This window comes from Accipiter gentilis, chromosome 24, assembly GCF_929443795.1.
Source record: "Accipiter gentilis chromosome 24, bAccGen1.1, whole genome shotgun sequence".
Classification (NCBI taxonomy): domain Eukaryota; kingdom Metazoa; phylum Chordata; class Aves; order Accipitriformes; family Accipitridae; genus Astur; species Astur gentilis.
The window spans coordinates 3695727-3811830 of NC_064903.1; the positions used below are offsets into that span (position 1 = coordinate 3695727).

The 116104-nt window shown below is 39.7% G+C and overlaps 2 protein-coding genes across 6 annotated transcripts; one reads left to right on the forward strand and one right to left on the reverse strand.

Moving 5' to 3' along the window:
• Positions 1-4230: 4230 nt before the first annotated feature.
• On the forward strand, positions 4231-16009 carry FGF16 (fibroblast growth factor 16). The gene is made up of 3 exons (XM_049827664.1): positions 4231-4774; positions 11157-11260; positions 15604-16009. The coding sequence occupies exons 1-3, from the start codon at positions 4231-4233 to the stop codon at positions 15847-15849; spliced, it is 894 nt and encodes a 297-aa protein (XP_049683621.1). The 3' UTR covers positions 15850-16009.
• Positions 16010-23002: 6993 nt separating this feature from the next.
• Positions 23003-111445, reverse strand: ATRX (ATRX chromatin remodeler). Of its 5 annotated transcripts, none has more exons than XM_049827605.1 (35): positions 111275-111445; positions 99635-99747; positions 96386-96441; positions 94459-94511; positions 92675-92799; positions 91293-91412; positions 87494-87603; positions 85257-85324; positions 81362-84285; positions 77839-77917; positions 71132-71262; positions 70441-70623; positions 68635-68728; positions 67992-68100; positions 65930-66109; positions 65409-65550; positions 64100-64209; positions 59305-59451; positions 58925-59102; positions 53442-53579; positions 52350-52525; positions 50220-50337; positions 46310-46440; positions 45926-46014; positions 45584-45756; positions 43035-43188; positions 42632-42735; positions 40412-40520; positions 39142-39319; positions 37505-37699; positions 29870-30019; positions 28533-28658; positions 27531-27626; positions 26834-26962; positions 23003-25989 (listed from the first exon to the last, which is right to left on the reverse strand). In XM_049827605.1, the coding sequence occupies exons 1-35, from the start codon at positions 111292-111294 to the stop codon at positions 25711-25713; spliced, it is 7287 nt and encodes a 2428-aa protein (XP_049683562.1). In that variant the 5' UTR covers positions 111295-111445; the 3' UTR covers positions 23003-25710. The 5 variants fall into 5 exon arrangements, with proteins under 5 accessions (XP_049683562.1, XP_049683560.1, XP_049683563.1 ...); XM_049827603.1 differs by lacking the exon at positions 111275-111445 and adding an exon at positions 110642-110885; XM_049827606.1 differs by lacking the exons at positions 91293-91412; positions 111275-111445 and adding an exon at positions 110642-110885.
• Positions 111446-116104: the final 4659 nt, after the last annotated feature.

Genomic DNA, 116104 nt, shown 5'->3' on the forward strand with positions numbered 1-116104 from the left:
TCCACAAGATAGAGCAGTGAGATTCCTCAGGTCAAGGACTCGGGTTTGTTACATACTTCTTAACGCAGCATCCAGCACAAACAGGGTCTAGGGCCTGGAAGTGGTACTGCAAAAGATAATAATAATACTAGCTTAAGTAAAAACAATCAAAGATAAAAACCAATAAACCATCCTCTGCTCCCCTTGAGAAAATTTGTTTATTCACCCCCTCACAAAGGAGGTTGCCCTATTTATCTGCCGGGAAACCTCAGACATTCCTTGCATGTGTGGCACAGATGGTCGCCATGCAACAAAAGGCAGAAGGGCTCCCTGCACATGCACGGTGGACGTGTCTGGTTTCTGGATATACAGAAGCTTGGTTAGAGCTACTGCTCCAGCAGGGCTGCTATGCATCCAAAATCCCAAACAAATACAGAAAGCCATCAATATCCTTTGAACAACATCTCTTACTGGAAAAAGAGACTGTCTGGGGAAAAGGAGATGAACAGTGACCTTGGTTGTGAGTCTTAATTCATTACTGTACATAAATTGTTTTGAGATCCCAAGGTGGGAAGTGGCTAAGGAAGCAGAAGCATTATTTATTAAAGCTCAAGGCTCTGTTGTTTCTTTATCCTCACATATTCTTCACGTCTGATTTTTCATTCATGGCCATTGCTAGTTCAAATTTTTTTCAGCTGTCTTGATCTTTTCTTTACCCAATGGAATTGCCCCAGGCAGAGGATATGCGGTATCTAGATCTACTCATTGCATTTATTTATCTTACTCTTTCCTAATTAATTTACTGCTTTGACCCCAGTCCTGCTCTTCCTTTGATTTTATAGTCAGGTATCAAATGTGGCTGCTCTCCACGAATAGTAATTATTCTGCAAAAAAATCCCACTAATATTTTTACTACCTTGCTAAACATACACTTCTACAGTGTATGGGAAGGGGTCTGCAAGGTCTATTTTAGCAAGCTGGGTATAAATATCATTGCTAATTCTTCTGTAAATTGAAAGGCAGAGCAGTTTGGCAGTAACCATTTCAGTTCCCAAGGTAGACAATACAAGCTTTAATCAAAGAATAAACCTGGGGGTGCTGCATGAACTGAAACAAAGGAGAGCAGAAAATTAATTCTGTAACACATTATGTTCTGTGACACAAATTGCATACAAGTTTCTGTCCTCCTTTAAGAAACTACTGAGTGTGGAACTGTATTCTGTGTAATACATGGGGGGAAAAACTCTAAACCTGTTTCTTCTTTTGAAGGAGTTATCTAGCTTTCAGTATTTAAAATACATGCCTTTTTTTCTTCAAACAATACAGGATACAAATCTCTCTGCTTTTTCCTCAGCTTAGTAAAAACATAAATAAACCAGGAAATTAAAGACAAAAAAAAAAAAAAAAAAGACAGAAGAGAAAGCTACCTTTTCCGCATCCTGTTGTGCCTAAATAGAACATGTTGTACCAGCCCGTACAACTTCTCAATAAAATGTATTGCGGACACTTCAAAAGCTGACCATAATCATGAGAGTTAAGTGAGGAATGTCAGCTTGGATGGGGGATTTCGCTGCTTTTGTTATACATTAGTTAAGCACGCAGGTTTGTGTTTTTTACTTTATCTTGGATTTTACTGTAATGTAATTGAACTCTGTTACCTTTTTCAGTACCCTAAGTGTTCCTCTAAGTGCTTGTATGGATTTGGGTTTAAGGAAATTGTAACAGATCCAGAGGCTATTGAAGTCAGTGGCAGAAACCTCTGTGGAGTTTGGTTAGTCCTTCAATGCGAAAACTGTTTTTTGCTCTCTCTTCTGAATAGCCCTGGGATCAACCTTCTGACACATTCAGGAATAAGGTGACCACTACAAATCCACAGGCAAAACTCTCTCTTCCTTCAGCGAAACCAGGCTTTACAGAAGAGCATATTTGATTGTAGTGGGATCATTCACATGATATGAACTTTATGCATTAAATTCACAGCATTTACAGGATTATGTCCTTAACAGTAATTCCGGGTTTGGGGTGTCCCATCATTGTGTCTGTCGTCCCCCCTGCATCTTGGATCTCTGCCATTTTCACTAAGGCACAGTTTATTTCCCTCGGTTACCTCATCACACCTGAGTCTTCATGTAGATACTACAGCATCATTGCAGTGGGATGCTTGAACTCTGTGGTATCTCCATGTAACCACACATGATAAACAAATAGCCAACAAACACACTTCTGTAGACTTTACTACCTCTGGAGCAGACTATATTTCTATAAAAAGCATGGGTTTAGGCTTCATGTGTCAAGTTCTGCATCAAATACACCCCTGTTACAGCCACAGCTCTGACAGGAAAAAACACCCCTGGTCCCCATTTAAAAACCAGATTCCTCACCCACTGCAGACATGTGTGGGTGTTCCACATAGTAATATCAGTTTCCTTCGTATCTTTGCAACAGAGCACTGCCTGGGCCTGCGGGGAAAGGAGGCTGCACGCCACGGCCCTTTTAACCCTCCCTCTGAGGTGGATGTGGGGAGAAGCACCTTGTTGTGGGGTGAGACCTCCTGAGGGGAGAGACCCACTGAAGGGGTATCCACTATGGGGGAGAGACTCTCTGAGGGGAGAGACCTGCTGAGCAGATACCCACCATGGGGTAGACTTGCTGAGGGGAGACGTGCTGAGGGAAGAGACCCGCTGAGGGGAGATGAGACCCGCTGAGGGGAGATGAGACCTGCTGAGGGGACAGACCCACTGAGGGGAAATACCTGCTGAGGGGAGATGAGACCTGCTGAGGGGACAGACCCACTGAGGGGAAATACCTGCTGAGGAGAGATGAGACCTGATGAGGGGATACCCATTGTGGGGGGGACCCGCTGAGGGGAGAGACCCACTGAGGGGATATCCACTGAGGGAGAGACCCCACCGAGGGGATACACCGTGGGGGAGAGACCCGCTGAGGGAGGACACGACCAATACCTCAGCTCTTGAGGCTGACGCCCCGCTGGAGAAGCCACTGCGGCCCGGGGCCTCTCCGCTGGCCCCTGGCGGGGGCACGGAGGAGGAGGAGATGAGCGACACTTTACTCCAGAAAACATGACAGCCCAGCCCGACTCCCCAGCCTACCGGAGCCTCCTCAGCTCCCCGTCGGCGGGACGCGACGAAGCGGCGGCCGTCCCGGCCCGGCGGGGCAGGGGCAGGAGCGGGCGCGGCGGCCGTGACGCGAGCAGCAGCGCCGCCTGGCGGGCAGGGCGGCGGCGGCGGCGGCCGGGGCGCAGGGGGCGGCGGCGGCGGCGGGAGCCCTTCCCGCCCTCCCGTCCCTTCCCTCCCTGCCGGCCCTGTCGGTGTTTGTGTCGTCCCCCCCCCACGTCTCCCCGAGCCCGACTCCGTCTGTCTGCAGCGCGGCCGGCAGCTGCCGTTACAGATACGGTGTCGGCGGGGCCGGTGGGGGAGAGGGCGGAAACACCTGTTTCCAACATGGGGAAGGAAGGTGGAGAAGGGAGCCCGCGGCGGGGCCGGGCAGCCGCCGCTCGCCCTCCTCTCACCTCCCGCCGCCTGTAAACCGGGCCGTAAAGCCCGCGGGATCGCTTTTCAAAAAGATCGCTTTCAGTTTTTACACGTTCAGCTGAAAAACGCCTCTCGAGCCCTCTCCTCACGGGTTATTTTTTTCCTCCACCGTGTCCGTTTGGCGGGGGAGGGGGGGCGGGGGGGAGCACGGCCGGGGCTGAGGCGGCCGTGACAGACCCGGCGGCCGTGACAGACCCGGCCCGGTCCTGACAGACCCGGCGGCCGTGACAGACCCGGCGGCCGTGACAGACCCGGCCCGGTCCTGACAAACCCGGCCCGGCCGTGACAGACCCGGCCCGGTCCTGACAGACCCGGCCCGGCCCGCCGCCTCCGTGCCGGGTCTGAGGGGGACACACACGACACGACGCGGCTGAGGAGGGACGGGAGAGGGGCCGGAGGCTGCCGGCGGTGCGGGGGAGCCGGGGCGGGAGCGGCGAGGGCCGGCAGAGCCGGGCTGCATCCCCGGGTGCGTGCGGGGGCTCCATGATTTCATCGGCGGCTTCGCGGGGACCTGCCAAGAGCTGTTATGCCTCACTGCGATGTGTAGCTTTTTCCTGCCATTTTTTTCATAATAAAAGAGGGAGTGAAGCTGGCTTTTTTTTTTTTTTTTTGAAAGGAAAAAAAAAAAAAAAGCCAAATGGATCAGAGAAGAAGGGGGAAAAAAAAAAAAAAAAAAAAAAGAAAGCAATAGCCAAAGGGGATGCCAGTGAGGTGTGGCTTGCATTTAAATATCCAATATGTCAATGTAAGGGGAGTGTGTACGTATATAAAGTGCAGTTTGCATCCGACGGCGGGACACATCCAGCTATGGGAGGCGCGGGGAGCGCGGGGCCGGGCCGGGGCCGGCAGCGCGGGGCCGGGCGGCCGCAGCCCGCGCTCTGAGGGGCCGCTGCGCTCTGAGGGGCGGCTGCGCTCCGAGGGGCCGCTCCGCTCCTCCGCGCCGGGCCCGCCCGCGGGCCGCGGCCCCATGGCCGAGGTGGGCGGCTTCCTGGGCGCCCTGGACCCCGACCTGCACGGCTTCCCCCCCGCGTTGGGCGGCGGGCTGCCCCTCGCCGACTCGCCCGGCTTCCTCAACGAGCGCCTGGGGCAGATCGAGGGGCGGTTGCAGCGGGGTTCTCCCACCGACTTCGCTCACCTCAAGGGCATCCTGCGGCGGCGGCAGCTCTACTGCCGCACCGGCTTCCACCTGGAGATCTTCCCCAACGGCACGGTGCAGGGCACCCGGCAGGACCACAGCCGCTTCGGTAAGGGGCGCTGGGGAGAGGGGTGGAGGGGGGGACCGGGGGACCGGGGCCGCGGCTGCCCGGCCGGCCCCGGGAGCAGGTGCCCCGCGCCCAGAACGAATTACCCCGCTAATATCAATCAGAATTGGGCTTCTAAAGAAATGCGCTCACGCCCCAGCAATGCGGGAGGTTTTATTTCCAATTTCCTACTTTCCCGGCGCGCAGCCCCTCTGCAGGTGCACAAAAACGTGCCTTGGCTGGGGCGGGGGGGGGGGGGGAATACGAAGAAAAAGTCAATTAAAACCAAAAAAAAAATATATATATATATATAAAAGTGGGTGTGCGTGTGGATGACCAGCTCTAGTTGTGCCTCTGAAGTTAGCGGTGAGGGAGGCAAAAGAAAGGAGAGAGCACGCTGGAAAAAGAAATTCCTAGCTTTTTTGGTGGGTTCGTTCTTTCCCCCCCCCCCCCTCCTTTTTTTTGGCCCCCGCGGATACTTGTGAGCTGATTTCTTTTACTTGCATGAATTTCATTACAAGAGCGTCTCCTCGAAGCGGGCAGGGATCAGTTGGCTGGATGGGTGTCAGAAGCTCGGTTTGGGGAGGTTGTTGGAATGGAAAGGGGAAGCTGAAGGGGGAAAAACGCTTAGGGGACTTCAGAAAGAAAGGAGAAGATGGAACAATAGGCAGAGCACCGTGGATTTACCTTGCCGCCTGGGATACAGCTGGAAGACTGCAGCGCCTGTATCAGTGTCGCACAAGAGCAGGGATCTCTAATGAGACTATATGTAATCTTCAAAAAATGCATCCCAAGCCACAGGCGAAGAAGTACAGTAAGTTTGAGCACAGCTAAGAAAAATTCCCGCTACTTCAGCATCTAGTGCAGGTGTCTGTGTAAGCTATCAACAAGTCCCATGCCAGTGATCTCAGCTATGTTGTCAACAGGTTGCAAGAAGTGCTCGCAAGACTTTTTATAGTTTTCCAAGTGATTTAACTCCTCGGTGAAAGGAATTCTTTTTTTTTTTTTGCCTTTGCTTGTTTGCAACCGGTCCTTTCTGATACTTCAGGAGCGCTGCTGCTGCTGCTGCCTATTGTTAGCAGTGTAAGGCAGGTTTTTGGAACACTTGGGGAAGCTTATCTCCGTACCGCGCTTTCCATAAACACCAGGTGTGTGCATAGCATGTCCCTGCCTAAATCAACAAGAAAGTCATAACCCACGGGTCGGAGTCAGGTACTAATAGGCTCATGGGGCAACCGTTCTTTAATAACCTCCCGAAAGATGCACATCTTTGAACCTCTCATGCTGCAATACGTGATGGCTTTCCATGTTGAAAGAAACTGAAAGCAAACCCCTCGCATCTGTTTGGTTTTAGTTCAATCTGCCACGTAGTGTTTCTATCAGATCTTTTTACTTATCTTTATACAAGTAAACAGCCAGTTTCAAATGGCAGCATTTGTCTCAGTTCCGTTCTTTAATAAAGACTGAGTAAAATAACTGTATTTCCAAACAAACTTTGGAAAAATGTGTTAAATGGGCTAAAACTTTGCATGAATTTTGCACGCTTAAGCATAAGTCACACAGTGCATTCAATAAATTGAAACATTGGCATTCCCTAAGTGTTTTAGCAGTCAGCATCCAGCTACGTAAACTAGACCAGACTTCAGATATAAAATATTATAGTTCTCTGCTTCGGGGTTTTCCCAGAGGCAGTGTAAAATAAATAGTTATTTGTTGTAATTGCAAGACAAAGCCCCAAAGGATTAGACTGGAATCCTCATGTTCAGATAAAGTTGGACTAAACCTCGCTTCAGCAGAGACTCAAAGCAATAACGTATTGGCACACAGTATTCACCATCTGCATTCAGTAGCCATGAATATTTAAATTCCAATGTTACTGGTATGGTTCGTATTAGGATGTCATGTATCAATGCATTCCTAAATTTTGCATGCAGCAGTCAGAAAGCAGTAACTTATTACAGAAATAGGCAGCCTGAGCGATTCTGGGGAAACTACATACAGAGCTAGACGAGGGTTTCAGGGTAGCAGTTTAAAGCTGCCTTAAATCTAGGGGCATCTGGGGAAATACTTAGAAATCCAGTATGGTGGTTTGGTGGATCAAGCCCACATGGCTGGAAGGCGCTCCCTGATATCATGAGCAGATAATTAGTGTGCTCAGTGGATGGCTGCAACACTGCAGCAGAGGCACAGATCCAGCTGCAGATGGGACGTAGGGTAGAATTGGACTTTGCATCCCTATCTCTTAATACTGGAAGGGCTTCAGGAAGAGATGGACAGTATCTGCACCCTCCCATGCGCAGTCATCCCAAAAGCTACCAGATGTGCAAGACGTCTGAGTCTTCCAGAGAGAAAAATAAAGAGCCAAAGCCCTGGTGATGCTGAACAAAGTACCAAGGTCCTAATGGTGAGGGTTAAAGGGAGGGATTCTTTTGTACCATGGCATTCAGGGGATGTGACCGTAGGACGCAGGGGAGGTAGCAGCATCGTCTACCCACGCTGCCTGAGCAATCACGGTTAACTATTCCCTTTCATCTGTTGAGGACTGGAGTGTTCCTAAATCACACCTGTCTTCTGGAACATGATATTTTATACTTGTAAAAATACAGATTCGTGCAAGAACAATGGGGCGCAGCTTATTTTTCCTAGAGGAGGCTTAACGCAAAATTTGGTGAAGCCCTCCAGGATCGTTGGAAGAAAGCTCATTCTCACACTAGAAGAGTGCCCGAAGTCGCTCTCTGAACTGGCAGCTCCACCTAAGTCAACCCAGAAAGAATAAAGCATTTTCAAAGATGTATCTGTTCTCACTGTATCTGCTAAGAACCTTCCTGTACAAAGAAATAAAGGATGGTCAAAATCTGGAGGGGGTTTGGACTGACATTAGCACCCCTATGAGAATCCTTCTCAGGATGAAACTGAGATAAATTCGCCAGGAAAATCCCTGCCAGGAGGAATTGCTCCTATTCCACCTCATATCTGTTTTACAGCAGCATTAAACAAGTGACACCAATGGTGCTACTCTTAACTGCGAGGAGAGAAAAATGCCTTGAGTTTGTACTGCAGACTAATAAAGGCAGCAAATCTAGTTCTTCTTGGGTATGAACCTGCTAATGGATTTGTAACACAGTCTCCTAGAGAAGCTGATGAAACAAACCTCCAGAGAAAGTTTTGCTGTATATTTTGATATTCAGACCATAGTGCACCTGTTGCTGAACAGTTGTTGAGGTTTTTAGCCGAAGCTTTAGGTTTGTAGCCATTAATACAACATCTGATGTTTCTGTACCCCTGCTCCTGAATATAGTCATGTAAGAAGAGACAGGTGCAAGGAGCTGAATTGTTCTTTGAGGGATGGTTTATAGTAAGACGAGAGCGTGTGGGTCCTGCCATGGCAGAGCTCGGGAGATTATTCAGTGCTTTGGTGGTAAATGAATCCAGTCGGAGTCTTAATCAAATCTCTCCAAATATTATCTAGAAAGGCTCAAGGAACAAACAGAAAGAATAATCAAAGCAAGAATAAAGAGGCAAGTCCTAGGGGAAAGAAAAAAGAGAAAGGAAAGGGGAAAAAAAAACCAACCAAAACCCCATGCTCTACCACAAAAGCACACCGCTACAATTGGAAGGAAAATTCTTGAGCTGGCCCCAGTGGCCGCTCCCTGTGCTGCTGGAGATCAGATGTACGAAGCTGCAATTTTGTCTAGCAATTGGAGTGAGTTAAGGACAGGATGGATATCCGCCCACATTTTTTCAGCCTTCACTCTGTCTCCTGACTTTTGTGGGTTTAAGTTACATTCTTAATGCTGTTTCAACATAGTCGTCTTCCATGCACGTCTCTAAGTGCCACTCAAAGATCAGAAAAGGGGAATATTGCACGGGAAGTTGTCGGAAGAGATTGTCATGGGCATACCTTGAAGAAAACCAGCAAGTATTTACCCAATCTGCACCAGATAAGGAATGTCTCACCCACCTGCTCAGAGAGGAAAGATGCTAACACTGGTAGCATCTAACCCTGGTAAGGGTTGCTCCTTACCAGGTCTTTGGAGACCTGGGTTCATGTGCCACATGCAGAGTACGTTTGTGGGTATACTTAAGAAAACCTCTCAGTTTCCCTGCCTCAGACATCCCTCGGTTTCTAAATGGGACCGGCAGCGTTTTCCTGCTTCCCAGGGGTGACAGAAGACAAATAAATAAAAATGCTGGTGCTGAGGACTGCATTTGTACCTATAGGAAGGCTGATCTACTGCTGACCAGTTACCAACTATTTTTCACTTGAATGTCTGCTTGTCTCCAGCCTGGGAAAGTCTCCCCTGTTTCTGGGTATCCCTGTATTCCTTTCCCCCTGTATTACTTTTTACACTCTCTCTAGTTGTTGTCAATCTTCCTTCACTCCCTCCTTTTCAAACAGCGGCTGTCATCGTTTCTGTCCTGCAGATGGGAAAACAGAAGCACACAGCAGTTCAGTAACTCCCTCCACGTGTCAGAACCGGTGGGTAGCAGAGGCAGAAGAGCACCCTTCATCCTGCGCCTCTTCCCTTCCCGTTCGTGCTGCTTTTCAGATAAGGAACCACAATAACTACCAGGGTCCTGGTTTGCCTGCCTGGCTTGGGAAGGCTGCCTCTCCTGCCTGCTCCTGGTGTTTCTGAAGGCAATATGTGTCCGCAGGCTGGGGTGCGTAGCTGGGCATATTTCAGCCTGGAAAATATCTGCACTGGTCCATAAAGCATGTTTTCTGTCATTTATTTCCCTGTCTGTCTCAAGGAATTGCTGCTCCCAAGTCCATAATTCATCTCCCCCTGCCCCCAGCACCTGCTGGCTGCAGGGAGGGCTGGATTTGATGCACAAGCCCCAGAGCAGGCAGGGCAAAAGGAAGACAAAAAGTCTGATAGAAGGTAGGAAGGCTAATGCTTGCACCCAGTTATAGCCACCAGCATCTGACTGATGAGTCTGCGTTGAGCGAAAGGGGACAGAGGTGTCCATCGCCATCTGGTCTGTCCTATATTTAGGCAGTGATGCAGTTACCGTCTGAGAGTTATCGCATCCGCGCCCGGCTGAGCAGAAAACATATACCCCAAGCTAAGGGATGACCGGGAGCTGCGACTGCCGCTGAAGTCAGCTGGCTCAGGTGGCTGCTCGTCACGTGGTGATTTTAGACTCAAGGCATACTTTTAAGAGGAGCTCTGGGAGGTAACCTGATCAGAGCAGCAATTGCTCAGGACTGGACATTTTGGCAGCTATATTAAGAGACCTGGAGCCACGCTAAAGGTTAGAGCAACTTTGTCCTCCTGTCAATGGAGACGTCTTGTCCAGTCATTAGATGGGATGGTGAAAACCCTCTTCCTTTCTCTGCTGCTACATCCCAGCTAATTAATTCAGCACTGGACATGGGTGAAGACTCTAGCTAGGGAGCGTGTTACATCCAGAGTCTTAACACAGTCCCACTACTGCCTTCAGGAGGTTTTCCTGTGAAGTTTGAAGGTCTCCACCACTTGTGATGTTGGCATTGTTCAGACCAGTTAAAAACGCACCTGCTTGGCGGCTGTTTGTTTTTAAGTGCTTCACCAAGGGTTCTCCTATTACAGGTCTTTCCTCCATCAAAACAGCTGCCGTCCCCCTTTTCAGCAGCGAGGGTGCAGCAGGCAGCGCGGCAGACCCCGCTAATTTCTTTGCCAGAGGAAATGAGCCTGCCCCTCATTATTTAAAGTATCTGACACCATCGTCGTAGGCTGAAGCCCACGGGTAAAACGGTTGCTCTCGCAGGGCTGGGGATGGCATATATACCTGCGTATATTTGAAGTTGGATTTTATCCCTGCAGCTTGTATATACATTTGGGGGTGGCAAGTACCCCGCTGGAGTGCCAGGATGAAGATGTCCCTCACAGACATCTCTTCTAGTGCTTTTCACTTATTGTTATTGAACTCATCACTTTAAAACATGTGGGACTATCATCTCAAACCAGAAGCCCCATGGTGACAAAAATCACTCTCCTTTTGGTGAAGAATAAAACCCAGTATGGTAACAGCCTTCTGAAATTTCTAGTGGGCCAGGCACAAGTTTCTACAACTGTCTTCTTGGTGATAATTAGAAAAAGAAAAAAAAAAAGAAACCAAAACAAAAAAAACAAACCAAAAAAACCTAGCAAACCTTTTCTCATTAGCAAAGGTAATTCCTCTTGGGCAAGTCAAATTCGCAATGCCAGGGAGAAGCCTAGAGTGGAAATCAGAAGATTGCACACATATGGGACTACAGATTTAAGAACTGTGTCATTATAAATGAGGAAAACGGGGTCTGTAGGAAGCTCTGCAAAGGCTGGGAAAGGCTGGTTCGCATTTGTCACTGGAGCCTGGTGTTGGTTTTATTCTCTGTATGATTTGGATTTCTTTTCTGTTCTAGGGATTTTGGAGTTTATTAGCCTGGCAGTGGGGCTGGTCAGCATCCGTGGGGTGGACTCAGGACTCTACCTCGGCATGAATGAGAGAGGCGAGCTGTATGGGTCGGTAAGTTTAAGGTTTTGTGCTGATTACAACACTGTATAACATATGCAGCAATACAGGCTGCAGGACCTCGCTGGTGTCACGAGCTGTGTCTGTCGCAGGCTGCCGAAGTCCTCGAGCTGCCACGTACCTCCATTCTACTACCTGTGATGCCACTGTTGTTATGACATAAATGATATGTATGAAATAGGGTTGCGGAGGAAGGATACACCCGTGCGGTGAGAGCCCATGGTGGTGCCCAGCCCCTGGACACTGCCTGGGGCAGTGCCTGGGGAGCTGGGGGGGCTTATCGAGCTTTTGCCTTTCAGAAACGGTGTGGCAACGGTCAACTAAAGGCAGAAGGGAAATTTAGCGTAAAACCACGGGCTGCTGGTGTGTTTTCATTGCCCGAGTAAAACATCAGTTTTATTCTCCACGTGATCAGGATCTGGACCTATCTGCAGATTTTACATTTGTATTATAGCTCTTTAACTAACGGAAGCTGAAGTTGTGGACTGAGTGTTGTTTTATTATAACATTCTCTACAACTCCTTTTAGGAGTTTAGGGAGGTTGCTTACAATTTTCTAGAAGTGCCCTTTTCAGACTAAAATTTTCCATGTTTTGCCAAACACCAAGTGTAAACTCCGTGTTAGTTTTTCACTCCACACAAACTCCTGAATTCCTATGAACTCTTCCTAACAACGCCTATAGCAGATTCTGCTTCATCCTTTGCTGCTGTAGGACAGAGAAAGCAGAAGATACCCCGCTGCCAGTCCAGGCTCAGGTTTCTAGTGGCAGCTTGTGAGTTTGTAGCTTTCTCCCTTGGTTTGGGCCATGCCCTTAGAGCTGTGGCTCGTGGGTTGCACTGCTGCAGCGGGGACCAGCTCAGGTCCACCTCGCTGCTTTTCTGATGAGCCAGCCCCAAAAAGAGAGCATACGTCAGGGTTTTGCTGGACGAAACACCCGCACACAGAGCAAATGCTTCTGCAAAGCTTGGCAGGGGCTGTGGGGAAAGGGTGCTGTGAAGAGCTTTGGCATCACAAGTAAAGTCTCCATCAACCTGAAGAGAGCTGAGCCCTCCTCTGCTTCTTTCTATTTAATTAAGCGTTAAGACTTGCAGTCAAAACGTCAGGCCTTAATAACCAGGCAGAGGTGCTTCCTACAGGTTAATTAAACTCAATTCCTAATTATTTAACTCAATATAAAACAGTAATTTCTAGTTAGCTAGAAGAATCATTTCCATTTTGAAAAATTAATTGCATTCTAGAAAACCATTTTTAAGTTTCCTTATCTGTAGCTGCTGCACTTCATTGCTGCTTTTTCTTCAGATGCCCCACTGCCTTTAGCTCAACCCATCACCTGTGTGTGATTTTTTTAAATGCCTCTTTCTAGATCACAGCACTGCCCTTTGTGGGGATACTGATTTTTAAGGATGGATCACAGTAAATTTAAAATGAAATAAAATAAACCAGTTTTAAATCAAAGCAGAAGGCACATACTTCCTCTAACCAAATCACATCACTCTCATAGTGTAGAAATTTAAACTCGTATACTCTGCATATAGAGAAGCCTTCAGAAAACCTTTGCTTAGCAAACAGTAACAGTAAACCATGAGTTTCCATCATCTTTTCTTCTGCCATTCCCATCTAAGACTGCCACAGAGCCTTTCACTATTTAAGATGCAGTTACTGATGTTTATATGAGAAAATCAAATACGAGCATGCACTGATAGCTGTTCTTTTTCCACATCATTTCTGTAGTAACATCTACCCTAAACAAAAGTTAAATGCAGAAACAGCAGTTAAATTACAAACGTGCAAGATAGATAAAAAAGTAAAATCACCAGGATTCCATAAAACACAAAAAATCTTAAAGTGCACTTCAGAAAGCAGGGCTGGAGCCTACACCTGTGCAGCAGCACCTCTCCTGTCAAACCCGGAGGCTGCTCAGCAGCTCCTGGAGTCGCAGCTTTTACTTGTGCCTGCTGAAGAGGATGACACAAGCCTGCATATTCCCTTCTGTGCTTTCAAATGCTGCAGCTCTGATTATGAGTCAACAGTTTCATGATGGGTTAATTAAATTCTAGGGCCTGTGTTCATGTTACGACACAGAAGCAAAAATAGGATAACATTTTACAACACTTCATCTGGAAACAGAATTGACCCGAAGACATAATCATGGAAGTTTTCTCTCTGTCGTTGCATCTTGTACACCAGACAATACACCGACCGGACACTGCAGGGACGCAATCAAACCGTTGATGCAAACTGTGCAGAAGTCACGAGCCAGGTCCCCAAATAACTCTGGAGTTTTAAAACCTGGGATACATGCGTTGTACAATGATGGCTTTTCGAAATCAAAAGCCACTACAGTATTCTTAATTAAAGGTCCATAAAACAGCGCCTAACAACAGCATTAGCATTACAATGGTATTTTAGGAGATGACAGTACAGCAGTATTTTTAAATTTTCAGCAAGTTTACTATTTCCCTCTGTGCCAATTTTGCCTGATCTGTGTGTTTATATAGCCAGAGCCAGCCAACCCCACAGCGACACGTGGAGTCCCCTCAGGACCGACAGCTTTTCTGCCTGTCCCCGTTAACCTTGTGCCAACGTTTCTGTTAAGCTTTCTATCCGTTCCAGAAACACAACTGATACTTAAAGCAGGGAAAGTTGCAGGCAGCACCTTGCACACTGCCCGTACGGTGTTGGGCTCAGTGGGGACATCCCAGGGCTTGGAAAGAAATAAATTGCACCTTGCAGAGTCACCCCAGACTCTCCAAACATTTTACACAAACACCGTACCTCCAAACAGGCCAGTGAAGAGCAGGTAAACTGGGGCAAAGCAGCAGCGCACGAGTTCAGCTGGTCAGCAGTTTCCAACATATCTGTGAGTAGATGGCATCCTACGGGAAGAAAAAAAAAAAAAGTCTGTATTTATTGACGGGTCTGGGAAGAGAAACCCCTGGTTCCCCAGGTCTCAGGTGGCAAGGGCTGTGGCATAGGCTTTTGGAGGGCTCACAACTCACCTCAGGGTTTATTTAATTAGCAGCAAAACATTCAAAACAGGTTCTGAGCGCAGGTGAGCTCCTGGATCGTATTACAAAACATCTACTGCTGGCAATAACATCTACTTAGCACTCTGTGTGCCACAGATAAGACACATTCCCTACCCGAATAGTTTGCAGTGTAGGTACAGTGTTTGTAATACTATAGCGTCCTACGTTTGCAGGCTGCCTTTCATCTGAAAGGACTCCCACGTGCATCCCCCGGCAATCCTGCTCGCCGTGGAATGGGACGGGACGGCGGGTCCCTCTGCGACGCAGCACGATGGCGCTGACAAAGCCACTCACGTCCTCGTGGGACGGGGGACATCCCCGCTCCTCGCTGCGGCTGGGCTTGTCCCGCTAGCTGGCACGGGGGAGACGGGAGGGAGAGGGAAGGAGCGACAGGCACGAACCAAAAAGCCATCATCGAGCGGCTGCTGCCGACAGCCCCCGGCCGTAAGGGTTGGAGGGAAAGGCTGGTCGCGGCCACGGTGACACCGGTGCCATCCGTCCCCCGCCCTGGCCCATCGCGGGATGCACCGGCCGTGGGCTGGCACGCGCTCATCACATCACCTATCGCCGCCGTAAATCTTCCCCGGGGTTAGACATCCCTGGAGCGCTGCTCCCCGTCCAGACCTCCCCGGGTCTTGTTATGGCCTCACATCACAGCTATCTGGCGCTTCAGAAGATGAAAGGCCTGAGGAATGCTTTCATTCGCGTTGCGCTGTATACTCTTACGTGCCTTGAACTTTCAAAGTGGTGCTCGCTCTTGTTTAAACCCTTCAGATGCGCTGCCCGCTTCTTCTCCCGGGGTTGCCTCTCGCCTAAGAGAGCGTTTTTGGGGTGTCTGCGGTAGCTGTGGACTGGGGGGGACGTGGCCATGGGTGGGCAGCCCTCTGCACAGGACACGGTCCTGCCCGGCAGCACGGCCGCCCCGGAAAGCTCCAAACTCGCACCCCGATCACAGAGACCTGGCTGTCAGGTTGAGAGTTTTGCTATGGCCCTGTTCTATTTTTTTTTTTTTTACAGGGCATCTTTGCAAAATGCACACCCACCTTCTCCTCCTCCTTTTGTCTCCTTCCTCCTCCAACTTCAGAGGTCTTTGGGTCCTGGCTTGTATGGCTTGTGCCATTTCCAACTCTCACCCAGGGGAAACGTCCCCAGCGGCGCAGTCCCTGTCCTCAGGGGAGCCAGGAGAAGGTAGCTGGGAAAATTCTAGGAAAATAAAGTGAAGGAAGGAGGAAAAGACTTTTTTTTTTTTTTGTTAAATTTTTGACACAAATGTCTTTTTCTTCCCCTCCTGCCTCTGCCCCAATGCAGAAGAAGCTTACGCGGGAGTGCGTTTTCCGAGAGCAGTTTGAAGAGAATTGGTACAACACGTACGCCTCGACCCTCTACAAGCATCCCGACTCGGAGAGGCATTACTATGTGGCTCTGAACAAGGACGGCTCCCCCCGAGAGGGGTACAGGACTAAGAGACATCAGAAATTCACTCATTTTTTACCCAGGCCTGTGGACCCTGCCAAAATACCTGCGATGTACAGAGACCTCTTCCACTACAGGTGATGTTTCCTGCAGCTGCCCCATCAGTGTACATACTAGGGCTCCCAAGCTTTTTCCCAGAGCACTATATTAATAGTCATTCCATCATTCCTATAAGCATAGATGACGTAGGAAAGCACTTACATTGAATTCAGACACTGCTGTTCCTCCTTGTTTCAAGCGTATATCGAACCTGGGTTATTTATGGGGGTGGGGGTAGGGAAAGGGAGGGAACCCTACATATAATCTTTCGTTTTCATTCACTTTCTTTACCCGGTTGCTACAAGAGAGGTCGAATATTCAATGTTATGGTTGCTTAAAGGAACAAGCAGGCGAGCAAACCTGATCACCGGGGGGGGGGGGAAACCAAAACTAAAAACAAAGAGAAGGAAAGAAAACAAAAGACCATGGAACTGCTGCAGATGCTGCTGCTAAGCTCGGGATGGTTACCTGCTAAGAAAAAGCCTTTCGAATGGTACCGTGCTTAAGCAGCCTGGGAGTTTGCTACATGGATGATGCTACATAGACTGGTCCTGATGCGTGGGGTTTTTCCTGCTGTTAGGGTGGGAATGGGGCGAGGAACATTATTCAGATGTAAGCATGGATACTGTGCATAAGGACAAAACTATTTATAAAATGTATATGATATTTATTTTATATATTTATTTATTTCAAAATAATTTTATTTTTAATGAGAGATGCTATGACCGGATTTTCATCAGGAAGAATAAGGTCCTACTGAAACAGGAAAAAAAAAATGAGTTTTAAGAGCTTATCGGCAATAAAATTGTCTTTATATTGTAGATTTCTTGCTAGCCCTTTTTTTTGGTACTCTTTAACAATTAACCCAGTATTTCCTCATCTGCATGAATATTAAGACCACCTCTGAAAAGGCTTCATATGGTAAAGATACATTACCTACCTCCCCAAACTCTTGTACAAAGATGACATCAAATTATACCTGGAACGGACCTCGGAAGCGTGACCCTACTGAAATGACCGGCCGAGTATCAGGCAGCTTTCGCAGCCGTGGGACGGGATTGCCCCAGAACGTGTGTCGCCGTCACTGCGGAGGGAAGAACCTCGCAGGCACAGTCCGCGTCCTCGGGCTCTCCCTCGCCTCTGCGGCCCCGCGAGCGCCAGCGCAGCTCTCGGCATGAGTCGTCAGCAGCTGAGATGCTTCGGCATGTGACACAGCCACTGTGGATTAATTGTCCTGTCGAAAATCAAGCGGAGAAGCATTTGGAGCATCTGCTGAGTGTTTGGGTGGACCCATCGTTCCTGCAGTAAGACCACCACATCTCACACAAGCCTTACCTGAAGCATCATGGAAAATCAGTGAAGGAAAAGTACAAAGCAACAAAAGCAATTTTAAAAAACCCCTCGTTTTTAAGCAATTACCATGCATGAAGTTCATCCCTGCAGGCAGTGCTTGGACATTCATGGCTGGGTGACATTTTCCTCTGCAGAAGCTGCCTGGTCCCTCAGTCCCATCACTTTTCCTCTGTCTTGGGGCAGCTCCTGCCTCCCGCGGGGCTCAGCCAAACCTGCCAGCGTTTCGGCAGCCCGGAGCCAGCCCCACATTTCCACCCGTTGCTGGCGCCGTGCCAGAGAGCCGCAGTCCTTCTCGGGTCAGGCTGGCCGGGCTGGGGATGCTCACGGTGGAGGCTTTGCTCTGCAGCTCACCCCAGCAGCTGGCGCAGGCCCTCAGTGACACTTGTGCCACATATCTGCCCTTGCCGCCAGCTTGGGATGTCGCAAAAATTGAAGGGGAAGCTTCCAGAAATGATCCCAGTTTATTTTTTGGCCCTCATGATCAGCAGAGAGGGTTTTTAGCACATAGTGAGAGCAGGAGACTGTAGTTGCTACAGGCACTTTGCAGCACAGAGGAGAGGTTGGTATGAAACAGGGTTCTCCGGAGCGTGCAAAAATACGTACAAATACAGACATAGTGACTTTGAGTTGGGGTTTTCCTTATCACAAGTGCATTTTTCACACTATTGTTTCTCGGACTCCTCCTTGCAAAGCAATCAAGGTAAAATCTCAGCTCCTTCAGCTTCAGGCCATGAATTCCCAGGATGAATCCACTCACTTAGCGATGATCCACACCAGCATCTTCGCAAGTTGCGCCACTAGCGGAGCAGCAGCCCTGGTGCCCAGCTCTGCTCCCGGCCGTCTCTTGCCCTCTCTGCCACCTCCTGCATCCCCCCTACCACATCCCCTCGCTGCCCCAACCGCTCCCGCACCGCGGGTCCAGCAGCCACCAGACGACGGGTTGCAGATCGCAACAAGGAGATTACAGGAGCTTTACCTTGAATGATCCAGACATGAAGGAATTTAATCCTGCGTTTGAAGTAAAAAGTATTTATTTACCTTTTTCCTCTGAGTCACTGCTGAAGCATCTCATCCTCAGCCACCATGTCAGGAGCGCGATCACTCAGGAAAAGGGTCCCGAAGTGCAATTGTACTTTCGACCTTCCCCTGCGCAAAGGGAAATCCCTCAGACCTCAAGCTTCCCTCTGCCCCCCAGAATGATCCTGCCTCCCTCTAGCCAGGGCTTTGCATTGCGCTTGAAGATTAGTGGTTAAGATCCTGCTCCTCTTCTTCAAAATGAAGGTCAAAACCTGACCTCAGCAATGCCAAGTACATCTTTTACCAGCTCGAAAGGGAGCTGGTTTGGCAGCGGGATGGACTCGTTTGTCTGATACCCAAATTGAAGAGCCGCATCAGCAGGCCCTCCTGCTGCGAAGGGATGAGCAGGTGCGAGGGATGGTATAAAACACCTTTTTGGGATCTGGGTTCAAAAAACCGATACTTGCAAACAACAAAATCCACAAAGAATTTACTGGAAACCCCTTGGTAAAGGTTGGTGTCATCTCCCATATGGGACATTCTTTAAAGGGGGAATTCAGCATTGCTAAATCCCACCCAAATGGTTGCTTTCAGCAGGAATTTACCGGGTTTGGTTCTGGTTCAACAAAATACATAAAGATATGAGGAATCTGACTGACCCGGGAGCTTAATAACAGCAGAATTAACAACCGCAGACTTTGGCTGCGTTTTGAGTGGCAGGGGGAGCAGTCAGCGATGCGCAGTGGGTGTTCTCACATGGACGCGTTCACCTGTCCATCCCGTCCCCGCCTCCAGCCGTTATCCCACCAGCTGCCGCTCTACCCGGCAAAAGCTGACGGGAGACACCGACTGCTTCTTCAGCTCGGAGGCTTTTACAGGGCTGGCAGACGGACCCTGCAGCCGGGACAGCGTATGGTGCCTTGGCCGAGGTGCATCTGCTCTGGCCATGGCGGATGGGTCCCAGGGGCTCCCCTGCTCCTGCTAGGGATGTTTTAGAGGAAAATACATTTGCGATGCTTCAACCTGTGAGACCCTCTCCTAAATTAGCAAAAAGAAATGTCAACCTGTGTTTGGGATCTCAGCTCATATAGTTTCCATGCGCTTCAAAGTTACAACGGCCAGGTGAAAAACTGCTCCCAAAGGGAAGGCAAGGGCGGCTGGTGCAGGGGGTGGCTGCGGGCCCGCAGAAACCCTGCTGTGCCCTTCACCACCCAGTGCTGTTTTACATACAAAAAGCCACAGGTCTGAAAACACCACAGTAAACAGGACAAAAGGCATCGCTCTCAACCCTTCTCCGTCCACTCGAGAAGGGTGGGCATGTTCTAAGGGAAGCGTTATCCCAGGAACAGCTCTGCAAAGCAGGAGGGAGGAGGGTGGCGGCAGAGATGGGCAAGTTCTTGAGTCTCGCTACGGAGGGGTGCAGAAACAGAGGAGAACCCTTTGCGTGAGGCCAAGCACAGCACAGCGCAGACCCAGCAAAAACACCCATCTCCCCAGCTTTGGCGCATGATCCAAGGCACGGAGACAGTCCCAGAGGGGACCAAGGAGACAGACCTACAAGTGGCAATGCACACGTGGCCTCAGGGACGTCCCCGCGGACACCCTGCTGCCCACGGGGAGCTCTCCTGGGTGGGACGTGGGGCTCAGTGCTCCTTTCTCCGTGGGAGGGAAGGAGTGGAGGCCCCAGAGACTTGAGAACGTGATGGAGAGCCCGAAACTGCAGAAGGAGACCAGAAACTCAGTGCCAAAAGGCGGGGAAGGTGCCCTTCTTCTGGTTAGGTGCTGCCCCACCTGGCAGGACATCCAGAGAGATGCATCGCAGCTGCAGGAGCGTGGCTGAGACATTCCCGAAAGGGCACCTGGGGACGGAGCACCCCTGAAGGAGAAAGGCTGAAATTCTTGTTGATGGCGAGACAAAGACATCTGCAGCCCTTGGGATAGCGCTGGTGGTAGATGATGACCCTGGGTACCTCATCCAAAGGGCAATGTCCTGTCCCACAACCCAACAGTTGGAGTCAACTCGTGCTTGGGGGGGGGGGGGGGGGGGTTGGCTGAAACACCAACCATCCCGGGGTGGGTGGGGGAGCGGTCTGCAGGGCCAAGTCCTGCTTGAGCTCAATCCAGAAAGCTTTATAATGACAAAGGTGCTACGAGGAAATAAAGTGAGGTTACTGAGTGCTCCCCCCTAAGCCACAGGACATACAATACACTGAGAGTACTATTTGGGTTACCTGGTATCTCAGTGTCATTTATTAACCAGCAGATCAGAGTAAATGATTTCTCTGCTCTTTGGAGAGCAAAAACAGCACCAAGGCCTTGCTGGAAAATGACTTGGAGGGCTGACAACATAGCAGGGACCCGTGCTGAAAGTAATTCACGGGCAAACATGCAATGTAGGTGCGACGCGCTGCTTCTCCAAGTGCTATAGGCACCCAGGCAGCCATCGACGATGGAGATACGGTGAGAAACACAGGCACAGAGCTCAGCTCCTGGGACAGAACAGGCAACGCAACAGGCAGCACCACGGGAAAAGCACTTTCTGTGGCTGAAGCTGTACAAATGCAGACCCTGATCCTGCTTTTAAGGTAAAGACAAAACACACCTGCAGTCAAGAGGGGAGAACAAACAGCAAAACCCAGCGCCAGGGTCTGTGATCCGCGCACCGCCAGCAGCCAAGACGGCAGCGCGAGGTGGGATTGTAGAGGGGAACTTAAACCCAGAGGACTAAGTCATGCAAGAGGCAGCATAAAACTTGATTTTTTTTTTTTTTTTCTTCTCCAAGTAAGTAACTGCTTCAGAGGTGTTAAATTCTCATGATGTAAAATACCGAGGATGCAGTCTCACACCTGCGCTGGCTGGGTTTGAGTAAGAGACCTGCAAAGCCAACTCCACCGAGGAGTCTCGGGCTCTTCCCTCACTGTACCAGAAAGAATTAAGCACCAAGATGCCCGTGACTGAGCATGGCAGATCAACACACAGCAAGCACGTGTGTCCACCTGCGCTGCTGCTAATGGGCATCAGCAAGAATCCACAGAAATGAGAAACACTTTGTGCAATCAAATTATAAAAGCAGCCATCACCACTGGATTAGGCTTTGATGAACGCCCCAGGTATCCATTACCATTCCACATTCAGCATCTCAAATAGTTTCGCGCGCACCAGTCGTTAAACACGAAGCCAAGGTGGCATTTGAGATCAGACCCCAAAAGTGGCCGAGCGCAGACCCAAGGGGTGACCCCCACCTCCCTCTGCGCTCACCTTCCCCCCCCCCCCCCCCCCGCCAGAGCAGCATCCCCATTTCAGACCTCAGCCCTTTTCCCAACACCCTCCTTCGGTCACACACCCCGCCGTGCCACCTCACCACCGGGCAGAGACGATACAGGAGCTGCAACCGGGTGGAAAAAATGGCTTTCTACGCGCCTGCTGCGCGGGGGCGGCCCGCGGTCCCGCACAGGACGAAGGACTCATCCTGCGCGCACACGGTGGACCCGGAGCTTCTCCAGAGCCTTCGCCGTGGAGTGCCCAGCCCGCGACGGCCGGAGGAAGGTTTACGCACGCCTCCGAGACCCAAACCACCTCCGAGGCCGCAGCTCGCTCTCGACCTTTCACGGCAGCACAGCTCTCCCGAAGAGACGCCGGGGTGAAGTCCCGCTGGTGCTCGAGGCTGGGACGCAGCTCCGGGGTACGTTCTACAGCACAGAGGGTGCACGCCGGGTTCTTTTGGCACCCGAGCACGTCTGGGAAGGGAAGTTCGGGCGCTGCACGCTTAACGTGGCCGATACTGCAACACCAGCGTTTTTCCACACATCTCCAGCTGTCGGACACTTGTCTTTCCACAAATGTTGAAAATGTATCCAACTCCAAAACTCCTTTTGCTTGAACTGATGAATTTACTCTTATTTACCCTCCTCAGAGTGGTTCTGCTTTTAAGGTAAGGACAAGAAATCCCACAGGGTAAGCATTTGACACCCGACACACCAAAACGTCGCTGTTCAGCGTCAGAGCACCTTGCAGGCCCGTTTTGTCCACGGGACTCGTCCCAGGACGCTCCCCAGCCCCATACAGACAGCCGATATCCAGCCTCCACCACATGCACGAGCCTCCCGCTGCCCTCTCTCAGTTTTTAACGAACTTAAAAGTTAACAGGGATATTTAAAAACGCATTCCCCACACTGCCCCTTACAACACAATTTGATTATTTTCACACCAGACATGATTTCCACAGCATCTGCCCTTTCTCAGCTGCAGGCAAGCCCAGCTGTACCGCCCCCAGCAGACCCAGCCAGGGCAGTACCGTGGCTGCAGCACTGTCCAGGAGCCATTAAAAAAAAAAAAAGCAAAAAAAGCTTCAAATACAGGGAATGAGCATAGGGGCAGATTTAAAACACAACCATCATGCCTTTTTTTTTTTTTTTTTTGCGTAGGAAAGGGGTTTTTTTTGCCTGCCAGGTGGGATTTAATAACTAAGAAAGGGAGAAGCACAATTATGAGCTTAAAACATACAAGCAGCTTATTCTAATTTGACCAAATAGAACTTCACCTCACTCGTAACAACTGATCATCGCTGAGCGGTAACTCACTCTTCATTTTTAACAGACAGATTGGCTGCAAAAGCTACTATTATTTCTTATAATTTGAAAACCTGGACCACAACTATTTTCCCTAAATGAAATTAATGGCTACATCCAGTAACAGGTACCTCAGTGTAAAAAAAAAGTAAGAGAGCTTAAACTCACAGCGCAGCGCCGTTCTCAAAAGACACGTTCTCGGCCTGTATCCCTGCGGAGTAAACGCTGTATTGTGAATGTAGCACAAGGCACGTTGATGTATTTTGGTCACTTTATTAAATGAGATATTAAATAGTTTAAGTTTCAACTACTAAACAGCACTTTGAATGGTGAAAACACAGATAGTATATCGTCATACTTGAATGCTTCTTCTCTTTAAAAACACATTTCCAGTCCTTATATATATTACAAAACAGCCTTATAGGAAGAGGGGACACCTTTTCTATAGTACTTAAGATTATTTAATACAGAACTGAAAAGCCATCTAATAGAAACAAAGGCAAGTCTTCACAGCTGTATGATTTCAGCAGCCAAAGCTGGTTGATGGACTGAAACATTACTATACAACTGGGACAAAACATATACAATATCACAATACTAAGCAAAAACGCTTTACATCCAAAGGAATAAACAGGTTACAAAATGTGGAGAATTTAGCAGGCAAAACTGTATTACAAGCAACATTTTTATTCGTCATCTTAAGCCATTTCATCTAGTTAAAACATCTAAAACAAATATAAAAATGAGCCTTTTATTATCTTATTGATGTATGTTCTGTCTTTAAATATTTGTTAAAGCTTGATGTTATACTCAAAGCACATTGTTATGCAGCTAAAATGTCAAGTGAGAAACATGTATGCAAAGTGGTCCAAGTTTTATTTCAATGCTTATCTCGGATTTCTTCTTATGCATTAGTCTTCTGTTATCCATACTTTTGTCCAGAATGAAAAAAAATGTGCCTTTAAATGTTGCCTAAAACTTCCACATTTAAGTCTTTGAGTTACTGTAAAACTCCACTGAACATTCCCAGGTTTGGTAGAAAGTATTTCTCTTATTCACGACACATAGGAGTATCGGTGAGAGTTGCTGAGAGTACATTTGCCTTCAAACGTTTGTCTCAAAGTCTCACGTTTTGTTTCTTCTATTCTGAGTATGTCTCTTTTTGCTCCCCTCCCCCCAAATTAAATTTAATTGTAGAGCTGGCAAAGCACTAGAACATACTGAGGTTCTTTTGTAGTATCTTGTAATAAAAGAGTCCAAGACAGCAACTTGTCAGCGGGTTTTGCAACAGATCACAAGCTCTGTTCAGATCACAAACCAAGTTTCAATCACAAAATGAAGTATCGCGTAAGATTTGCATATTTAGATGCAAAACCCACTTGTCCATTCAGGGCAAGAACTCAAACTCCTGCAAGAAACTTTCCAGAAACCAAAATAATTTTAGTTCATGTCAGCAAGTCAGAAGAGTCCAGCAATATCTGGAGCAAACGCCTCCATCCGCTCAGTTCTCCAGAGTTCTCTGTAGTCGATACACCATTGCCTCAAATGTTCCCGTCACTTACTTTTACCCCCAGATTATAAACTTTTTTTGGTGGGGGAAAGAATCAACCAAACTATATTCAAAGAAAAGCCCTATTTGTATTTAATTAGATCTTCGCAAACACAAAAAGTGTGGGTAAAGAGAGTGCTAATGATATATAATAAACCAGAAATTTGTCTCTGGTCTACATAAAAAAACCCAACAAAACAAAACAAAACCCCCAACAAACCAAAACGAAAAAAAAATAATAAAATAGTCAAGCTCTTTGTGTACTAAATCATGTTTTCACACAAATGAAAGGGAACAGGGAGGAGTGCATAACAAAAACTCTTACCTAATAGAGGAAAAGTTATTTCACTGTTCTGGCAGCTCTGGAAGTTGCTACAGCACTTTCTTTGTATCGATTTTAAATCAGCAATGGTTCTGCCATTTTGAAGTTTTTTATGTAACAGGGTTTGACCCTGGCCACCATCACTGTTTTAACCCCCCAAATACCAGGAATTCGATTTTCTTGGCCCGTCTCCCATTGCCGGCAATGGGAAAAGACAGTAGCACCAGCATTAAGGAGTTAACAGAAATGTATTTTGTATTGGACTCCACATAGAGTAAATGAGCCTGTGAAGGAAAAACATCTCCACCTCTAAGATCACCACTTGTTATTCCATCACATAAAACTGAAAATAAAAAATGGCAGAAGACTAGGGAAGAACAATCACCTTCCCCAAGTCACTATTTAAGGCTGTATACACAGTTTCTATATTAACTGCATGACTCAAAAGTTTCAGAGCAGTAGTATTTAAGAATATTGCACTCAATTCTGTTTCAAAGAGTATTTTCAGTTCCTGTTTCATTCAGCATAGATGAAATAGTATGAGTCCAGACCTCAGTCAAAAGGAAACTAGACTATTTCTAATATTCCCACTAATATAAAGAAATGGGTAAGCAGAAAAGTATTCCATAATTTGAGGAATCAACTCTAATCAAGAACTCAGCTGTTTACAATTCACATATGGTATACTGAAACATACAGACCTGCAGTCCTTCCTAAGCTTCTCAAATTTGATGACAGCTTCGCAGCTACTAAAAGCAAGCATAGGAGTTTAGACAGGAAACCTGCGGAGATGCTACTGTTATGGGAGGACTTGTTTTCACTGAAAACAACTTGTTATCTCCTGTACTCAACATATGTAAGAAGATTCTAGGCAACATCACTGACAACAGGGAGAACATTATGTCCTATTTAAACAAAGCTGAAACACTAATATGGAACATGGCATTTAAGGGGACCAACCGAACTATTTATTTATTTTTTTTTTTTTTTTTTTTTTTTTTTTTTTACAGTTGAGTTCTGTTAAGCCATTGATTCCTAAAAAAATAAAAGTTCTTTCTCTGATTTTAACAATCCTTTAGGCTTTTAGTGCAAAATCACATTGATTTCCCTTGGGAAGGCCCTGGATTTTTGCCTCTCATTGGGGGTGGTGCTCGTTGTAACGGTGGTGGCTGCATACCACCAGACACTGACTGATACATTCCTCTCATATCTATCTGTTGGTAGTTGGAAGGATTCATGATTAAATTTGGAGGCTTTGGCATCATGAGATGACTCATTGCTGCTTGCTGGTAAGACATCTGCTGCTGTTGCTGCTGATTGTACTGCTGCTGTAGTCTTCTGTTCATAAGTATCCTCTGAACGCAACTGATTAACTGTGAAGGGAAAGTAGAGCTGTTGTAAGTGCATGACCCGTCTCAATGCTGCAAGTATCAAGTTCAGAGTTAAAATCAATTTGTTAGGGATAGCGTGGCTGAAGGAAGAAAGCACCATTGTTATCACCATCACTAATGTGATGGTATTCACAAGCTGATTACTGTAGAAACCATTTAGTAACACCATTTAGGGCTAAGTTCTCTTAATGACTTGCCTATTGTATCGCATGCAGCATTTAGGTAAGTTGCTACGGCAACGTGCACTATACTGTGAAATTATTCCCAGGTATAAGTTACAACATTATTTGTCAGGTACCATTTATCTTCCCTTTGAAAGTCCTGCACGCGGACTGTCGCTAAAAGTTTGTTTGCCTAAGAGAAAACTCTTCCCATTGACATAATCTGGGCAACTTTCAGGTTTTGCAAAATAATTCTAAGCCAAAACACCACTACCGATACTTTCCAAGATGTGTGTTTTGGAAGTTGCTTTCTGAGCTCTGGGAATCAGATTTCTCTTTAAGCCTCATGACCTTCAAGCAAACTACTCCAACAGAAAAATCTGGCGAGTATTTTTTTTGTAAGTGAACTTCTCATGGAGTCTCCTTCGATGAAGCTGAGCCATGCGATCCGATGCACTGCAGAAGCCACCATCTCCGGATGTTACGTCACATACACCATCACACCATGCCAGCAAATACCTGACCCATTGAAACACACATTCTGGAAGTACCCATTTATGTTCCTAAAGATACCTAATAGTTTATGAACACACACATGCAAAGTCCATACTCAACATCCCAGTTCAAACATGGACAGTCGATCAAATAAACACTAGATATTTTACCATTTGTTGTTTAGTCAGGACATCGTTATAGATGGCTTCTCGGCGCTTGACATCAAGCTCCTGGCTTGCCTGTCTGCTTAGTGCCAGGGCCTGTACTTGGCTCTCTGTGAGTGTTACATTTTCTTTCCACTGAAAAGGAAAAAAACCAAAACCTTCTTGGCACCGGTCATTTTAACAGAAGCGTAATGGTAACTGAGGTCTTGCATTACGTTCAGAGTTACATCAAGAGTTAAAACACAGCCCAATTTCCAGCAAATGCAAAATTATACTTCACCAGAATCAGAACTATGAGTCATTAGTTCTTCTAACTGCTAATTAAGGTTTAATACACCTCTAGATTATTGGGAGCAAGTAAGAAATGTGGCAGCCCAAGACAGATAGATAAGGACAAGATATAAGAAATACATCTTATTTGTGTATAGTTATTATTCTTATTTGTAGAAAATCAGCATTTTCAGAGCACGGCAAATAATTATGGATCTAAGCTGCTAGTTCTCTAAGGCTCTGTGTGATCTAGGTACCATTGAGGGTTACTGCAAGCTGCAGGGATAAAAGCCAACGCAAACTGGAAATTATATTCATTAATAATGCAATTAATTAGCTGAATGACCATATACAATAGTAATTTCTTTGCCTGATAAATGTTTAACGTTTTCCCATCTCCTGATCTAAACCTACAGTTACCCATTTCACTCACTATGGTTGAAATGATGTCTTCAAGGGGCTGAATTCTTGCTGCAGTTACACTGTTGGTTGCTTCCACAACTTTCTCTCTTCCTTGATTAATAAGGTCCTGAGAAAACACCACAAAATTAATTATAAAGCACAGATACAAAGAACACATTTCTTTGCCAACCTTTTACAAGTTTTCTTCATCTTTGCCTTGTGCACCTTTTTTCGCTCCATTTCCACAAGTCAGCGAGTCTAAGCTTCCACACAACTGAATTTCAGCATAGAGTAGTTGAACAGCATGTATAAATCTGTCAATTTGTACAGCAGACAATATTTATAAAAAACTGGTTTTGTACCCAAAGGTTTTCAGATCATCACAGGAGTGCTACATTTCTACCCAGGCAAATTTTCTGCGATACTGACTTCGATGACATTACAGTTTCAACTCATTCTATGCGCTCAAAGCGTTATCTATTATGCTAAATTATCTATTTTAGCATAATACTGGCACACTGTGTATTATTCTTCAGGTGTATTTAACACAGGTCCCCCTGATCGGCAGACTTTGTTAGAGCCTCACCAGACACTAGTAGGTACCATAAGAGAACTGTGCTTCAACTCCTGCACCTTACAGCCTGGCATCTTATTAGGAAGAAACGTCCTCAGCTACGATGGCAAACCAAGACCTGAGATAACTGCGGAACAGAGCATGCGTTCCTCTCTCTCCCATTCCTTCTCGGACAGAAGACAGATGAAGGTAGAAAGCTAGATGTGGTAATTAATGTCTGCAAAGAATGCAGTTAATCTTCCAGAATGCTGAGACGCTACACAGGTATAGGTTCATATCCATACAAGTCAGACTTCAGTGTAGCTACACACACACACACAAAAACCCTATTAAAAATAGGATACAATTTCATAAATATCAAGATATTCAAGAATGACATTATCCATTATTTGTGACAGAAAAAACCCATGCATGCTTGCAGCAACACAGCCATGTTACACTACCTGGATTGCTACTTACCTCCAGCTGTTGATTACTCATTGCTGACAGAGCACCCAAATTGAAAGGAATATATGGTGTTTGAGAGTTGAAATTTGTGGGAAGCATATTGGTCCCAGTTGGCATGTTGAAACGCATAGTCAAGCCCTTAAAAACACAAAATGCACTTATTTTTAATAACTCTGATAATTCATGGTCTTCCATAATAACTCACAAAATACCATACGCAGACAAATCAGCCCTTAAAGAAGACTACAAGCACCGTACACTGCGCATGAAGGCTAACCTATCTCAGCAAACTGAAGATCCTTTCCGAACCTCAATTCAGAAGGGCATTTTGATCACAGAGGAACCTAAGGTCTAGCCCTGAGTAATTCCGGAGTTTAGCTTAATTATAATTATTTGGTATACTAAGGAAGAAAAAAAAAAAAAAAAAAAGACCAAGGCTTATTAGTGTATCTTAAGTTGTTTAAGATGCATTCTTTATATTGCAAACCTGCTACTTAATGTTGAGTTTGACCTGACTGCAAGCTAATTTTGAAGAAGTTAAATGCATAATTTATTAGCACGAATGTAAAGCTCATCTCCCATATGGATTTCTCATAGGGCAGCTTCCATGCTTACTGTATTACATCTTCCTATTTCTTCTCCCTCACGAAACCTTCTCCCAGTACTCCATTTCATTTGTCATTTGTTCACGCAAGATGGTCAGTGGCAATTTATACACCCACTTTTTGTACTTTCAGATTACTGATCAAATCTGAATACCAAACTTTGACTTTCCAGGAATTTTCTGCTATTAGACTCCAGTTACACCAAGTTATCATATTCCTTTTACAGTAAAAAAATCCCAAAGCTGTAGCCACTTTACAATTTTCTTCATTCTGCCACCTCCTTAAATATCAAATAAACAAGACGCAGGGAATAATAGGGAAAAAAAAAAAAAGCAAGCTCTTAGGTCCTTTCTGGAAGATGCTTATATGTTTGTGGCATCGTGGCAAAAAATTCTGGAATCAATTGTATACCTTTAATGCAGCTAGAAATTCCCTCAAACGGCAAAAGAGAGGTATCACACAGGACACGAGTTGAGTTTTATTATGAAATAGAAAAAAATGTGTGTGTAAAAGGAAAAAGTCACTTTTAAATGACAGAAACAAAGAAAATGCACACAGAAGACCAGCATAGAAAGAGCAAACAAAACATGGTATCTCCCATTTTTCATATGTCAAAAATTGCTTTATATATCCATTTCTTGGCCTACAACAAAATTAATTTTCCCCAAAAAACTGAGAAGGCAAGTGGTACTTAAATCTGGAAAGGTTATTTTCATATATGTAAATGTGATTAGATAGCTTTACCTTCTTTTCTGCTTCATATTCTGCCCATGCTGCCTTCCTTTCTTCTTCAGTGAGTTCCTCTTCCTCCTTATGGTCCAGGAGTGAATCATGTTCGTGATATCCAACTATATACTCTTTATTGATTTGAAGCAATTCTGCCAGAATTGTATCCTGTTCAAATGAAGAGGATAAAATGAGAAGTCACTCAGTAGCTCTACTATATGTACTCTTCATGCATGCCTAACTTACTGCTTTGACACAATTTCACAAATAGCAGCTCAGAGCACTTCACAGCGCAACAAAATTAAAAAATAATTTAATAGTACAATTTTCCTCAGAGGGAGCGTAATGGATTAACAATCTGTTACAGAGACGACAGTCCAATCACTTAATGAACCACAGGAATGCACTCGGATTCCACAACAATAAATGCAGTTTAAGAACCTAAAAAGAATGGAATGTGCTCAATGATTTTTCCTTTGCTTAGGCTGGATACCTGAGAGGACCTACCAATAATCTGCATCTACAATATAGAAAGAGCACCTCTACTGGATTTAAAACACTAAGTAGTACTTTGGTCCATCAACTGTCCATCAGCATTCAACAGAAAAGGCTGCTTTCTTAAAACTGTTAAGATACATGTCATGATAAATAGTTCCCACCCGTCTGGACTAAGAAAGGTCAAATCACTGTTAATGAACCAGATTTGATCAGCAGGTTGCAATTTTGACCTCTATATTCCAGAAACCCCTAATGCTTAATTGCTTTTAAGGTTAACTGAAATATTGACAATGTCCTTTATAATGACAAACTACTGTGAGGGTTTTGTTCACAGGCATACTAACATTTTGTATACGTATATCTGTGGGTTTTTATATATAAACATATACATAAAAGAAAGCTCCACTATAGCTCAGCATTCACGCTAAGATTCATAATACAAACCCAGTATCTCGGTGAACTTTTGGACCACTCCTGAAACCAATGACAGTGAATACACCGAATCTACTTTTTGCAGTAGAATTACATGAATACCTACAGGCCCACTCCACATCATGCCTTTATTCTGCTAGGCACGTGTACAAACAGGAATATAAACTGTCCCACCCTGACATTTTATAATCTAGATAGAACAATGATTGGAAAAAATGGCTTGTACCCACAAGCAAACAGATTTTTGCAACAACACTGGGAACTGCATGTGGAAGTCCTGACCAGTAACGTTGTCACAACAGAAAGCTCTTTGTTTCTGTGTGTGTTTAAAACTCAATTATGTTAACCAATTATTTAAGCTAGTCTTTTGTTTCATTCTTCTACTATCTGGTCTCCCTAAACTGGAATCAATGCTTTCATCGCCGGCTCTGCAACAAAATATTCAATGTAATATCTGCATGACTAATGGACGCGAGGAACAAATAACGGTATTTTTGGGGTGGTGGGAGAGAAGGCAGAAAGAGAAAAAGGATGCAATAATAGGATATGATGAAAACATCTAGAGGAAGTGAATGAAGAAGTCAAGAAGATATTACAAAAGTAAGCTAACACAATTAAAGCACTCTCAGCGTACCGTAGCTGTACATCAGTGTGTGGACATGCATATGCATTAATTTCCATGGTAACACTATTATTGAAAACAATACTGGAATATAATCCACACTCACTTAGCCAACACAGTCTTCAAAATGTGGTTTAAATTACATCCAACTGTGTGTTTGCTTTTCTTTGTCTAAACTTTATTCTGCATTAACTTTAATGATGGAGCTTGAAAACTGGGATATGGAAGGTACTGCCATTTAGTTTGTTTCATTTAACAATGAAAAAATTAATAAATTCACCTTACACACACACACAAAATCATCAGAATAAGTATTCCTTTTCATTTGTTTAGCTTGTTGATAGAACAATGATTATCAATTGGTTTATAAGCTTTAAGATGAAATCCTGGTGATAATGAATAAATGAAGAGATACCGAAAAAAGGTTCTAAATTTTAAAAAAAGGTTTTACCTTTTTAAAATCCTGATGTAAATTAAATACTATAGAGAGATAAATGCATTAGAAAGCAAATCCTCCATGCAGGAATGGGAGTTATGTTGTAATTCATAAACAAGTTTTTCTCAACCAATTGTGCATTTAATACCAAGGTTAAAAATAAAAATAAATTTAAATAAGCAGCAAATTCTTCTGAGATCAACAGCCTTCCAAAATTCAGAAAATTGTCCCCTAGTATGGAACTACAGTAAAACACATGCCCTGGCTATGTCCTGAGGTAGTATAAAATAATGACATACTATATCCAACTGAATCTGAACTATTATTTTAATCTGCTTTTCCAATCTGCATTACACGACCGCAACTGAGCCAAGTTTTCATTTCACGTAAAAATGTGACTGCCACTCTAATCCACTGAACACTCTGATCTCCGAAGAATAAGCAAGGAACAGCGGGTACAACAGTGCCAGCTCCGAGGGACACACAGCGTTCCCCATTTTGTCTTCGTCCAGCCCCCACCTCACATACACTGCTCTGAAACACGTGCTGCACTGCCCAAGGTAAGCCACAAGTATTGCACTTACCACTGAGTCCGGCTATCAGTATTTGTGGTGAAAAAAACCTTTTCCCCATTAGCTACGTGTCAGCCAAGTCTACCCCATATACAATCCTTCGGGAGCTGAGTGTTAAGAGTCTGTGAGAACCTACTTTAAAAAAACCCAAACCAATAGCCCAGTCGTAATTCATCTTGATTTAAAAAAAGACTCCAGATCCACTATTAAATTCAGAGCAAAGGAAAATGTAACACCCGAAATACAGTCATAATACATTAAACAGAATTTTCTCACTTCACACCATCTTTTCCTTTTGAATTGCTACTCTACAGAAATAACAAAATCCTGCTTATGCCTTTAGTCTGTGTTAGATAATGACTCACTACATTTGCATGAAGCTCATGGTCTATATACAGTAATTATTTCTATACTTAAATACAGAAAATTTGACTGAGTGATTACTCAGTCTCAAGACACCTGTTACGCCTTCTTTGGCCTGAATTTCTAAAGTAGTCCTTCTCAACTCTGCAGGGATAGCGGATGAATAAAATCAAGCAGTGAAAGTTAAGGCTAATTTAGTAATTCAAGTGAACAACGTTCATAAAAATATTCTGTTAAAACCAAGTATTTACACTGTTCAAGACGTAGAAGCTGTTTCAGAGGGGTAAGGGCAGAGAAATGGCGCTATGAAGTTACGGTTGTAGTGCAATAGGCATTTTCCCCCCTGAGAACTGTACACACTGGCTCAAAAACCTGAAGGTCTTGTTCAAACTGCAAAGGGCAAAAAACCGCTGCTAAAATTAAAAGTTGACATGAAACTTTGATAAGCTTCCAGGAAAGCTACATACTGCACACTAGCTGTGTGGCTTTTTATATAAAATAGCAACATTCAATATCTCCCTCCCCCCTAACAATGCTTTCTAAGAAAACTGGTCTTTGAAACTTGGATTATTTCAAGAACAAAATTCTCAAGGATACGTTTTAAAAATCAAGTAGTATTTGTTTATTCACTCACATAACAGCTTTACTTCTGACTTTTAAAACAATATAGAATGAATTCTCCTAACCCATTAGAAGGAAAAGAATTAAAAAACATTTTTTCCTTACATCAAAGAAGTTGAAAAGTGTGTTAAAACTAGGAGTTACAAGAAGAACCCTAATGCTCAGCTCTGAATCACTCTTCCTCAACAAACGTGATTCCCGGCTGCATACCTAAAGAACCTTCCTGCTGTGGGGTGTCACTGAAATCAAGAAATTCTCTGACTGAGCAGACATCCAGCAGAAAACCTATCATCCCTCCAGGTTTTTCCACATTCATGCTAAGATGGTTGAAGAAAAGACGGAGAACATTTCACCGAATTCCTATTCGGAACTCCCTCTAAAAAGCATGCTTGGAAGGGGCCAAGTCTAAAAAGCGTATTTTCAAACATCTTTTTGCCCATGTTCTGAGGAATCTGTTCTTTCAGAGCCCGGCTGTATCTCCACTTGACACTTTTAGTGTATTTATGCGTTCTTACTGGGCATTTCACACCAATGCTGAGGATTACGAAGGTAATCCCTTACCTTACTGTCTCTGCACAACAGTAAAATTACACAGCGATAACATTGTTCAACAGATTACGCTTTGAAGATGTAAAAGAGGCCTGAAGACAAAGAGAGACAATTATACACAAAACCTGTAAAAGACAGAACTAAAGCCTTCTTTTAGCCTAAATGCCTATTTTGCTTTGCTGGTAATTATAAAGGAGCAGCCCAGTCTTTGTACGCAAGGGGCAGACAGCTCAATGATGGAAGAGTAATACAGGTAAAGTTTTGGTGGCCTTTGTTTCCAGCTAAGAGCTGCAGAGATCAGGTTGGGTGTGCTGCGCTTACCATGAACAGAGCATTGGAATATCATGCAACATGATCTTAAAGAAAATGTTAATCTCCAAATGCTGTGTAATTAATCGATGTTACAATAAAAGGTTTTCATAAGCATATCAATAGTCTTTTTAATCAACTTTAAAAAAAAAATATGCTCCGAGTGTGTTGTTAAATTCATTTAATTTTTAAGAAGTTTTATAATTATAAAGCTAAATCACGCACCTCTGCTAAAATTACACTGAAATAAGGAACAGTTAACTTTCTGAATGAATAATCTTGCACAATTTGGAGAGTAACATCCACTGCAGCATCTCCTACAGACGATACTTGCTTTTGATTGTTTATATAGTATTGCAGAGAATTGGATAGACCAAAAAAAGACAGAATAGGAAATAAAACATAAAAGTTAAACTTACGATATTATAAATAAGGCATGAGCCACAATTCAATGAAACAGATCACAGGAATCAAGGAAGGAGTCACTGCAACTACTGGACTAGCTCAGTTTTATGTGCAAAGCAAGAACCTAACTGTGGATAAAATGAAAATAAAATATCCCCATCAGCTGAGCTTCACAGGGAAGACAAATGCAGCTAAAAATAATTAGAAAAAAGTGGGATCATCAAAATAGTAAACGTAAGTACCAAATGAAACAGAGCTCTCCACTATAAACACCCTTGTGACAGTTTTCTACCTTGGCACTAAGCACTACTCAGCCAGGCAAGGCAGGTCAATGCCAAATCAGCAGAGAAGTCACCCTAAATTGAACTAATCGCTTGGCATTTTTCCTTGGCTGAACTACCCAGTATTCATTCACAATAAAACTCACCACTCGGGCATATTTGATGGCCTCACAGGACAGACTTCACTCCTACTCTCAGACTCCCTGCCCAAAGCCCAAATCGCAGGCAATACTTTACATGATGACAGCTACTGATTTTTATTAACACTCCTAGAAACACTTTTCCCGCCTCTAACATTTTGAAGAAGTTTTCACCACAACTGTACCAGCGACACATGAAAAACAGATTAGAAATGTGCAATAGTATATACTAAAATACAAATCTTTAAAAGGATGTAATTCCATTCAAGACCATTTGCTAACACCATGAAAAAAACAAAGAGAATTCCAGTACACAGATTTGCTCTATTGACAGCCAGGGACTTGGTTAAAACTTTGTATTGAGCTTAACTTACACAAACCTTATACTGATGGCTGGAAGAGAACTAATATAATACCGAACTTAGTATTCTAAACTGAATGAAAAAGTAAGTTTGGGGTTTTTAAGCTTTCTCTTTTACATTATACTTCATTCGTTAATTAATTTATTATTGTAAAAGGAAACAAGTAACTTTCAAAATACGATTATTGCATTGGATTGATCAATGCTTTGAGTAAACATACTTGGTTGCTTCATAGGTTTTCAACCTATTTTTATTTTCTTAAAAATACGTAGCAGCAGCAAATGGTGATGCATTAGCTATGAGTTTGTGGAAGCATAAATGTATATGGCATAAAATAACTAAGAACGTAAAAAGATAAAATAAATGCCATTAATTACAACCTAAAGGAAGATGTTTTAGGACGTAAAAAAAAAAAAAGAATTTGCCAAAAGAAAAAAACGTACAACATAGTAAAAAGGTAAAATAAAATTTTCAGTCACCTACAACTTACTGCTTACAGTGAGAAACACTGTAATAAAAAGAGCTTAGATACAGTCATTAAAGTTTGTTTTCAAGGGTTTTAAAATGCATGTGTAACAGTGACTAACACTTCCACGGCTAACACTTCCTAAATCCCCCCGGCAGCTGCACCGACTCTGTAGGTGGTCTAATAGACTGTTTCAGAGAATGGCTTAACTATTAAGAATGCCAATGTGATGCCTGACCACAATTTATTATATTATAGTGGTCTACAGATAGTCTAGAATGGAAAGCATACCATTTTTCCTTGGAAATTAATAGAATTACAAAGTGGAAAACCTCCCTCCCCTCACCCAGACACTGTATAATGACCTAAACACAGTAGTAACTCAGAAATTTACCCAGTTAACTAACTACGGGTCACACATTTACATGTTACCGTTTACTAGCTATTTACCTGGTAAGAAGCAAAGATAATTGCACAACAGCTTAATGATGAATTAGTGTCATTAGCAGACCACATACACAAAGAATATAAATTGGACGAAGTACAAAACCTTAGCGTCATCTTAAATACAAACTGACTTGGAAAAAAAGAATAAAATAACTGAACCAGTTTTTCTTTCCCCTGAAGTTTACTTCTGCCTGACTGTAAAAGTTATATTTTTTATTTTTCAATTCAGGTAGCAAATGTTTCAGTTCCCTAAGTACCACATAGGATATGAACCACTACTATGTAGAGCAGTGACAATGAACTAGACATGCCACATCCGTTACTAATAGATTTAGGTAGGTCTCAGTGAAAACAAACTAAAAGTTCATTTAGCACCAAGCTGGAAAAAGGTCTGACATCACTACTTCAAACTATCTCAGAGTACAGATCAGCATTCTCACTAAGTTGTGTAAATGATTGTCTACAAAAACGTCACTGGTCTCTGCTAGTACTGGCAACATTAAAAATAGCTTACAAAATTCTTAGCTTGTCCAGTTTTCCTCACTTAAAACAGCAAATAAATGCAACTTTTTCCCTATCTCTACCGTATCTCTATTAATGGTCCCTACAAGAAGAGTTAAACAGGGAACTAAAACCCAAAAAGGCTTGGCAAAGGAGAGCAGGGATTAATGTGACTCTTGCGAAGTCTTACCTAGGTAGATAAAACCCAGACCTTGAAGTACAGTATCACCTCACAGATTTGTTATCACAAATTGAGGTAATGTTAGGTACCACCAGCACCCACTTAGATGTTAATTTGGTCCTTGGCTTCCAGCTTCCTGCAGTAAAACTTCTATTCACTCAAATTGTGTGAAAAAGTATTTTTGTTTGTTCTGATTTTAAATTTTTGTCTTTTAACTTAAGATCTTTTTCTTATACTGTCCATCACATTGAAGGGAAACTCATTATCTAGTTCATTATACCATCTGCTATATTAATTACATGTTTTATTGTGTTACCTGCTATTCACCTCCATTCAAAGTGAAAAAATACTGCTCTGAAGTGAAATCACAGCAGTCTTCTTCCCTTCCAGGACCAAATACCCGATGTCCTTAAACAGATGTAAGTTATTTTTATAGCATGTAATTCCTAGTGATGTGCATCAACTTACTTTTGGCAACATTGGTGTATCTCTCTTCTTTTTCTTTTCTGAATTAGGATCATCCAGCAAATCTGGCTCAAAAGTGTACAGCTCTGTAAGTTCATTCATAGTAAAATGCCGTTCAACTTGCTGTTGGTCGACAACCCGGAAAGACAATGACTGTTTTGTTACCTGACGATCATAGATCTTATCTTCCATTGTTCCCTAAAAAATGAAGACACCCGCTTTCATACAAATACTGGACCTTCTTGTCATATAGAAAAAACCCTAACAAATATAAAAGAGCTAGAATAACAACGTAACAGTGCTCTACTTTCCTCATTTCTTTGACCCCGTATCTACAAATCTACCTGAAAACACTTTGTCTGCTGAGGGAAGGAAAAAAAAAAAAAAAAAAAAAAAAGAGAAAAAACAAACATCCTGGAAACAAACACAAAGCAGCGTGAATTGTGTACGTGACAGATGTCATCTAGCTATTGACTAGAGTGAGAAACATATTTTTTCAGTAGTGTTTTGAAGAGATCCATTTTTGCTTCAATTCCCCAAATAGGATTATGACAAAAAAATGACAATTTCCACAGTGTATACCTTATTTTGCTGCTTTGAGCAGCCTGTAAAAAGGAAAACAGATACCATATCACTGGGGTGGAGAGGAGAGGGGAAGGGAAGCAGTCAAGTCTAATTCATCACAGCTGTGTATGAAAAAATTAGATCCTTGATGAAAAAAGGAAAATTACTTTTTAAAAAAAAAAAAAAAAAAAAAAAAAAAGATGATGACTATGAGAAGTATGAGAACAGCACAGCCTGTTCTGAACATCATAATTTAAAAAGGATATCAACAGTTCAAAAGTGCACATAGAAAACTACAAAAATAGACCGGAGCCTGAAGAAAAAAACCCATGTCTGACAGTAACACGTTACAAAAAGTCATCTATTTAAGTTGGCAAGCAAATAGTGACTCGATCAAGAGTTAAGTAGTGTTACTGGGAAAAGGTCTGCAGTCTACTCTAACACCTGAAGAACTAGAAGATGAAGCAAGACACTTCTTAACAGAAATAATAGCAATATACTTTAAAAAAGCATAGATTGGTGACCATCAGAATTGTTTCACATCTTTAATATCTGTAGGGTGAGATACAAGTTTTCAACTCATGACTGGATGCCTGTTTATAAAAAACTCTTTAGCCCACTGTGTTTTCATTCCAGTTAGACAGTCAGGTGCCCACAATGCAGGGGTCTGTAAAATACAGCTACATTGAGCAAGCCGATTGCCTAACAAAAACCATCCTCTACGCAGTCTATTCAATTAAGACTTTTTAGTGGTGTGCAAATTAAAAAACCTGAGAACACTATTCCAAGTCTGGATGTGTGAATTGCTGCTAGAATTCCAGAATTTGTGTTACAGTGTCAGACGAGATGGGCTTAACAGGAAATAATTTCAGTTGTTACTTATTTTACCAATCTTTCCTTCAAAAACTTTTTCAGTGGCCACATACTGCTATCAGATTAGGGCTGGAAGATGACTGGATGAGCATGGACCACTACAGACTTCAACACCAGTCCAAACAGTTACAGTCCAAAGAGTTACAGTTTATGAATTTGATTGCACGACCAGAATATCACAAAAGTATCAGACAGAAACCTACCTGAGCCAAGAACCTGTACACAAACACAGGTTTGTTCTGCCCAAAGCGGTAAACCCTGAAAATACTCTGGATGTCATACGATGGGTTCCAAGAAGCATCAAAGATGATTACTCTATTAGCAGCCACGAGGTTAATTCCGAGGGAACCTGCTTTAGTGGATATAATAAACAAGCGGCCTCTGGAACAGAGAAAAGTTGCAAAATATTAATATTTTGGAAAACAACTGTTGTTCCCATGTTGCTATGTTACTATGGAGTTGTTCATACACTGAAATAACTCAAAAACTTCATTAAAATACTGTATTAAGCATAAAACAGATGCAGGTTTTACAAGGACACCACTTTTAGCAAAACATACACTCCCAGAAATTCAGGGCCTTCTGTAAACCAACTGTTAACAAAAACTGGTGGGCAAGAAAAAATTTTGGGTTTTGCATTTTCAAACTCTAATAAAATTAGTTATATCAAATTAAACCATAATTTTAAACAGGCATATCCCATGCTATGGAAACTGTTGCCTGGCTAGCAAACTTTCAGGGTAACTCTAGAATGACACTGTCTCTTTGATGTATCTGCTTTTATTGAGTCCCATCTCACTCAGGTTCAACTTTAAATGAGCTCTTGACAAATACCTGACAGAATAAACTATTTAAGAGTATTAACACTGAATTAGTTTACTTTGTTCCAGTTAACTTTTTTTTCTGTACATTATAAATGACTGGAACATAACTACATACTTTATTTTTTAAACAGATATAGGAAGGTGAAGCTCCTTGGCTTCATTAAACTTGTACCAGTTTGTACCTATCTACCTCTCCAAATCAGACTTGAAAGTCCCATCCTGTATGAACAGAGGATGGCTGGGAGACAATTCTGGAGACAGCCAAGAGAGCTATATGCTTCTGACTGGGCAAGTGATTGCCATCTCCTGGCCAGACCCCACAGGGCTCTGACCTTCCTAGGTCCTTATATCCTTGTAAGTAATTGTAATAAAAAGACTGTGTCTGATACAAATTGCTTACGACCTAAACAAGAATGAAACAGCAAGGAAACACTGAACAAGTTATTGATCACTACAAATGGAAGTAATCTCAGGAAACCAGAAACCTGTTTTGTTGCGTGTTTTTTGTGCAAGTTCTGCACCTGACAACATTGTGATATTTATTTGTCTAGCCTTAAGAGGTCATTATGCTAATACAAGTAACAAAGAAATATGGAACAAAAGAAAGAGAAGGAAGAAAATTAAGCATATATATCAGAAGAGATCTCACCTCACATTAGTTTCATCATTAAATTCTTCAGCCCATTTCTTTCTTGACTGAGCTGTAGTTGAACCATCTAAGCGATAGTAATCAATATTTCTGAACCATTTTCCTTCACCTATAAATGTAAAAGTCAAATTATTAAAATGCTGATTGTGTAAGTAACCAGACTGATAATATTGGATATACACAACTCTCTAAATAGTAAAAGAACAAATATGGAACATAAAATATACTATTGTCTGACATTATAAAACAATGGGAGACTATAGGTTATTTGAGATAGAGAATGTTTCTGGAGAATATAGGTGCTTGCCACAGCCATGCCTTGAAAATTATGTAGTGAGGCTTGCATAACAAAATACATAACATGACAGAAAATAATAGCAATTCCATTTGTGGTGACAATGATCATCCACAAGCCTGCAATAGCTTCTACAAACTCTAAACCAATCTTGTCTAAAATGATTCAAAAACTGAAGAAATGTTGTCAATGTCATTTTACCTTGCAAAAAGTATCCAGCATCTATCACTATCCGTTTCTTCATAAGATTTTTTTTATTTTTTACAAAAAGTTCAACTGATATTAAATGAAACTCCTCAAAGCAGTTTTATGCAGAGTGGAATTCAGAGATATGTATTTATAAACAAATTATGTTCCAACGTTAAATTTTAATTGAAGTATTTGAAAAGACCTGAGCTTTTTTGGTGTAGTTCCTCTTATTTTTCACTATTCCTAGTTGTATATACACATTTGCAGAGATATGCAACTTGGACCCAAAGTTAATTGGACCCAACTTAACTTGGACCCAAAGTTAATTTTAAAAAGTAACTACATCTAATCCTTAGGCATTATAGTACTAATTGTACTTTTCTAATGGATCTGTGTAGTTTCATATTACACAACTAGTTAAGTAAGTCTCTCCCATGCAAATAGCATTCATAAGTAAATGCTCAAAAAGAGATTTCAAAAGTCAAGGTCTAATCATTTTGGAACTAAAATTCAGAAAAATCTTTTTGAGTTTAATTACCCTGTGAGTTATGGCTACTTCTTGACAGGTGGGGGAAAAACCCCATAATTATAGCTGATAGATTTTCTTCTCCCCCCAGTTCACAAGTGACCTTCCATTTTTTTTTGCCATCAAGGTATATGCACACAAAATGAACCCCACTGTGCCACCAACTTTAAAGAAAATAGCATTTTTAGGAGACAGCACTGCTCAATACAATCAATTACAAGAAACAGATTGTTGAGTTATGTCAGGAAGGTCTCTACACGGTGAGTCTTGCTATGATACATAGTCGAATTGCTTATGAAAAGAATTACCACAAATGAAAAAAACCCACACCCCTTAAAACATTATCTCAGACTAAAGGCACAAACTCCATAAAATACAGACAGCTCGTAACATCTGAAGATGACAAATGTTCAGAAGCTAAGGAATCAACAGCCAGAAACAATAAATCTGAGAGAGAGAGATACCAGAGATCTTCATCTAACTATGGTGTTGGTATTGCTAAGCCACATTTCTCTTATGCAACTGTTCAACAGGTTTACGCTTAGAAATAAGGTATCTGAGAGGAACGGGAGATTCAAAGGAATTCTTCAATCAACGCGTACCGGGAACTGAAACTTCACATAAAGATGAACTGCATCATTAGGAGCTCTGGGAGGATCTCACAGAGTAAACAGAAGAAACATCCTATGCAGAGGACATGGCTGGCTAGTGAGAAATTCCTCGCCATTTGAGCATCACTAAGATAATAATTAGTTCAATACTTTGCTTATGAAAATAAAACAATCTACTGCAGCACATGTAAAGCCTAAATTCACATTCTGCATGTTCTACACAATGTTTTAAAGTAGTCTAATTTTCTTTCATTATCCCTCTCCCAGTAGGAAGGATCAGAATTTGCCATGCATCAGCATATAACATCACTGTCGTACAGAATTTAACAAAATGCCTTCTCTCCTTTCAGATGGTGAACATTTAATCTGCTTCGGCTATATTAAGCACAGATGATACAGAATGAAATCAGAAGCAAGAGTCCATAATGGAATAGCAGAGACCACCTGCAAAGGAGACCAATAATCCTGCCAACATCAGGAATAGTACAGAGCACACAATACTTCTAATGAAAACAATTACTTCAAATCCATTCACTTTGGACTGAATAGAGACTTGTAAAAGAGTTACTAGCTTTGCAATTGTTCAAGATGACACTCACCTTTATAAATAGGAGGCTTCTCTTTGTCAGTTTTCTCCCTGTTGGCCAGCTCCAGAAAATCTTCTATCAAATCCAGAGATATCAGGGACTGGCTAAACACAAGGCTGAAAACAGAAACAGGGAAACACAAAATTCACCTCTGAGGTTATTTTAATTATTGTAGCACTTTACTTGTCTTCCCTCCTCACTCCGATACTACCTTTGAAACAAACAGCCTTTCTAGACACAGAGAAAGACTTCGATGGAGTACCTGGATGTATGCGAAAACTCACTGATAAAAATGAATATAGCATGCACATTTGCTTCAGAAAACGGAGCTACAGCGTTATGAAGACTGAATGAAGACGACTGTCAGACTAACAAATTCGTAAGGTCATTAGAGGTATTTCCAGAACTGACTTACACTTTGTCTCCAAGCTCCTCTGCCATTCGAAGAATTTCAAAGAGAAGCACCATTTTCCCAGAATGTTCCAACACTTCAGCATCTGCATCAGTGACGAAATCTTTGTACCAATCTGGCGCTGGGCTACCAGGATTGGAAGAGGATGTAGCTTTGCCTATTAAAAAAAAAATTAAAAAAAAGATTTAAAAGATAGAAACATGGTCTCCGTTTAAATGCTCTGTAATGTCCGAACTACAGAATTGTTTCCTCGTTATTAGGCTTAACTGGTATGAAAAAAGTTAAACGGGCAAATTAAAAATAGTGTTTGTACTATTAGCAGCTACCAGATTAGCAGTTATCAATAGCACAGGTCATCAATAAGAGTCAAAAATCCCCTTTTTGTGTTGCAGGATATTTGGACAAATAGTTCTATCTCCATCTTTTCCCCAACAGTACTTAACAGCTGTGTTTCCAACAAGTACACATGTTTGAAAACTCATCCATAAATGTTACAGCCATTGAAAAGAAGCTTTCCATAAAGAAAATTATTTCAATCTCAAACAAACATCTGAAATTGTTGGAAAAAGAAAGAGAGTGGTCTTTTGGGTTACCTAGTTCATCTATCAAGATGAACTCTCTGGAAGAAAGTTTCCAATGGTACAATAGTAGAGGTGTTTAAGATGAAACCTGTAAACCATCTCCTCTTACTTCTGTTAGGCTCAGATTTAAGATTTTTTTTCCCTAAGCTAATTTAGAAGACAACATTAGCATATATGGGGAAAAAAACCCCTACACACCACCTTTTTATTAATTTACAATAGAGGGAAAAAACAAACCAAATTCCACCATCATATTTTGCCTTTTTGCAAAGTTCTTTAAGGAAGTTTCTTGTCTGCTCATCTGCTAACACACCATTACACTAACTAAACCTGTAAAATACATACATGGGAACAATCCTATTTTTAACAAGCTACTATCTTATAAGTTAATTTTGTTAATTTGACTTAACCCCTTAATAATACGGAAGTACTAGAACGAATTACAAAATTCGGTTTGTCATTGTAAAAATACACTGAAATAACTATGCACCTAGCAAAACAAGTCTGTTGGGGTCTGTATCACCCACTCAGAAGTGTCAGATCCAGATGGTGCCAACCTTTAACAACACTCCCATTATGTTTATTCTGAATTAAACCAGGAGAAAGTATGTATTCAGCATTATAATCAAAACAAGAAAGGCAGACAAGAACCATGAATTATCTTGATTTACATTACTTAATTTCTTCTATGATATTTCTATGATCTTCAATTGAACCTCCTTTGCATTAGTGATAAAAATTGATTAATTAGATTTCTAACACTAACTGTTATCACATAAAAACTCTGATCTACCGAAATATTTACTTACATAGCAGAAGTGTTCTATCTCATGAAGAATTCAAAACATTTGTATTTTCCGCAAATTAGTTGTGACACACCAGTACATTTCAGGTGCAAGATAGAAGTGATCTTCACAGAACTCACATTTCAGCCTTCCTTCATACAAGCTTTTAAAGAATTTATTTTTCAATACCAGAGCAAAGAATGAACAAGTGAAGAATGAACAAATAAGAGATCTCGATGTGCTGTGGGAAAATCCTACACACACCACCTATCTATTTCTATCTTCATCCCTAAACTTTGCAGAAGGGCCCCCAACAGCTGCAATGAGATTGAAAGTCTGCCTGCAAACCTCGTCTGGTGCAGCATCAAATGTCTATTTAGAAATTCTGTACCTACATTAAATTGAACAAGGCTGCCTGAAAGAGGTAAACATTTAAGTGATCCAGAGACAGAAAGTCATCCTACCTGTAATGCAAGCAATTACTTTAATACATTTAATCTGTGCGTGTTTTACACACATACTCTCACACTCTTCCCCTTACACATTTACAATATGTTCATCATTGGGATGGGGACCAAAAAAAAACCAAACCAAAATTCTCACCTTAACTGTCCCCCAAAATTATTTATTTAGGGAAAGTGATTAGACACATAATACATTATACAATCAGAAAACTAGCTCTATGATACTAAATGCAAGAGAAAAGCTAGATTATTAAAGGAAAAGCCAAAAATGAAATGTACAGATAGAAGTAACTTGAATAACAATCTTTAAAAAGGTCTCGTATTCTTGCTGCATTATAGCTGCTTGCTCAACATCCATTTCAAATTCCAGGTGTAACAACAAACGACATGCACATTTCTTAATCTTTCACCAATACATTTAAAAAGAGATAAAAAGCACCATAGTTCCTCTGTTATGTTTGTATCGTTTTGTACTTATGAATTGAAAAAATTAACTGTGCAGCTTCCCTGCCACAAGACCCCCGAGTTCCACATTGCCCCTTGTTTCTCCAGGACAAGTATATTATTAGACGTAGCGGGAGCTGTAAGCATAGAAGCAGCTCAGGGAAGGAATTACAGAACTTGCCATTTTGCAACAAAGCAGAACACCTGACAGCCCTCTCAAATGGCCTTTCGCAACATGAAGCTACCTTGTATTATATTTACTTGTATATTATACTCACCTTCGTCTGATTTTGTAACAGATGGAGGGTTGTTTACAAGCTCTTCTGCATTTCCTTCTCCACCTCCACGAGATCTTGAATTCCAGACTTTAATGACTTCAACATCATTATCACTGCCACTTCCACTTGAGCTACACTCTTTCTTCACTTTTTTCCCCTTGGATTTTTTTTTCCTAGAAAGGTAACATTATACACCGCATTATTTTTGAAAAATTCTACTGCTAGAGAACATTTTCTAACAGATATGTAAAATAAAAAATAAACATTCACTTTCACGGAAATCACTTAAGTTCTATTAGGGAAAGAAATCCAACAAATAACAACAAATAAAAGCTCAATTACTTTGCATAATCATCAGAACTTAAGCTCATTGAAGTTTCATCGGAATCTGAAGCTATGAACTCATCCAGACTGTCTTCATCAAAATAGCCCTCAAAAGAGAAAAAAACAGAAATTTTATTAAGTATGCTCATCCAGAAGCTTTTATTAAACCTTTAGCCATCTGCTTATTCTTCATTTAAACAATGATAAGTTCTACAAAGGGTTGGCCTTACAAAATGTTTTAAGGATGACAACATACCCAGAAACAAAAACATGACAAAAACAGCAGCAAAATTACCCCACAGCAACAAAGATTTCCATTAATTTGACGAAACTTTACCTAGCATTTGGCAAAGCTTATTTGGAAACTTCTCAGTAGAGAGTATTTTGATACATCTAATTTACCTTATTTTCTTTGCTAATATAGTCCAGCTGCAAACACCAAGGGTGAGTCCAGATTCTGCTCAACATCTGGAAATCCTGGAATAGTTTAGCTCCAGCTTTGCCTCTTCCACCTTCATTGCCACTACCTACACCTGACAATAAAGTTCAGGATTTAGAATGAAACCTTGAAGTAAGTTTGCCACATACTGTTCCCCCTTTGAACAATCCGTTAGTGCAGTACTGAGTGTTCTTTCCAGATGCTCATCATATTGTAACGTCTCTTGTAAAAGAGGTCAAATTACTGAGTCACAGGCATTTTTTTCCTAGTTAAAGTTGTCAAAATTAGATTTTCCCCCTTTTTCTTGATAATGAGAAACATGATTACATTTTTACGTAAAAACCACATTTCTCCCCAGTATAGGAATGAATCCAAATCGTCTTAAAAGGACAGTCATGTCTACTTAGGTTTTGTAAGAGCAGTCCGAGGTAGAATACACAAAATAAAATTTGCCTTTAGGTTTCAATGAATTTAGCTTACTATTTTGAGCTACCTTTATTTAATGACTTGCAATGCTGCAGTATTTTGTTACAATAAAGAATCTAAAAAAAGCCTAGCCTAGCCTATTTTTTCATTGTCCAAGCACTAATCAGTGCAAAGTAGTACAATGTTCAGAGAATTAAATTTCTTTTTCTGTAGTTGCAATTTCTCATTAAGCAGCACATTAACTTCAGGTTCTTGACACAGATTGTTTTTCATATTTATTATATGCATAACTTAAGGCATGTGCACCTGCAAGAAAATAGCATTTATTGCATCACAATCATCAAATGTCTACGGCAAAAAAGGCACAAAGCTTGTTCAGTGCGTTTGCTCAATGCACAAGACAATCCCAGTAATCGTCTACACAGTATAAATATTTTAACAAAGCAAGTTCTTGCTATGTTTTAATCATACAACAGCTTCGGGTATCTTCCCATTTGTGCTCCCCTGTGACTCTGGGAAATGGAATTGTAAGGACAACAGAAATTCTTAGATTTGACTTCCCTAAACCTGAGCTAACATCACAGAGAAACTTGCTGTTAACAAGTTTCAGCTTAACAAGTCCTATAGACTTTTTAATTTTCTATATTACAGAAGTGAAAGAAAACATGTATCACTTTCATTAAATGAAGGAAAAACTTGGTAAAATTGCATTTGAAATGGCTATTTTAGTTTGTGCCTGTTACAGTGCACAGAAAAACATAATTTTAAAAATTTTCAGTCAAGAAGCAGCAATTCCCCTTCCATAATTTATCTCCAGTAGCAAGACGCCCTTCTTTATTTAATGAAAATCAGAAAGCACATTGCCTTCTTTTGAAATACAAAAGTAATGCAAAGAATTAATGGGGGCATCAGCAACCAGCAGAGATTTGCTCTGAAGACTTGAGTCATGGTTAGCTTAGACAGCTTTTTCTCCTCTAGAAGAGGCCATTTGTCTTTCCTTTCTCGTTTTCCCTCTTCTTCCTCAAATTGTCTCTGGCACTGACTGAGCTGACCAAACTGGCAGGACACTAACCCAAAACGAAGACAGAGAAAGCAGATAATGCTTTCTACCAGTTTAGGGAGTTTAAGCACCCCACAAAGGGCTGGTAAGTCATAAACAGTACAACTCCTTTTGACAAACGCAAACTTAGCTAAACTCAAATAATTTTCTTGAGCTCTTAAAGTCTAGGCAGATTAATTAAACTACCTGATAGGCAGTGCATTTTCTTACAGTTAGTTACACGTATAACCTGTTAATAAACTAATGGCTCCAACAATGTAGCAAATTTGAAGCTCACTGTCATAGTCTTTTTGCCAGCCAGACAGAAAACCTTTCCCCAGCAGACACTAGACTACGGTCTACCTCCTCTTATCTGCTGCCTGCTTTATTAAAAAAGGAAGTATTGAAAGCCACTGTACGTAATGAGTTCCATTAAGAGTAAGAGAAAAACAGTTGTAAAGATACAGCACTAGCTCTTATGCTAATCAATGATCTGCAAAAGATTTACATTGCTATCCAAAAGCATGGCAGACCAACAAAGCCAGTGTTGGGAGAGTCTGAAATTACAAAAACAGCCCCACCCTGTATTGGAAATAGGCCAAAGATAACCTACCAAACTACCGTAACTGTTGTGATTAAAAAGTTCCTCTGAAGAGCTTCAGAGATGTAGCCTAAATCATTCAGATGCATGCCTGTAAAGTAAATAGCTAATGCTTATCATTTTTAAGCTACTAGCCTTTGGAAGGCTTTTAGCATGATGCAGAAATAAAGAGAACACAAATATCCTGCTTTTCAGAACATTTATATAAAGAACAGCCAACACAGAACAGACTGCAGTACAGAACTAATCAGGAATCAGCACGACACATGAAAGTTTGCGCTTATTTATATACTGTTTTGAAGTTCTATTAATGTAAGAAGGGGGTGTGTGTGTTTGTTTTGGTTATTTTATTATTTTTTTTAAAATAAAACACAAACGTTTTTACTCCTTTAGGGTAGAAGGGCAAAGTGGGCAGTTGGCATTTAGGGATCCAGTTATTACTGGAGGTATCCGTAGAAGTGAAATTACTTTCACTGGTCCTTCAAAAGTCTTTCCTTCTATAACTTAACCAAATAGAGGCAAGAGACAACAGAACCGTGGAAATGAAGTCTAGCTGGCAGTTTATCTAGGAGATCACAAACTACACTATCCAGAATCTAAAGTCATTAAGATAACACAGTGAATTTCATACTGCTATAAACCAGCTTAATTTGAGATACAATTAATCTCTCTTGTAATTAAACTTGGGAGAGTAACCAGAATAGAAAAATATAGTTTAAAAACAAAAAAATCCATCAGCAACAAATAGGGATTTTCAGACAGGTGGCTTAGCAAGTGCAAAAAAAATAAAATGAACTCGCACAACAAATGATATAGTACATTTTGTAATCACTGCTAAAAGTGAATACATGCTTCAAGCTTTAGACAAAATCCTATCAGCACTGCCTTAAATATTCTTGACTATGAAATTCAACCCCTGATCATTAAGTTAACCATTACAAACGGTGTTTTTAAAAAACCCAGAATTTTTCCAGAACCCAAAAACTGCTGCTGAGGAATCTGGCTGCATGAAGCACGGTGATACAGAAAACCTCACTAAGAGTTTCTTGAAATTACCTTTCTAATAGTCTATGTGGTACATACGTGTATATCGTTTAGAAGTGTTGATATTCCAATACCTTGACAGACTACAACTACAAGCTGCAGTGGCTTATCTCTAATAGAAGTGAACAGCACAGCAGCACACAGTAACACATTTTGGGGTTGTGGGGTTTTTTTCCTTCTACACCTTTTCTATTAAAAAAAATTATGTTTTATTGGGAAGATGCACGTCCCCAAGACAGACCAGTCAAGACCCCACTGAAAGCTGATTAAAAGCACGGTCGTTGTGAAAACCAGACTTGTGGGTTTCGAGAACAAAGAAAGAGATAGTTCCACAAAAGAGCCAATATTTGATAAATAACAGCTAGTGTAACGACAAAAGGCAACTGCAAGGCTTGGCAACGTGCTTACACCAGTACATCTCAACTTTGCTTTCTCTTCATCCGGTCTTACAGTCAATATCTTGTTTCTTGGAAAAGTAAGACATTAACTCAACTACATTTTATGTTTAGAAAAAGGAAGAAAAGAGAGATGAACCAAAACCTGAAGGTGGATCACTGTTAAAAAGATGTAAGCTTTATTCCTCAAAAAAATATTTTGCTATAATTCAAGTTTCAGAGCTAAGGTGAATCTCACAGGAAGCAGAAAAATACATCCATAGAGTCAGTAATACATATAAAAAAACCCCCAACCTACCAAGTATGGCAAAAAGTGCCTTATTAAATGACCATCAATCTTGTTACCTGAGAGAATTGTAGGCACATACCTGTCAAATGATCCAAGTAGTACTGGTAGAGTTTGCACTGAATAGGTGTCATTCGAACTTCTAGAACATACTCGTATTTTGGTGGGAGGAACTTTGTTAATGCTGTGTAATCTTTCCTCTGTAATTTTACAAACAATACTTCAGTCACTTAAACATGAAAGACAACTGAGAGCTTAAGAACTTCTGGCATCTTAAACAACAAAGCACCATGCATAAATTACAATGATTCAGATGCCTTCCCAACCACAAAGGGAAAAAAATAGCCAACTAAGTACAATCCAATTACAGGCACTGTCTGCAGAAGCCCATCTTACCTAGTAAATGCGGTTGTCTAGTCAAAAGTATATGATCCGTTAACCCCATGTCCCTGTTCCAAGTCCTTGCAAAGTTGACTGCAACTTCAGTAGCTCTTCTGGTAACTACTTTTGTGGGTTTTTTTTAAAATACTAAAACCTTTTTTTGTGAAAGCGAGGGTAGGTCAAGCAGCTAGTATCAATGTTTGTATCACAGATGAACTCACTCAAACTCAGGTTAACCATTTGCTGTTTCAGAGTACATAGTTTCTGAACACTTGCTCGGGGCAATGCAAAATCTACTTTTTTTTTTTTTTTTTTCCTTCTTTTGACTTGTACGCTAGTCCACTTCACCTACCCCTTCATCCAAATGGTGAACAGTGTATTGATCCTGAGCGAGAGACCGCTGCACATTTAGGAGTGAAGTGACCTTCATCAGAGCTAACCTGCCTGTGCTGTGCTGCACAAACTCCTTGCCTGCAAGATAACCTCAGCCAGCTCACTGCAACAGAGGAGCCTGCAGGCAGCTCCCACTTGGTACTGGTGATTACACCACCTGCATGGCCTTGCTGTTATCTAGAAGTACAGCAACAAGTTCTCATGAGAACATCCTTTAGGAACAGAGTTGCTTTCTTCTAAGGAAATGATATAGTAGCTTGAATGAACAAAAGGGAGAGCTGCTCTCTACAGACAGGATCTGCTCTGTGCACCATGCTGAGAAAAAAAATCCATCTGGGCTCCGTCTGATGCTGCACAAACATGGGATGCCCAGCATCTGAAGGCACGTAAGATTTACTTGCTATTTACGTTCCTCTTCTCATTCTCTCTTTCAGTTTGTGTTCCTGTACTGCTGTAGAGATGTGTAGAGTTACATATGCTATCCTCTCACTACTATTCATATTTCCACGATCGTAATTTTATGATAGGTGGTCCTTTACCAGCCTTACACACTGCCATAAACTTTTTTTTTTTTTTTTTTCCCTTTCGAGGAGAAGTTAAGTAGTATCTGCTTGTGGGACTATCCCACTATAACCCTTTCACCCAGCTCATGCCCACTTGGACTATTTAATCAATTACCAACAACTTACAGACAGGAAGAGGCACTTAGTGCTTACAGAGTGTCACACCTTTGATCAGGCTGCCAGGGCCTGGGTTTATAAAGCAGAAGAGCAGTAACATCATGCTGATAGCACACGAGGTGCAATACCATAGCAGGTTAACTAAAGAGCAAGGAATCCAGCCCTCATTCTGGAAATCTAGGCAGTTTTGGGTTGTTTTTTCATTCAAGGTCTTTAAGATAAAGTTCTTCACCCTTTTGGACCTGATTAATCTTCCTTCTCTCCTCTTCCCCACTGTTCTGATTCTCACCAATCAGAAAAAGTAGGAATTCAGAGCCAAATGACAAACTATGGATCACCAACTTTTTGTGCAGTTTTTAAGGCAGTTGAGTTTTAAAATGTGTATTCTTTAAATGTGTATATTGAATTAAAAGAGAATATTTCAAAGCAGCTTACGTCCTACTCTACCATAAAATTCTCTAGTCTCCTAGCAGGAAAACAGCTGTATTCTCCAATATATGTGTAGGTCCTGCTTAGGATACACTGACATTTGGATAAAAGCTATGAATTTTTTTCTAAGTTTTTCTAGTCACAATAAATAATGCAGAGATATAGTAAATAGTGAAAATATTTAAGTCAAAAGTAATAGCTGGATTCAATGGAACTCTCAAATAGCAACTTTACAGGCCTTTGAATGCTTTTATCAGAATGAGATGAAGTAACTCCTCCCCCTCCCTGCAGCTAATTCAAGTAATTAGTTATAGTAAAACTGTTCTTACCTGAACACATCCAGCTAACATCTCATAGAGAATATGTGCACGCTTCTTCATTACTCTGACATCTACCAGAGTAGAGTCTGCACACTGACCATTCTGAATTGGATTTATAAATCGATTTCGGAATTCCTTAATTGATCCGAGCAAATTCTCCTTAATAAAGTTAACCATGCAGTGATCTAGGACAAAATGATCAGACTTGAGTTGTTGAAAATGGGAAGTAAAGTACCGGGATTAATTCTAACAGAAAATAAACGTGTTGTATCTAAAACCAAGAGCAAACCACCGCAACATTTTCCAGAAAGGGCATCTTAAATTGACGCATACTCTAGGCACACAGGTAACTTCAAAATTTAATGTCAGATTTAAAGCTACCTCATCGTGTTTGTTACACAAAGTTTGAAAGCTGCTGTACACCAAAGCCATCATATAACAACATCGTATTTGTAAAGATTTTTAAATAGATTCAAAAGCATATTAATCAATAGGAAAAAACATTACAGCATATTAACAAACAGAAGAAATGTTACAACTAGTTTAGAATGCAATTCCCAAGACAGTAACATAAATCACTGTTTAGTAAGTTCACTAAGAACACCGCTCTACAATGGTTTAAAATAATTTAAATTGATGTGGCTACAAGACCTGGTCCACCCATTACTCCTCTAAATATTCTCTCCCTTCCTCTTTTGACATGCTGAGACTCATCTGATCCTCTGGTTAGCCAGATCAAGGAACTAAACTGTCAGAAAGTTATTCATTTCTGCATTGTTAATTTTCTGACACTCCTCATACAGGCTCCTTGAGGAATCAGATGTATGTAAGGCAAGGGAAAGGATGGAGGATATGCCAGATTCCCAACACATTTCATTTTAATTTGGCTTAAACCATCATGGAGCCACTTCTTGAGACAATGAGTTAAATGCAAAATGCAAAACCAGAATGTTAGGGCTTTTTTTAGATATAGAAACCCAGCAAACAGCTTCACTGTATCCAATTCTTTTCTTCTAATCAAACTAAATCTACCTATACATTGCTGAAAGGCAAAAGTATATTCAAGGAAATAAACACTTCTTAAACCAGAGAACTACTCACATTCGATAAGATTATTTTGCAGTGGTGTTCCTGTGAGAATTATTCTTCTTCTAGACCGAATAGAATTCATTGCCTTAGAAACAGCAGATGCTTCGTTTTTTAGTATGTGCCCTTCATCACAAACCACGAAGTCGGGGCCTAGAAAGAAATAATATTAGAACTCTTCCATCTTTTATAACCACAAAGAAACTGGCCGCCTAAAGAATCCAAAATTTGTTCTAGTAATGCTATTAAGGTGGGTTTTTTTTACTTTTTTGTGTGTGTTTTGTGGTGGGGGTTTTTTGGCACCATTAAGGTTCTCACTCAGACTTTGCACAAGCATTTACAGTAGCCATTCTGGTAAACTACAGGCTGTTGCTTGTGAAGTCTTCATGGAAGGATTAAATACAGCTTTGCAGTATATTCCTGTAAAAATTATCCATCCATGCAGCTAGTGTGTGTACATCTACATTCACCCTGTCAAAACTTCATAAAACTGTTCCTTAAATCCAGCTTAGGTTGCCATCTACTGGTGCTCGGTCAATTCTAAAGAAAACCAAAAAATCAGGTAACCAGTAATTTTTCATTAAGGCAACAGGTCAGTATCAATAGGGGTAAACAGTGCCATCAAAAGTCTTATCTAAGATAAGGCACAAGCAAATCTGATTTGAATTATAGACAAGTGAATTGCCACCTTGTAGCTGCAAGTCACCACAGAAATGTCCTCTGTCTTCTTCCAGAAGACAAACCCAAGGATTCTAGACTGCTATCTTAGGCAAGTTGCACAGGGAATGTCAAAACCACACCACAATACATTTCCACGGTATGCAAAGGAACTCCAATAAAATTATTAAGTGTTAAAATTTGGGGTTTAAGATAAAGAATACCAAACTTGGTAAAACAGACTTACACACCCTAATGGTTTTGAGATTTGGGGCAGTTTCTGGAAGCTCCTTCCTTGAAAGGAGAAGTAACAGATATTCTATAACCTAACCAGTAACTTAGAATGAATGTTTTACCAGATCTAAGCCTTACATCAATTCCAGTACTATCAGCCATGAAGTCAACTGAAGTCAAGTTTACGCACCTTTGAAAAATGCTATACAAAGCCATCAGCTGGCTTCATCTATTCAGCTCTAAAAAGGCTGATATTTTAGGTGCCAAAGGAGTATTTATCAGCTAGGACAATCTAATCTTTTATAACATTTACCAAGAACAGTTTTCCTCAGACTAACTCTAAACTGCCTTGTAAAGAAGAAAATTAACTCTCCGACAGTGATCAATAACAGAGAATCAGTCGCACCTTCGACCACTTGCATGATTTAATGCCAGTGCCAGTCATCTTAGTCATGCCATTCTAAGTGTCAAAAAGTGATCTGAATCTTAAATGCTAACAGAAAAGGCATCAAGATACTTTTTCCAAGCAGGAAAAAAAAAGTCTTTTTAACTAAGTCTAGAAGACAATTATGAAAATCCACATATGAATTCCCAACATACTTAAGACTTGTCTAAGCCTACTTATTTCTGAATTTTAACACCTGCCACAGAAACATTTTCCCATATTATTTCACAACTTTTGTACTTTCCCCAGTTTTGACAGCATGCAAAACACTGAGTGGCTACACACAAAGCCTTACTTTAATTTTAGGCAAACACCTCTTAATAGTGACAGATCCTTTCTCTAGTCCTCATTCTAGTACTTCCTGAAGAGTAAGGATCTTGCAAGCAGCTATTCATGCAGTGTACAGTACTACTGGGATGGTTTGGAGCCATCTTCTAGAACTGAAGCATTTGCAAGGATTTGCAATATCTCCCCACCAGATGTGACAGCTTGCACATTAAAGTATCATTCTCAGAAACAGATTTGGTCTACTACATTATGTTCACAATCGGAATCAAAGTAGATTAGAGAAGAAGGATAATTAAGTTTTAATGATAGACAGCAATCAAAATTGTGCAAATACCCCAGAAATCAGTTTCAATAAAGACTGATTGATTAACATGAAGTGGTTAGTTAAAAAACAAAACAAAAAAAACCCACCTCAAAAACTGTTGTGTAGAGTAAGTGAATGATAGTAAAAATATGAAAAAACTGTCTTTGTAAAATTATTCATGGTTTGTTTGGCAGGCAAGTACCATTGGTATATTGAACTAACATCCTGGCTACAATTCAGTGGCAGGGTTTTTCATATATTTGTGGGTTTTTAACTCGTTCTTAAAAAACAGGAATGCAATTCATTATGGACAGAACATTTCTCAAAATATTATAAAGGAATGTAAAACTTAAAGGGACCTCAAGGGGTCAGATAGTCCATTTTCTTTATCAGAGAAAAGAGTTATGAGAAAGGTACGTATCCTCCCTGACAGAAGTAGGAAACTCCATGACCTCTCCCTCTTGCTAAAACACTGCGATAATATCTTATTTAAATTATCTCTGCTGCAAATCAGAATAAACTCTGCCTTTTCCTTTTTCCAACTGATGTAAAAAACAACTGGTAATGGTCCTTTCAGTAAACAGCTCTTGTCAGTTTAGTTGTCTTTTTTCTAGGCTAAAAAGCCTTGCTCCTTCCATCTTTCCTCAAAGACCATAGTCTTCATCTTATCCTTCTTACAGTACTTGCACATTAATATACTGATAGACGTAAAACATACTCAGAGATAGATATATAGATATACACACAGTTCTCCTCTTCCTCTGAAGTCTACAAGAACATAAGTCTGCTTTACACAACTGCCAATTAAAGAGCAGTTTCCAAGTTAAACAGTAATGGAATTTTTATTAGTAGCAACAAGTAAAAAAAGACAAAGTTATTGAAATGCTGCAAGCAAAGCACAACAGCTATCAATAAACCCAACAGCATTTCATCAGTTCCACAAAGCATTATGGGAAACCATTTGTTGCTCTGCATGCGTATATAATCCTGCTATTATTTCACATAGCAGAGCTAGTTAATTAATGAAATCACTTCTCCACCCATAAACTTTGGCTAAACCTTCCCTCTCCGGTCCGCTCTTCCGTAGTATACAGTGCAATACAGGCTTCTGCTATAGAAAATGTCTACCCTAGCGGTATTCATTTTAACCAGACACATATCATTAAATTATCGCTCAAATACCAAATTTGCAACTTTTTAAATTAAAAATGCTCCCAGAGGCAAAGGCTTTCCTATTTACAGTCACAGCAGTAAGCCAGCACATAGCTTCATAACTCTTTTACTGGCAGCCTGCTATATTACCAATGCTCTAATTCACAAAGATAGCAACAAATAATGATTGTTGCAAGACACTTCTCATCAATTTAGCCAATTCAAATGTCTCCAAAAACTAATGGATAACAACATATGAACACTTCTGTCTTTTTGTAATTAGTTAAAATAGAGAAAGATGTGAAGCAATGTAAAAATAATTATAAAGTTATTTCAAGGTTAGTTTTCCTCATGGTCCCAATTCATCCAAGAAGAGAGTAAAACAGGGAGTTCCATGTTCACATGAAATTATTCAAAACCTACAAGGCTCAATGGGTTGCAGTTTCTGAACTTGATTAAATCTACAGAAATCAATAACCTTATCACAAACACTGCTCTGTCAGGTTGTCCTAAGCTGTCTGAAGAGATTTGGAAGTAGAACAGAACCACACCTGTAAGCAGGATGTAAAAAACAAGAGATTCACAAGATATGGGACAGGGAAGGTTACACAAGACACCACCTCCTCCACAAAATTGCATGCCCAACACGCCACCTCACTCCACAGTCCATTATTTTTGAAGTTACATAAACACAAATCCATGAAGGAAGGGACAATATTACTATAAAGACACATGGTAACAACCCCTATGTTTAGCCTCCTTTACACTTTCCATAAGGAAAAAAACCCACAAACATCAATCACTGTAAGAGTATATAACATTTCATTTCAGTACTGCACCAGAACAAGATCCACTGAACACAAAAACTACTGTTCTGTCAGGCTGCTGTCTTGTCACCACTACTTCAAGACAGCAGTTCACACCTTTTCTTCTCTAGCTTTGACTTTCCTGGCAACATTCTCAACAAATGCAATATCCTGAGCAAATCAGATACAGAGTAAGACTGACAGCACAGGGTTCCCTCCCCATCCCCCTCTTTTTTTATTTTGTTTTGGTTTTAGTAACTGCAGCATTAATAGGAGTCAGAAAACCCACCAGCAAGAAGTGCATTTCCTTCATTGCTTAAATAATGCATGTGGATTCAACATGGTCACAAAAAGAGTTCATCAGCTACTGTACTGGAGCTTCTCTGGCTCCACAGCAATTATGTGATTTAGTGAGTTGAACTGGCAGAAAATTAATTAATGTTTTAGCTGCTCAAACAGGCTTTCTGCAGAGCTGGAGATGCCAATTCCAATTGGCCAATACTGATAATCACAAAGTTATTTTTCGCATTAGAAGAATCCCTTTGCCCGTTATAACAACATTCACAGCCCTACTATTATTTGAAACTTCACAAAATCAAGCTCACCACATACAATTATAAACCAGACCAATGCTGTATTTCATCAATACGGAAAGGAAAAAAAAAAAAAAAAAAAAAAAAAGAAAAGAAAATCAGCCACACTGTCAAGGAACCTAAAGTCCGGCCAAATTAATTAAAACCCAAGAAAACCTACCTCCAGAATCAAAGCAACCATTTACCCTACCTACCATATAAGCATTCTCAATTTAAAGAGAAATATCAAAGTTACGGCAAAGATACCTTTTAAAAACGGGGTTTAAAGTATACTGCAACCTGCATAACCATAAGTTGTTTTCAGATATCAGTTGCTAGTCCAGAACTTGTAGGAAAATTTTGCTATTTTGGTGAAACTTGCTAATCCTAAAATGTTTAGTTCTTTTTGGTGACCACCTGATAAATTGCTTATACCAACTTGGAATATTTTCAAGTGCTTACATAAGTTTGCTCAGTTCAGCTGAGCTTAAATCAGACATTCGTTTCTTAGACTGAAAAAATGAATCATGTGCTTTATCTGCAATCATTTAATTAGCACTTAATTAACATTTGTCTGCTCACACTTCTATGGTACATTCTCAACTATTTTTCCTCTGTAGTTGCTCCCGTAACAGTAGATTTCTATCAAGGACAAAACAGCCCGTGGTTGTAACAAATCAGCAGATTAAAATAACCTTAGGTTCTCAACAGAGTCACTTCAAATTACCTTGCAAAGAAAGCAATGCTAGCAAACAAGGTACCTATTAGGAAAAGTTTCCAGCATATATTCTAGCAGTCATTTCTGTATTTGATCTAATAGAAAAGACTGCTGTAGAAAAGTCTATTTGCAAAAGCAGACGGGGTAGTTTCTGAACAACCATTTCTGTAACTCAGCAAAACACAACCAAGAAAAGTCTTACTAACGTTATTATGGAAAATTATTTGCCCAACAGATTTCTGTTTGCAAGACTACTTAGCTTATATACGTAAACCTGGAAGTACAATAGATATAATGCATACTTGTATTAATTTTCACTTACCTGGATCAACTAAAGCTTTATTAAATATTTCTTTAAGTTTTCTACTCTTCACATTCCTGCCTTGTGCAAGATTACGATACATCTCATAGCCTATTATCATCACACCTCCTTCATCTTGCCAACGCTGGAGCATATAGCTTCTCTCTTGAGGACGTTTCACAGTTGCTAGTTCACAGACCTTTCAAAGGGGGAAAAATATGCTTGAATTTCTCTTAAAATACTGAAGCATTAGCGTAACTTTTAAATACCTAAAACTTATTAATGCAAGTAGATTTTTCACATACTTAAAGTGCACTCCTTAGCCTATATTTTGAGTGGTGGAGCTTCCCAGCTATGTAAACCATTATTTCAGTTTTAAGAACTCTTTTTAAGCCTTATACCTCTAGTTTCTCGTCATCTTCTAGACCTTCTTGCCATTTTTCAAACTCATTCAGCCAGTTCAAGGCAGTGTTCAGTGGACACACTACCAGAGCTGTCCGAAAATCCAGCTTGTCACACAGCAAGACTGTGTGAAGAAAACTTACTACCTGCAAGAGGGAAAAACAGACAAAATGCCAAATAAAACACTGAGCATTAAACACTAGGAAAGAAACATACAAATATATGTTCACATCTAGAACTTACCAACAACAGCCTTGCTCAAACATTCTTTTTCTGTTTGTTAAACAACTCCCTGCTTAAAAATTAATACACATGTATTTTGAAGTCATACACTTACTACTCTGTGTTACATGGCTGCATACATGCTTCACATTCTGAGATACAGGCAGTTTTGAATTGTGGCAGATAGGTGAACAATTTCATATATAAGGAACTCTCCCTTTACATTTCACCAATCATTTTCATAAACTAAAAATTTCTATTGGGTCATTTTTAAGCTTTCTCTCAAGACTCGCCCCAAACTTTAAGCAAGTTCACCTCTCTGGACTTCATAAAGGCATCAAGTTTCTTGAAAGTAAACTTCAGTCTTAAATCAAGGTTTTCCACATTTTTTTCAACTTATTGGCAAATTCTCTCAAAAGAGCTCTAAGGCTGGTTATTGAAATGCTTTCCAAGTATTCACTCTGTAGCCAGACTAGCTATATGTTGCAGATGGTAACACCTCCTTGAGGCCTGGGAAAAAACCAAAAACTTAAACCTTTTGGTGTCACTCTGTGTTTCTCCGCTGGGCTGCCTGCTTTTGAGCAGGAGCAAATAAACACAGGACTAGAGGTAACCTGTAAAAACCCAGGAGCAGAAGAATTAGTGATCCCATGGCAGCTCCAGCTCTCACACCAGACTTTTAATGGCGAAGACTGCCCTCTAATCCATATAACTGTACAACACCCGGAAAGTTCCTTCCGGATCAAACCCTGGTATCTGGCAACTCCGATTTAATACACCGTTTAAAGTAATTTCAAAGTGCATAACTATGCTTGCAACACTGGGCAACACACTGCTTTCGGATACTGCAATACAAAAGGAATTACTAGTGGTTTTGTAAACAAGACAAAAGCTTCTCATGTTCATGCAAAAACTACCCATGAAGACTAATCACAGAAGTCCTATGTCCTGGACAGCCAGCGAGTCCCGAATTGCCTTATTTCCCTGATACTTTAATGACATTCCTCTCTGCAGTTTGCAAAGTCTGCTAAAACTTATTGCTGATTTAGCTCTTTTAAGAGCTAAACAACAAATGGCATTACAGATTACAATAGAAGGACTGGCAAATGACCACGTACGGAAAAAACCAACTACCTAAGCTACAAACACTGGCTGTAAAAATACTTGATACATATTTCTAACTGTGGCTTTCTTTGATTATCAAGAAGTTACAGCCAAAACGAATGTCACAAACACATCTGGATCACATACAAAAATACCTTCTGCTGCAAAGTATTTCACCAAAGTATATAGTGTATAAAGTGTAAGTACACAAAGTCACCTAGACTGCATTGCTACATTAAACCACAACAGTTCTGCAAGACACTGCAAATCTTCAGTAAAAGGCACAATTAACTCCTGAAGTACCATAACACCTAAGCTAGAATTAAGCATGTAATAATGTACTCTTCAAAGGTGATTTTTCAAAGCATGTATGGAAGTCCTCTTCTATAGGACTGTAGATTGTCAAAATATCGTGCCTGTCACCCCAACTTCCATAAGCAAAGCAGAGCTATATACGCTGCAGCTGAAGTTCTTAAAAATGTACTGTCCACATACTGTGCACTGCAAACAACCAAGATTGCAGCTTGTTTTACGTGAACAGTACATACAGTGAATGACCGCAGTCCCTCTGATCATCCACAGCTCTGTGTTACTCAAAAAACCCCCTGTAACCCCATGAAAACCCCCAAAATCAGAAAACCACAAAAAACAAGCTTCCCTTGAGTCCCTCGAGCCTGTTGTTTGCAGAGGAATCTAGGGGATCTAAAGAATCTGAAGATGTTACACCAGCCTAAGCTCTCCATGACTATATCCTGCAATTCGCAGGTCAGGAAAGAAGATTTTCAGGATCAGAAAGTCCTAAATAAAATTTGTCTGAATTAGGTCAGAGGAGGGCAGGATTAGGTATTTCTCATGTAACTTCACTTTTTGAAGAACCCTGGGTAGCAATGGTTTAGAAGGAAGACACAAGAATACGGAAGCCATCTGACCCAGTAAGGCACAGCTAACGCTATCAAAGAGTAACAGATACCTCCTGCTAGAATGTCGCCGCAGATTTTCTCTTGGAGAGTATTTCAAGTCCCTAAAAATAATAATGGAAGACTTCAAGCCAAGCCAAGTCTGCTATCTAGCAGCGTCCAGGTGTGCTGACTCTGGCAAAGCAGATGCGAGTACCACAGAGAGTAAAAACTACTGAGAGACCTCATTCCAAACACACAGGCGTCAAAGACTAACTGCTTGTTCAACAGGATCTTACAGCATTCTCTTTGCTAAGTGACTAACAAGGTCATAACACCTGACTGGTGTCACTTGCAGAGTACGCATCTAGCTACAGCACAAAAACGTTGAGACATCTTTCATACAGCTTGGAATTTCACTGTGTTGATATACTGACCTCTCTACGAATGAACAGATCTTGAGCCTTCAGGGCAAGTGATAGGGCTTCCCAATCCAATGGGGAAGCTTCTACCACAACTGACCAAGATGAGAGAGGATGGTGAAATGGCATTTCCTCACAGACGCTTTTGAGGATCCCATCCTCACTGTAGGAAGAAAATAACCTCTTTGAGAACCATCATCACCATGCTACAGAGACTGCACTCCAGGGAATGAGTAAAGTGCATCCATATTTGGAGCATGTGAAGAAAGAATTTAGAACGAAGTGTTGCACAAAAGCTGGCTGCTAACGTGATCTAGACGTCCCAGTCACTAACTCACCAGAGCACTAGGCAGATCTGTCAAATGACTTGGCACAGCAAGGCCCTGACTGATCCCGAGTTGAAATAAATTCTGATGTCTGCAGAAGCTGCAAGTTGATTTCTAATGATTCAGCTCGAGGCAGAGATCAAAAAGGTTCACAGTAATTCATTTCACTAGCCAGTTGTCCTGATAAAGATACAGGAGTATCTCCCTCCTCCAGACATGAGGAAACATAGCATCAACGAAGGCCAACAACAGGGAGACCAAAGTGGCCCTGCTTTTCTGAGGGCCTCTTCAAGCACAGATAAGGTTGTTATCCTCCTTTCTTCTTAGGGAGTTCTCAATAATTTCCCTTTCTCTTTCCCAGAATCAGAGGGAAAGGTTTTTCTGTCAAATGACTTCTGCTAAAGGAATTCTTGGGAAAAGAGCAGGCAGCAGAGCCGCAAGATGGGCAACTGACCCCAGTTCTTTGCTCATAGCATTTATGGTGATGCTACATCTGGCTATATGCAAAACCAAAATTTATGAAGACAGATAGATACTTGGAAACAAGTGAACACAAAAGAAATTCAACACTCCTGACTACCCTGAAAAGGTTCTAGCACAAATACTGAGATGCAGGGAATTCAAGAAAATTGTTTTTGATCTTTTCACCTCTTTTGAAGGTCAAAGGCATAAGCTTCTCCTGAGGCCTGCAATGATTAGAAGAGGCCCAAGAAAAAGAGCTATGAGCACTGCTTTAAAGCAACTGCTTCGATGATCAGTTTCAGAAGAAATATTTTAAAATGGTGATTGAGCTTCAGATTTTAAAGACTAATAGAAATGTTAAGTCGTTCACTATGCAACTTTTAACATGGCAGAAGAGCCACTTGTATCAAACCAAGAAATATGAAAATTTTTTTTAAGAAATGCGACAATATTCTGTTTTAAAGATTTTTCCAAAGCAGTCTTCAGCAGTGTAAAGGAGAAGGAACATGCACTGAAGTGACAACGAAGGCTTGAACCTGAAGATCTCAGGAAGCAAAGAATTGTGAAGCCAAAGAAAAGAAATAAAGAAGTGAAAAAGAGGTTGAAAGTATGTCCTATAGTTAACTGCCAAGGCAATGAAAGTTTCTGGTCTTAACCATTTGTGATGCACAACAGCCCAAAAATATAAATGTACTTACAGTCAATTACTGAAATAGAAAACAAACGTCCCTTGTCCCTCAACCTGGAAGAGTCTACACTGTAGCAAAATATTGTTTATATTAAAACACAAAGCATCTGACTTTAGACACTAGAAGTCTGGCACAAAAAAACCCAAAACAAAAACCAAACCCTTGATAAACCTCTACTTTATCAATGCAACAAATAAATTGATAAATCACTGAGGAGAATAAACAGCTTAAGCAGCAACGTATGAATGCGGAAGACAGTAAAAAACAAAACCTGCTTAAGATTATTAAACTGTCTTAGAAACATAGGTTCCTGAAGCATGTCTGCTACTGGCTGTATTTTCTTGTTCTGAGTTGAGAGGGAGCTACATATCACTTACAATTAGCTATGACCTTTTCACATGAGTATCAATGATTACCTAATTTAAATTTATGTATTTTAAAAGCAGAGAAAGCACGAGCGTGTATCAGAATTTTCACAGCTGTACACTATGAAACACAACTTCTTTCTCAAGACTTCTTTACAAAATGTTTTCCTCCAGCAACCCTCATCGAGTCACTGCCTAGGAAACAGTAAGTTTTACTATGTTCTGAAAGACATTAAAATGGACTTTTGCTGGATCAGCTTTTGGGAGCAAGCTACAGACCAGAAAACAAGATGACTTTTGTTTCTTACCTGTAACGTTTTCCCCAGACCCATACAGTGAGCAAGAATGCATCCAGAACCAGGAGATGTCTTTGTTTTTTTTACAGATTCACAACAGCAATCCCACATGAACTGAACACCTGAAGAAAATTATTTAAAATTTTCTTATTAAACATTCATTTTATTAAAGTTCACCTGATAAGAGATAGGTGTGATCACTGTAAGATCATTATAACTCTTAGAAAAGCAGTGCTCAGGATAATTATTGATTCATTTCTCTCCAATGGGTTGTACGTGGGATGATCTTTGTCTTGAACTTAATTATATTCACAGTTTTCACTGAAGATGTGGCAACTGGGTTAGAAAATATTACTGTGCAGACTGCAGATGACTGCAATCTTGGGGATAAGGAAGAAAAGAGGAGACAGAACGAAAAGTGGCAAGGAATTCATGAAAAGACTAAAAAGATCTTGGTAAATAAGCAAAATTATCTGAAACCAACTAGAAGAAATTCTGCCAAGACAGATCAGATGTGAAGTTCTATGCTTGAAGAGGAAAAAAAATCAAGTAAGGACTGTGACAGCTGAGAAAGCAAAGGAAATATATGATACATAACAGAACACATTAACAACATGAGGGTCTGCTGGGTGATTTTTTTTGTTCTTTGCAATATTTACTGGGGAGTTGTATTCTACCATGCTATACTCAGCACAGATGAGGCTTCAACTTGACTGCTGTGCCTGGTTCAGGGCACCTCCCATTAAGAGTTGAAGCAAGTCCAGAAGTTTCTTACTAAAATGGAAAGGTTGTAGATTGTGAACTTTGAGGAACATTTAAAGTAACAGAATAAGCTGTGAAGAAAATTATGATTGGTTATTCTCCTTTTCTCCTTCTTCACTAGAAACAGAATAGGAAAGAAGCTGGCTTGATTTGCAGTCACGTCAAGTATCAGAAAAAAAAATTCTGTTGAGAAAAACAGGAAAATACTGCAAGGTTTTTAAATCTTCACTGAAAACTGTAAAAAGTGAATGTACTAATTCCTCAATAGAATAGGTAAACATATATGTGATTCTGCCTCTGTGTGGAGAATTAGATAATCTTGAGGACCCTTCCAACTTTACATTTCTAAGGTTCTTTGCTTGTAAAACTGACTTATGTATTGCTGATCTCATTTACTTTTGTTCGGATGTTCCAAAAATAAAGCATTAAATCTGGCATTCTGGCATTTGCCTGCCAAGGAATTTTTCTTATTACTCTACTTCAGGTTGCATAAGGTGCTGTGCCCCAGTGGAGGGGGGGCAAAGGGGGGAAGGTAAAATTTAAAACTCTCTTTCCTTACCATCTACTTGGTGTGGTTTCAGTCTGGTAACTATATTCCTGTGAACCTGAACTAACGGTTCTTTGGTTTCTTCATCTTCATCTAAAACCAGCTTAGTTGTAATGGGACATTTCAGAGGTGAAGCATCTTCTATCTCTATCACCTATAAGCAGAAACAGGGCATCACAGGAACACTCCACATGTGAATAATAGCAAGCATTTGACAGACACTAGCTTTAGCAAAATTGCAAGTAAGAGAAACCTTAAATTCTTTACTATGCATCACAACTTACATTGGGAGAGTGCTTTTCCCCATGGAAAGTAAAGCAGTAGGCAATTGAAACAGCTTTCTAAAGATCTCAGGAGTCTTAAATAAAACTTAGTGTTAACTAACAAGAAACTACAAATAAAACTTGTGGCTTACAAGGCTACATATGTACTTTTAAAATTACTTATCAAATTAAACTGAGGTAGAACTATGTCATCTTAAACATCATCAACTACTCAACTTCCTAGCATTCTGCAAAGAAAACAGAACATACCTCTCTCAATTTCTCTCTCTCCCGTTCTCTTTCTGCTATACGTTTTCTTCTTTCTTCTTCTTCTTTAAGTGCATTTTGTGTTTCCGTTCTAAGCTTATCATCTTTAATAATTTTCCTTATTTTCTTCCTGCCTTTTCCAGGAGATTTTGAATCATCATTGTCCTCATCCTCAGAATTACTCTATTACAAATTAAATAAATCAAGTATTAGCAGGAAAATTATGGCATAGACCATCAAATCCTTTATTTTTAGACAAGCTCCCAAAAACTTTTATATACTCAGGTGGAGTTTAGCTCGTAAGAAAAAAGATAATTTTTTTAGAAAACAAATTAGCCAACATGACTGTGCTGATTTTGGCTGGGATAGAATTAATTTTCTTCATAGTAGCAGGTATGGGCCTATGTTTTGGATTTGTGCTGAAAACAGTGTTGATAATGCAGAGATGTTGTAGTTATTGCTGAGCAGTGCTTACACAGAGTCAAGCCCTCTTCTGCTTATTGCCCTGTTCCACCAGCAAGGAGACTGGGGGTGCACAAGGAGCTGGGAGGGGACACAGCCAGGACAGCTGACCCCAACTGATCAAAGGGATATTCCAGACCATACGATGCAATGCTCAGCATATAAAGCTGAGGGAAGAAGGAGGAAACGGGACATTCAGAGTGATAGCATTTTGTCTTCCCATGTAATCATTAGGTGTGATGGAGCCCTGCTTTCGGGGAGATGGCTGAACACCTGCCTGCCGATGGGAAGTAGGAAATGAACTCCTTGGTTTGCTTTGCTTTGCGGCTGTGCATGCAGCTTTTGCCTTACCTGTTAAACTATCTTTATCTCAACCCACGAGTTTTCTCGCTTTTACTCTTCTGATTCTCTCCCCCATCCCACCAGCAGGGAAAGTGAGCGAGCAGCTGTGCGGTGCTTAGTTGCTGGCTAGGGTTAAACTATGACAGTCCTTTTTGGCACCCAACGTGGGGCTCAAAGAGTTCGAGATAACGACCTATTTGATTGGAATTTGCTAGATCGAATTTATAGCTGTTATTGCTGTTTAGCTATTAACTGACAGGCTCCTGTGCTTGCCTCACCATATATTAGAGTCTAGTGCTCATTAGTGGATGCTTTTTGCTTTTGCTGCTTGCTGTAGTTCTTATCATCTTACTCTGCTGTGCCTGGGAACATTTTGATAACAGCAATGCCGATACGCCTGGGCTGGCAGATGGCCAGGGTATCACTGCTGTTTCTGTGCTGCTGTACTGGACAGGATGGAACTCCAGTGTGAACTCAAGACGAAGGCACTGTGACCTGTGGATGAGTCCACAGGGGAGGAGGACACCCCAAAGCATCAGCAGCCCTGGATAAGCCCATGCCACAGCAGGTACATCTCGAAGTGTCTGTGGCCGTAGTTATGTCTCTGCCACAGCAGGTATACCTTTGAAGGGATTGTGGCCCAAGCGCAAGTCCATGCTGGAGAAGGTACACCTTGAAGCATCTGTGGCTGTGGATAAGCCTGTGCTGCAGCAGGTATACCCCTGAAGAGACTGTGGCACACAGATAAGGCTCCACATGGAGCAGGTAGAACCCTAAGGGACTGCAGTCTGTGGATAAGTCCAAGCCAGAGCAGGGGCAAGGGGAGGAGTTCATTGCAATGTCAAACCCTATAATCTGACCCAAAAGGACTGGGGTGGAGACTGTAATGGATCTACCTTTAAATTGTTGTAACCCATGATTTGAGTTGCATGTTGTAAGAATTACTATAGCAGGAGTCTGTTAGTCATGGACTAAACTAACTCAATGGGCATTTTGTGGACATTTTAAAGACATTTTCTAGGGGTGGTCCATAGACTAAGGGAATGATTACCTGTGTATTGCATCAAATGATTGGAAGGAGGGTGGCAGTTAACGGTGGTGGTGGTTTTACAAATTTTAGCACTGAACTAACACTGAGAAAAGCTATAATTTTGTACCGTACTTTGTACAAAGCTGTTTGAGATACCCAAGTCCCTAAGCAGTTGGCAGAAGAGACAGGAACTCCTTCTCCCATTTATTAATTCAAAACACAATATAGTACCTTATTGTTGTTTTCACTTGAAGAATCCTCTTGAACCTTTATTCGCCTTCGTTTCTTTTTCTGTTTGTAACTCCGCTGGTTTTCTTCTGCCTCAGCTTTCTTGGCAGATCTAGGAAAAAAAAAAAAGGCAGTATTACTGATTAACAGTAATAATTAATTGCCTCACTGAAAAACAATGATTAAAAAAAGTACATGAACTTCATTGCTGATTAACAGAATATATACTCCTTTTGTGCAATCAGGGGTTTACTTCCAAATTCCTTCCTTTCCCTCAACTCACTGGACACACATAGCAACAGTCTAATTCTGAAGAATCTCAGAATTGTTAAGTATTAGTCTTCTACTGCAATCCACCGTTCCTCAATTGACATTGACATATTTGGCATAAAAATGCTCATTTTTTGTTAATTTTTTTTTCATACTGGCTCATCCAATTGCTGCATACCACACACTGTGATAAAAATTCAAAATTCTCACATTTGCTACGAAGTTAATTTGCAGATATCAAATTATACACAAGTATCATCAAAGGTTGTTAAGGACTGATCCAAAGTCATTAACATTTACTGTCTCACTGCCTAAGCTGCACTATTAAAAACCAAAAACCAAACACAGGATAAGCATAGTTAAGTTTTATTTATACCTTGTTCTTGGTCGTTGGTCATCTTCAGATTCACTGACTTCTTCACTAACTGCAGATTCATGAAACTCGGAGTCATTTGAATCATCGCTGCTGACTTTAAAAATAAAGTATGATTTCAAGTTAAATATTATTGCAAAGTTAGTACCATTACATATCTTCTAATTATACAACAAACTGTTTAAGATCAACAAGCACTGTAAAAATTCATTTCAGGCAGTACGGGAGACATTAAACATACTAGTAAGAAGCAACAGGAATATAAGGAGTACAGAGTAGAAAAGCTTAACAGGTAAGCACTAGCTGAGTCCTAACAGATACTATATTATGCCAACAAGACTTGAGGTCTTTATGTATGAATATATCTAAGTATTGTTTACAAGCAAATGACAGAAAGCATTATATTAGAAAGCATCACATTTCAAAGACAGTGGGTGAGGAGGAGAGAACACAACGGGGAACAGTACAGAACTTCAGAAAACAGAAGATGATTTTTAGTTAAACAGAAGCTTTTGTTTCAAATGTTTCAGATGTAGTTTTATAATCATACTTCACCCAAACAACCCTTATTTACTGACAACATATGCAATTATATTACTGTATTTATGGCTTGAAGTTTCTTCAGGTAATGCCAGTTTAAAACTGACTCAAAAGACAATTAAAAATACACCTAAACTAGCAGCATTAGGTAATACTTCCATAACTACTTTTAGGAGCTATCACTGGCATTTATAGGTAATTAAGACCAGCATGCCATTTAGCACCTTTATAATTTCAGTTTGACCTTGAACACAGTGGAAAGCTTAACTGTTTTATGAAGAACAAGGCTTAAAACAAAGACTGTTTTACATACATGGGGAAATGTAGTATTTAGCCCAAAGGGCTAAGAACCGGTGAGCTGAAATAAAGTATAGCGTTCTACTTGAGACTACTGAGCTTAAAAGACTTACACGACAGAATCCTGAGAATTAGTCTGACTGAATCTTATTTACACATTGCCACTGTAATTTACAATTACTTTTCTTGAAAGAAATATTTTTGGTAGAGTTGTAATTCCATGAGGGAGGAAAAGCATGAATATACATTCAGATAAAAATGAGTGTTTTCATGAAAAAAAAAAACGATAAACAAATGCACTGCATCTTTTAGTCTGTGAAACACCGTAAAAGATGGCTAGCATTAGTGCAAAACTAAGAACAGGAAAGTACTGTGCACCCTTACTCCCACTGGCCACAAAACACTTTCAACATCTACAGCGACCAACGTGGCAGTAAGCATTTATCTTTACTACCGCTCCCCTCCTCTGCTTAAAATGATTAAGTGCAAGGGGCTGACAGATTCTTTGTTCTTGCATGCAACAATGAAAAATCAAAGTCAAGCATCATTTCACAGTGCCATCTGGTGTTCAACTGAAGTTTGCAACATTTAACTACCAGGATGGAGAAATTTCTGATGCACAGGGCCTACTAACAGTCCAAGTTAAAGACAGAAATTACATAAAGGACAAGACTGATTTTCACAAATTAGATATACTGGGCTTGCCTCTGTTATTTAAGATTAATATTCTAAGAGTCAACAAGATTAATCCAATTCAGAGGACACATAAGTGGAGAGAGCTGCATTTGTATTCAACATTTTAAATAAAACTATCTACCAAACGCAGATAAGAAAATTCTAGATTTAATACACAAGGAAGTTTATACAGAGATTTTAAACTTACAGAGTTTCAGATCTCCATTCTGACATGCTTTGGACTTCCTTTACAGAAGCAAGTACTTTTTGTGACAAAAAAACATTTTGATTACGTACCTTTCCTTCTATTTCTGCGCTTCCCTTCTTTTTTGTCTTTTGGTTTCACCTTTTTTTCTTCACCAGATTCTCCATCACTCACTGTCAGCTTGTGCCTCAGCAGTCTGTGTCTGTATCTAGGCTTCTTTGATTCTTCTTCTTCTTCTGAATCCGATTCAGAATTATCCTCCTTATCATTTTCTTCTGTCAGAGATAAGTCAGTACAACATGCACAGTGGTCATTTTTTTCTTACTTAAATTTGGCAAGAATTAAAATCTAAATTAATTTAGGCTAAATTATGTGCTTTTCCAGGAAAGTATGGGAAACAACATACCATTGTTCCCTTTAAGTATTTTACGCTGCCTGAACACTTGACATGTCTGTTCCAATGACTGTATGTGTTAGTCAAATCTCTCACATGTATTTGCATGTCTTACAGTTCTGGATAGATCATTCCTCACAAATCCTTAGGACTTCTGAATTGGTTACAAAAATCATACTATTATTAACAAAAAAATACCCTCACAGAAGAGTAAAAGATGATAATCCTCATGATCATGTATATCAGCATCTATTTGGCAACTACCTATCAATGACATTTTTTTATTGAAACTGAAGAAACTTTAATAATTATAATTTTCCCAAGTGACCTTTGAAATTATGACAGGTGCTACAGCACCACTTTTTTTCCAGATGCTTTTTGGTGCTCACCATCATCTCCTGTGTTTTCATTTTGCTTTCCAGTTTTCTTTTTTCCTTCATCCGATTCATCATCTGAAGATGCATCCTCATCAGAGGAAAGATTGGCTTTGATTTCTTCTAAAAGCATTTTCTTGGCAATTCTTTGAAGTAAAACAGAAAAAACTATTTATTCCATTGTTCAAGTAAATCTATGAACGATAAGTGTAATCCTATACCATTCAGAAAAAAAAGGGCTGAAAGCTGAACAAAAAAAAGACACATGATGAAAAGTCACTGTGGTAACAGTATGTATCAGCAAAAATATCATGTTAAATGTAACATGTTAACTTGCTTTTAGAAAGCAAATCCATATAATGCTTTTTAAAGAAGTCTCATGCTTTACAGCAAGCCTGGAGATGGCTATAAAATGTATAAACTTAAATATTTAATTTTATTCATGGTCTATTTGGACAGACTCTTGTCACTTCTGGGATAGGCACCTATATGAATTTGAACTGTAACAAGAACGTGAAGATGCTGCAGACCAAATTCTAATACTCAAATTATTCCCCCCCTAATGGTTATCATGCTTACTTGATTTAAATCAATGAGATTTATTTCCTGAGGCACTGAATCTACTTGACTAGTGTATATATACAACACTTACAGTTTTTAAAACAGAGTATTACTGAATGCATGTTTTAATCAAGAAGATTACTGCAATATGCATTATCTCACAGGTTAAAAAAAATAATAAATTATTACCCTGCCTCTACATAGCTTGCCTTCAGCTACATTACCATTCTAATTGCCTGAGCCCACCCTACTGCAAAAGAGATGCTGTAGTAATTGAAGTAACTCATGATGTCTCAAGACGAACTGACATCAAGTGCCTCAGGAAAAAAACACCCCACACTGATTCCCACATATCACTACCAGCACTTGCCTTATAGCAACTATAGCAAAAAAATATACGTGTATATACACATACACACAAAAAAGTTTTATCAAACACTCTAGGACCTGAAATTCAAAGAAAAATGATGATCTTATTTCCTGTTCCACAAGCTGTTTGCTCAGCTTCTCTCAGTTTCAATTCAGCACAATAATGTTTTCAGCTAACATACAAGAAGTTACTATGGAAAAATGATTTCTTTACATGCTGTTGCAACATAAAAAAAAAATCTTACGTGAATCTCTCCAAGGCAAAATATAAAATGGTATGTCAAAAGCAGAGGAATAGTGGACTTATCTGAGAACTCGTACTTCCAGGGGAAAAAAAATCCTGAAAGAATGAAACCAGGCCTTCCCCATACAAATATCAGAAATACTATGGTTTTCATTCCATCCATCAATTTTAAATGAAAGACCTTTTTGCTACGTCAAATCTGGTCTGTCTTGCTTTTCAGGAGAATTAATGTATACTGTATGCACATAGTTCAGAATGGGAAAGTTTTTATACCAGTCAAAACAATAGTTCAAAACCCATGAAACTCAACCACAATCTAGGCTTCTCTTGGAAATGGCAAAGGAACAGTGATCTCTTAAGTACAGCTTCTAACAGATTAGAAAATTAAATTGTTACTTCTATGTAGCACTATAAAATAGGTTTTAAAGAATCTGTATTTCATTTTTCAGCAGGTAACGTGTCCCTAAAACAAAGGAACTTTTCAAAGGAAATCTTCCCAAGGCAACTTTCCTAACATTTCATACAGTATTTTCTATTTTTTGAGTGGTAGTATATTTTCCAAAAAGATTCTAATGCTAATGTATATTCAGTTATTATTAAAAGATGGAAATAAAATGGTTTAGATCTAAGATTGCTCAGTGAGTCACAGACTATCCCTCAGCATCCAAAACACCCCCTCCGTCCCGCCTTGAAAAATAGCTTGCAAGGAAATAGCTGATTAAAACTTTAAAATGCAGTACTCTTGGTAAGCTTTAATTCCATATATATCACCAGATCACAGTGTGAACCCAACGAAAACTTACTAAAGTCCATAGATAAGTAACATCCTCTTCCAAATGATTTCTAGATTAGGTCCTTCCAGAGGATTTGGAAAAGGGGCTTAGGGTTTTTTGTTGGTTTTGTTTGTTTGTTGTTTTAAACCCCACCACATCATGTGTAACAGCAACAGAAATTAAGACTATATTTCTTCCATCTCTTAATGGTCAGAACTTTTTCTTCAAAATGCAACTGATTGGAATATCACAGGTTGGCTTCTCTTTAAAAGCTTTTAACATGAATTATTAACCTTGAATTCTACTCCAGGAAATAAAGACAGCAGTAGTTTGGCTACTTTTCTTATTTAAAAAATTTACAACATTATCAGCAAAGTTTTGCTTCAGAAGAGAAAAAGAAGTAGAAACACTAAAAAGAACTGCAAAATTTTAAAATTCAGTCCTGAAAGTACTGCCTAGTAATACTGCCTTTCACTTATTTTGGATTGTCCTCAACTGCATTAGCAAAACTAATACAAATTGTACATGGATAACAATACTTACCTTTCATACAAGTCACCTTTAAAAATTTACTTATATATTTGTAAACAAAGGTTAACTTTCATTTTTAACAAAAGAATACATACATTTTTATTTGTTCTTTTATGAAATATATTTTGGATGGGTGGGGAACAAATGTGGCATTCACCTAAAAATACCATGCCCATAAACAGAAGATGCTGTTATTTTCCTACTAATCATCATCATAACCACCAATCAGATTGGGCAAACTTATTAGTTTCTAATTAGTTATAATAATATTGATTAGTAAGTTACTGCTTTTATACTCGGAGACAGAAAATTAGAGATATTTTTTAGCTAGGATAGAGATTCAACCACTTTGAATCCAACTGAGATGGAACTCTTTGCTTAGTGAAAAAAGCTACATTCTCTTCAATGTGTTCTACTGGTATGGTGTTAAGACATTGCTCAGAATTTAAAGATTCCTATTTTTAATGTAACTACATATCTGATAGGAATTAAAAGTGTAAGCAATATTAGAACCAAACAGATAAAGTCTTGTAAATGCATCTGACATGCAACTGATATAACAAATGGCTTATATGAATTAGAATAAATTGAGTACTGGACTCTAGAAACTGGTTTTGAATTAAATTATATGTGGCTCAGGATAATATATCACACTTCTATTTTAAGACACAAACCCATTTAAAGTGACCAGGTTTCTAAGCTAAGAAACTTAATATGCTAGCTTTAACATTTTAATATTTGCATTAATATCAAACTGCAAGTACCAAGAAAAACAAGCTATGATAGTGTAAAAACTCCCCCCGCTCACATTCTTCCAGAGAAACTCATGAAAATCAAAAGATATCGCAATATTTACGAGTCAAGGACACAAAAGATGTTCTTGGCCAACCAGATTTAACAGTTGAACACTATAAACAAATATAATTGAGAAACACAAAGAGCTGCATGACCTCCAGCACAGGACTTCAGGTAGCAATAAAAAATAAATACACCCCCCCCCCCCGCCCCAAACAATCCCTCCTGCATTTCATTCATTTCTGCCACTGATCCACTGTGACCTTGAGTACACCACATTGCCTAGCCCCACTCCATCTTATCCAAACATATCATGAGATTTGTATAAAGGACATTTTCCCAACACGTATTTATATAGTGCCTTACAGAATGGGACTGTAATCTCAACCAAGACATAAAACCAACTACAGAATAAAATAACAGTATGTATGTATCATTTTATATAAACCAGGATTTAAATATATTCCGCCTTTGGAAGAATGACACCAACAATATAGATTTATAAATAATGAATTGGTTACTATGTATTTTTTAACTTATGCTAAAAGAAAACATTTTTAAAACGAGATAGGCAAACTGGAAGTTACCCAGGAGTTGCTTAGTCACAGTATAGGACTACTTTAAATTATCCTTCAGACATTTCAGCAAAATTGGATTAGTAGGTGCAGCCTCTCGTGATGTGGACTTAACTCCAAATCATAATTTGCACCATTCTTGTTCGTGAATTTCAGAGTGCCAATACGACGGACGCATTTATAGATTGTCAAAAATCTTGGTGAGACAATGCTACCACTGTACAAATAATTCTTCTTTTTAAAAAGTCATAATTTTAAACATTAGTTAATTATCATGACATATTATTACCAATTAGATTGTATCAACTCACACGTAGTGTTCATAAATACCTACTAACTACATATAGAAATAAGGTTGCCCAAAACAAGCTAGGGGTGAGGGAGGACTGGGGGAATGGGGAGGAGATTTTAAGGTGGCTAATAAAAGCCACCATTCTTTCAGCTAGAGCACTACTGAATTAAATGGGCCTTTCATATATTGCTAAGAAATTTAGAACCATTTAAAATATATTTTAAGTGAATTCAAATGAATATTTGAACGAAATGTCATACATGTCTAAAAAAAAAAAAAAAAAGTGAAAACTGCCAAACACCTTGTTCTAAATACTGTACTATCTTTGTTGAAACAGTCCGATTTTCAAGCTGTCAGAGTTTTATTAAATTAAATGCTTGGACAAGAAAAACGTTTTACAAAAATTTATTGCAACCATCAAATACTTAAAGGCATTCTGCATTAAATACACTATTAACTTCTTAATAAACAAAACTACTGCAAACATATTAAACAGTACCATTTAAAAGATCAGAAGGACCAGTAATAGATAATTACACAACATAAGATGAAAGCATACAGCACTGTATGTCATATTATGACCCACTTCGATATTGCATTTTGGCAAAGATGATTTCAAGACTATTAATATTCATGTCATGCACATCCAAAGGTATGCAAATAACAGAACATCTAAACTAGAGACTTGCAAACATCAGAGTTCCCACACTACAAATACCTGGTAGGTACTACGTACCCTCTTTGGCCTGGAAGAAAATAGGCAACTTATCTGAATAGTAGGTAAACTATTTAAACACTTTGTGTTGAGTAAACAGAAGAACAAGCTTTTAAATTCTTGAAATTTGTTCCATCTTTTTACATTTTATATATCTGATTTTGGTGCCAAGTACAATGCGTGATGAATGTAAAATTAGACTGCAGTTACCAGTTCACATGTCTGAAGGTTGACAAAACTGTTTATTGACAAAATACCTCCCCATCTCATCAATATATATTCAAAATATTCCCTAAGTAAAAACTTCAACAAAGATTCAGCTTAAAAACAAAGTACAGAAACTGATTTTTAAACCCCAAATTCATATTACTGATTTGCGTGTTATCAATTGGGTTAACTCATTTCCCAATATAGCTCTTAAACTAGTAATTAAGATCTCTCAGTAACATTTGTATGGTAAACACTGAACTTTGACAAAAGTGTATTAGCTTAGTTATCAACCAGAAACGCTTAAGAAACAAACAAAAAAGAAAAAAGAAGGAAAAAAAAAAATCAGAACAGGACTGGAATTAAAGCATCACTTAAAAAAATCTTCTATTACCAATGTTTACATGTTCTGCTTATGACCCTGTGCTGTCAAGTCCCTAAGGAGCATCTTTCTTTAGAAGCTGAATTATCTGATTAAATTTGATGACTGAAAACAATCAAGAACTACATCAGCAGCAACATTTTGATGCCAAACTGAGGTCCGTAAAGGATATAAAACAGTGTTTTAAAAATTTACTTCAGCCACAGATCAAAACATACAACTCTGTGAAACAAAAGATACCATATCCTAAACTAGTAAGGCTCAGAAGCAGAAAAAGACTCCATCAGCAACTGTGCAAAGCTATGAAGCTGGTCCCATACATGCTATATAGCAAAAAAAAAAAAAAAAATCAGTTTCTGAAATACTGTATAAAAATTTGTTGAACAACTCTTTAGTCTAACTGTAATAACTTCCAAAAAGGAACTGTGGCTCATAATTGAGCAATACTTCACGTTGCATTCACTTATTAGGAAACAGAGCTTTTACATTTTCTAGCCAGGCTAATTTTGATACCTACAATGGTACTGGTAAAATATGACATGTCTTAACTAACTATATCTTACATAGATTCATTTTTATTGAACTTGAAACTGAAGCAATACATATAAGCCACAATTCTGAAAATATCTATGCAAAGACTTAAAATGTGTATGTATAATTAGTCTCTTTGATACCAGTTGAGCCTATGCACAGTGCTTGTAGAATCAGGGCCTTAACTATCACATTAGTCACTTAAGGTATTCTTTAGTGGATTAAAACTCAGTTTAATTAACAACTGAAAATATGTAATACTCTTTTCTCCACATTTGTTTTCTCTTTATTGAGAAAAGGTGTTTCAATTAAAAAAGCAAATTATGTAACATATCTGAAAATATTTTAGCACTGCATATTGTACAGATGCAAATTTTTACCCTCTATTCATATAGCTAGCTGAAAGTCACATTTATCAGAAGTAGGTTTTTACCTGCCTGAATGTAATACTTGTCACATACCTCACAATTTCAACGGGAACATAAAATGGACAATGCTGCAGTGCATTTATAACACACCCTATGCAAGGTGTGTTAGCTAACACTTCTAAGTACTTTCTCTGCATTTCTGGATTTTGGCCTCTGTTTTCTGGCCCCTTGTTCAAACTTGCGGGAAGCCCGTGAGCGAGTCTTTACAAGGCAGGCAGTCGTGGTTTTTACAACCTGCTTGCTCTTCCGTTGCGCCGGTTTGCGCCCACGCCTAGGGTGTGTTATAATCTTTTTTAAGTCCTTACGGATGGTATCATACCTATTCTCAGGATCGTCATCATCATCATCTTCCTCCTCCTCCATTGGAACAGCCCTTGATTTAGTCTCACCCTCATCTCCTGGGGGAGGAAGGGGAAACAAAAAACCAGAAAACATGAAAACTTAATACATGTAAAATCAGCAACAAACAGCAACGAACGACACAGCACATGAACTACTGTCTCCGTCAAGAATCTCCATATACAAATAGCTTCGTAACACCACCGCTTTTCTCCCAGCAAACAAAAAACCTATCTTGACATATACAAATAAATATTTTTATTAATAAAAGTATCTAGTTTTTCAAGCAGTACTTTCATCTGCATTATGCTTGCTACTACACACAACTTGCATTTTTCCTTAATACATACTGCGAAATTAGGTTTTTTACACCAAAACATACACAGACTGAATACTCCACTTAGGATTCAAAAATTAAGTTTCCCAAGAAGTTATTAGCTCCATTTCGGAAGCTCCACTAATGAATTTGTGTAAGTTGAAAAGGAGGCCCAAATATGTTACAGAATCACTTACCAAACTTAGGAGCTATGCTGCTGCCATTAAGTACTTGCAAACAATAATCCGTGACTATTTTTGCCTTCAGAGCATCAAATGCAATGCATGCATTTGTCATGTACGTGTGAAGACTTACGTTTTGAAAATTACACCTGCTATCCTTAATGCAAGCATCAGACTCAGCTGCACTACATGGATACGGTCTCATGGAAAGCACATCAAAACCAACAGCATGGACATGTAATAGAGAAAGAATAGCACAGTATGATACCTGCCTTTAAGCTCCTCTGCACTCTCCTGGCTGAACTAGAGGAATTCAGATTATTGCTAGCACACTCCCAGGCCTTTCCCCTTTCTTTTCTCTCGTTCTTCTGACTTGCATATAAGTCAGTCAAATCTGCTAGTTAGTAAAATTAAGCTTAGGAAAAGAGACCTCAAAACCCTAATGAACTGAGATCCCCTTCATTCCTAAGTTCTACTATTTATTTTCTACCTGTGGGGAGTGGACTAAAACCAGACTGCGAGAGGCTTGCTCCAAGTTGTTTTAATGTCCACTTGTCCCGGAATTACCACTAGCCAGATGTTTGACAGGACTGTGTAAGAGCTGATCACAGAAAGTCCCCCACTCTTGGGCTTAGATAAATAGAAGTATCCTGTTGCTTAAACCACATTCTAAGTCTCGTTCAACCACCAACTTATGTAGCTTGGTCAGACACAGAAAACACTCCTTCATTTATTCATCTATTAACCCAAAAGCAAACTGAAGAGAAAGGGCAAGTTTGCCTCCTTAATATAACACAGGCAGATTCTCACAGAATCATACAATAAGGTTGGAAGAGACCTCTGCACATAATCTACTGAAACTGCAACCTCAAAGCAGAGCTAACTCCAGTGAGGTCAGTTTTCTCAGGGCCTTGTCCAGTCAAGTTTTGAGTATTTCCAAGGACAGGGATTCCAAAATTGGACAGGGCAACCAGTTTCAGGCTTTGACCATCCTGAATGTAAAGAATTTTTTCCTAGCAGCTAATCAGAGTTTTCTTTGCCAAAACTTGTACCCACAGCCTCTCATCCTTTTGTCATGCATCAGGCTCAGCCTTCTCTATAACTACCCATTAGGTGATTAGAACACAGCAATTAAGACTCCCCATTTTTAGCATCCTCTCCCCAGGCTAAACCAACCCACTTCTCACTCAGTCTAACTCTACCGTGAATCATCCCACATCACCGTCTCATTTTTCCAATTTGTGACTTGCAAATAAAACAAATCACTCTCACTGCCTCAGATGCCTTCTGATACATTATGACCAAGTTTTTCCTTCTGGGCCATTTCAATACCAAGTCTATGAACATATACTGTATGTGAGCAATTTTATTCTTGAAATATTTTAATTTGATGGTCCAGTGATGCTGAGAACTGTTGCATATGGGTTACTGTCACTGAGTACCATCAATTGTCTATCTATGGGGAGCATTTTAACAGCCATGGCAGCTGCCACATGCCAGACGCTAGTTCATTACTATGCAAACCATTTATTATTTGCAATCTCCCCCAGTAGTGGCATCACTGGGGAAAACATTGTTTTGGCAGCCATCAAGAAAGCCCTAAAAGTCCCAGAATTATGTGCACAGAGACGCAACTAAACTTACTTCATCAGAGGACCTTGAAAAACAAACATTACAGGGCTGTATAATATGCAGAATAAGAAACTTAATTTCCAACTGTTACTCTACAACGACGCAAAACACCGTTAATAAAACTTTGCTTTCTTACAGGGCTTTAAATCCAAAGCAGCATAGCACCTGTAAAAAGCAACCTTTGCATCTGCAGGTTAAGGTTAACAACCCTCCAGAAACTAAACTGCAGGAAAACTTAGGGAAGTGGGTCAGCGTCAAGTTGGTGGAAGAAAGGAAGAACTTTATGTTTCATTTAAAATCTGGGTGTTTTGTTTGGGGGTGGGTGGGATTTTTTTGTTTGTCTGTTTGGTTGTTTTTTTGTTGTTGTTTTAAGAAACTACAAACAACAATCACCTCATTTTGCACTTAGGGTCTGCCTACAAGGGCTTTTCAGGAAAGCCAAAATGCAACTATGTCCCTTCTGCTATCTTCACGAACATATTGCTGTTTTATTCAATTTTTGTTTATTTCCAGCTTCGCAACGTACTGTAAATGTTAGCTCAAACACAGTAACGTATAGAAAGTTCTATGAAACATCATCAGAAGCAAACAAATAGGAAACAATTTACCTGTCATGGTAATTAAAACAGTAAATACATTTTACTTTTTCTATTTGAAAATTCATGTATTAAAAACATGTGTATTGTCCATGTAATGTGAAAACTATCCTTCCTTTTTAAGTTCTTTAAAACCAAGTGTTCAAATTCAGCAGTTCTGAATTTCTTTCTAATTTCCTAAAGATATAAGACACAAATTAAGTAGTTCTACCTTGGCAAGAAAAAGAATTATTACTATTAAACCTGCTATGAAAACAGTAATCAATGACAGATTTCTGTTAACTGACACCAGCTGCTCTAATGCTACATGGTCTTGTGAGGTGCAAAGATCACCTACTTGATTTTAAAAATGTATACTGCAATGCTGCAAGTCTTCAGAGTCATCTCTAGCACGTAACCATGGGCCGACAAATTTGAGTTCACTAGACACTTAGTGCTTAAAACCAGTTTCTGCTAAATAGCACAGGGGCAGCAAAAGAGAAGAACAAGCTTTTGAACACTGTGCTGCAAAGAAATACCTGCTGCCATTACGGACTATAGCTTCTCAAGCTTCTCCATTTACAGTGGCATCCTTTCTTCCACAAGTGACAAGCTGCACAAATTGGAATGGGTGCTTCAAAATCGGTATCAGAAAACCTAACTGGTTGCAAATCTTTAAACATACATTTACCTATTTATGAGTATCTTCACTTCCAGATTATTAAATGTTACCCAAATTTTACAAATTTCCTCTATTAGTATATTAATAATACGTGTAGACGAACATCTTTTGCACACCTGATGACTGACAAAATCCTGTACCAGCAGACAGCATTAAGTTTTCAGTCACTGGCATAATTTTCTGCTCATCGCTGCTTCCATCACCGGTTGAATTCTGTTCATCATTTTCTTCCTTATCAGATGAGGAAGATGAAGTGACAACCACCTTCTTTTTTGACACTTTCTTTTTTAAGTTGCTCTTTTTACTTTCTTTCATTGACCCTCTTTTAATCTTTTTCTTACTTTCTTCATAAGATTCCTCATCAGAAGAGGACAATGAGTCATTCTGTTCTTTCTTGGAAATTTTCTTTTTGTGACTTATTTTTTTCTTTTCTTTAGTTTCAGTTTGTTTTTTATGCCGCACAGCATCTTCTGAAGAACTCTCCTCTTTTAGGGGAGACTTCTCAGCATCAGAGGATAAATCAATCCGTACTCTTTTAGGTACTCTCTCTCTCAAATTCCTCCTTTTCTTTTCCTTAAACACTGGTTCATTTTTAGTTTTGTCATTTTCAGAAGAATTGCAACTTCCTTTCCCTGGAGATGGCTTTTCAACATCAGAAGAGGAATCATCTTGCTCTTTCTTGTAACTTTTCTTTTTCAGCTTTTCAGTTTTCTTCACTTTGCTTTCTGGTCCTTTTTTATTCTTGAATCTGTCTTTTGAAGAATCAAAATTATGTTCTTTCTTTGCAGATTTCTCAGTACTCTCTGAAGAAGAATCTTCCTGTGCCTTTTTCTTTTTCAAATCCTTGCTCTTAACTTCACTTAGCTTTACACCTTTAGGACAGCTCTCCTCTTTCTCCAGTAAAGACTTCTCAACATCAGAAGACTCATCATGCTTTCCCTTTGCAGTTTTTTCTTTTAAGCCTCTGTTTATCCTTTCCTTAGCAGCTGACCCCTTAGTGATTTTTTTATCTTCAGAAGAATGATTAATCTCCTTCTCTGGGGAAGACTTTTCAGCATCATCATCTTCAGAAGATTTCTCTCTCTGTTTCTCCAAATTTACCTTTCTCTTACTACTTACTTTTTTCCTCTGCTCTTCTTCAGAGGAATCATAACTATCTTCTTTTTGTGAGTATTTTTTCTTGGCTTTTTTTGCAGACTCAATTTTACTCAAAATTTTTATTTCTTTTTCTAACTCAGAATCATAGTTTGACGAATCTGAATAGTTTTGTCGTTTCTTTTTAGCAGCAGCAGAATTTTTAGCTGATTTGCCTCTTTTAGCATCTAAATCTGAACCAGAAGTGGAACTTTTTCTTTTTCGTTTTCCATTTTCATCCTTTACTGATTGATCCTTTAGAAAATTTGAAGTCTTCTGATCATTTGTTGGTGCTTCGCTATTGCTATCAATATCTGAAGAACTGTGACTCATCATAGCTACTTCTTTAAGAACAGCTGGCATCTCATCAGAATCTGAGCTATGATCTAATACATATGGCTTTTTTGATTTAGAAAGTTTATTAGGGCTAGGACCATCAACCGTACTGTCAGAAGAATTTCTCTTATCCTTTTTCCTCCTTGGTTGTTTTGATGATTTTCTCTTACTTTTTTCATTACATGTGTCATTGCTATCTTCTGAATTTGATGTTAAAGGACTGATGTCTGTTTGGCGCCTCAGAGGTGTGGTCTTCACACGCGGTGATCTCCTGAGATCAGATTCCTCTACAAGTGAGACAGTTTCGTTCTCTGTGGAAGGTTCACTGCCAGCATTATGATTTTGTTTTACAGAATCACAGTTTTCTGCTCTAGGTTTTACATCAACATCCTTACTTCCCTTTTCTAGATTGCCGTCTTGATCTTCAGCTTTAACTGTAGACTCTGAAAGGGAAACAGGGGTCAATTTTACAATCAATTCTTTTGTTCCTTTAGCCGATGATTTTAACTTAGTACCACCTTTGGTATCTTTCATAGGAGTGTTCAATTTTGTATTTGAATTTAGAGTCTCATGATCTGTTCCTGTATTTCCATTGTCTTGCTCATCTGATGTAATCTGAATCTCCATAGCAGATTCTAGAGTCTCAAAAATATCTTCAGGAACAGATGAGGGAATGGACACTATATCCATGTCTAAAGCCTCTGTACTATTAGGTTCATACTGAGGTTCTTCATTTCTGCCAGACCTTTTATCTTCACCAGAAGTACGCTTGTTATCTGTTTGTTCCGTTGTTGGAACACTTTGATCCATGGGCTCACTGCCAGGCTGTTCTGACACAACTTTTTTCTGTGTCTTTACAGTGCCATCCTCTTTTAATGCCACATGTTCCTTTCCTTCATCTTTTTTCACCTCATTTTTTTCTGATCTAACATCAGGTTTTTTCTCTTTGGTATTTTTATCTTTGATTTTAACATTCAAAGCTTGAATCTCCAGGTTCAGACCTTCTTCTAGTGCCAGATGAGCTTTTTTCATGTCACTCAACACAGATTTAAAAGCTTTTAGCTGACAAAGTTGCACAGTTGGGCTTATTTCTACGTTTTCTGCAGCATTTTTCAAAAAGCTAACAAAGCTAGAATTCAGATTTGCTGTAGTTTCAACCAGCTTTTTTGTTTTCTTAAGCAAGTCTTTTGGCACCATTAGTGCTTTATAAGAATACGTTAGTGAACCTGAATATGAATCATCTAGTTTTTTTTCTTCACCATTACAACTTGAATTATTTCTCTTTGGAGAAAATTTGACTGTATGGTCATATATTTTACTTTTTTCACTTTCAACTCTGATCTTTTTTTTGTTTTGTTGCAGTAATTGTTCTAAATTTTCAAAGACACTGTCACATGCGGTGACCAAGTCCAACAAAGGCTCTGGATGGCAAATATAGCAGTGCCACTGGTTATTTTCATCCAGTATAGTCGATAGCTCCTTTCGACCCAGGTTGCGCAAAATGCACTTTTTACAGAAGGCATTATGGCAGAAGTCACAGCAAATCAAATTTCCACCTTCAGCACACCACCTGAAAAGAGACATAAGAAATACAAGAGTTTTACCTCCATATCAACAAGGTGACAAATTTGAATATTTTACGTATTTTTCACTATTTGATAAAGAATCTGCATTTTTAAATTTCAGGTGATAGACAGATATCCATTAACTGAAAACATTATTAAAAGCATGACTGAAAAGCATGCAGTTGCAAATTGGAAAGTCAGAAAATTAATGTATTAGATTAACAGTTCACAAAGATGAAATGGTCAGTAATATCCAAACACAATTTCAGCACCAATTTTAAATATGAGAAAAAAAAATATTACATTTTATTTTCCATGTTGCTTCTGCAAATTTAAAAAAAAAAAAAAAAAAAAAAAAAGGTGATTTCTTTTATTTTACAACAAAACAAATTAGTCTAAGTCTTTCTAGCCTTAACTGGTATATTACTACTGCAGGCATTTATGAAAAAAAAAAAAAAAAAAAAAAAAGTTTTTTGATCTATGTCTAGATTGCATGTTCTTTGATGAAGACCTTAAAAGTGGCTGACAAGTAAGCTCAAAGGCATCACAGACCACACAATTTTGACTGGATTACTTATTTACATATTTGACATAAGGACAGAGAAGTACTTTAGTATTTCAAAAGTGGGAGATACTTCTGGAAAGGTAAGTTTCTGCGGCTCACAAGGTTTAGAATGTCAGATTCTATCCCCGCCTTCAAAGTCTTTGTAAGGGGACATTCTATTTAGTTAAAAATGTGATGTTTTACAAGTGTTTGCTATTGGATTTCTTTATAAAATGTTTTCCTGATAGTTATTAAAATAACAATCAAATATTTACAAAAACCCTGGAGTTGAGCATTTCTTGCTGAGAAACAACTGTTGATTAAGCTCTTATGTACTCGCCTTTACCTGTCAGTAATTTCATTATTTCAAGGGAAAAAAAAAGAACCAAAACAAAAGAGCTGTGGGTGTTATTTCAGTTTTTGTACACTTACCTACACTGTTCATCCATTCCATCTGAATCACGGCTAATGTCATCACTCATGTAATACTTGTAGCAAGTCTGTAAAGAAATAGATAGGACAAGGAATTTTTTATTATATCTCAACTGGACTTCAATAATTCATATGATTTCAGCATGTATTAGAAGCAAGCCATTAAAAGCAGCAGCTGCAAGGTCTTCAGCATCCTAACCCTTTTACATTTGTGATAATCTAAGAAATATCTTCCATAGATACAACAGGTCCCAAACCATGACTTCTTTATATGGCTCAAGGTTTATTTGAAAATTAAATAGGCTTTTGTTTGATGACCATGTATTTGCATATTTTAAAACATCAACTAAATGTTTCTCTTCAAAACTCCTAAGTTTTTTACATCTATTTCCTAGGTAAATCAACACATCTTCCCTGACACAATTAATCCTACATAAATTACAATTTTCAGCTGTATGCTCCTTATGTTAGCATTGATCCCATAAGGCTTTAAATAGAAAGGTCTTCAGGGTTTATCCTGATGTTAACTTCCAAGTCTTCAACTTCCAGGTACAAACTAAGCATTTTCATTGAAAAATTGGTAATAGTAAGAAAAAAATTACACACAATTCAGCTCATAGTAGCAGTGGCTTCAGTTGCTGAATTCTTTAAACCAAACTTTGAAAGTGTGTGGGGGTTTTTTCCAGTTGCTAGGAAAGAAGGTTCTCCCACACTCGAAGCTGTACTTTGAACAGGGATTAATACAAGCTGTTAGCTAAATTCTGTCCTTTCACCCAGTGAATCCAAAATCCAGAAGAGGCTTCAGCACCTGAATTTAAAATGATGATGCCCCTTTATCTGGAACAGAGCTATACAACTTTTCAATTAAACTAAACAAACAACAACAAAAAAAACAACCAGTAAAAGCTGATGTTTAGACACTTGACAGAACATTTACAGTCAAAGGAAACAGCTTCTCAAGTCTGGGATTGTTTACCTAAGCAGGAGAAAAATAAGGGAAGAACTAGGTACGGAAAGTAATGGAATACATGGAGTATGCAGATCAGGGACTTCCATTCCCCTCTCTCATATTAACATAAGGCCATGTTCAATTAAGTAAAGATACAGAAAATTTACGGGAAACAACATGTGATATAATCATCTAGCAGAGCTCACAGTCAAGAGCTGCTATTGAACCCAACACCCTAAACAAGTTTCAAAAATGAACCAGGTGCTCTTGTGATGCATGCAAGTTATGTACAGCTACGTGTTAAGGATTTTCAAGTCTAGGAACAAGAGTTAGGACTCCAATCAAGATTGAAAACAGTCATCTTGTAAGCTGATTTTTCTAAAGCATATTTGCTAAAAGATACAAGCCAGAATGAATAGAAGAAATGAGCCAGAACGTTAGACTAGATGGACATGCCTGAGATAGTATGTCAGCTGAATGTGTAACATTAATTGGGAACTGGGGGAGAAGCAGAAGGAGGGAAGAGAAGTGGAATGCTAAATGTGCATCGTAACACAGATATGTACCTATCTTTAGGGATACCTTTATAAATACAGAATCTCTTCAACTATAGAGATCATGCAAGAGAGGTATCTCTTTGAAAATTAAGAGATGTCTCCACAACAGGAGGTAGGGATGTTTCCTTCCTCCCCTGTTCCCCACCTCTTCCCATTGCAGGCAACTTAGGGCCTAACTGAAGCCACCATGAAACCATGTAGCTGAAGACCCAGATGCCGGTTTTGGGTTATGGACTAGACCATCATTTATGGCAGAGGCTGTCATAAATTAGAACAGTCCATGAGCTGTACACAAATGAAACCAAGATGGCTTTGAAGCTACTTTTCTGCTTCTCATTCTGACGTTGCTCTACATACAATGCTTTACCAGGAGATTCAGAATTGAATCTACTCTTATAATACATTATGAGCAGGCAAAAATTTCAGACAGATCATTCAACATAAAAAATTCACTACAATTATAGCCTTAAAACTATAAAAACAAATTAAAAAGAAAACACAATTAGTTTTACTGGGGTATAAGAAAAGAAGAATATAAATTTGTAAGCTGCATTTGTGGTTTTGTTTTCTGCTTTTAGTTTCCTTAACTGTAACAGTTAGCAACTGAAAAGTTTACTGGCTAACAAACAAGAACTACTCCCACAAAAATCCCACCCAAATCAACTAATGTGACATTTCAAACAACAAAAAAACCCCAAACAGTACAAACTGTAGAACTGTTTACCACATACCTTACAAATAAGAACTTTCAGTGTAGGATGTCTATAGATTGAATCCTTTTGAAAATGGTTCACCTGTTGCCCACAAGCTGTACAGCTTACAATTCCATGTAGTCCTTCTTCTACAGAGAGGATTATAAACCACACATTGTTTTCATTTTTATATTTTAAGAAATCTGTATATACCTATTTCATTTCCTTACAATATTTTGGCCTGTTAGGTTTTTCATATGCCTCTATTTCTTTACCACCCAGCATTAGAGGAAATCCTTCTGTAACCCCGCACCATTTAAAGACTGAAAGAATTTTCCTCTAATTTCTGTACTCTACTTGGGGCCAAGATACACTTTATTTCCTTTGAGAAATTTAGTTTGCATTAACTGGTCACCTCATGAGGACACACCTAAATAAGAGTCATCACTGAAACTCTTTCAAAGCAGTCCTGATATCCTGTACAAGCTTCCTTATTTAATCTTTGTTCATAAAAAACCATTTTAATGCATGTTTGTATCGTGGTATTCCTTTCACATACAGTTTTAGTTTCTCAAAGAAAAATACGGGAAACCATTACAGAAGACACATGAAATCCTTATAATAGTGCCTGAAAAATCTTTTCTCACTTTTTGTTCCCTTCTTGATGATGTTTGGGTTTTTTTTAAACTACAATTGTGCCATAATACATACGTTCTCACCATCTTGCTGACTGCTCCCACAGTTTGTGCACCAACCATCTACATTCAGTCAAGAAAGCGCTTCTTTAATGTCAATCCCCCAATTCACTTGGAAAGGTGGTAAACTTGGGGTTGGGAGGCTTGCTACATGCCAGGCTGTTAAACCAACTAATTAATAGTATGAGACTGTTTGGTTTTCAACAGCAGTGATGCTTTCAAGAAAAAGGAAAATCATTTCTGAAAGCTCATATACTCAGTTCATACACTTGCAAAGACTTGATTTGGAATCAAGCAGATAGAAGTTTGATATGGGATCACTTAACTGTGACTTGTCCTTTGCTGTCAAGTTCAGTAAGTAGTATAAGGAAATCAACTCAAATGGTTAACTTAATGGTTACAGTCTGAGTACACTTTTTTTTTTAATCACTACCACAGAATTAGAACCAAACACCAACACCATAACGTTAAGAAACTTAAATGAACGTTCTCAAGACACAACACAAGCTACTACCAAATTGCTATTGAAGCACAGTCTCACATAGCTTACAGGCCAGTAAGAACAACTAATACATCCTTACAATTCAGTGAAAATAGCAGGTCTGAAATCCTGAATACAAGATTTCTTGTGTTCAACTTCAATGCATGCACAATTGCATGTACTGCAGAGGTTGTGGACTTGCAAAGCACCTATTACGACCTCAAAAACAGCTCAAACACCTTTTTCAAACACTGCTGGTAAACCTCAAATAAACACATCCATCATACCGTACTACTTGGAAAAGAATACCACATTCTCTTGTACCAAGCAGCATAGAAGCCTTGTCAAACATCGCAGTCCTTAAATGGGTGTAAGAATCACAAAGGGTAACAGCCAAGTGCGGGAGAACAAGGTAGTCACTGTCAAGTCCCAAGCCACTTCCCCCTTCTCTACAACTTTAAGGAGAAGGACTACTGCGTCCTTCCTAAAATCTGCAAGTTGGCACCAGAGGGGAAAAAAAAAAAAAAAAAAAAAAAAAAAAAAAAAAAAGAAGAGGATAGTTTATGAGGCAAAGCTTTGTAAACCATGTTACTACTACAAATGATGATGATCCAAAGAAGTTATATTAGTCCATTAATACTGAGAAAATACTTGCTTAAAAAACATTCCTTATGAGTTTATTAGCAAAAATACAACCATAGCCATTCTGCAGACACAAAACTTGAAAATATGGACTGACACAATGCCCCTTACGGTCTTGGATAAGAGCATTTGGATGCTAGAAAGACAAGAGTTCTATTACTACTAATATTTCTAATATGAACAGGACATATAATACAAATGCAAAGATGCACTCCCCAAAGAACAAGACGGACAGGCATTTTTTATTTTACTGTTACTATTTATTTACTTGCACTGTGCGTAGAATTCAGGATCTCAAGTAGTTGGAACTACACGCTTACCTGCTTAAACCAGTAATACATTACTTTGTATGTGCACAGGCTAGACACCTCATTCTAGTAGCAAGAGAAAGGTAAGTGCCATTTCACCTAACTAGACTTGCTGCATGAAGGTACAGACTAAATGGATCTGCACTACCTCTTCTGTGCATGTCACAAAATAAAACTGTTTTGATACTCCTAATGCAGCAGCTCTTGAGGTAGGCTGCAGTCACGTCTCCTACCTGGCTACCTTTCCTGGTCTGGAAATGGGGACAACACAGGAGCAGGCAGTACCTAATTCTATTTCCCTGAAAGTTGACAAGAGCTTAACACATGTACTGGATAGCTTTAAAATCAAGTCAAAGATTATCAGTAGTGACACAGATATAGCTGAGCTTGCCCTGGATAAAGGTATGGCTTAAACAAACTCTTGATGTCCCTTCCAAAACTACTATCTTGTGTCAGGCACCAGTACATGAGTAACAAGTCCAGATACACAAAGGAAGGCCTGCAAATTCTCTACGGATAGAGAAAAAAAGCTGGAAGGGCAGGTTGTATGAATTGTCCTGGGGGTGCAGACAGAGGTCACAAAGCTCAAGCAGAAGAGTCCTATCTTTTTAACACTGTGCCCCTTAAGATTTCTATTGGGCCTCTTGTAAAATTGTTATAAACACAAATGGAAAAAGCACTCCTATATGCTGAATAGGACACCTTTCATGAATAGAATGGAACTGACTTTCAAAGATTAATAATTTAGAGAAAACATCAATGCTCAAAATGCGATTAAAATCATGCATGAGCCCATATGTATGCACAAGCACATTTCCACACAGTCACATTATACTCCTCTTCAGCCACAGATGGAGAAATAGCACTTACTAAATTATAATAAGACTTTAAAAGAGAGCAAGTATCTCAAATGATACAATGGAAAGAATGAATAGTGTGTACAAGAGCTGTTCGTCTGAATATCCTGGCTACTGCTGTAGGTGTATGAACTAAGATATTGCTAGCAGTATTAAGGAAATACCTGCCTTCTTATTGGCTACTTTATACATAATCCTCCCTCTCCTTTACTTTTTGGAAAAAAAATGAGAGAGATTAATTTGTTATCACTGTAATCTACCTAACTTCTCCCCAGTTTCAGCAACGGCTATAGAAAGCCAGCTGGCACAGCAGCTTTTCAAAGATAATCCTTAGAAGGGCCCACTGGTAGGGAATTTCCCACAATTTAAAAACAAAACAAAAAAGTCTTTGAATTGTTAGAGGTTTTTGGTTTCTTGTTAGCTCACTGATTGATAGTATGTCTATACATGTCCTTGCTCAAATACTGTTGCTTTCCTGGTGAGTCAGTGATTGTTCCTATATCAATGGTGTTCCAATAGAGTTCCTGAAAAAAAGGAATACCTGTAACACCTGATTGCAACCAAGCAACTGTTCTGAATGCAAAGAAAGGTCCATATGGAATACCTAATGATGCATCCTGTCTACTGAAAATAGGAAGTTTAATGAGAACTAATCTTAGCTTTCACTGCTGCATTGCAGGGGCAGCAATGGAGGCTAATTTCAGCCAGCTAGAATCCTTAATATACAAAAAGCCAGAAGAGTGGAGGTATTTTTAGGATAATTTATTAGAAATATGAACAATTTTCAGATGTACCAAATGTGGTCATAAGCAACAATTTAAACCCGTTTTAATAAATGTTTTAAATTGTATTTACCTCCACGCTTTTTGGGAGCTTCAGGTTTCATTTTAACGGTATTTCTGCTTCTAAATTCAGGCCCTTTAAAATCATCTTTGTCTTCATTCAGCACTGGCTCAGGCTGTACAACCACTGTACCTAGAATAATTTTATTTAGAAATTGGAAACCATTACACATCCAAATTAAGTGCAAAAGTCCTGTTTAAATAAAAGCCAACACAGTACCTTAAAAAATAAGTGCAATCTGTTGACTAAAACTCAATTAAGTTCTGAATGCACAGATTTCACAGAAAAAAAACCAAAACCGAAAACCACTCCATCACACACTTCAAACTATGTCCATTTTGCAGTTGTAGGACAAAAGCCAAAGACTGAATGGGCTATGAGGAGTAAATTCTGCTCTCTGTGCCCTGATGTGGTACGTGCAGAACAGGACTGTCATACTGCTGGGTGTGTGTAAACAGGAATTTGCAGTGCAATGTGACAAATAAAGGACTTTGGTTAGGTCACTTAAATCTGTCAAAAGCCTTAAAGTAACTACTCTTTTCTCTCTCTTTTCCCCCTTCTAACCAGTTTCCCTCATTTTAATTTATTTCAGCATGAAGTAATGAGAAGGCAATAGCATAAAACCTGTTTTATGTTTAACAAAATTCAGAAATTCACCTTTTTACCTAGACAATGAAAAACTATCTTTCCTACTCAAAAGCTCAGTTTTAATACTTTTGTTCTGAGGACACTGGAAATAATCTAACATTCTGAAAAATTATTTTTTTTAAATTGACTGCTTTAAATACTGCTACTCATGCCATAAACAGTAGTGGTCCCTCCAATTTTTCCTGTAACTTTCATCGGTAACAAATGGCAGAGATTAATCAAACTCACACTATAGTTAAGAAGACCAGGATGTAGGCTTATAGTATTAACTGTTTTAAAAGGGTGCTTAAAAATAGATCCAATAATGACATTTCCCCCCCAGATTTAGTTTTGCTTTTGTTGATCTAATTGTTAATAACCTCAAAGACAGAACAATAAAATAAATAAGACTTGCAAGTGACAGAGTTTGAGACTTCTACAAAAAAACAGCAATAAATTATTTCCCGTTTCATGTTGGTTTTATACAGATGTCAGTAGACATTTGAAATTAAGCCACCAGCACAACCTGGTGTACGCAGATTAAAGTATGCTGGGTTCAAAACTAAAGGTGCTGGGCTTCCTCTTTTAAATGCACATGCACAGGGTGTGTGTGTGTTTGTGTACAAGCATGTATGTTTATATATAAAAGCCAACACGACCTAAGACAGGCATTTTACTAATACATGTGCATTCTAGTTAATTATTTATGCTGCATCGTAATCTTGGCTAATTTGCTGAACTCAGAAACAAAGAAAGATATGAACTACCTTTAGGCAAGCTTTGCATATCAACATCATTTTCTGAGTTTTCATTTGAAATATCTTCATTCACAGTTTCATCTAAGATTTGTTCATCATCTGATCCGACATATTTTGTTACAACTGTAGGTTTCCTGCATAGACAGAAAAAAAACCCATACCATGACAAATATTACATATTGCAATACAGATAAGCCTGGCGCTTTGCAAGCAAAACACCATACTAGTTGGGGAAACCTATGTTCTTTTTAAATTCATTTAAGACATTACAAGGTGGGATGCTGAGTTATTACAATAAATAAGTTGTAGGCTAATTTTCTTGTTAGAAGCAGGAATTCTCCCCTCCTATGTGAAATAGAAAGATATAAAATATTTTTGTTTCACAGGCTTGCTGTATTTTTTTTTTTTGTAAAATCAAGGTTTGATGTGTTTTTAAGAAGGTATGCAGGAATGTCACACTTCTAGGAAAAAAGCCTAAATGAAACACAAGTGAATGTCTGCTCAGAAATTTTATACATCAATCCAAGTTTAACAGGCAGTGCAAGGAGAACACACAGATATTAGCAAATGACAAAAAGCAGCTTGGCAGAAAAGATGCTTGCAAGGAAATAAAGGAAATGCAGAAAGAAATTAAAAAGCTGGCTGTTGAATAAAAGGACCAGTTGCCAGAACTTCACACAAACTTAATTTAGAACTGAATCCATTAAAATGAATGAATTTACTATGTCAGGGCAGGGAGAAAAAAGAAGAAAAAAAAAAATGTTGAGCATAATTTTCAGTAGTCTGAAGGTTATACATAAACTACTGCAGGATACTGTTTTTGTCAGTATCAGGCACAGTACAATGAAAGTATGAGTGAAAATACCCCTAGTGATAGACAGGAAGCAAAAAACCCAAACTGTAAAAATTATATAGATAAAAGAGTTCAGCAGGACATTGGATTCAGAAGATGGAGAAATTAAAGCCAAATATAAAACCACACTTGCAAATATGGAATCAAGACAAACAGAAAAGGGAGAATGAAGAATATTATTTAATTCCAGCAGACATGATAAAATAAACAAACTTGGATAAAAAGGAACGTGAAAAGCGATACACACTTTTAAAGAGCAGTATAAAAGGCAGCTGTTAAAATCGTGCATTTAGAAGAGCTCACCTATCTATACTGTATACTAGGATTTAAAAAAAATCATGAAGGACAACCTGAATGAGCATCAGCTGAGAGCAAAAGATGAGGAGTTTTACCAGAGTAAGTCTGCTGTTACATAGGTCACAAATAATTTGTCTCCTGTAGGTTGAAACTGGTCGGTAAGCAATTATCTCCATACTTATTTAAATCAAAGAGCAAAAAAGGATTAAGCAGAGATAGAGCAAATAGCAGCTTCTGCACAGGACAACTTAATAGCACGTTTTGATTCCACCATCTCCCAACAGTAAGGTACATAAAGCCTTTTTTCCATATGACCCAATTTACATTTTTGGAAGAATCCTGCACGTAGAAGTAGCAAGAGTGAAGGAACAATTGTATAAACACTTTTGTCCTGAAGATACAGGATAATCTCATTGTCTTTGTTAATAAAAATCAAGCTTTATGATCTTAACCTTTGACCCTGAATGGTTTGAATTTTAAGATGGTTTGAATTTTAAGTGCACCATGAGGCATTTGTTTTACCAGCACTCTGCTAACTTTATGGATTTGTACTGGTGTATACTAAAAGCGTCTGGCATACTGCACAGACTCTTCTATAGTTTCACATGCCAAAAAGTTATTTATTTTTATTTTCCAAACCAACCTTTTTGAGCGTGATGATCCTAAGGATTTGGTTCTTTCTGAAGAACTACTGCCCTAAAAACAAGAAAAAAATTTAAAAGTCAACACATTCGTGAGCAAGTGACCTGTCAACAAAACCAGTTTCTTACATTAACTAGAATACATCTGAGAAGTCACCAGCACTCTTACAAAAAAAAAAACAAAAACAAAAAACAACCCCAAACAAACAAAATAAACACAACAAAAAAACCCCCACAAAATAAAAAAAAGGGGCAGGAAAAGCATTAACAAAAAAGTGACACACAATTTCAGTAGTCATGCCAGTTCAGTTAAACTAAATCTATGGAGTTTCAGATCAGTAGTAAGACTCTAAGAAGTCATTATTCTTTTAAAAACAGATTTAAAAATAAGTGAATAACTGTCACCAAACTCTAGCCTAAGTCACTAACGCTCACTAACCTCCCTACACATAGATCTTAAAAGAAATTAAGAGAGGGCACTGTTATAAGTTGAGACATTCAGAGAGAAACCCTGCTGTTAAGTCTTCAAGAAATTGAGGAAATTCTCTCCTTGCAATTCTCAACTTGCACTACCTGCTGGAAGTTCTCTCAGCTTTCTGGAGAAAGGACTGAGAATGGCTCATCATCACTGTCAGTCTTAATCACAAACAGTTCTGGGGCCTCCTGCTCTGTGTTATCTTCACTGCAATGTTAACTTGCATGATTAGTACATGGAAGAATGGCCTCATTCCCCCCTGCCTCCACACTGCTGTGCATTTTCACTTTTTTACAATTCACCGGGATTCCTCACAGCACTTAGCGCTTCAGTAGCTTATGCAGGTCTATGAATGTTTTTCACACTATGTGAAGAAACCATCCTCTTTCCTGACATACAGATACAGAGGGTTCTTGAAGGCTGGTGCTAGGCAGCTATCACTAATAAGCACCCAAGAATTCCCAGCAGAATGCAAACACTTGTTATCTGGCTCTTATGCCAGAAAGGGCTGGCTGTTTTTACAGGAAAACTGGTTTTTCAGAGGTTTGTGCATGCATATCATAACTAGGTTTGGGCAGTATCAAATAAATACCTGAATTTACTGCAATAAAGGCAAACTAAGGCAGGACACTGGCACTTATGCTTTCGCTACACATTAACATACTGTCAACCAGAATGTTTCCAACAGGAGAGTAGGTATTAGTAAGACCTATCACATGAAAAATGTTTTTAATGTATATAACACACCATATAGAAGAAATTTGCTTATGTTTAATGAAGACCCTGTATACCATTTTTTTATTTTTTAAAAAAAAGGAAGCATATTTGCCTAAAAGGACAACTAAGTACCTACTGTTACCTGAGTAACAGGGTGCAAGTGTAAATAAAAGGTAGAGACCAATTCTTTTAAACTGAAAATAAGTAAGAGTCTATTTACACAAAAGCCAAAGAAAAGAATAATGATAAAAGAATATTAACAGTATTTCTTTAAAAAGAAAAACTCACTTTGCAATATACTCAATCTGAATCAATTAACAACAGCTTGCATTTCTTCACAAAAATGCAACTGCATACCTCAGGTAAGTAAAACCTAACTCTCTAAACTGTGTTAAAGATATTTTTCCTGGGAATTATTGTGCATCAGAGAGACAATTAAGTTGTCCAAGTAAATTTTTATTATTTCAATAATTTAGAAAAAGAAGGGGGGGCAGGAGAAACAGGATTGCTTGCATATGCCTAAATCAATGCGAGTATCATTCAAAATTTAAAATTTAATTTCATATTATTTTACAGCTAATGTTTCTATTCAGCAGATATGATGACATTTACTGCATGGTTCTGACAATATTCTTCAAGTATTTATTGTAAAAGCAACAAAGTCAACTGAGCATTTCCTATGCTAGCCAGTCTGCACTAGTTACACAACTAAAATTCAAAAGCGTTTTTACTCCTACCTCTTCTCTGTTGTTCTCCATTGAAGCTGGACTACTTTTAGGTTCTCTACTTTTACCTATGGAGAGAAATTAAAGGAAGCTGCTGAAATGCAAGAAATATTGGAATTTCTTCACATTGTACATCATAGCACTGTTTACATTTCACCAGCGTGAATAAAGATGACTGTGTGACTTTTAGAGACAAACTGTTGCACAAAACACAGTCCACTGAATGGCATAATTTTTAGTGAAATAATTTAGAAATTACTTTCAGTTAAGTTGCTGATAGGCTGAAAGACTGTCTTCCCATTCATGAAGAAATACTGAAGAAATGGAAGTGCAATTGTATATGCAGAAATAATACAGTTTGTGCATTTTTTTTTAATCTCTAAGAAGTTATTCTAAGAAGTATTTTCTCTTACACATCTTGACATTAAAACCACAATATTAAATCTGGGATCATGGAACCCCTGACAAAAATCCCGTTTGACACAGGATATGATAGAGAATTCCCATTTCTCGATTTTGGGAACTGTGGAATATAAAACCTAAAGACATGCAACCTATTACTATCTGTTCCATCCACCAGTCCAGGTAATGGAAGGGAGAGTTTCAAGCTCAGTGATACAATGATACTTGTATGAAGTTGCTCAAAAGGCTTAGTAATAGCAGTATTTTAATAGATGCACTACCGAGAAACATGCAAGTAAAGTGGTAGTATAATTACAGGATATGCATCATGACCATTTCTGATTTTAACATAAGACTGCTAGCACTGCAACTCATATATCCTTAAACTTCAGTTTTGGATAAAATAAACAATTTTCTTTTACACTTCAAAAAAAATTAGATCACTTTGATTAGAAAATTTAATGCTGGGTATTTGACCTAGGCTGAATTGTTTGGGTAAATTGCAGCCAAAATTATCCAGCTATTTCTGCGTGTGAAGCTAAGGTAGGGGGGAGTAAGAAATGGAAACAGACGAAGTCTTTGGCCCTTTTAAGTACCTGAAATTTCTTCTCTGGAATATTACAGGCATTCCCCTATTCTGAGGGAAGAACCTGAAATTCGGAAGAAGAGTGACATTTCTTCTGGAGACTAGATGCTGCCCACATTCTACTCTTGACCAATTTTGCTAAATCCACAGAAAATACCAGTTTCCACATGCTCAGTTGAGATTTCCTCGATTCTGGCAGCTACAATCTCTGTAGATTCTGCATTCAGATTGCTAACCAGACTGCACATGCGCTACTCCCAAAAGCGACTGAACATGCTCCATTGTCAGTTTCTACGTGTGACTGGGCTGTACATGCGCCATCCCCATAGAATGACCGAGCATGCTGCATCCCCGCACAGCTCCTAGTGCTGACCCAACTGCACATGCTCCATCCACTTCAGGGCTATGAGAGCGCAGGATTTCCCCTGTGACTGCTGCTCCAGGGCAGGGGCTGGTCACTGGAAACAAGCGCAGGAACTGAGTCTCTCCTACGCTCTCAGTGATTCTCCTGCTGGCACCCACGCAATGTAGAGGAGGGAGACATCCAATTCGAATGCAGAGAGGATAAAGAAACATTATTAAGGCTGTAAGATCAAGTACTCAAAAATTAAGAATAGCCAGAATGAAAGTTACTGGTGCAATTTCACTTTACTTATCATTTCTAGCACATAAGCATTACGATACAATTCAGCTCCACAGCAGTGCACAAGATGGAAGTGCTCAGCGAGCAACTGCTTCGTATTTTAATTGACCTGTGTGTATGGCAGGGACATGTTCCATCTCTGGAGCCACACTTAACCATCTTCTTCATCACCTCCCTCCTCACAACGCTCTACCTAGTAGTTCACATATCCTCGAAATGCTGGAACAAAATGAGTTCCATTACTATATAAACATGATTTGGCCCCCATCATGTCTATCACTTGTACACTGACTGAGCATCCTGTGGATTACAAAAAAAACCCAAAACAAAAACACACACCCAAAACCAAAACACAGTTGCTAGAGACACTAGCATTATGCACAGAAAGTTGGGAGGGGAAGTAAATTTGCACAGTTAATTCTGGCATTTCCTAATATTTAAGTATTTAATCCTTGACTTTTCAACTTTAGTATGTTCTTTTTTAGAAATAAAATCTGAGATCTCAAAAACAACACTGAAACATGTCTGCTGTTAATTATTTAAGTGTACCTCTGTTTCGAAGTAAATCTGTATTTTAAGGCAAGGAGCCAAATTGTACTTCTAACTACACAAGATAAAGGGAAAAGATTTCTTTTTCCCAGTATGCTCCTCAACAAAAATTCACTTTGAATGCATCAACATCACAGTTTAGTTTACTATTCTGCTGAAGTATCACATGAATAATTTCTTTTTCCTATGTTAAGGGTTCAGTTTGATGCTGACACAAGGAGGTTAGCACCACAGGGCAGCAGACTCTATCTCAAGACAAAACATTGAAAGATAGTAACTACACATCAGAAAACCCCCATAAGTTTATTACTTAGGACAACAGGAGTTTGAAAATAAACTCCATAACACAGCCAACGCACTCTCGTTCTCCTGTACTCTTATCACTTCAGCACAACTTTTAGCTCATTAAACAATAGATTGAAAGGTTTTGCACCGGTACCCAGTCCCAGTCAAACCAGGAAACCTAGTTAAATTTGCTAACAAATTTTATTCAGTACTGTTATGAAGTAATTTCACTTTTTATGACTGTAATCAAAACAAAGTGTTTCAAATTCATTACCTATTTCTAACTTGTAAGTAAAAATTTCTAATACCAAATCTGACCTAGCATAGGACTCAAGGTTTTTCAGAAGTATTATTTTGTTTCCAAATGTTTCCAGATTACATGTAGAAATCTTATTCAAATAATTATGGAAAAATAATCTCCAGAACTTCTTCCACAACTACAAGGACTGCAAAAGCTCTACTTCAGCAGAAAAAACAAGATACTGCACTTACACATTCAGGAAAACTGAACAAGGAACCCCTAGCACAGCAAATACACGTTTGCCATCTCATGTTTCATAGAAGGTAAACTGCCAGTAGGATTAGCTTCTTTTCACATTTAGAAAAGATTCAGAACTGAAAGAAATATTGTATCAAAGGTCTGTTGTATATTTATTAAGATATCACCACTTAAATCACATTAGGACTTTGGAAAACTGCCCCAGTGAAGTGCAATACAGTGAAATAAAAATACAAAGTTATTTGACTTTAGAACCATATATACATTGAAAAAAAAAACCACAAAATGTCTTTTTACCTATGGTTTTGTTTTTAGATAATGCTGGAGGAGAGTTTGCGTCCTCAGATTCTTCTGATGAGTGAGCCAAGAAGTCATGAAGCTTCTGCACCAATGTATTCAACTTGCTTTCACTGTTAAAATACAAGTAAAACTTGAAGTTACCTATGTATCTCACTAATTGAGCAAGCTTGAAAGAAATTATGTTTAATCGCAATTAATACCCACCTACAAAAGAAACTCAGTTATTACTTAAACATTTGTTTCTGCAAGAGAACATCGTACTAAATAAAAAACCCACAATTTTGTTAAACCCTGAGTAAAACAATAGGTGCAGCCTTATTGACAAAAAGCACTAAGGACTCTTAACAGTAATAATAAAAAGCCTATTTTAAACTGTTTTTACTGTTAAAAATTATTTACAAAAATTCAAGAAAGTCTGAGTGGTAATGCTGCTATGACATGAAGATAGCAAAAAATTAAGTTAAGATTCTATTTTGTCAGAAGCTGAACAGGTAAAATTAATAAAATCTTTATTTTAGTACCAAAAGTGTAACCTTTGGGGATATATAACACTAGAAATAATAGCAAAATTTCACTTACAACCTTAGAAACAAACAGGTCCATTGAATATGACGGATCTACGTGCTTATGCAAAGCTTTTATTCAATCAGCCATGTACATATATAATGTATATCCTGTATCAATTCTGTCAAAAAACAACCATGTAAGATCAGATCATTTCTTGATCTCTTTGTATGAGTATTCATAATTAATTTATAAAAACATTACCCTGGGAATTTTCACTAGGCAGTTTTAGACACCAGGAACTGTTAGTCTTACATATATGTACTCATTACAATAAAAAGGCAACACCTTTATCCTATGCTTTTGTTAAAAAGCTATACCACTTCATAATCCACATGTTATTCCCTCTCCTTTTATGTTGTTATCTCCCAGTTTCTCCTCCAAAAGCTTCTACAATTTCCCGAGACAAGTGCCTTTTTCTAGCTGTAAGCACACTGACTGAGGCCAAGGGCAGTCACCCTTTCAGACCCCCCTATATCAAAAGTTAACACTCTCAGCTGTTTGTCACCCCTTCCCTCCAGGACACTATCAGTCCTCTACAATCTGCCAGCTGATACATCTGAGTCATCATACCTTATCTGCTACTGGATACCAGTTTTCAAACTGCTGAACTACACTACCCCCTTCAAAACCTAACCCACTTAGAGGATACAGCCTTCCATCCTTTTCATCCCCCCATTACTTTCAAAATGGTTTTCTGACAGCAAGAAGTAAGCTTTCTGTCCCTGGTTTACAGGTTGCAGGAACTTCTGAGTATTTATCAGAAGCTCAATCCACTCACCTTTACCATCTCTACTATTTCTCTGAACACATCAATTTATTAACTTCTGACTTTCAATTTAACTCTTATTGCTAAAAAAAAAATTAAAAAACCCAAATCACTTGTTTTAAGGACATGCAGGTGAGCACTCTCTGAAGCAGTGAGTGAAAGGGTATCATCACATTAGTGCAAATGACTATTTAAACCAGTGAAAATAACCACACATAAAACAGCATGAAACATCCATTTTAAAAAAAATTCTGTAATTTCTTTAAATCTTCTGAAGTACTCAAAATAAAACAAAATAGCACTTTGTAATGGAAAGATTTTCTGCATGAGTAAAGGACACTTTCTTTTGAGACTACATACCGTCAATCACTTGAGCAACTTTGAAAGACTGTAACAAAACCTGTTTAAGTGTATAATAAAATTTTTCTCTCAATCTGTCTAAAAGTCTTTCCCTCTAATTCCTGGACTCATGCTGCTACGCTACTGCCAGTCCCTAAACTTGGGTCTCCCTTTTTGTCATGGATGGAGGACATACTTTGAAAACACTACAGAAGATGATAATGGTACACTTTGGTTTTAACAGATCGCATGCTCCACTTTAGAAAGGAGATTTAATGACAATTTATTCACATTAACTTGAAAAAATTAAAGAGTTGTTCAGAATTATTTGATAGTAGAAGTACATAAAAAGATTTTATATCCATTCCACATGGGCTGAAGAACTAATGCACATTCAGAAAGGCCACAAAAAAGTACATTTTTGGTAGTTAAAAAAAAACCCAAACCAAAACCCAACCCACCCCAAAACCCCGCATGTGGAATTCTGCTCATTTATTTATAAATAATTTGGTTTGGTAACAGCTTTTTAGAAAAGAAAATGGGAACTATAAATGAGTTATAATATCATTGTTCTCAATACAAAACAAATTCAGAATAGTATGCATGTGTCTTTGTGACTAGCACTTGGGACATTATCTACTACCATTTATTAACTGTTACCCTAACTAGCCCAAAAGCATCATTTTCAGAGCAAAATGTTCATGTTGACAAACAACAACCAAAAAATTAAAAAAACCTTACAAATACTAAAAAGTCTTCTCAACTTGGTTTTCCTCTTGATTATTCAGCATTTTGTACCATAACCCTGTATTAAGGAATACCAGGTCAAATGTAAGTAAAGGTGTTACACTTACTATACTTCACCACACAGAAATTTTAATTTAGGGCAATGCTTTACCTGGTTTTACAAAAGTGATTTTATGTCATGTATTTATAGTTGAGAATATATTATCTATAATCTTTGTTAAAGCTTCTACTGCAAAATCCTTGTTCTTTGTAATATATTAATAGACCCATCCACTATTAAATTGATCACAACCTATATAAAATGTGTATTTTTTAAAAAAACATAGCTTAAAAATTTAGAACCACCTCAGAAGCACTAAGCGAAGCAAGCACTCTCCCTCTACTATATAGCAACAGTCCCTACACTATTTACTAGTGTTTTTAGGCTTGCATGTTCTAAGCAAATGGCTTCACGATCAGTCTAGAGCTATTTCAACAGTTTAGCCTAATTAAAACAGGAATGAAAGGAAAGGTGTCCTACTATTACTGGTTTGGCCATGAACCTGATTTGTGACCTTGGGAAACTCTCTTTTAAGAATACCATTTCTTACCTAAATTCAGAGCAAGTGCTGTAATCATAAATGGTAAACGCCTGGCCCTGACTGCTATAAGAAAAGTACGCATTAGGCAAGCCACTTACTAGGCTAAATGACTCTACAAATGAATAGAATATATAAGGAGAAAATGAAGGGACAGGTAGTGCCCTAACCTAGACACAGCATACTTAATTCAATTTGGCTGTTGACTACTGTCACAACTGTATGTGCTTACCCGTACTGGGTTTGCAGGGCAAGGTTTTGGTAGCAGGGTTGCTACAGAGGTGGCTTCTGTGAGAATTCCTCCATGCCCGACAGAGCCAATGCCAGCCGGCTCCAAGACGGACCCACTGCTGGCCAAGGCTGAGCCTGTCAGCGACGGTGGTAGGGCCTCTGGGATAACGTATTTAAGAGGGGGGAAAAAACCAGCTGCAAAACAGCAGCTGGGCAAGTGAGAATATGCAAGAGAAACAACTCTGCAGACACCAAGGTCAGTGCAGAAGGAGGGGAGGAGACGCTCCAGGCACTAGAGCAGAGATTCCCCTGCAGCCCATGGATGCCCGAGGGAGGCTGTGACACCGTGGGAAGCCCACGCTGGAGCAGGCTCCTGGCAGGACCTGTGGATCCATGGAGAGAGGAGCCCACGCTGGAGCAGGTTTGCTGGCAGGACTTGTGACCCCAGTGGGGACCCACGCTGGAGCAGCCTGTGCCTGAAGGACTGCAGCCCGGGGAAGGGATCCACGCTGGAGCAGCTTGTGAAGAACAGTGGCCCATGGGAAGGACCCACGTTGGAGAAGTTCATGGAGGACTGTCTCCTGTGGGAGGGACCCCACGCTGGAGCAGGGGAAGAGTGTGAGGAGGAAGGAGAGGCAGAGACAAGGTGTGATGAACTGACCACAACCCCCATTCCCCATCGCCCTGTGCCACTGGCAGGGAGGAGGGAGAAAAATTGGGAGTGGAGTTGAGCCTGGCAAGAAGGAAGGGGTGGGGTAAAGGTGTTTTTATGATTGGGGTTTATTTCTCATTATCCTACTCTGATTGGTACTGATTTCCCCTAAGTCCAGTCTGTTTTGCCTGTGATAGTAATTGGCAAGTGATCTCTCCCTGTCCGTATCTCAAGCCAGGAGCCCTTTGGCATATTTTCCCTCACCTGTCCAGCTGAGGAGGGGAGTGATAGAGCGGCTTTGGTGGGCACCTGGCATCCAGCCACAGTCAACTCACCACCTTACTTCATCCCCTGTGTTAGCTAACGATCATGCTTCTGCAAAGTGAGTCAAATCACCTTCGGACAAATAAAAATTTTAAGGAACAGTTTTCATTTGGATCCATCTTGCCATACATTCATGGGATCATCCTCTCTGATGGCAGGTAAGGTGCTGAAAATTCATAGCCAGGGCAGAGGAAAGAGCAGGACTGCCCATTTCAGCAGCAAACCCAGGTCACATTGGATTACACTGTGAAACTGCACTGGAAAACCCTTGTTACTGCACTCAGCTTCTACCTATTTTCTTCAGACACTTCAAAAACATAGGTGGGGAATGTCCCAGTTATTGTCAACGTCTGGAAGAAGTTTTAAAACTGTATTTTTCTTTAGACAAATGAATTTCTCATTCTTCCACAGGATCCTACCAACTTGTAGTCTAAATAAGTGCCCCTCATCTGAATTTCAAGTGGCTCCTGAAAGTCAGTGGAACAGGAGTGCTTTCCAGCCTTTCATCTATCTCAATGCTGACAAATACACTTTTGCAAAATTCTTCCTATCTTAAGTACTCACCTTCCTTGAGTTCAACACTTGTCTAAAATTTTTCCATGTTTAAACTTTTAAAATAGTTCAAGGGCACAAGTTTTTAAAATTCATCTTCACAGTTGCTTCAAGTTAAGTCCCAGTAATTTTTCACTTTTGAAGTCAAAATGAAATACTGCAGAGCAACAAGTATTAAGCAGACAAAATTAAACAATCCTTAGAAAAAAAAAAATATTAAAGAAAAACAAAACCAGATGTGCTTTTAAACTGCCAGTCTGTAGACTGCCATCCTCTGCTTCAGACTGTATCCCTATGTGAATGACAGAAATCTGACAACACACAGCAAAAGGCTAAATATTTTAATTAAGACAGTGGGAAGAAGGGAAAGAACTGACTATGTCTACATTAAAATACTGGAAGGTTTGGTGCTGAAGACCCAATACCCATGCTTCATACATTTAAGTAATTCAAACTAGGTGTAGTCTGGCTCTGCAGACTGAACAAGCACCAGCAGCTGGAGCACACCAAGAATGCTGGAGCACATCTTTCAGCTTAGTTCCACCCAGAAGGAATCCAGTTTGTGCATTCTAAGCACCCCCTGCATTACCAACAAAACTGAATAAGCAAGGACAATCTGGAGACTTTTTTCAAAAATGCACTTCCTAATTCAGATGCTCATATGGATGCACCCTAAGTTCTGAAGGAGATCAGAACATATTTTTCGAAAGCATTTCTACATCTAATCTGTTACAAACACAACCATCTTTTAAAATTAGTTTTATAGTAAATAAAGCTGTAATTGATGTAATTTAATTAAACAAACAATTTCAAAACTGGTACTAAGCATCCCCCCCAACCCCACAAGGTATAACTGCCTTTCCTACTACCTAAGCCTTGCTATAATCAGGCCAATATTCTGTCACCTGCAAATCTTCATAAAAGTTTTTCCTGATGAGAAGGGAAAGTGTTAGACTTACCCCAATTCAAATATTTCAAGTTACGAGGGCAGAACCTACACACTCATTTCATACAAAATGTATCAATATTGTGGCTGAACACAAATTAATGAAATAGCTTAAGACTGTTGGAAAGAGTGAAAGATGATAAAACCTACAACAGCAGTTGTTTATTTTCTCATCCCTAACCAAAAAAAGGAGTGAGCATACCTCCAATATCCGAAGAAGCCTATTTCTCTCAGAAAAAAAATACATAACCAGAAAATAAAATCAGCCTACCATTGTATCAGTTGAACAAGTAAAGAATATGTTTTTATAAAGGGCGGGGAAACAAAGCACTTCTATCTGAGAGGTTGTTTTTTAACTCAGCAATGGTTTCCCAAGGGCAAAGAGACATGATATTGTATAGCCTAAATCAGATTATTATTTTGTAACTTATTTATACTGATATACCAACTACACGAAAACAAGTGAGGCTTTACAATCAGGATTCACACAATCTGTTTAAGTTGGCATGAACCAGCTCTACTTCCAAAGGACACAAACCCTCATGCCCTGACACACACACCTGATGCCACTCACACTCTCAGTTCTCTCCTTTCTCCTCCACTTCAGTTCAAGTATTTGTTCTGACCTATGCACAGAAGCTCACCCATATCAGAAGTAGCCATTTCTTCCACTGAATCTAGGCAATTTTCCTAATCCAGCTCACCACTCATTGGTATGCATGTTCCCGCAAGCAGAGATGATGACAGAACGAGCTGGGGAGGAAGGAACTTAACTTCAGAGGCAGCAATATGCTATGTGAGCTTGAACTATCACGCAGCAGCAAAATTAGAGTTGGTCAGGTAAATGATGCGAAGAATCACAGAATCATTTAGGTTGGAAGGGACCTCTGGAGAACACTTAGTCCAACCCCCCAACACAAGCACAGACAGCTACAGGAGGCCCAGGAAAATCTCCAGTCAGATTCTAAGTACCTCCACAGCCTCTCTGGGTGACCTGTTCCAGCATTTGACCATTCTCACCATAAAAGAGTTCTCTTGTGTTTAGATGGAATTGTACCACATTAAACTTACTAAATCAGATACAGCCAGAAAATACCTGAATACCGAAGCTCTGACTGAAGAGATGCAAGCATCTAGCATTTCATCAAACTCGGAGAGTCTACACTTAAGACTTTGTTAACACAGCTCTACTCTTTTACTTTGTTTAGAACTGACTTTAAATCCACAGGGGCTTAATCAAGTGATACCTAGTACAGTTGAAGACACTCAATGATGTGGATGAAGTAACTTTGGAGCTTAAGTACAACCTAACAGGTTCAGACAAGTAAACAGAATTATTTTTCTCCAGACACACAAGGGGAATGAGAAAGCAATGGTTCAAAGTCACTAAGAGACCCTTTATTCTGTTCAAGGAAGATTACACAATTTCTTTTTGTTGAGATGGTATCCAAACAACTGTATCAGGATTGGCTGAGAGTTACCATGCTTCACTAAAAAGTGAAAAATTCTTTGGTTTTTAACCTGTTTCTTTAATGGGAGCTAAAAAATAAAAAAAAAAAAAAGGAAAAAAAAAGAAAGGGAAAAAAACAGCTAAGACAAACAAACTCATTGTTAGGTTGGCTTGAATGCCATGCAGAAGTCTATAACTTCAATGGTGAAATAATCTGCAAGCTGAAAAAGACTGACTGAAGTCAACCACTTGAAAATCTAAATACAGCATTTTCATCTTCATGAGACACAAATCATGGCAAACTGAATACTTTACTATGTTAATTCAGGAAAGGAAGCTCAAACTAGTATACATAATGTAAGAAATAGAAAGTTATATTTAAAAGCTTAAACATGTTGTGTTTAAAAGGAAAGAACTGCACATCCAATAGCATCATGCCCCTCTAACTTTAAAACTGCCTTCTCTTTTGCTTCATCAGCCCTCTGCTTCCTGGAGTTTACCACAGATTCTCAACAAGACATCATTACAAACTCTAACTATTAAAGTGTGTCCCTTCAAGTCTCCCAGATATTCCCAGTGAGGTTTGCTACAGGTTTTAAGGGTTGTAAGCCCATCCGAAGCGTAGTTTTCTTATTTTACACGATAAAAGTCATCTCAGTTTGCCCCACTGTCAGTCCTGAATTTATTGCCTAATTTTTTCGATTTTGTTTTACATAATAAACGTATTTGCCCAACAAAGCTTCCACAATTGAACCTATCAAGACCTACAGTTGGACCTACTAAGACAGAAATTTCTAAAACTGTGTGCAGCCTTCAGACTTGCAAATAAACTGCCTAAGCAGCACTGAAGTTGACACTGGTCAACAACCTGTGTAACCAAGTTCTTGATTTTTTTCAAGGTTTCACTCCTGTTCTAAAAAACCAAAACAAAACAAAAAACCATCAATCCATCACCCATCTTGAATGACAACTGCCTGGTGGCTAGATGTTACAGCAAATTATGAAAGCTTTATACTCTTTCTGTAGTGAATCAGGGCACTTTACCTACCATCTTTTAAAGCCCATATAAAACCTCCATATTTTGGAATATGTATTATAGACCCCTTTGTCACACCAAATTATTTTATAGATGAAGATACCTTCAGTTAAGCCCTATAGACACCATGACACAACATTTACAAAACCCTAGCAGAGACGATATTGTACTAAACCAGAAATAATGAAGTCACTGCAGTTAAGTTCCTCTCTTAGAGAATTGCATTTAAGTAGTGCAAACACATTGGCTCTGAGGCATACCTGGTACAGAAGACAACAGCCAGCCTAAAGTTTTGCTCTTCTTGGGGGAAGAGTCAAAGAATCTGCTTATGCCCATTCTACATGATTGCGTGAAAGATGGCTAACTTACACTGTACCTTCAGAGAACATCGAAGATTGCTATTGACTTATTTCCAATTAGATTATTGTGGCATTAAATAACATGCCTTAAACAACCCTGTAATATCCCTGAGAACAAAGAAATTCAAGTGACTAAAAAATGCAGAAAATTTAACAAAAATATTAAGACTAAGCTACCAAAGTATCATACTCAAAGTTGAAAATTCTTCATCATAAAAACCCCAAAGTTTATTTTGCCAACATAAAAAAAATCTAGTATCACTACATTGAATACTGGATGGTTCAAGTGGGTAAGATTCAAAACTTGACTTCTTTTTCTACTGCTGTGCTTATTTGTACAATGCACGAACTGATTGGTAGGAACAGGTTAGGTCACTATGACAAAGATTCCTCCACTTTAAAAAAAAAAAAAATAAAAATTTTTGAGCACAAGTTGTAGAGAAATTTTTATAACCATTTACAGAGGTAGCATTTTTTTTTAAAAAAAGTTTCTTAGCAAGTGACTCCAGTTTTCACCATTTTTTTCAGCACTCCAAACTTGTCACCCTTAACATGGGAGACTCCTAGGTGCTTAATATTAGAACAAAAAAAGTATTGCCTACAAAAAAAGTTTAAAACTTTATAGCTGGAAGACTAGTATTGATTATTTTCCTTTTACACACCGTAAGTCTATCTTCCAGAAGTGCTGGGAAAAGATTTTCCATCAAAATTATATTGTTTGCATACCTTCCAGAGAATTCTAACAACAACCTCCTAGCTGTATTTCTGTACACGTCTTACATGAGCAAAACTGCAGATAGGACAAGATGAAATGAACATGTAGGGTGACTGTGCAGGGTGACAGAAATGCAGGCAGCTGACAGGCCAACAGGACTTGTGGGAAATGGGAACGAGAAAGAGAGATAAATAGGGGGGGCGGGAGGGATAGGGGTGTGTGTTTCTTTTCCCTCTCATTCTCTCCAACTCTATTTTAAGGAGAACTTGAATTGACAGAAAGTAAGAAAAAGCCCATGCAATGTGTTCATTAGTTCATAACCCTGAAACCATGATACCCTACAACATCACGCCTAGTTCCTGGCATGGAACTGTTCTTGTAAAACAAAAACACTGTTCAAGATGAGCTCTATATGGCGTAAGAATTATAAAAAACATTAAGGCTGAACGAGAACTGACTTCATGCACAGAAGAAAAGTTTGGAGCACCAAAAAAAAACAACTAAAAAAACCCTATGTACATTTGTCACAGGGCCTGCTTATGTGGGACAGATCCAACCCAAAGACTACATGCAATCTCAAATCTGTTTTGTACATACTTTTTGATCTTCAAGATTACAAATAATCGGAAATAATCCAATGCACCCTTCTGTCTGTAGGTAATTTGAAAAACTGCATGGAAAACGTATGAGCTTCTGTATCCTCTTCCACTGAAGCACAAATTCAAGCAGCCCCTTAGTAGTAACACTAATTGTTGCACTAATGACAAAAGAATATGGAAAAGATTAAGTACAAAACCTTCATAACGTAGACCAGGAACAAGTGGTTCAAAAAAAGACAAAGCAGAATATGGGAAAACAGGGAACAAAATGCAACGGTCACAGTAAAATAAAAAGCAAAGCTGTCCAAATGGAAGAGCATTTTTCAGAAAATGTAATAGTAATTACGACCATAAAACAGTCAATACGTATTAGTAACACAGGTCCTTTTGCTATACAAAAATCAAACTCTACCCTTGATTTTCAGGGATTGGGAAAGAGAAAGGAGAAAGCCCCTTAATTAGTATTTCAGTCTACATACAAAATAATCCGTCTGACGCAGAAGTGATTTAAGGTGTCAAAGTACTTTAAGAACACCAAGGGGAGAAGAGGGTAAGAGATGGACAAGCCCCACCTCACAAAATAAGGAGAACACACGCAGAAGAGACTGCTAACTGTTTGAAAGTCGTGCACCAACATATATGTGCAATGCTCATGACTTACAGCCAGCATGTGATCTACATCAATAACGATGATAATCCTTTAAAAAAAAATCTCTTTTTGTTAGTTAGATTACACATGCATTACTTACTCGGAAACGTTAAGGCTTTAAAATCAAGCAATGCACAGCAGGAGGAAAACTGCCATCCTAGTTACGAACTACTCAAAATAAGTCTTAAAACTGGGCGGTGAAGATACACCAATATGACCCCAGAAAAAACTTTATCCAGGGCTCAGTACTTAAGATAGCGCGATGCCTCTTTAACGCTGATTTTGAAGACAGGCACAACATTCGTGAGGGTCAAGTGACAATATTTTATACAGCGCCTTAGGCGTTTGGGGTATTTGTGGGTGATGGGACTGCGTTGGTTGGAGCCCTTGAGTACGGATAAACTGAAAGCACACAAAGCCACCTATTTATTAGTAGTTTAACATGGCGCCTTTCTCAACACTGACTTTACCCGGGTTTTTGTCAGCCCGCTTACTTTACGCAGCAAACCCAGGAGCCGCTCGTAACCATTCAGGCGGTAGGAGTCCGTTCTTCAAGGGTAGAGGGAGATGTTTGTAAACCAGCATGAAAACAGATCCTCCACGGGGGGATCAGCGGGAGAGGAAGGACTTTACTACGGCACAAACACGTGGGGCGGGGGCGGACAAACGGAGGGCACATCCCGCGGCAGCCAGCGGCGGGGGCACGGCGGGGGATGGCGGGGGGCGATGCCGGCCCCGCCCCTCCAGGCCTTCCCGACGGGACGGGACGGGACGGCCCAACCCAGCCCTCCCGGGGCCCGGGCCCGGGCCCGCCGTGACCGGGGAAGAGAGGCGCCGCCGCCCGCCAAGCGCCGGGCCGCGGCGAGCCGAGCCGAGTCGAACCGAGCGCCCGCCGCCCGGCTGCGCTCGGCCGCCTCCGCCGCCGTCCCCTCCCCCGGCGCTCCCCAGCCGGCCGGCCTCCCGCCGCCATCCCGCCTCCTGCCCGACCTCCGCCAGCGCCCGCCGCCGCCCCGGGCCCGTCCCCGTCCCCGCCCCACCCCCGCCGCGGGGCCGCGGGCCGGGCCGGGCCGTGCAGCCGCGGAGGCCGCTCCCCCCGCCGCCCGGCAAGGGCGGGCTCCGGGCCGTACCTCACGGGCTCTGCGGTCATGTCTCCGCCGCCGCTGCTCGGTGCGGCCGGCCGGGCCGGAACCGGGCTCAGGCGCTGAAAGGAGACAAAGCCGCTATTGCCACCATCGCAAGCTCCGCCGCCATCTTAGCGGAGGGAGGCTGAGGGAGACCTGCCTTCCTGCCGCCTTCCTCCGTCGCCGACTCCCATTGGCTCCTCGCCGCCCCCAGCTATTTTCTAATTGGGCGGCTCCGACGGGGCCTGTTGCTAGGGCCGTTCACGTCACCGTCCTAGCCTTCCCCGCCCCGATTGGCTGGAGGCAGGGTTACCTCACCGGCACGGGCCTGGCGTCACGCACCGAGGCCCGTGACATCATTTCAAAACAAAGTCTACTGACTTCGCCCAGCAGGGCCTCCCGCCTGTGGGTGCCCCCGCGGCCTCGGCCTCCGCGGCGGGAGCCGAGCGCACACGCATCCCGTGGGGTCAGGCAGAGCGCTGCGGGGCCCTGAGGGGCGGCAGGAGACGGAGCAAGCGGCGGCAGCGAGCGTCGGGTCTCACCTCGTCCCCGGCCGCCCACTTCATCGTCGGGGGACCGCGGCCTCGGGCGGTTCCGCAACCTGGGTTCAACAACATCAAAGTTAATCACGGTCTTCGGACACCTCAGCCGTGCGAAGAGTAACACCGCGACGCCGGCCAAACTCTAGTAACAGCAGCACCTGAACGACTCTAAACCTCTTTGGGGATCAGCCGCCAAACTCAAAGCAGACCAGGACGTGAGCACAGAAGCAAACTTGGGAGGAGACGGTTCCCCCGAGACCAGTAGAGAAAGACAGCAAGATCTGAATTATGTCAGCTATATTGAAAATTATCAAGGTTGAACTTGTTGAACAGCACCCAAGTTACGCTGCCAGCTAGAGCTTCACTTAAGCCCAGCTTTGCTAGAACTTTTTTTTTTTTTTAAAAAAAAAAAACAGAAAATTCTTTAGATAAGGAAACACATCCTTGGCAGCTTTGCAGAAGTATGCCAAGATAATTTTGCCCGCTTGTACTAGCAGCTTCTACATTCCTGTCAGATGTTAAAAACTGTATCAAAAGAGGAGGATTGGAATACATCCCTGTTCAGAGGGAAAGAAGTTACATGCCTTTGTGAGAAGGCTACTGAACTCTACTGGCTGGGGTTTTCATGTAAACTTCCATCTTCCCACATGAACAGAACGGACCACCAAAACCAAGTCCACTACCACACAGAATCTGAAACCAGTGACACAAGTATTATTCACTTACTATATAAAGATAACCAGTTTTGAAAATTAATACATTGTTCTGCAGCAGCTAGAAAAAAAAAAGACCAACTCACCTGGTTTCATAAAGCAATGTGCAAAATACAAGAAAAAAAATCATAAGTGAAAGCCTTGTCATCTTAAATATAACTACTCCTTAATATCTATTTCATTCTAAAAGGCAATGATAATAGAATAAATACTGTTTTCACACTTCCGTATATACAAGCTTACAGGTCACAGGGAAATTCTGCAAACTGGTCTAAACAGAATTTGCTTTAGAATTTAACATTTTACCCAAGAACTGCATCCTGTACTTGATGAATTTTAGTAAAACCGAACAGCAGATTTAGTAACAGCTTTGTTAACAAATGCTATCTCATGGTCAACGCTACAGTTTTAAAAGCCCAAAGCATCACCTGCCTTCTAGCTAAATTTTAGAAAGATAAAAGATCAATCTGTGTTAACTGACTGCTACAAATTCCATTAAAAAATTGAAAAAAGCCATTCTATTTTTTTGCCACCAGACAGATAAATTAAACCAGAGGCATTACCTATCCTTGGCTCTGCATTAGTATTCCAATTGTGTGATTAAGGTAAGAACACAAAACATTTATTTTCCTCTTCAAGGGATTTAGTCTGCTTTATGGACTAATATCCTACTGATTTAGAGTAACTACATAGATATATTTATTACTATTCCTCTGTGATCTTTCTCTCTTTTACTATTTCCTTGGGAGATGGAAGAAGGTATTTGAAAGCAGTTTAAAAAAAATCAAATTTAATTGCCTCCAATTTGTAACTTTTATATATAAAGTTGCACATGAAAAAATCCTTTTGTGAGAAAAGGTCAAGATAAAGTAAGAACAGAAATGTTTCCATCTCCCAACAATTACTCTAGAAGACAAAATCTGACAGTATCACAAGGTTGTCAGAAAACAGATTGTAGAAGCACATTGAAATCTGTGTATGGACATGTATTGCGTGCATCTGTAGAGAAACATTTTGCACATCTAACATACCTACAAGTTTCCCCAGCACACGGGATCCCTTCTCCCAGTGCTTTACTAACAGACACTGCCGGCTGCTCGAATATACCTGAAAGGACGAGGATTCAGACCTTAGTTTGCAGGACAACGAAGGGCCACTGTAGAGTCTCATCACACTGATATTTTTTTTTCATAATGATAGTAATTAGTTTTCTTAAGTAGATATTAGCCTACTTTTAAGAAAAATGGCTGAAAGACATGTATAGTTATCAATTGACAAGAGAATATTTTAATAACTTTATGTGCTCCTGACCTAGAAATACAAACTACATATACATCTTTTTCAGATTATTATCTGGGATAAAAGTAGCACAATTAATCCAGAACAATAAAACACTATGCTTAAATTCCCTTTATAGTGGGAATGGTCAAGATCTGAGCTTTTAAGTGGAATCGATTACATCCAATGAAACTCATTCTTTAATTGTCAGACAAAAAGCATGATAAAAAAAACTGAGAACAGATGACTGCATACTCAAGAGCCTGGGTTTGTTCTTTGTTTTGCTGTTATTCTGTTCCCCCCGCAAGTTCAAAGTGATGGTGTGGAATCAGTTGAGTAGTGATTTGTATTTGATAATTAAACCTTTTCAGCATGAGAAAGCAGTAAACATCAAGGTCCAATACAGAAGCAAAGTGCCAGCACTTTTCTAAATCCTTTGTGAGGATCTTCTCATAGCAGATGAAAGCACTTTGAAATTTTAACTTCTTAAAAAATTCTGATTTCAGCATAAGTAATTTTCTGTTATACAATGGACAGTTTTTAAAACACACTATCAGAAACCATTGCTAATAAACCATAAAGGAACACTACAGACTATTCTTTTCTTCCAACAGAGTCTGGCTACAAGATGCCATGATCTAGCATAATCTGATATCATGGGCAGCATATCCAAACAAACATTAAGCGATTCAGGCTTCTGATTTTCTTTGGATGTTCCAAATGTTCAGAAAGTTAAGTAATTGACTTTCTTCAGTACTTCTAAAACTTCTACTTTGATTTGCCAGGAATAAAGACCAGGAATAAAACTATCACTGTTATCCTTACTCTTACACTTTTTTTAACAAGGCTCAGAATAAGCCTTGCTGTACATTTAGTTACACGTCCAACAGTTATGACCGTGAAAGCATCTATGTTTTTCTCCTAAAGCCTCTACGTAGCCATCATCTCATCATATTCCCCAGACACTGATGGCTATCCCAGTGCCTGCCAAAAGGTTTAACTTGTTCTTACCGTCATGTCTGAATGTGTATCTTAGTGATGTGATTGTGTATGTACACTCAGCCACACCGACATCACCAGGCATGGAATTAATGAAGGTTATTTGCACGAGCACCAAGCCATACACAGCAGATGCAGAGCTTACCACATTTTCCATCTTGTTGGAGGACTAAGCAGTTCTGAGCTTGAAGAGCATGTGCTTATGAAGCATCTCTGTTAAAGGCTTAACTGCAGGAATGACTACTAGGCATCACCATTAAGAAGCACGTTCTGTACTGAACACTAGAATGGTTTGAAGACAGGAGCTTCCAGTAAATTGTGGATAACACAAACCATTACCTAGATTAATCCAATTAGATTTACTATCCTGCCTTGGGCTTGGCTCACCAGAGAGCTTCCTAAATTATTTCTAGCTATTATTCCAAAATACATTTTAAATACACCACAGCCTCTTCTCAAAAGCAGAAAAAGCAGCAATCTTCAAGGCCAGCCACATTAACAAAACCACACAGTCCATTTTCAGCTACAGAACATACCATTTCCTCCTTTTATTACAATAAGTGTTCTCTAAAGGTGAGCTTTTATGGTACTTCTGAGCTGCTTAATGACTCACTTTCTAAAGGAGACAAGCCTCAAACTCCCACTTTTAGCATACCAGCTCTCAAATGCATTGCCTCTTCCACCTTTGTTCTGCTAGTCCAGAACTGTATTAGACTAACTAGTTTGTGAGATGCACGTCCCAACAGTCCCAGAGAATCACTTTGGGTACCAATTATAGCTGGCCATTACTGCTCAACTGCTGCACATATCAAATCTTTCTAGAACTGCATCCTCTCTAAATCTGCTACAAGTCCTTGCAAGCACTCAATCTTCTTCTGCTCCACTATCGCACTTGTTGCCTCCTCCACGCACTTCAATTTCAGCCTAGAGAGCAGAAAAACTGTCAGAAAAAGTAAGCATTATTTTCATTTCATATGTCAGCACGGAAAAAGAAGATAATCCAAACCTCAACATCTATACCACCTGAAGTGGAAGGCCAACATGTCTCCACCATCCACCAGTGAGATGTGCAACTGTTTAAAGTTAGTCGATATATGATTAGATGCTTTTCAGAAGGATAGAATAAAATATGCACCCTATCAGAAAAATTAGAAACGAGTCTGAAAGTGTAAGAAAAAAAACATTACTACTTGAGAATGAGATTGTAAGCCACTTTGACCAGCACTGCTAATGACTAAAGTACAGCCAACCTAAAAGTTTATTGGAAGCATTGTACCAACAGGGCAGGGAAATAAGCAATAGAT

What these genes read in the sequence shown, in the direction of transcription:
- FGF16 (XM_049827664.1), top strand. Translation starts at nt 4,231, where the DNA reads ATGCCAGTGAGGTGTGGCTTGCATTTAAATATCCAATATGTCAATGTA. An exon ending in GCAGGACCACAGCCGCTTCG is followed by an intron (nt 4,775 to 11,156) that starts GTAAGGGGCGCT and finishes TTTCTGTTCTAG; the next exon opens with GGATTTTGGAGTTTATTAGC. An exon ending in GAGGCGAGCTGTATGGGTCG is followed by an intron (nt 11,261 to 15,603) that starts GTAAGTTTAAGG and finishes GCCCCAATGCAG; the next exon opens with AAGAAGCTTACGCGGGAGTG.
- ATRX (XM_049827603.1), bottom strand. Translation starts at nt 110,676, where the DNA reads ATGGTTACGAGCGGCTCCTGGGTTTGCTGCGTAAA. An exon ending in AGCTCCCAAAAAGCGTGGAG is followed by an intron (nt 87,604 to 91,292) that starts GTAAATACAATT and finishes TCCTCTCTGTAG; the next exon opens with AAGAAGGACTACATGGAATT. An exon ending in TGAAAACACAGGAGATGATG is followed by an intron (nt 70,624 to 71,131) that starts GTGAGCACCAAA and finishes TATCTCTGACAG; the next exon opens with AAGAAAATGATAAGGAGGAT.